The sequence below is a fragment of the Pleuronectes platessa genome, chromosome 7 (assembly GCF_947347685.1).
Source record: "Pleuronectes platessa chromosome 7, fPlePla1.1, whole genome shotgun sequence".
Classification (NCBI taxonomy): domain Eukaryota; kingdom Metazoa; phylum Chordata; class Actinopteri; order Pleuronectiformes; family Pleuronectidae; genus Pleuronectes; species Pleuronectes platessa.
Window position 1 is genome coordinate 17,784,589 of NC_070632.1, and position 122,659 is coordinate 17,907,247.

General features: G+C 43.1%; 7 protein-coding genes and 1 long non-coding RNA gene across 19 annotated transcripts in view; 1 reads left to right on the forward strand and 7 right to left on the reverse strand.

Annotated features, from left to right (window-relative positions):
- The window catches only part of LOC128444510 (filamin-C), a 22,662-nt gene extending 4,684 nt beyond the window's left edge, over positions 1-17,978 (reverse strand). Inside the window, exons 1-36 of one of the 3 annotated variants that reach the window (XM_053427031.1) lie at positions 17,603-17,978; positions 14,970-15,218; positions 13,360-13,457; positions 12,077-12,227; positions 11,723-11,841; positions 11,517-11,594; positions 11,243-11,405; positions 10,898-11,098; positions 9,881-10,018; positions 9,560-9,686; positions 9,332-9,468; positions 9,038-9,231; positions 8,831-8,944; positions 8,593-8,736; positions 8,325-8,448; positions 7,872-8,032; positions 7,618-7,708; positions 6,748-6,917; positions 6,543-6,660; positions 6,206-6,468; positions 5,501-6,098; positions 4,896-5,069; positions 3,894-4,056; positions 3,478-3,806; positions 3,265-3,388; positions 2,997-3,153; positions 2,718-2,907; positions 2,562-2,589; positions 2,232-2,469; positions 1,931-2,030; positions 1,673-1,813; positions 1,373-1,501; positions 1,101-1,274; positions 823-987; positions 496-699; positions 246-398 (exon numbers count right to left, since the gene is read on the reverse strand). In XM_053427031.1, the coding sequence (XP_053283006.1) occupies positions 246-398; positions 496-699; positions 823-987; positions 1,101-1,274; positions 1,373-1,501; positions 1,673-1,813; positions 1,931-2,030; positions 2,232-2,469; positions 2,562-2,589; positions 2,718-2,907; positions 2,997-3,153; positions 3,265-3,388; positions 3,478-3,806; positions 3,894-4,056; positions 4,896-5,069; positions 5,501-6,098; positions 6,206-6,468; positions 6,543-6,660; positions 6,748-6,917; positions 7,618-7,708; positions 7,872-8,032; positions 8,325-8,448; positions 8,593-8,736; positions 8,831-8,944; positions 9,038-9,231; positions 9,332-9,468; positions 9,560-9,686; positions 9,881-10,018; positions 10,898-11,098; positions 11,243-11,405; positions 11,517-11,594; positions 11,723-11,841; positions 12,077-12,227; positions 13,360-13,457; positions 14,970-15,218; positions 17,603-17,978 (6,283 nt within the window). Of the gene's footprint in view, positions 1-245; positions 399-495; positions 700-822; positions 988-1,100; positions 1,275-1,372; positions 1,502-1,672; positions 1,814-1,930; positions 2,032-2,175; positions 2,470-2,561; positions 2,590-2,717; positions 2,908-2,996; positions 3,154-3,264; positions 3,389-3,477; positions 3,807-3,893; positions 4,057-4,895; positions 5,070-5,500; positions 6,099-6,200; positions 6,469-6,542; positions 6,661-6,747; positions 6,918-7,617; positions 7,709-7,871; positions 8,033-8,324; positions 8,449-8,592; positions 8,737-8,830; positions 8,945-9,037; positions 9,232-9,331; positions 9,469-9,559; positions 9,687-9,880; positions 10,019-10,897; positions 11,099-11,242; positions 11,406-11,516; positions 11,595-11,722; positions 11,842-12,076; positions 12,228-13,359; positions 13,458-14,969; positions 15,219-17,602 lie in introns of all 3 variants that reach the window. The other 2 variants (XM_053427033.1, XM_053427032.1) reach the window with 2 other exon arrangements.
- A 2,935-nt stretch (positions 17,979-20,913) lies between these two features.
- On the reverse strand, positions 20,914-48,283 carry LOC128444375 (coiled-coil domain-containing protein 136). Of its 7 annotated transcripts, none has more exons than XM_053426841.1 (10): positions 48,095-48,283; positions 46,874-47,021; positions 37,915-38,275; positions 33,582-33,656; positions 32,647-32,949; positions 30,506-30,623; positions 29,424-29,700; positions 27,982-28,113; positions 26,199-26,311; positions 20,914-23,346 (listed from the first exon to the last, which is right to left on the reverse strand). In XM_053426841.1, the coding sequence occupies exons 2-10, from the start codon at positions 46,919-46,921 to the stop codon at positions 23,334-23,336; spliced, it is 1,440 nt and encodes a 479-aa protein (XP_053282816.1). In that variant the 5' UTR covers positions 46,922-47,021; positions 48,095-48,283; the 3' UTR covers positions 20,914-23,333. The 7 variants fall into 7 exon arrangements, 6 of the variants coding, with proteins under 6 accessions (XP_053282816.1, XP_053282818.1, XP_053282820.1 ...); XM_053426843.1 differs by having other exon boundaries at positions 37,915-38,232; positions 48,095-48,272; XR_008339147.1 differs by lacking the exon at positions 48,095-48,283 and having other exon boundaries at positions 26,199-26,262; positions 46,874-47,365.
- A 4,985-nt stretch (positions 48,284-53,268) lies between these two features.
- LOC128444377 (transmembrane and coiled-coil domain protein 3) lies at positions 53,269-68,162 on the reverse strand. 3 transcript variants are annotated; one of them, XM_053426849.1, is made up of 4 exons: positions 67,876-68,162; positions 57,212-58,185; positions 56,942-57,077; positions 53,269-56,107 (listed from the first exon to the last, which is right to left on the reverse strand). In XM_053426849.1, the coding sequence occupies exons 1-4, from the start codon at positions 67,918-67,920 to the stop codon at positions 55,802-55,804; spliced, it is 1,461 nt and encodes a 486-aa protein (XP_053282824.1). In that variant the 5' UTR covers positions 67,921-68,162; the 3' UTR covers positions 53,269-55,801. The 3 variants fall into 3 exon arrangements, with proteins under 3 accessions (XP_053282824.1, XP_053282823.1, XP_053282825.1); XM_053426848.1 differs by having other exon boundaries at positions 67,887-68,159; XM_053426850.1 differs by lacking the exon at positions 67,876-68,162 and adding an exon at positions 63,710-64,085.
- Positions 68,163-70,826: 2,664 nt separating this feature from the next.
- Positions 70,827-79,814, reverse strand: nr2c1 (nuclear receptor subfamily 2, group C, member 1). Of its 2 annotated transcripts, none has more exons than XM_053426847.1 (14): positions 79,678-79,814; positions 78,322-78,456; positions 76,459-76,692; positions 76,235-76,313; positions 75,965-76,144; positions 75,724-75,874; positions 74,551-74,647; positions 73,729-73,913; positions 73,210-73,363; positions 72,978-73,099; positions 72,706-72,848; positions 72,381-72,518; positions 72,152-72,257; positions 70,827-71,662 (listed from the first exon to the last, which is right to left on the reverse strand). In XM_053426847.1, exons 2-14 carry the CDS (start codon positions 78,391-78,393, stop codon positions 71,491-71,493), a joined length of 1,833 nt encoding a protein of 610 aa, XP_053282822.1. In that variant the 5' UTR covers positions 78,394-78,456; positions 79,678-79,814; the 3' UTR covers positions 70,827-71,490. The 2 variants fall into 2 exon arrangements, with proteins under 2 accessions (XP_053282822.1, XP_053282821.1); XM_053426846.1 differs by having other exon boundaries at positions 75,959-76,144.
- Positions 79,815-81,845: 2,031 nt separating this feature from the next.
- On the reverse strand, positions 81,846-99,823 carry LOC128444379 (FYVE, RhoGEF and PH domain-containing protein 6). Its single transcript, XM_053426851.1, has 21 exons — positions 99,616-99,823; positions 96,341-98,354; positions 93,839-93,989; positions 93,553-93,614; positions 92,615-92,645; positions 90,081-90,232; positions 89,088-89,244; positions 88,852-88,939; positions 87,968-88,018; positions 87,809-87,867; positions 87,371-87,442; positions 86,567-86,635; positions 85,896-85,979; positions 85,734-85,813; positions 85,510-85,612; positions 85,230-85,376; positions 84,377-84,482; positions 84,170-84,264; positions 83,723-83,851; positions 83,051-83,190; positions 81,846-82,583 (listed from the first exon to the last, which is right to left on the reverse strand). Exons 1-21 carry the CDS (start codon positions 99,623-99,625, stop codon positions 82,547-82,549), a joined length of 3,837 nt encoding a protein of 1,278 aa, XP_053282826.1. The 5' UTR covers positions 99,626-99,823; the 3' UTR covers positions 81,846-82,546.
- Positions 99,824-100,095: 272 nt separating this feature from the next.
- LOC128444759 (uncharacterized) lies at positions 100,096-103,921 on the reverse strand. Its single transcript, XR_008339186.1, has 3 exons — positions 102,985-103,921; positions 102,722-102,835; positions 100,096-101,988 (listed from the first exon to the last, which is right to left on the reverse strand). It is a non-coding gene; the product is annotated as an uncharacterized LOC128444759 (long non-coding RNA).
- Positions 103,922-104,107: 186 nt separating this feature from the next.
- LOC128444141 (uncharacterized) lies at positions 104,108-113,554 on the reverse strand. The gene is made up of 14 exons (XM_053426448.1): positions 113,318-113,554; positions 113,150-113,241; positions 112,632-113,074; positions 111,063-111,119; positions 110,860-110,959; positions 110,149-110,352; positions 109,908-110,057; positions 109,253-109,373; positions 108,026-108,151; positions 107,828-107,941; positions 106,491-106,662; positions 106,048-106,219; positions 104,606-104,942; positions 104,108-104,257 (listed from the first exon to the last, which is right to left on the reverse strand). Exons 1-14 carry the CDS (start codon positions 113,375-113,377, stop codon positions 104,108-104,110), a joined length of 2,298 nt encoding a protein of 765 aa, XP_053282423.1. The 5' UTR covers positions 113,378-113,554.
- Positions 113,555-114,584: 1,030 nt separating this feature from the next.
- On the forward strand, positions 114,585-121,685 carry LOC128445050 (methionine aminopeptidase 2). The gene is made up of 11 exons (XM_053427810.1): positions 114,585-114,887; positions 115,594-115,707; positions 115,918-115,980; positions 116,566-116,668; positions 116,934-117,095; positions 117,331-117,512; positions 117,687-117,781; positions 118,866-118,962; positions 119,053-119,156; positions 120,715-120,830; positions 120,990-121,685. Exons 1-11 carry the CDS (start codon positions 114,740-114,742, stop codon positions 121,240-121,242), a joined length of 1,437 nt encoding a protein of 478 aa, XP_053283785.1. The 5' UTR covers positions 114,585-114,739; the 3' UTR covers positions 121,243-121,685.
- The last annotated feature ends 974 nt before the right edge of the window (positions 121,686-122,659 follow it).

Genomic DNA, 122,659 nt, shown 5'->3' on the forward strand with positions numbered 1-122,659 from the left:
CATTATGACACTGCACATTTTGTGAAATTATTAACATTTTCTTGGAGAATAATTCCTGAATCTTTATGAAAAGGCGATATTTAGGAATCTGGTATAGATGAGTCTTGACATCTTGTGCAGCTTGATGGAATTTAAGGCGACTGTTTGGCCATGGTGGAGGTGTGCTATGTACCGAGTGCCATTGTAGTTGTTTGGGAATAATCTTTATGAAAAAATAAAATATTTTCCAAGTAAAAGATTCTGACCTGGGATGTGCTTTTCAGCAAACTTGATGTTGACAATGTAACTGCCAGGTTCTGTTGGACAGTATGTCACTCTGCATGTCCCATCCTCTACATCTTCACAGTTAATATCCACTTTGCTCGGACCCTCAACCGACAGTGCTAGACCTCCGTAACCTAAAGGGAGGAGGGGAAAAAATTTGAATAATTATCTGTTATTTGTGCACTTTTCCCAATCGTGTTTTGCTGGGAATGTGAAACATTAAAATCTTACCCGCATTCCTTGTATCTACGAAGAATTCAGCCATTTCGAAAGTGTGCGCCTCCACAAGGCCTTTACCGAAAGCCTTGACCCTGCTGGCCTCGCCGATCTCTGACTGGCCAACCATGATCTTGAAAGGGCTGTTAGCTACGTGCAAGCCATTCTTCCTCACACTGACCTCGTGCTCACCAACCTCCTTCGGGGTGAAGGAGATACCTGAGAACGTGACAGAGGTCGGGAGTGGGGGGAAAAAAAGTCAATACAAAGGATCAGGAAAATAAAATCGAAATGCATTACAGAAACCCAACAGTGTCTTATCTACTCAAATGAGTGTCTCACCGAGGTGTCTGTTGGGCAGTCTCTTGAGCAGGCAGGGCTCCTCGTTTCCTGATGGAGCTCTGATACTCGCAGTCAGAGAGCTCAGATCAGTCTCTGTGATCTTGAGGGACACGTCAGCCGATGTGCCAACGTTCAGCTGGGACGTCCTGGTGATGGTGTCGTCCCCTTGACAAGATAACAGTGGTTTAAGCATTTGTCAATCCCTAAAAAGTCATTTATAAGTTACATGTCTGCTATTAATACAATCAACAGTATAAAAACTGTTTTTATTTCCTCACCAGTAATCTTAGCAGTAAAGGGACTGCCTGAAATGTGCTTGTTGTCAAACTTGACGATGATATTGTAGTCTCCAGGAGTCGTGGGCAGGTAGGACACAGTGCAGGTTCCATCTTTGTTGTCCTTACAGGTGATCTCGGCCTTAGAAGGACCCTCCACTGCCAGTGACAGACCACCTGAGGGGGAGAAAATATACATACAGTTTGTAAAGGTTAAGTGATTTAACACAAATTCACTGTGTAGTAGCAAATATCCCCGGAACAAGGTGCTTTACCTTCTCCTGCATTCTTGGTGACCACAGTGAAAGTGGCAGACTTGTTGACCATGCCGTAACTCAGACCTGGGCCGTAAGCAGTCACCACTCCACTGTTCACAGCATCAACATAGAACTGCAGAGGGCTTCCTACAGGGAATAGAATCAGTGGCAAACAGTCATTAGACCAAGAGCTGTGTGCAAAAGTGTCTCAGTAAGAGACATCTATCATATTTTCCTGACAAGAATAAGAATTAAAATCAAGCTTGTTTTCAAAGGTGACAGTCACTTCCTATCTTTCTACTGTGGTGTGTTTGTGACCTGGAATGTGGTTGCCGTCATATTTGATGTCCATCTCGTGCAGGCCTCTCTCTATGGGCTGGTACTTGATAGTGATGGTGCCATCCTTGTTGTCAGTGATATGCGGGCGAGCAGTCTTGCCCGAAGGCATTCGCACCTCACCTAGAAATGACAGCGGCACGGTTAAACAGCAGTGACCTAAAAATAATGTTTGTGTGTGTGTGTGTGTGTGTGTGTGTGTGCAGGATTTTGTTACAGTGTGAGCGGTGCTTGTCACACCTGTGATTTCTCCCTGCTGTGGCGTGAAGGGGACGAGGAAGTTAACGGGGCGGAAGAGAGGATCCACGGTATCGCGAGGAGCTACTGGCTCATTTGAGGCCTGTCAGAACAGAGAGAGGAGAAACAGTTGGCTTCTTTTATACATATATCGTAGGTGTTTTTAGGAATTTCTTTGAGAAGGCAGTGAAGGATTCACAGAAAACAGAGGGAGTAGAGTAATGACGAGCAGTATATATATAGAATAACAAAATCTGAACAAGAGAACACAAAATAGCAGCTTATAAAACACCGTTTTACTCACCATCACATGGAAGGGGCTCTTAGGGATGTTCTGGCCCCCAAAGCGGATAGTAATAACATACTTTCCAGGTTCGGGGGCAGTGTAGTAAATGTCAAAGGTCCCATCACGATTCTCCACCACGTCCATGTCCAGCTCCATCCCCTGTGGGGTCAGCACTTTACAGGTCACCTTGCCTTTCCCGGCAGCCTTGGCATCCACAGTGATAACAGTATCCTTAGAGGTCTGCAGTTTCTGAAGACTCGCTGTGAAGGACAGAGATTGAAGAAGGTAAACAGAGCTGCTCAAAAGCACGGACTCCTGGAAGAGCTTTCTAAACTAAACAGTGATTACTTACACATGCCATGTCCTGCAATCGACACTGGAAAGAAAAAGAACATAGTGTCTAAAATATTATACCGAGTATATAGTGAATAAAAAACTGAAATATGTAAGTTAGTAGTTTTTAAAACGTTCATTGCAGTTATGAATTGAAAGTAGTTTTCCTACCAGTGAGGCGACATTTGCTGGCGTCTCCTGTGGGCAGCGACTGGATGCAGTATGGGGAGTAAGGAATCTCATCTCCGCCATATTTAATGGTGATGGTGTAGGGGCCTGTAGAGTCAGGTACATACGACACAGTGTAGGTGCCGTCCCTGTTGTCCTGGATGGTTGCATTCTTTGGTTTGCCTTCTGGGTCCTGTCAATAAAAGGCATGGAGTTGTTTAAGATGACAGCTTATGATCAGATCCATTTTAAATCTTTGAATCAATGTGGCTGCAAACCCACCAGGATCTGCACAGTCAGTAGACCCTCTCCAGCATCACGAGCATCGATGGTGAACTCCACAGGGAGACTAGCAGACACACCTTTGGTGTCCAGACCGGGGCCACTGGCACGCACCTTACTGGCATCATGCCCGGGCTGAGACATGACCTTGAATGGGCTGTGGAAGAAGGACGGTGTAATTACTAAACGCAGTCCGGGCAAAAAGACAGAAACAGAAACAGAAAATGTGCTGAGGTGAGCTGCACTTTTCTTTGAACTCATGCTGTACCTGTGTGGGACCTCCTGATCTGCATATTTGACACCGACAGTGTAAGGGCCGTCCTGAGCTGGGGTGTAGTGAACTGTGTGGGTTCCATCACCGTTGTTCTTCACACCTACTGGCTCCACGGTACCTGACATTATGACATTGTATAAATAAACGCATACAAGGACAGTGATATTTATCAGGGTGTACCAGTTTATGGGCTTCCATTGTCCTCACCTGTTGGGCCATAGAGTTTGACATCCAGCTGGGCCTGTCCAGCCTTGGTGCAGTCAGCTGTGAACGTCTGAGGAATATGGGCTCTTACTCCGCCGCCCAGACCTGGACCTGAGCACTTCACTTTGCTGGGGTCCACGGGGTCCTTCACTGGCACGCGGAACGGGCTGCCAGGGATGGGGTGACCTCCGTAGTTAATGTTGACGTCGTAATCTCCAGGAGTGAAGGGGACGTACTCCACACTGCAGCTGCCATCTTTATTGTCTTTGCAGGATATCTTGGCCTCTGAGGCTCCCTCGATAGTCAGGCCCAGGCCTCCTGTACCAGCGCCCCTGAGAGGGAAACCCAAAACTTATTTTTCCGCACCTATTTGAGAAACTTCCAAAGAAATGTCGCCTTTGAATGAGATTTATCAATACCTGGTCTCCACAGTGAAGCAGTTGGACTTGTTGGTTATTCCTCCTTCCAGACCTGGACCAAAGGCGCGGACCCGGGTGGGATCACATCCCTCCACCACAGACACCCTGAAGGGAGTCTTGGGTACGGGTGCGTCATCGTAAAGCACCTCTATCAGATGCATTCCTACAAACAAAGAGATACTTCAATAAAGGATATCACATCTCTCTGCTTGAGTATCCTTTAAATGGAGCAACTAATTTCTGCTATAGCCACTTGCTTTTAATTATGGGGAAGACAAATTCCCTTTTAGGGAGATAAACATCTGTTTATTTATAAAAGATGCCGTCTCGAGCGCAGACGTTCTGGTGAACGTACAAAGAATTACATCTGTTCCCCACTCATTATTCTGTTACAACGTTCCTCTGACAGAGCCCCCTCTGTAGGCCTACATGCCAGATTCCCAGTCACAATACTGTGATATTAGAGTGTGTCTGCTAGTGGAGAAGTGCTATGTGATCTCTCAGCTTTGTGTTATAGGTCTCTATTAATATCCCCTGTCATTCACCCCTCCCCTCCCTACTATATTGCTGTAGGCAGGCAGCAGCCTTCAGCACACATACCTGCCTGGTTAAGAGCTTCTGTTCCAGAGCACACTATTTATAAAACAGAGCGTGTCTGCCTGCGTCTCTGCCCCTCAAAGCGTTGCTTCACTGCATCATTATGTATTTATACACCTTTCTATCTCGCGCTCTCTCTTCTCCCACTCCTTTGCTTTATTCCCAATAAAGCACCTGTTAGTGGTTCCTCCGTCTGTCTCCTTTCACACTCTCAGACAGGCTGTCTATTCAAAATCCTGTTTACTGACAGCAGATAAATAAAGGTCGGTAGGTTTGTAAATGTTAACTCTTTTGCGAGCACTGACACAACACAATGGAGGGTCCTAGATCCATCGTTGCTTTACAATGCCTTTCCACCTCATAATTCTTTAATTGCACGAATTAACAATGCTAAATGACTCCTACCATCCTCGAACGCTGTGTACTCCACTCTGTATGTGCCGTCTCCCTTATCGGTGATGAAGCTCTCTGTGTTGGTGCCAGAGGGGCTGATGATGTGAACCTTCACATGGGTTCCTCCAACCTTGTTGAGGGTGCGGGCGTCGACGATGAAGTGGGTTGTGACTTCTCTGAGGACCCCTAGACACAGAAGAGCCCTTCACGCTATTTGTTTTTCAGAAAAAAGTAACACAGTCTCAACACTCATAAATCTTTATACCTCTGCTAGACCAGGGCTGCAACTACCAGTTAAGCATTTCCTCTATAAACTGATTTGTTTTTACTGTTTATAAAGGAATCATTAAGTCTTTAATATGTCAGATAATAGTGAAAGATTCCCACAACCTGACCTTTTTCAAATGGTTTGTTTTGCCAAAAGACAGTGAATTTTAAATATAAAAAATTGGTAAAAGCAGCAAATACTCACACTACAGAGACTAAACGTTATATCTAGCATTAAACTTGCTTTCATGTTGAGCAAATCATCATTTAATAATCATTTTAGTACTAATACAAACTATAACTGCATGAAAGCCCTAATATTTACTGCTAACTCATCAGGTCTTTGGTACCTCTGGGCTCCACTCCTGGCCCGTAGACATGCACCCCGCTGGTGTCCACAGAGGGCTCCACCTGCAGCACTTTGGGAAACTGAGGAATCGTATGGCCGCCGTACTTGATGGTGATGGTGTGTGCGCCGTGGAACGATGGGGTGTACGTTACGGAGAACGTCCCCTCTGCACTTTTCTTGATGTGCACTTCAGTCTTAACCCCTGTCTCCGAAACAATCTCGATGGTGAGCTCGGCGTCGCCCGCTCGGCTGCAGTCCACAGTGAAGGTCGCTGGTTCGCCCGACTTGGCCTTCTCCAGACCGGGACCGCTCGCTGTCGCCTTGCTGGGATCGAAGGCCGGGCGCACTGCAGCCTTGAAGGGAGAGCCAGGGATGTGCTGCTCCGCGTACAGGATGTTGATAGCGTACTCCCCGTGCTCAGTGGGCAGGTAGGACACTGAGCATGTGCCGTCGCCGTTGTCCTGACATTCAATTTTAGCTTCACATGGGCCCTCCACTGTCAGGCCAAGTCCACCTGCACCAGCTGCCTTTGTGTCAATAGTGAAGGGAGCGGGTTTACCCACAATGCCTCCCTTCAGGCCCGGGCCATAGGCTCTCACCTGTAATGCAAGTAAGGTCAGTTTTTGAGATGTGGTGCAACACACTAACTTATTAAGTGAACTTATTTAACATTCAGAGAAAAACATTCAGCTTTCATGAACTTTACCTTAGAAGGATCAGCAGGCATCACTGCTTCAACCCCAAAGGGGCTTCCCATGACGGGGTTGCCATCGTAGCTGACATCAACCTTGTACTGTCCCTCCTCTGGGGGAATATACTTCACACTGTGAGCGCCTTTGGCTTTGTCAGACTCCAGCTTGCATGGAATCGGGCGGCCAGAGGGTGAGGTCATCTTCACGCCTACGTTGCCCTGCCCACCGGCGCCCTTTGTGTTAACTGAGAACTCTTGATCCTTTCCGACTTCCACTTCTGTAAGAAAGAGCTTCATGAAACACTTTACAAGACTTAATCACATTTATGAATACATAATTTGTGTGACTTACTGGTGTCCAATCCATCCACTTTCACCTTTCCAATATCCAGAGGTGGTGCCACTGAGATATGGAACGGGCTCTTGGGAATGGGGTCTCCTCCATGAGTCACTGAAATAGTCATGTTACCCTAAAAAAAAAAAACAGAATAAGAATGAATATCTGTTGATATGGGATATTGGTAATGGTATTGGACTCAAACAGAGGCCTACAGTACCTGTTGAAGAGCTGTGTACTTGACAGTGTAGGAGTAATCGTGGTTATCGAGGATCTCAAAGTCACGAACCGCCTCTCCCGGGCCCGGCGCTGTGAAATGCACCTCGGGCTTGGCCTTGCCAGCTCCCTTTGTGTAGATGGTGAAGTGGGTTGGAGTGCCCACCTCCACTCCTGAAACACATGTGTTTTGTCAGTGCTATCAATACTACTTCAATCACATGATTCCGTGGCATAAAGGTATTCTAGTGGGTGTTTGTTGACAGTACAATGACAATACATGTAAATTAAATGTGGTAGAAAGTAGGGCAGTGCTCATTCTAAACCTGCCTGTTCCCTTGGACTGTGTTAATGCTACATTAGTTAGTCCTCCTCAGTTCTACAATATACTGTCACTGTTTGTATTGTCTTTGTGCTGGATGTTGTGTGCAGAGCTTTTTGTAAACAGATCATCCTAACTAGTTAATTGCAAAGTAGATTTTATAGTCAATATTTTCATTAAATAAAAACAAATTTGCTTTATTATTGTTCACGTGTATCGGTTGTAGTAGGTTTGAATGATTTACTTAAGTGCTGTTATTTTTTTATACATTGCATAATGACTTTTTCAGAGGTCTGTTGACTCAGGGACACAATCTTCAGGCCCAAGTTCACAAAATAAAAGTTCAATTCAGTCTGTAAACTGAAGGTATTGAAGGCACACTGCCCCTCCCCCACTGACCTCTATAGAGCACTGATCCCCTTGTGAGTTTCTATTAATAGTGAAAGTATCCAAATGTCCAAATCAAGCCAAATTTGATACTGCACTTCACTGAACAGACAAACTGAAGGAAAGACAAACTGACAGGCTTCTGAGGAATTAGTATGTTCTCACCTGTCTTGTTGAGTCCAGGACCCTCTGCTCTCACCTTGCCAGCATCATGGGAAGGATCAACTTTGACTTTGAATGGACTGATGGGAATTTCCTGATATAGAAGAATGAGTAATCAATAAGGCAAAAATCTATCATTTCACAAGTGATAAAACAAAACCCATCACTCCCTGTGTGTGTGTGTGTGTGTGTGTGTGTGTGTGTGTGTGTGTGTGTGTGTCTGTGTGTGTGTGTGTGATAGATAACTGTTTTCTTACCTGGTCAGCAAACAGCACCATGATGGTGTATCGGCCTGCACCGGGGGGAGTGTACTTGACAGTGAAGGTGTCATTGTCATTCTTGATGATGTCAAAGTCGATGTCAGCCTCCGCTGGTCCAACCACTCCTGGGGCGCACTTGATTCCAATGCTTATGTCCCCTAAAGGTACGTAGCAAAGGGCACAGTTCACAAAGGTCATTCAAAAGCAAGTGACCAGAATAAATAGAAGCAGTCAGTCTACTGCCTACAGCTTTCCTTGAGGTCACATCTTATGCAATTCAAACTACTTAACCTCACCTAGTGTGCACAGCTGCACAGATGTACTTATTCTGTTTATTCTGTGCTTAATATATGTCGACGTTCAAAAGATGCAGCACTCGTTTCATGAAGAGTTAGTGAGACTGAGAAGTGTCTCTGTACCCGCCCACGTCCTCTCCTCATACATGCTCACCTTGACCGGCCTCGCCGCAGTCCACAGTGAAGTATGTTGGCTCGTTAGCCTTGAGCCCAGTCTTCTCCACTCCGGGCCCATAGACCTTGACTTTGTCTGGATGAGAACCCTCACCAACCAGCACCTAACGAAATCACAGTGCACTTGAGGAGGAAGCAATTGGCTGAAGTAGAAGTGCTGCAGTCCTCTTACTTTGTCTTTATTTGGTGAAGTATCCTTAAATCAAATTGACTGTTAAATGCAGAAGAGTTGTGTGTGTGTGTCTTACCCTGAAGGGGCTGTTGGGCACGTTAACATCCCCCCATGTGATGATGATGGTGTGTTTAATGGGCTTGACAGGAGTGTACACACACAGAAATGTGCCGTCTCCCTTGTCAGTGATCTTGATGTTGATGGTGCAGCTTTCAGCATCCTTGATGGATAAAAAATCACGTCAGCCACATGCAATATAAATGATGCTTTCCTGTAAATAAGCATTGAAGGTTGGAAATGGCGCTCTCTGTAACCTGTGCATAGATCTTGAGGTGACTCGTCCCAGCCATGCGGGCATCAATTGTAAATTCAGTTGGTTTGTTCACGATGATGCCGGTTGGCTGCAGACCTGGTCCAAAGGCTTTCACCTGATATAGAATAGAACAGGGTGAGAATAGATCACCATGGTGACCTGGATTATCCTCACATGTTTCATCTATGACTCAGCGAGTGGGAATTACCTTCTCAGGGAAGACGTCATTGACTGCAGGGAGGATGTGGGCCATGAAGGGACTGTCCTTGATGTCCTCATCATCACAGACGACATGGACAGCGTAGTCACCAGGTTCAGTGGGCCAGTAGCGTACATCACAAGAGCCATCGCCCTTGTCATCACACTCGATTTTAGCCTGTGATGGGCCTTCAATGGAGAAGCCTGAGCCAAGAAATTATTGCAACATTTAGATTTAGGATTTGAAAATGGAACAAATTAACTTTTCTTTCCTACGAGCTAAAATCACTTGCACCCGTCTCACCTAGAGTCCCAACTTCAACGCCGATGGCCTCCACGACAAAGTCGGCGGATTTTCCCACCATGCCAGTCTTCAGACCAGGACCCCAGGCCCTCACCTTCTGAAAACCTGCCTCCTTACCCACTTCCACTTCGAAAGGGCTGCAGCACCCGAGAATAAGCACAATATGAACTTTCGTAATTGTGAGCGTGCATTGGTAATGAATAGCTACAGGCATCAACAGTACACTACCTGCGTGGGATGGGCTGGCCTCCCCAGGTGATGCTGACGGTGTATTTGCCAGGCTTAAGGGGGAAATATTCACATTCGTATACGCCATTCCCGGCATCACGCACTTTCACTTGCTCCTCCGCTCCAGCTGAGGATGAATAATACAGGAAATGTGGTTTCTTATAAAGTCAAAGACACATTTTATGCAATTGGTTAAACCTAGCCTATACCTCAGAGAATGCAACGCTGCAGACAAAAAAGCCAGACAAAGGAATTCATTCCAAAATTGTATGAGGAGGAGTGAGGTGTGCTGCAGTGAAGAGAGAGAGCTGTCTGACTCACTTGGTCCTTTGACTGAGACGTTCAGCGTTCCACTGCCAGCTCCCTTGGTGAAAACTTTGAAGTCTGCAACCTCCTTCACTCTCACGCCTTTAGGCTGAAGGCCTCTACCTGTAGCTCGGCAGGCGTTTGGATTCGAGGCTGAAAGGAATAACAACAAGCGTCAAAGATGTGTTTAGCAAAGCGAAAAGCAGCTGTAGTGTAGCCAGCAGTTGACGGCGGTGTTAGTAGCAAAGACATTAACATATCCGATTCAAACGGGGATTCCTTAAAGTTTGACGGACAGATCCTGAAATGAGAACAATGCATTTTGCAGCACATGTAACGTCAGGTACAGAACGTTGAATGGGATATTGACGCATTCAATTGGACCAGGGCAGCTTCTGACAACATTTCAGTCAGTCAGCCAGAAATGTTGACTGCAGGCAGACAGAATGCTGGCTGATGCAAATGTAGCTATGATGAAAACAAACATGTCAACAGCACAGGCAAATATATTTAACAGAGAACAAAGTTGAACGAAATGCAGACAGGGACAATCTGTAAACGTCTTGTATAAAATAGCATTTCATCTCTGGCTTTAAAGCTGCAGGATGCAAGAAGAAGCACCGCACTGAGCCACAGCTCTAGAATCTTAAATAAAGCACAGAGGGGCATGGCCAAGGTGCGTCATAGGGAAAGGTTTGGGAGATCTGGCTGAGCGATGGGCACAGGCTCCTTCCACGGCAGACCATACTAACTTGGGCGGCCAGGTTTTGGAGGAGGAGCCCCCTTCCCAGCCTTCACTCCAGGAAGGGCGCGCACTGACTGAGGGATTATCTGCAGGGGAGCTCCCATGGGAGGGGCAACGGGCAGAGCTAGAAATGACAGATAGGAAGGGTTATCATCTCTACCAAGTGGGTTTTCCCAGGGCGATAAAGAAGAGGGTAGATGGTGATGGATTGACCGCCCTCACACGAAGAGCACACTAAGAAATCTAATTTGTCCAACAGTTATTTACAGCACAGAGGAATCGCTCACCCTCCAAGACGTTGACAGTGTAAGGGCTCTTGGGGATCTCCTGGCCTGCAAAGAGGATGTGGATGGTGTGAGGGCCCTCCAACATGGGACGATAGGTGCAACGGAAAACACTGTCGCCCTTATTCTCCAGGATGAGCTCGACGGTGTCCTTTTTGCCCTGAGGGTCGACAATGACCACGCTGACATCGCCATTGCCAGCACCTGAGAGGGGCGGCAAAATAATTAGCGATGAAATTAAGAAGTAGATGCTGCAGTTTTAGTCTATAACAATATTCGAGTGACATTCATTCATATTGTTTCCACATCTTAATGTAAGCGTGGCCTGGTTGGATTTTCCAAACCTACCTGCTGTGTAGATGTCAAAGTAGGTGGGTTTGTTTGTCACATTGCCTGTGGCCTCCAGACCTGGTCCTCTAGCATGGACTTTGCCGGCGTCACCCAGATCCTTGGCCACGTTCACAGTGTATGGGCTCTTGTCTATGTCCTGACCCGCAAACAGCACTTTCACCTAAGAATAAAAAAAAAAAAACATAACTGTAAGATGGCTTCAAATAGAATAGTTGATCCTTTTTGTGATCTATGCACTTAATGTAGTCAGTTAAATGTTAACAGTTGTCACCTTGTGGACACCCTCCACTTTAGGAACATAGGTGACAGTGTAGCTTCTGGTTTTGTCCTTGTTGGGTTTAACTTTAGCCTGGAGAATAAGAAGACAGAGGGTAAGACAAAGATTAGGTTATACACTTTGAACTTTCGAACTTGGCACCAGGTTTATCTGAGAGGGTAAAAAACAGGCTGTACGTTTAACCTCCATGTCTAACTTGCCTCCTCCTTGTGTCCCTCAGGATCCTCCACGTAGACCAGGACCTCCCCGCTTCCAGCTTCCAGAGTTTCCACAGTGAACACGGCCGGCTTCAGCACCTTGTTGCCATGAGGCTCAATACCTGTGATGTAAATATCGCAACATGAAGTTTGGTGATGAAGTTTGGAGCGATCAGGCAACAAAGTGGACACAGGATTAAAAAGTTTCCAGAAAAGTACAAGCTTCTACTTTTGCTACTGTTTGTGGAGCTGCTGCCAAACATTGCTGCTTTCATATGCTGGACAAAGAGGTGTTCATGAAACATTCATGCTGTTTTCTGTGAACTGCTGCAGGTTGTGCAGGTGTTGGCTGCCCACCTGGTCCGTGGGCTTTAGCCTTGTTTGGGAAAAGCTGTTTGTGCTTGAGAGGAGCGCCAGGCTTCAGTTTGGACTTGGGGAATTGAGACAGGTAGGTCATCACTGAGTGCTCGTCCACATCTGGGTCCACAATCTCCTCAGGTGCAATCACCTACAGCACAGAGACAGTAGGAGTTCATCAGATAACTGTACGGACATCTAGTTGTAATTAAAAAAACAAATGTTTCACAAAGTGTGTGTGTCTTACTGCAGCACAATGATCATAAAAAAAAACACCATGGTATTATTTGTGTTTGAGCTGATTCTGGTGTCATTTGTTATAAGGGTGCAGTTGACCCTTAATAACAATTTCCTGTAAAGTGCAATGGGATTTTACAAGGATTAATTTTATGTATCCCTCCACCTGTGACTCCTCTCTCCCTCGCAGCACGTTGCCTGTCTATCACACAGTGGCACAAAGCCTACTCTATGCCAGTTATATATAACCCTAGGACAGTGGGGTTAAAGATTGTTGCCTTGAATAATCCAGCCAGGGGGGGATTTATCCTGAGCCAGACCTCTCCCACATCTCCTTAACACCACCGCACTGGAATCCAGCCCCCAGGCCCCGCAGAGCCCTGACATACATCCCCCAGCTATCTAGCCAATGCTAAGCCTCATGGAGAATAGCTTGCTCTGTGTCTTAGACAAACAAGTAAACAACCTGCACAGTGCGCATAACAATACGAAGACTCAGAGTCACACAAATGGGCCTGGAAATGTGGCACTCTGGTTCTCCTGTTCACATTCTGATGAGCGCAGGCATATTTATACTTGTGTTCTGTTGGTGGCCGCCTTGGAAGGTGTTAAGAAATATCACACCTCCGCAGATTCACCAATCTACCAAACAAACCTCCTACACACTCACTCACTGAGAGCTACAATAAAGTAAATGGAAATTTTAGATGTGAGCTGGGTCATAAATATTTCATGATACCCTGCAGCACAGTGGGCTCTACATCATTAACAGTACTGCTGGTGTTTTTTTTACATCTCAGTGCAGCCTCACAGGTGAATGTACATGTGGTGAGATGTGTGAACATTTGCAGATGAGTCTTGGTTTGCGCTATTAATTGCTTGTAGTTGATTGGTTCTTACTGAAAGTCTATGCAGTGGGCATAAACTAGGCGAAAAAATCAGAGAACAGAGTAACACTTGCTTTTCTTGCACTTTCTCATGAGGCCATCACCACCTCTCTGACACCAAGTGTTAAAATAGGACTTTCTAACCATCCTGAGTCTTACCTGAGGCACACCCAGCCAGTCGTCAGCCTGCTGCATGGCTTCTCTGGCATTTTCCACGGGCTGGTTGGGGTCCCACTCCGCCCAATCAGGACACAAACCTGATGGAAAGGCAAACAGGCAGATTAAACAGTCGTGTATGGACGTATGCAGACTGCGTTGCACAGCGGTTGCTATAATAAGACCACTCGGGCTGCCACTACTATCTCTCCGTCACCTCCAGCTACAACAACGCATGCCTTACCCACACTTCTGCTTGATTGATTCGAAATGTGCAACAATGGCGGCGTCTCTTGTCCGTTTGAAAAGAAATAACCTCAACGAGCGCTCTGTCACTTTCACTATGGCTCAAGCTAGCCTCCTCCTGTGCAGCTAATGCCTAAATTGGATTAGTGCTGGTGATGGAGCGGCCCCTCAGTCAACAGGTCCATGCAGCCGCACCACAGAAAACTATTATCCAATTAATATCCAGTGCAGAAAGGAGGAGGGAGTGAGCAGGGAGAGTAAAGAAAAAATAATACTTTGCTCTTGGGTGGACCTTCCATAATATTAATTTGACAAGTCAGTACTCTCAAGTGATGTCACACTGTATTTCATACTGCAACATCGCTGTAATACTAAAGGGAGCACACATATGAGCTATAGCTGTATAAGAATAACTTGGATAAACAAATACAATTGTAGCTACTTTCCTGTCTAGAATATAAGTTTCTCACTGGTCTGGCTAATGGACGTGTTTTGAACTGTTTGTATCTGAATTAAAAGCAGCACTTCTGTGTATCAGCACAGAGTTACTTTCGTCAGTCACCCTGCTGGTTGGTAACAGCTGATGAAACAACACAACCTTGTATGGTCAGTGTTGCAGCCCAGTGTTTGAAAGATGTGTCTCCTCAGATCAATGGCTCATATAAACACAGTTAAACATGGTGGTGTTCTCTACACTCCTGCTACTCCTCCACCTTTTTTTCATTCTCCAGTTAGGAGCTAGAGGTCTCTCCAATGTTCAGCGTTGGAAGCCGAAACCCTAAATTGGCAGTGACTCAAATTGTGGTCTTGTGGTCCTTGGATGAGGGGCTTAGGCACCTCCCCGTGACAGATCGCTCCGCATTTTGATGCACGGCCAAGCACGGCCCTTGACAGAAGAGGAGGAATGGTGTCCAAATTTGGGGGTGTTGTGTCGCTATAAACGCTAAAGCCAGGCCTGGGCCTCAGGGACCCGAAAAGTGAGAGTGAGCGCTTCAGTCATTGTGAGACAACTGGCATGGATGCCCTCAGCCATCAGCAAGGCCCCTACAACCCACTGACACAGCCTGCCCTCCAGAGGAAGATTACACAGGCTGAAATATGAATCTGAATCTGTGTGTGTCTGCGCTCCAGAATGTTTGGAAGATATATAGCCCTCATATCTCGATGAGGAGCGAAGGAGATAAATTCTCCTGAGAAGGTGATACTGTTTTAAATACACTGACTGACACATGCCTGACCTCATACTCCATAGCAACCAAGCAAAACCGCAGTATACAACGAGCCTGTCAACTGGCGCTGTGCGTATTCTGACTCAGTACTTGCTCCTCCTGTTGACTCAGCTGAGGCCACCACCGCACACTTCTTACCAGGGGCACAGTTGTCGACCAGTGCTCCCAGGGCCTTGCCGTCCCGCCAGTCACGGTTGAAGTTGTGGATGGGCAGCTGGGGCACTTTGTTCTGGATCCAGCCCAACAAGCGCTGTTTGGGGGTCAGTTTCTTAGACTCCTCGTCCTCCTCGTCGTCCCACATGGGCATGGAGATAGAGTAGTGGAGGATGAGGGTCCAGATAAGACCCAGGATCAGCTTGAGATTCCCGTCCACAATGGCTTTGCTATCTGCAATTGGACAGTAGAGAAAGGAGAGTTCATGAGGATTTATAACTTGTAAAAGTTCCCATAGTGCATCATGTCTTGCAGTATTGTAGCATACTCTAGTTAAATGTGTAATTAGTGAATTGGTTTAAATTGTGAGTGATTCTCCGAAGGCTGATCTAAATAAAAATGATGACATGTGACCTATACATGAATTAATTATCACATCAAAATAGTCCTTCCTCGCTAAAATGCAGAGTTGACCAGGCTATTCTGAGTAGAAAATATAAACAATGATGATTGACTGCTGAGCAGACAAGAATCTAATGCTCCTCGCTGCTTCCCCCCTCCCCCCGAGCCCCTTTCTCTTAGACAGCTGTCTGGCTGAGGACCCCTGACAGTCTGTCATCCAGTCACAATGGTGCTCTGAAGACAGTGACAGCTGAGGATCTGTGGAAGTGGATCCCTCTCTGCATAAATACCACTCGGACTTCAATTACCTCCCAAACTTTTAGTGCCGGAGTGTGATAAATCAAACAGACAGAGATTAGATTCATTGACAGCGACGACGCCACTCCTTTTCCACCAAGTTCTCATAGGAAACAAAGTTTGTCAAATAAGCCGTTTTAGAGCCACTCTCATTTAGAAACGCAGCCACTTTAAGCCCAATAACCTCAGAGGAGCAGTAGACTTTAATGTCACCATCGACTAATCTGCGTGTGATACACTCCAGTTAATTCAGTAAGACTTTAATAACGCAGGGACTCTGGTGCCGGATGGTTTATCACACACGTTATTTTATTGGGAATATTTCTCTTTTCACAGATCTGTGGCCTCAATCGGAGGATGGTGTTTGATGTGTCAGCATTTGACTGGCACAGGCAGGTGGCACCGTGTGGCACAGTGGGATTCAGATCCCGCTGTGTCGGGCTTTAAGGGCAACTGCTTGGTCAAAGGGACATCAATCATATGGTGTTAAGTTACACACTGTGACACATGTGCATGTAAGCCTGTGTCCCTGGGTTACTGTTATGAGACTGAGACATCATCCTAAGAGGGCTGCTGCATGCGGGAAGAGGGTGCTGGGAAATAGGGAGCCAGGACTTCTATTATCATGCCCTGATTCTGTCAAAACAGTATGACCCAGTGTGTGTGTGTGTGCGTGTGTGTGCGTGTGTGTGTGTGTGTGTGCAGCTGCGGCAACGGTGTCAGACACTCTCTAACATATTAAGTTTTAGACCCACCATCCTGGACACACACACACTTTGTATTCTTTGAGGTAATATCTGTGATTGTGACCTTTGCCCTCCTGGGGATTGAGAGTGCCATCCCTCCGTGTAATAACCCCCCCCACACACACACACACACATACACAAACAGACACACACAAACACACACACACATACACAAACAAACACACAGTGCGTGTCCAGACTGACAGACTGTGGCCTTCACAGTGCGGTGGCCAAAGCCTCAGCCACGACGGGAATTTCACTGGTGTGTGGCAGTGCCGTTAGTCAGCCAAAGAGAAAAATACTCTGTCAGAAAGGTAATAATCATTCTCCTGCATGAATTGTGTGACTGTCTGCAGGTGCATAATTAAGCCATAACTCTGTGTGCGTCTCATATCTTTCTACAAGTTTCTCCTCAGTTATTAGAGAGTTTTAAGAGGTGACATCCTGTTCTCTCTGGTGGTGCCGTGTCCTCCCGCTGTGACTCCACAATAATCCACCACAATTTAATGTAACTTCAGCAGCTCAGTTATCTGTGACTGCAGTCTGATCCCCAAATGCCACCAGCGTTTAATCCCCACCTCTCAAGAGTTTGCTGCTGATGGGTCTGGACAGGAAATTGGCTGTCACCGAAGATCCCCCGGTGATTCGTTCTGACCCCCTGACCTGTCAGAGATGAATGTGCTAGTGTGTGTGTGTGTGTTCGCTGTCCAGATGTAGAAATTGTGTCATTCTCATTAACACAGCCCTGACGAATTTTTCAGCCTGTAGTTGGCCGTATTGTTGCGGCAGGACTATGAGGTAAATCATGCCGTGGAGCCAACACTAGGCCTCGGCCCCTGACACCAGCTAATGGCCTCACCTCTGCAGTAACTTTTCCAATAATCTGTTGACCCCTGCTCCCCAGGGGCCCACCGTGAGTGCCTCGGTGTCACACAACGGCTGATAACATACCAACACCGCAGCTACAAAGGGTGATTGTTTGTTTGAGGATTTCACAATTTGGAAAATATGAAGAGAGTTTTTAACCTCACAGCATCTTATTAGGATCTTGGCAAACACTGTCAGTGTCAGCTATCAGAAATTCCTCTGGATTACTTGTTCCTCTCTAATTATAGCCAAACATTTCCCTGCTAAATTGTTTCCACATCCAAAAGCCATCCAAGTCCAACTTACCTATGGAGACCAGTTTGATGTGCTCCCTTTCCAGGAACTCTAGTGCCACAGAAACATTTTCCAGCTTCATCTGACGGAAGTTGGGTCTGATGTGGCACTTTCTGTACATTTTCTTCTGGCTCAGCACCTCCAGCAGTGAGATGAGCTTCAGCCCGTCAGTAAAATCCCTCTGCAGGTCGGTGACGGTCTTGTTGACGCACTTGAGATGCTCGTTGCACCACCTGGTGAAGGTGTTCTGCTGGATCTTCTTCCAAGGCGCGTCCTCGGCCAGGTCCTTCTCCGTGGCCGGCATTTCGTCGTCCTCCTCTTCCCCAAAGTCGGTGGCCTGGTAGTACTGCGGGGGCAGCTGCTCGTCGCCGTAGTTGTTGCTCATCATGGTGGCTTTTTCCGTGTCCACTCTTATACCGCGCTGACACTCACTTGTTGAATTGTGCGCTGGAAACTTTTTCGCAGGTCGATGGCAAGGGCGCGCAGCCGGCGCACGAAAGTTCAAGCCCGGAGCAGTTTAAAACGCAGTCTGGAGATTCTTCAGAGGGGCATGCGAAGAAAGCCACTGGATATCAGGACAGTGATGGATGAAATGATCCGATTTATGATGTGCAGGGCAGCTGCTGCTCGCTTTTTTTTAATTGGCACCCTCCTGACGAGCCGGTCCTCTTTAATATGGCCCCGAGCAGAAATGAGAAAAGTGGAGTTTCTGTTCAGCGCTGAGCGTGTTTCCGTGCGCAGAGAGGGAGGACAGGCGTTTATAAGGACCCCGGCCCACGTCACTCAGCCCCTGCCATCATAGTCTATTTGTTCATCCATAAGGATGACAGGAGTCGGGGTCGGTTTACTGGGAGAATGGGACAGGGATTGGTCAGAGCAGCAGATGCGGCATGCTTCTTTATTTTTAGGCGCTCCTATTTGGGCGTGTGGGGGTGGGGGGGGGGGCTGGAACTTACTGATTGTTGTGAATGTGTGTCGTGCTCCAGGGTCCAAGCGGCTGAACGACTGGGCTGAGAAGAGACAGTGAGAGGTGAATTGAGTCTCTCTGTGTGAGGACGATTGTCCAAAAGCAGGATTTTCACAAGGCAAATTCTCTCGGCGAGGCCCAAACACACAGTGAAGGATGAGCTCACCCTGGTGACGATCAAGCAACGGCATTACGTGCGCCTCACATTAATCTGCCACCACTCAGTGAAATGTTTGACCATGTAGACAAGCAAAGGTCAAAGGCACAAGCTCAGGGAGGGTCGTGCTTGATAAGTTATGAATGGAAAACTGTTATTTAGGCTCTAAAACACTGTTTAATGCATCATCAAGTATGTTATAGGGAAGTTTTTGATACTGGATATAATAATGATAGTAACTTTAGTTACATAGCAACTTTCAAAAGAATCATTGCAAAGTGCTTCACAGAGAGGAAAACTTAAAAACAAGAAGATAAAATATCAAAGTCCATTCGCTAAATTATTCAATAGCATGAAAAATCTAAGACAGCAATTTACATATTACAATATCAAAGAAGAAAAGTCAAATAAAACAACATAATTTAAAGGTAATGGTAAATGAAACTGATAGAAGAAACCTAAGTATAGGCTAATCGCTAAAATAGGCAAAAAGCCACTCAGTCAAAGTAGGTTTTGAGAGATTACTTTAAAAAGGTGATTTTTCAAATCAAAGCTCATCAGGTAAACTATTCCATAGTGTGACCAAAGGCCCTGTCACCTTTGGTCTTCAGACTTTACACAATAATATCTAACAGGGCCTTATAAGAGCATCTCAGCCTATGATTTGATGAGTTTAGAAGCTGGTGCCAAACCATGTCGTGCCTTGAAAATCCAAAGTAATATTTAAAAATCAATTTTTAAAAACACAGGCAACCTATGAGGGGTGCTTTTGATCACATTTACATGATTCGGAGCGGCTGCATTTTGAAGGACCTGAATTGTAATATCGGCCTACCACAGTTTCTACATTTAAAATGTTCTATTCAGGTCACATAGGAATCGTCTTGCCAAAATCAGGAAGGACACACACTGAGTTGTCAGTGTAGAAAAGTTAATAATCTTCTTAAAAGTGTCAGAATGAATGAATATTGTTTTCACTGAAGGTTCTGTCATGGTGCTGTGACTCAGCAGTCAGTGACACGACAGTGACACCACATGCCAGCATCAGGCCTGATGAAGTAGTGGGAGGTAAGAATAGCTGTGACACATGCAGAAAGCATTCTCGGGATACTCGGCCTGGACACAGCCAGGGGTCCCCACGTTGATCCCCCACAGTGTAATGAGATACTCAAAATAATTTTACTATCATTTAAAAACCTTTTGAACCGTTTGTAAATGGCTAAAATGGCCGCTTGTATCAAGTCAGAGCCACTTATAAAGATCAGGTCATGTCAGTGGACTGTTTGATTTAGATTTTACCCTCCATGTTGCTTTACAAAAATTGTGTCATTACTAAATTGTCATTTTCTACACATAATGTTTAAACTAAACATAATCCCAAAATTTAGTTAGTTTCATGATAACATACATTGTGTTGGATTTAATGAATAAAATCGTATTTTCTCTAAGTCTCCCGCCCTCAACAGAAGGTTTATATTATATGTTAAAACCAAATTACAGAGCTGTGCCTGCTGGTTTGGGTTCTGTTCACCTGACATTACATCTCCAGACAATCCCCATGGCTGCTCTCACTCTTTGGTATTAATTAGCGTATTCTCTGTTAGCCTGTCAGTTGAATATATTAAATATTGAAGAGTGGATTTGGGGTGAATTCGCAGGACAGATAGGCCCAAGGCTGAGGGCCAGCTGATTGGATTTCGCCAGTGATCCGGATCTGACAGTTCCACCATTGAGACACCTAATTTCTTTAGAGCCATAACTCTGCAGCTGAATGGGATAAAAACCTGATTCAGATTCAGGTGGGAATATTTGCAGGCTCAGGAGATTAATTTCACCTAAACCTGAAGTGATGAGTGCTCACTGTCCTGATGAAGCTGCCTAACCAGACTACTTTTAGGTTATTAGCTGCACATGAACTCGGTAAACCATGAGTCATCGCAGCAAAGTAATGAGTGTAGTATAGACGCCTCATCAATTCCTGACATCTGTAAAAAAAATATCCATGTCTGGTAGCTTATGTCATTTCTCTGGAGTGGAGGGTTATTTATACCAGTACAACCCTGTGTAATGTGATGCCAGCAGAGCGATGGCGCTCACTCACTCAGGTTGACTTCTGCTGATTTCATGAATGGGACTCCATGTGACCTGTGAGAGCTGGTGAAGCCGTCTCCCAGAAAAAGAAAGCTCTCAGACATCAGGTGGGATGAGTATATTTATTTTCTCAAGTCATTTACAGTACAAAATAGACCTCCAGGTAACAAAATAGCCACAAATATATCAGAAACAACACTGCTATCAATATGTAAAGCAGCAAGCTGAGCAACACTTTGCGACATAGAGTCTTATGAAACTATGATAATCCTAATATTCATTAAAATAAACTCAGAAATAATGATAAATAACGTCCTGAAACCAACGACATTCATAGGTACTATTGCAGTCTACGGGAATCTAACTTCTATTGCGGATTTATCATTTTAAATAGACAACATTTGCAGTCCAGTCGCAAACAGTTTTCCTAGTGTATGTTCACATGCAGAAGTATCATCGGTAATGCATCGCTTATCACGCTTCTGTTTAATGACAAACATCTCAGGAATGGTTTCAGTTCATTTATGAAATTTAATGGACATAAAACCAGGAGTAATATTGTCTCTTTCTGGCAACTCAAGTCAAATGCAATCTAAATGCATGCAATGACTACGCCATCTTCGAACTCAGAGCTACTGAAAATGATTAGCAATGCTAGTAGGCCCTCTGAACCATAAATAAACTTTTAAATAGCATTATATGATTTGGCTATCAAATATACGATGCTCTCCCAAAATAGAATTCACTTTCTACAAAGCTAGTACAAATGGATTTAAGAAAAAATCTCTCCGATAGTACTATATGTCACGTCTATTTACAGGAAACACAAAGTAACATAAACAGCATAAACCCACACACAGTATATTGTGCTTCTATATGTTTCGTAGCATGCTTTTTTTCAGTTCCAACAGAGATTCACAAAAAAAGTTTCACAAATGTAAACAATAATCAGCGTCCTTCCACATATATATTTAGTAAGTTTATGCTTTGACAACTTAAATCTTTCTGAAAAATTTGGGGTCACAAACAACTGAGCGTTGCCCCTTCACCTGCATCTCTACGTTTGACCATATGGCGACTGGTGTTTAACAAATCTGCAGTTCTTCACATAAAACAAGGAAATGGGGAATGGTGACAGTCAACATTATCACATTGTACTTTTAACAAAACCCATAAATCTTTAAGTCGACACACTTGAACGACAAAACCAAGTCGTTCAAACTCTGCTTGAGAGAATACAAGGCTTAATTTCTCCACGTCAAAATCGACATTGTATTGAAATGTAAGACATCATCATAACGTAGCTTTATTATTTCAGAAGCTGCTCCAGAAGTTGCGGAGAGACATTTACTAAGTGCCGAACAAAACTAGCGAGATTTACATTTTAAGTGTAACAGTGCAGCTGTGGGAGTTAAGTGTTCAGATATTCCAAGTGAGCCAAGAGCTTGAAAGGATGAATCAGAACCACTCCACTGACCTTTTGCTCTCTTGGTTAACTGATAATTAAAGGGAGATGTGGGAGTTGTCTGATTTCAGAGTCACACAAGATAAAGCTGTAGCAGGCGGACAGATAGGGCTCGGAGCAAAGCGCACAACTGAGGAACACCAAGAGGATGTGCTGTCTCCACCCGTTGGGCATCAGCTTTCTACATGTAATCATACTGGCAGGTGCTTTGTAAGCTACACCTGTAATAGCATATTGTTGGTGTATGCAATGGACAGAACTGATGTTGGGAAGAGGAAAATATACAGTGACAGGATATTACATATGATAGATTGGTTAATTCATGAAGATTTTGTGATTTCCAATGTATTTTTTGTAGAATTGCACATTTATTGCCTCAAATTTGTATAATAAGTTATTAATCTAGTCATGAACTCATTAACAGAAAATGCAAACGGCTCCTTCTGTTTATATTTAAGGCCTGTGGACATTTCAGGGTTTTCAGGGTATTAAATGTTTGGACTCCAGGTTCGTCGTTATCGTCGGAGACAGCTGTGAAGAATATTCGAACAAACAAATAAATAAATAACTTAAATACATTGAAAACCATTTGGTGCACATTCAAAATCAGAACCTTCATTTTTATCACATTATTATGAGGAAAACAGAAGATAGTCACAGACACGAGAAAGGAAAGAATACTGGCATACATTAGGTGGCATGAAACCAGTCCCATGTGGGCTCTCTGCAGGTCATCATCATAGTGATCTTCTCATCCCACATCAATTTAATGAGACTGAGAGCATCTTTCTCCATCTGCCTGTGCATGTAGTACCGTCTCAATACTGATGACATTTCTCAAACACGTTCTACTACAAAATCGCGTGCTCTATCAGGCCTTAGAGGATTCCAGTCTGGTCTATAAGACATGGCAGGAGAGGACGAGGAGGGCTGGTCTGAAGCAGACGTCTGTCCCTGTGTGGTTGTTGCCCGTCCAGTCAACATCAGACGAGAGCTCTCAACAAGCTAGTCATCATTAGTAACACTGCCGCGGCTGCAGTGATAGTCAAAATGGAGTTCCAACCTACCTCACTCCCCTGAGGGAAGACAGGAAAAGGAGAGCATTAAGAGTCAATAGAGACCATCCATCAGCGATTAATAAAGTATACTGAGCCTTTGAAGGAAAGGTTGAACAGCTTTCTTACAGAGAAGAGATTGTTACCACTCCCATGTCTGTATGTTCAATAAGAAGCTCGGGCCAGATGTGAAAATACCCCCTATGCATCATCTACCTCCTTGGTTGTGCTGTTGATGAATACTCTAGGAAGTCTAATGTTTGGCTAACAGTTATGCTAGCTGGTTACAGCGATGGACTGTGCATAAAGATGGACGACACATTTCCACTGCCTCCCACTATCCAGAACTGAAGCCAAAATATCCAAGATACGAAGACTGTCATCTCGGGTATTTTGAGCCAGAGTCTGCACAATAGGGATCAGGGGGATAGAGTCGTGATATCAAGGTCCCGGTGTAGGGGTCGGAGAGGAGAGTCAGAGAAGATTGTTTCTTTTAGGCGCGTAGTAAAGTCTGCATGTTCTCGCTGCTCAGGAGCAGATGCCTCTTCTCTAAATTCAAATTCAGGAGAAAATCATCTAGTGGACTGCCTCTGGAGTTTCTCTGGAGCTCACGGCCTTGGCAGGGTTCAAGGGAGATGCTGATGCCCGACTGACTGACTGACTGAGGTAATCCTCGACCGCACTGCGAGCTCTCTGTACATATTGTATATAGAAACATAGTTTTTAACTTTGACACGGATTGCATCTCTTTTTATGTTTATTTTCCTGAGTTGTTGGTTGGAGAAACTCTGCGGTTAAACCCGGAGCGGACTATTTTGGTTGGGTTTGTTTTTGCCTTGATTCAACTGGATTGAACTTAAATGTGTTTTGCTTGTGGGGGAGACTGAAACAGACTTTCTACATAAACGCATTGAGCTCTGGACGCCGAGACTGTGGGGCACAAAAAAGTTAAAAAATTACAATATTATCATTTATCGCCATATATTGTACAACATTAACAACAGTCATGTGACAGTCCTAGTTTCACCCTATTTTTATAGCATCAAATAAATAAATATACAAAGATTGTTATAAACGAATTATAAGAAGAACCTAACAACTACCTAAAAAGCCATCTTCTTACATCATGTACTTTGACTTTTTATTTTGCCACTTGTCCCATCCACTACCATGGAGGAGGCATGATTATTGACCTAAACTGAATCCAGCCACCAGGTGGTGAAAGGAAAAGCTTCAGCTTCACTTTGGAGGAGCTTTCATGGTGTTCATCATTACACAGTCGTGGTTACAGCTTACAACTCCCATACAACCACAAAATATAGTTTAAGTTTCAATACAGATTAATTACTAAGCTTCACAGGAGTTGGCAGGTATGTGTTTGAATTTCAGACAGCTGGCTGCTTCCTCGCTGCCTTTCTGCAAAGCTAACCATTGCCAGGCTGCAGCTTTATCCAATACAAACATGAAAGCAGTATCAGTCTTCTCATTTAACTCTTCGCAAGAAACTCACAATTTCTGCACAATTTCCATCATCTTGAAATATTACTGTAAATCACATAATCAGTTAGAATCAAGAAATATTTTTGACAAACTGCCCACCCATGTCCCATGTCCATTTCCCCTGAATACATCAGCATCTTTCAGTATCTTACGTCACTGAGATTTCCTCAGCTGTATTTGGGATTTCAAGTTTTGACCCTCCCATGACAACCAAATAAATCCTGAGTAACAAAAACTCAAAATAACTAATATTAAAGAGTCAGTTCACCAAAATAACAAAATTGACCTCTTACTACAAAACCATGCAGGCAGTTTTGGTTTTATTGTCCCAGGTTGGAAATTGTTTTTACCTCAACCACAATACAATGGTGATGAATGGAATTTTGATTTGTGGCTCACACAGCGTTTAAAAATTTTCAACATAGACATTTTTTTCCAAAACCTTGGTCCTGTTTAATCCACAGAATCCACTCTGGTGAAATAAAGGATGGTGTTATGTAAACAGTATCAACCGTTACATCCGTGCTTCAGTCACAGTCACGTTCTATTCCTACAGGAGACGCTATTCAAACCTGGTGCTTGTCAATATCACCCTGTCCTTGCCAACATCGTTGACTTAAAATCAAATGTGTTTACCATAAGGAGCTCCTTATAAAAGCAGAGGCTTTTTAACAACGCACCATTTGCTGTGAATTGCAGTATTGGGATAAAGCAAAATACAGTTACTCAGTTACTGTTCTGAACTACATTTTTCATGTTTCTTTAAGAAGAATTGTGTATAATGTTCAAATAGTGTTTTTATTTTCATTATTAATCAATTAAGAGAGGGACAGTGATCCAATCAGAGCAGGAAGCTTACATTAGACCCCGCCTCCTGCAGCAGTATCACATGGTGAGGAAGCATCCAGAATGGATTCCGAAGAATGATGTGGTAGATAATTGGTTTAGGGAATAGGATAGACTTGCCAGTACTTTTACTTTTAATTTACTTTTAAGTATATTCATAAACGAATGCTTACTTCTTTTACTCGAGTAAAAACATAGAAAAGTTAATGTGGTACTTTTGTCTATTTATTTATAGTTTTACTTAAGTAATGTTGACTACTTCCTCCACTCTGTTCCTTCCCTTATAGACAATTTCCACTTAAAACATGAATGAAAAGATAATGTTAGAATTGGCTGTCATTTTATTGATGTTGGCATAATTTTCAAACCTGAGCAAATCCAACGAAAACAATTGTATTTGCATTGTTAAATACAACTAGAGCACATAATATGTAAATGTATTTTGTCATTTGCATGAACTGATCCTTTATCTGTGTCAAAACCTTTTGTAGCATCACATGTCAGATAGAGATAAGCTCCTATCATACCTTACTCTCTGGGACGCCAGCTCCGACAACCAGCACCAGACCACAGCCACTATTACAATCATTCCTATGAAGGGGATGGAGAGAACAGGGTGCTCAGACGGATGGATGAATGTCTGAGGAGGGAATAAAAAACAAACACAAGGGCCATGGAGATGAAGGGAATGGATGAACGGATGGACTGAAATAGCCAAATAATAAACACAGATAAAAAGGACGTGACAGCAGCGCAGAAGGATCACCACTACAAAAATCACTAAAGCAAAGGTCTGACATGGTCTATGGCTTCGACATAAAGGCGAAGGGCAGTGATGGAGCGATGCACATTTTCTATTAAAAACAAGGATTACATAACCTTGTGGTGACATACACGCCAACTCAGTGTATGTGTGAGCAGGCTTGTGTGACATTTATTAGCTGAATGTGATGTTGTGGGGATGAGGACACGTAAGCATGAATGCTGTGACTAAAGCAGATAGGGTGGTATGTTTGTCTCTCTATTCTCATTTTATTGTTAATTAAATAAAGTTTTGATGTGGCGCAACATTTGCCATTAAACAGACTGAGAGGTCATGGACATTCAGAGAACAAGGACAGCGTCAGAGACAGGCACAGGTAGACAGTTTGACAAAACGCAGAGACATCTCATGGCTGTTGTAGACAAAACACGGTTTTTGAAATCATGAGTTTTTTTCTTTTTTTTTTTTTACTTATGTTAAAAGGACCATATTAGTATTCACACATGTACATCACCTTGCATGATGTCGGACAGTTTTCCAAAAGAGCATTTCAATTTTTTTTGTTTTTCAAGATTTTTACATATTCTTTCCACTACAAGTTGTCCCTCGTAGGAGCAATTTAAAAAAAAAAAAGAAATGCAGAAAAATCTACTTGCTGAATATTAAATTGTTGTGAGGTTGCAGTTAAATACAGCTACCTCACATTGAGGTGCATTGAGGTGTCGCACTGCATTATATTAAGAGTGTGGTCAGAAACTTAGACCCAGACGACAAACAGAAAGCAAATATAAACTTTATTAAAATTACAGTGAATTTGTTACTTTAACTTCTTGTGTTGTTGTTCACCTAATTTTCAGATATTTCCCATGAGCTCTTGAAAACAAAGTCCTTTTTAAAACTATCCATGCTTTCAAACAAAGGCAATAGGTGAAAATGTGAATAAAAGTAAAAATGGGCATGCTGTTAATTGTTTGAAATACCTGTGTCAGACAAGTCTAATTTCGACTTTCATGCAGACAGCTAATTTAAAATGATCAAAAAACAGTCTGAAGGTATTTTAACATCTAAAGATGAAAAGGTCCTTTGATATTTTTCTTATGATGAACAATATCTGAAGCCTTAGTAGACCTCAGTGGTAAAACAGTCTTTGCTGAATGCCTTTTTGCAGATGTTGTGTTTTTGTCCAACAACAGTATTTAAGCATTGCCGTCACAGAGAGGTTAGGACACACAAACAGGGGGGGACAGAGTTCCCCTTGTCCAAGGCACACAGTAAATAGTGATATGTGCTGACAGGCAGAGTCAGGTCATATCAAAACAAACATTGCTACAGCATGAGACACACATAGAAAGTGGGCTCCACACACATGGGAAACAGTAGGTGTGATGTGAGGTGTTTTATGTGTTAGTTGACAAGGTGGGTAAAAAAATACACTTTTTACTCAGAAAGAAATGTGGGTTAGAAGTATCTGAGGAAGTGAAGTTAAATTTCAATAATAAATGTATTGAGAGATGCTTAGGAATCTCCAGATCGTGTGTGCCCCTCACCTGATCCCCCCCTGACAGCTTCTCCAGCTCTGCCTTGCAGCGCTGCAGCTCCTCCTCCAGCTCCGCTCTCTCTCTCTGACTGCTGTCATACAGTACCTGCAGCTCCTGGAGCTCCGTCTTCAGACCGTCACACTGGAGGAAACACAGAAAGTCAGATTCACTGTATTTCTGATTGTAAATTAAGTCTAATTCTGAGAAAATATGGGAGCACTCAATCCACAGAGAAATGTACACAGTCCATATTCAGAATCTGTGCCTTGAATGAGCCGTCAGGACTTCTGGAAGTTTGTGATGTGTCACAGCAGTCAACTCCCTCAGCTTTGCTCTCAGGACGGCCCACCTGGACCCACCATCCAACCTTGTAGGATTTGGTTTCGCCGAGTGTTTGAATCTGCTATATTTTTATTCAGTCTCTACCAAGGTCTCTTATCAATATTTTCTACTTCTAATAATCCTTGGGTTACATTTTTGTATGAGTTATATTGAACTCTTCACTACAGCTTTAAACCAGAGCACTTCAAGGTCACCCCGTCACACACCACCAGATAATCCAGAGTTTGCACCAGAACCAGGTGGAAACTACCAAAACCATCCACAACTACATAATTGAAATAAATGGTGATTCACTTTGTCTCAACAGATATGAATATGGATTACATTTAGGCTTATTGTTTCACACACTCTCACATCAGGATCACATGTTTATTCATTTCCTTTGCAGCCACATCAGTTATTTTGGGTTAAAACCTTGTTTATTGCTAAGGTTTTGAAAGAACATTGTCTTCTGGATGAGGTGCGCACATTTAGTTTAGCTTATTTTTACCTTGTTAGTTGCATTAATTCAGTTTCCTTTGTCTTTGAGTTACCCTGCCTGCTGCATCAGTTCTCCTTCCTGGTTTTGCCAAAGGAGGGGTGGAGGGAGGAGCCTGCTTGAATACATAGTCCCAGTAAAATGGACAAGACCAGGTGCTGCATCAGGATGGGGGGGAATGTGGTTTCTTTGTATGAAGTTTTATTTTCCTATTGTTTCTAAATGGTCTGATCAGCCATGTTATATAACTCCTCTTTGGATCGTTTGATAGGACAGTTGATTGAGTTAATGTCAGCAGTATTCTTTAGTAGTACTTAATTTGTTTACTTTTCAATTGACAGCCACTTACTTTTACCAAGCTACATTGTTAGGATACAGTCCATTACCTGTTGTTTACCAGACTGTCATTCAAAAAAACAATCAGAAGAGAAACTCAGAGGCTCAGAAACTCTCTTCTGATTGGCAGACTGACAGTAAACATCCTGCTCTGGAAATATAAAATTGCATTAAGATATCTTTGTGCTTAAAAGAGTGTAAATATGGGATCGTTCATGAAACCAAAAAGTTTGTATTCATGTTTAATCCACGTTGTTTTACTAAATTGTCAAAGCAAGCCACTCAGACATCGTACCTCTTTCTGAACCTGTGAGGCCTTTTGCTCAGCCTGTCTCAGCTGGTCCCTCAGGGAGAAGATCTCCCCAACGCCTCCGTTCCAGCCGGTCGGTGTCACAGGCTTCCCATCAAATGAAATATTCTTCTGGATAGAGGCGTCGACCAGGCGACAGTTTCCAGACTGCGCCATGGTCATGTAGCTCTCTGTCATGACCTCGTCAGAGCCGGTTTGCATCTCCTTCCCCTCTGTGTCCTCCCCTGCGTCTTCCTCCTTCAGTGAGAGGTAGACACTGGAGCTGTGAGGAGGACGGAAAGAAGTAAAAACAATGCAATAAAGTTTTAGTTTCATGATGTTGATAATCAAAGGTCAATGTTGTTTTATGTCAGAAAATATCAGAGAGCTAAGAGGGTATTCTTTGTATTATGACATCAGGAATGTCGACCTTTCAATACAGTGTACACACAATCTGATAAAGAATGTGGAAACTATATTTATTAGGCTTGGTAGCATGACAGATATTGTTTCCCCAGGTGTGTGTGTGTACTAGTTTTGCGACCTATTTAGGACTTGTTCCAGCATAAACGTGTGTGTGTGTGTGTGTGTGTGTGTGTGTGTGTGTGTGTGTGTGTGTGTGTGTGTGTGTGGTTCAGGTATTACTCATGTTATAGGGACCTACATCTGCTTACACAGCTACATTATGGGGACTTGTCTTCCTTACGGGGACAACAACATTGTCCTGATGACGGAAATGAAACAAAGTTTTAGGTGAGGACATGTGGACAGATTAAGTTTATGTTAAGGTTGGGATAAGGGTTACGGCTAAGGTTAGAGAAAGCCTCCAGGAAATCAATGTATGTGAATGTCTGAGGACAGATTTTGTCACTGCGTCACATAAAACCTTTACAGTCGTGTAATTAAAGCTGAGCTCTATTAATGAACCATTGGTGCCAGCACTTCTGTCTGACTCCTCATATGACACAACAAACCATCAACCAGGACATGAGGTGAACTTCTGTGACAGTTGGTGTTAGTCCTGAGGTAATCCCCTCAAACTGATCCAGTAAGCACAAATAATGAATGAGTGGTCATTGGCCTCTCACCACGTCCTCTGTCTCTGCAGCAGCTGCAGCCTCTCACTGAGACGTCTGTTGTCCTCCTTCAGGGTCTGACACTCCTCCCTCAGCGTTCGGCACTCCTCCTTCAGCAGGTCCACGTCACCTGAGGGGAGGGTCAGAGATGAATATACTTTTAAAGGATGTCACTCAGTACAGCTCATCTTTTAATCTGACTGCTCAAGGTCTTCAAATCACTGCAGCAGGTACAGAACGACTCTCTTGCGGAGAGTTGGAGGAGAAACTCAACAACCCCTTTCTGTCAGATGAGAAGCCACAGCCAGTTATCTTAGCATAAATATTATTATTATTATTATATCTGCATGTTTAATCTGTACAAAACTGCACAAAGGTTATAATTCACAGTTGGTCTATTTCCTAATCTTGACCAAGATCTGTTGACAGGGTACGATTAGTTCAAAGACTGTTCCCTTAAAGCTGATCTTAGCTATGATTTACAGATTATTACAATTTAATGAAATAAACAGAGACGTTCCACTCCCTTAGATGATGCTCCGCTGCAGAGCCCAGCGGTGACATCATGTGTTGGATGTGTGCCCCGCCCCCTACTGACATCATGTCCCTGTTATTCGTGTCCCTGGAAACTCATTGGAATATTGCATACCCAGCTCCTTATCCTAACCCAAACCATCACAACTAAATGCCTAACCCTAACCTTAACCAAACTCTAACCCCTAAAACCAAGTCTTAAACCTCAATCAGACCTTTGAAATGTGAGCACTGGCCAAAATGTCTCCACTTTCCCAAAATATCCTCACTCCTTAGATACAAGTACACACATTGGTAAATTCCTACCCTACAAACAGAGGACTTTCAGAATTTGCCAATCAAGTGTGGGCAGCTGTTTCAAGTAATTTTGAGAAAAAAAAGAAATGCTGAATATTTGTTTTAGGTCTTCTCTAACAATGTAACTGGCTTTGTAATGGGAGACACACAAACCTGACCTCACCAGCCTACACTGGAACTGTCTGCGACAAGAATGTATACAAATGTCTTGTCATAGGTAGATCATATCCCCCAAAAAGTTTTAACCATTAAAACATTGTTGCTGTGAAAAAATATTCAGAAAATAAACATGTAGTGTTGCACTATGTTAGCACTAGAGTGGCCAAATTGCTATCTATCAATCTAGAAAAACCATCAAAGTATGGGATATATAACTATACAGTCGACATTAGCAGCTGTTTATGTAGTAGACTTTAAGTAGTGGTGGTTTTGTTGGTCCTTAGTATCAGTGGTGCAGTGTCTGGTTTGAATCCTGAGTGTTGTTAGTGCCTGGAGCATCAAAATTGAGGGTGGAGGTGGCTTTGATCTCTCCTGATTTACACGCAGAGAGGAGTAGGGGGATACGTGCTGGGGAACCAGGAGTGACTTACGTTTTGCTGCAACATTAGCAGAGAAGAATGTGTGTATGTGTCAGGCACAAAGCACAATTTAATAGTGGCCCTTTACTGTGTCTCTGCACTAACGTAAACCATGAGGTCGTCTGTTGGCGAGATAAGCAGGAAAACACACACTCATTGCCATAATGCATTCCCTTGCCCCTTACCCTAACCTTCAAAATAAAATGCCTTACCCTTAACTTAACCTAATTCTAACCCTCAAACCTCCCTTTGAAAAAAGTTAGGACCAGGCAGCCAAAATGTCCCCATTCCATAAGGTATATGCTCAAAATGGTCCACACGCACACACACACACACACACACACAAACACACACACAAACACACACACCACTCCCCATGCAATCACTTTATAAATTATAACATTTATTACCTCCTAAAAATGATTAATGCTCTTGGCTGCAGGATGCTGACATGATTTGTTTTCATAATTGCAGCTATAAAGACTGATCATAGGCTGTTCCTGTTTGTAGTGAGCCGGACAAATTCCATAGTGTATGCACAGACACCAGGTCCTTGTGTAGCTGTTAACACAAGGTTTGAGGCTGAGGTGTAAAGCAAAGACTCAGCGTATTTTAACTCTGTTGTGCTGCAAGTCAAATATTGTTGAAACCACTTCCACTCTGCCTGTTTTCTTTCACATCCATCCATGTCTTTGTCTTCTGTTAATACATGGATCTCCTCCCTCCATCCTCCTCATCCCTCACCCTCTCTCCTCTCGGCCTCCCTGCGCTGACTCTTCATGCTGATCTCGGCCCTCAGCGTGGTGATCTCCAGCTCGTACTCCAGCGTCTCCTCACTCAGGCGCTGAAGCTCAGCCCGCCGGCGACACAGCTCCTCCTGGAGAGAGGCAATGTCGTTCTCCCTCTCTCCCGCCGCCTCCTCTGCGGCCTGTTGCAGGAGGATCACCTCCTCCTGAGCCACGCGCAGCTCCTCCTGGGCCTCGGCCAGCTCGCTCTCCTTCTCCTCCTCCAGGCTGTCCATCTCCTCCTGTACTGAACGCAACTGGGCTGTAGAGGAGGAGAATGGTGGGTTTTCTTAATGTTGCGTGGGTGGGAATGCAGCATCAGTATGTGTGTGTGTGGGGGGGGGGGGGGGGTGCTGATGTAACTGATGGTAACAAATTAGTTTCTATGGTCAGATTCCGATTATTAGTTTGAGGAAAGAAAACGCCTTTCTACTTTTCACAATAACAATAATAAGTGCCATAAACTATAAAAAATATATATATAAGTCTTGACATAGACTAACTATTGACCTACTTGACACATGTAATATGCAATATTTGATTTAGATTTCTGATTCCATTATGATTTGGTGTGGGGGGAAATATCAATACAGCAATAAATCCTCATCCTCATGATATGTTTAATTTATTTGGTTTATATACTGTATATAGTTAAAATGTTTGCCTGTTTATGGTTATTTAACATTGGAATGATGGCGTATATATGATTGTCTTGAAATATTTAAATTATCACAGAATCGCTGATGATCACTGATGGCTTATCGTCATCACAGACCATGGATCGGGTATGTGAGTTACCCTGCGGTTCCTTCCCCTAGCACTGATACAGTAAGAGGAATAGTTATGTTTACTGTCTGGGTTCAGACAGAGCTTGATTGCGAAGAGAAACCTTACCCTGTAGATTCTGGATCTGGCGAGTGAAGGCTTCGGCCTGATGGGCACTGGCCAGACGCTCGTCCTCCAACAGACCTGGAGGAGGGAAGAGGAGAGGAAGAATAGAGGATGAGGAAGAGGAGAGGCATTGGGGGAGAGAGATAAGAGGGAAATGTCAGTTCATCAGGCCAATAGAAAGATGACAACTTGATAAGCTGTTCAACCTTGAAGCATGACTGAACAACACAAGCAGTTTTTTGTGAGAGTCTGTTGAACATGATGTGAGCATTTGTATAAGATCTGTTAGTATATTAATTTCAAAAAATCTGTTTAATTAGAAAATGTATTTTATACAGTCATCAGGGCAAATTAAGTCTGCCATTTTTAGCTTTTGGGTTGTTGGTAATTTTGACTTTCATTAAATCATTGTTCAGGCAGATTCATTGATGGTTTAAACAGCTATAGTTAAGAACTCAAGGTTTCACCTGAGCCTCCATATTTATTATAATTTATTTGTTTCGTTAAGTATTTCTATTCACCTCTCGTTTTGTGTTATGACTCCATGCTATATGATATCTAGGAGCTTGCATCACACCCAGTGGATGAAGGCCTCTGACGTTGGTGATCCCCTGACTTTTCCCCTTGTACCATCATCAGGTCAAATGTTAATGAGTCCAACACTTGTTTTATGTACCTGCTAATTCCCACCAGCCTTAGCTTGTTTCTAGTAAGCAAATACCAGTGAGTCAACACACTCAACTGAGATAATGAAGACAGTAAAACATCATGTATTCTAAACATCATCATGTCCGTGTTGGCTCAATGTCAGCAGAAACCACTACACGGAAATGAGTTGGGGCTATTTAAAGGTACAAAATTTAATAAGGTCAAAATATTGCGACAAGAAAAAAGTCATTATTTTAGGCTACATGTCCTTTTGTATGGAGAATAACTGCAGGGTTTAGCGAAGAGGACCTAAATGCAGGCAGAGAAGCTGGTGAATGTGAATTTAATGAGAACAAAACAAATACAGGCTTAAAGTGTCCAGGGGCAGGTAAACAACACAAGAGGTTAAAGACATAAATAAAACTAAGCTGAAACTGAAAGGAAATGTTAACGTTAAGCGACAAACTGACAAAGACACACAGGGAATGAACCTAAAAAACAAAACAGGAAATAAAAAAATGAAAAGGGCGAACAAAGAGAAATCCAAAACACAAATGACAAAACACCTTTTATGTATCAGGACTTGTGCAAGAGTCGAATCGGAAGACAGAACCACATAGACTCTTTTGTAGAGGAGGAAATGTTTAGTAATGGTCGACTGTGAGGTTATCATTGGTTACATCTGCCTAATATTTAATTTGTAATCGTTTTGTAATTTCACTAAAGAAAGAGTGGGATTGTTTCAAGACTCTGGATCCAGAAGAAGTGGATCTCCAGTGAGCATGAGTTCTCCTTGCTGGTTATTTGCTAACTTTTTTCTTCCTCTTAAAGCCGATTGTTCCCTTATTTAATTATGACTTGATTCTCAAAATATTATGGGTATCTTTCAAATTAAATTACAACTTTATTTTTGTAACATCATGACTTCCTTCTCAATTACGTCCACATTCTGGAAGTTATTCTTCTTCAATGTGGCCCTATAAACTGTCGTAAACCCTCTGCCTCTGGGAAGCCTGTAGTCTTGAGTTTAAAACCTTCTAAATAACATTCAAATCAATTCAAATCATTTTTCAAGAATACAGGAGATACTGTGTCTACAGAGACTGGCTTTTGAATGTTATTTCAACGCTGTGAGTACATTGAGCAAAATTCCTAAACCTAAAACCAAAACAACAATCTCAGCATAACTCGATATCCAGAGGGAAGAGAGGGGAAATGTAGTTTGAAAATACAGTTATCGAAGTTCATTGTAACGTGCCTGGGCCCCTTTTTACCACCACCATCATACTTCCACTTCTCACACATTTGGCCACATTGTCACTGCTGTATTCCTCTTAGACCTCATCTTCCAATGTTACCAGATGGTTCATGGCGTCCAGTCTATCAATGATTGTTAAAGGAGGAGTGCAGTGATATCCTTGATCTTTTCCTACACCTCAGCTTATGTCATTCTTTTACCATGGTCGACCCCCGCCGCCCCCTCTGACGCTCCACCTCCCCCCCAGCAGCTGCCAGACCCCTGAGCAGCTGACTGTTCCCACAGGAGTTTACCAACAGGGATTTCTCAGTGTGGTCTAGGACACCCGGTCTGGAAGCTTCCCTCAGCTTGCCCGCAGTTGTCTGAGGAATGTCTCCGCTGCTGCCTGACAAACAACTGAGCTCATGTCTTTTAGTAGGACACACACACACACACACACACACACACACACACACACACACACACACACACACACACACACACACACATACACACACACTGAGCTCACTGCAGCCCAATACCTAAGGTCTTACTCACTACCAGTGTCCCTGAACATGCAGCTCATAATTTCTAAGGTATGATGTGATGCTCCATTTAGCAGCTATGAGGAACAGAGTCTGTCAGTAACCGCATATAAACATTTACGCTTGTATCAGGTTCAGCTCCTGATGAACAGGAGACGTCAGGGATGGAAAGTTAATCTGTTCAGGTGGAAAAGAAAGAGGATTTTCTTCTGTGTGAATAGGATTATGAAAATGTAAACAAACAGGGCGATGATTAGGAAACGTTTTAGTGGATTGTTACATATTTGACTCTTTTTTGAGTTTTTTTAAATATCTATTTAGTTATCTTTTTTGATATTTCAATTAAAAAAAATGCCCCAAAACTTTTTGGAATAGCATATACAATGCAGGGGGAGGAAGAAACCCCAGTGGTCTTAGTTAGAAGCCTCAAATTAATACGATTTAAAATTTCACAAAATGCTAGGAAATAATAAGACTTCATATGAGAGTCAGCAGATTAAAATCACCAAAAACACTGATAACCAATTGTAATTTGATGCGATGCCGCAAATGGAGCTGCTGTGATGTTTTTACTTTGAGATCATCATCATCATCATCCTCATCATCCTCATCATCCTCATCCTCATCATAATCATCCATAAAAATGGAGTTATTCATTTTACTGAACAGTCTTTATAGTTAAGGTTGAGATGTTGAAATGTCCCAAACAGGAATCCATAACCTTTACATTTTACAACCTACATTGACTCATAGGGAGGGACTAGTCCATTTGGCAGAAGGACCACAAAATCATGGTTAGTCACATTTTTAAATCTTCACCCATTATCTTCTCACCACTATCCCGATGGTCGGGTGGGTGAAGTGTTTGAGTCCACAATTAAATTGTGGAATTTCAGAGTTTCAGGGGTAAACAGTGTTCAAGCCAAATCCAATACAATTGAAGTAAATGGCAACCACTTTTTCAAACATACAAACACTGAAAAAAATGCCTCCATACTGCCTCTGTGGTGCCATCCCAGTGTCCGTTAGCCAAGACATTCAACTGGATACAACATAATTTACACCATGTTTTTCATGTTGTCCTCCTCCTGGTTACTGCTACAGTAGACAATGAGTAAACTTTCATTTTTGGGTGAACTATCCCTTTAAGAGAAATTGATATATTCCTAAATCTGGTTTTAACTCTCATATTTCGAACATTTTCACTCAGCCCCTACATTGTTGAGGATTAAAGAATTTCAGACACATGGAAAAAGAGATAGTGTGGATCATTGTAGCAAACAGTAGCAGTGTCACACTAACACATGCACGTCCAAGCCTTGGTGGAATTGTAATAAAAGTCAAATGAAAGTTATCTCATATTTAAATATTGAGTGTTACTCTTTTACCACAGTTTGTAAAAATGACACACTGTGCAGCGTATTTACTCCTCGGCTGCCTCACTGGTTTCTTTCACAAGTTGATGGTGTCTGCTCACTTCTGAACTGCAAAAACAAGATGACAAACTGCACAGCAGATTGCAGATGCAAATTAAGGTTTTCTAGGCCACAGCTCCCGGGATTTATTGATGTGGATACATTTAAATGTTTTAAAAACTAATATTTAAGATAATTTCTGTTCGACTGATGTGTTTGCAGAGAGCTGTAGCTGATGAGGTCCATACCCCCTAAATGTTGTTAGTCTCACCAAAATCTTTTTGACAGAGATGCTGCGAAAATCATTGAGAAAAACGATGAGAATAATATCCAGGTTAATAAATGGCAGAATGTCCCTGTATATACCATAACATTTGTTTTACGTTCAGGGTTATGAAGTTGATGGATGATACATTGGATTAGATCTTGATTATTGATTTATTGGTCAGATAACTGTTTGTTAATAATAGAACAAATAGACAGTATCCGACCTTGCAGCTCATTGAAGGTCTCCTGGTGTTTGTTGGACGTCTCCCTGGCGTCATCCAGCTCCAGCAGCAGCTGCAGCACTTGGGCCCTCAGCTCCTCCAGCTCCTCTTCCTCCGTCAGCGGCTCCTGCTCCTCCCTGCCCTTGTCCTCGCCCTCCTCCTCCTCATCCCTCTGCTTCTTCTCCTCCCCATCCTCCTCCCGGTCCCTCTCCTGGTCCATCTCCTCCTTCTCGTTGTTCTCCTCCAGGACGCCTCTCTCCTTGGCTGTTATCTCGTTGTCCATAGTGGGGTTGATCTCTGCTTTTAGATCGCAGGGGTCATCTGAGGGAAAGAGGGCACAGCGTAGATTAGCAAAGGGGATGTCCTATAGGGAAGAGAGGGAGACAGAGGGGGAGATTTACAAGTGATAAAAACTCCTTTGTCATCACCTAAATTCTCAAACTCGGCATAGATTGTTTTCTTGAATCAACAGCACCATCTTGTGATAAGAGTTCATTTTGCACCTGCCTCTATTCAACTCATGTGCCCTATAATAACATGATCATTTAAACATGTAGAATAACAACACCTTCACAAGATCAGAGTTAGTTTATGTCAGAAAAAAAACAAGAACATCTGTGACTTTGGGAAGCAAAGATCATAATAATGCAGAAGACTGTCTAGCGTGTCAGGGGTCATATACAATTTAGATGTCAAGAGGAAATGATGACGATGAAATACATGTTCATGAGAGATGATTCTGAATCTTCAGACATGCATCCCTTTGTTTTACACCCCTACAACTGCACTGAGGATTTAAACGTTTAAACCAGTAGGTGGAGCGAGTTAGCCTACCCGATGCAGAGAGAGAGGGAGTAGGCCAGTATGCTGAAGCGATCACTATGACTCACCGCTCAGCAATGCACCTCGAAGTCCACAATAACACATGCTACCACTCATAGTAAGAGAGATGTGACAAAACACTCGTCTTCCTCATATTACACTCTGTCACATCACGTTGATTTAGGTTTTTGTTGCTGTTTTGTGGAGGTTTTCCTGCCTTGTTGTTGACAGCCTGCCTGGCCCGCACTGGGAGCCGTTGTTTTTAATGTGGGCCTGTAAAGCTTAATGGGACAGTGTAGGCAATGATGTAGGGCCAAACAAATAAACTTGATTTGACATTACGACAGCTGCTGCGAAGGCAGAATGCGGAGCAGGTCAGAAAACACAAAGGGAAGGCCTCATTTACAGTGCAACAACACGACGGCAAATTCCCCTTCGACGTCTTTTCACATTAGTCCCAAGAGATTTGCTGTGAGGCGGGAAAGGGCCACAGCTAAATGGAGATGCAATGTTGTGTAAAGTCTGGGGGTGTTTTTTTTTTCTTTTAGATGTAAAACATGAGTTGTGAGGCATTTTCATTCTCATGCAGTTAATCTCTGTTTCATTACACACTAGCCTGCTGTCATTAATCTTTTATTTCTCAGTAACTTAAACTTTAATTGATATGAAGCAGGGCGGCACGGTGGTGCAGTGTTTAGCACTGTGGCGTCGCTGCAGGAAGTGATTGAAATCCATGTTCAGCCTGGTTCTTTTATGCATGGAGTTTTCATGTGCTCCTGGAGTAAGGCTGAAGGTTAAAAATTAGGTGGTTTGTTTCTGTATCGCTGTTTTCGGACAAGCGTTGAACAGATAATCTCCCGTCATTCTCCAGAGGGGCTGTAAGTGAGAACGTGTCCCAGTAAGAGCCGCTCTACTCTCTTCTGCTGGCCCCCTAGTAAAAACTCTGCATAATGTCCATGTGAGAAAAGAGCAGATCCTCTGCAGGTTTCACCACAAGCCAGTGGGCGTATTGATGAAACAGACAAAAAGAATACAAATATCTCAGGATGAAAAAGCTGCACCACACACTTAGACAACACAGAGAAAGGTGTCAAGAGAGCTTTTGGTGAAGGAACCGATGCCGGTATGTGATGTAAACAAAGTCACATGATCTCCAAAGGGGAATTGATACATTTTGAATGCGTCTGAGCGAAGAATCTCCTGCTACATTTCTCAATCATCGAAGGCAACGAGCGGAGACAGTCCAACCCAGTTCTGCGGACCTGAGTTCATGTCTGAAACCGGCTTGTGTGGAGCCTGCGACCTGAAGATCCGTCCACGGTGTGTACCCCCATCGTTCGCCCAATGTCAGCTGGGATTAGCTCCAGCACCCCCGTGACCCTTAAGAGGATAAGCAGTATAGATAATGGATGGCTGGATGATATGAGGCCTCACAAATCCATTATTCGAGCAGCCTCCCAAAGTCGCTGGTTGTATTCAGAGAGCAGTGTGAGTATGAGAGAGGGGAGTGGCGTCTGCTGAGAGAAAGGAAGGAACAGAGAGGAGAGAAGGTGCAGCAGGGGACAGAGCCGAGCGTTAACTAAAGATCTACCTAATTAAGAGTGATGCTCACCAGTGTAATCTCAGCTCAGGGGAGGCCTCCATCTCTTGAGGTAATTATTCCTCTGCCTTGTTGTTCCCCTCACGATACATGTAACCATTTCCATTCAAACCAAGCACATTTTCATCATATTTAAATATGACAGCAGCGATCTGTGCCCTTATTCAGTCCTGTTAATTTAAACATCACTGACCCTGAGGGCCGCGCAAAGAGGTTTTCATGAGCACGGGGCTATTTTGTCATTAAACTTTGATGCCGGACTAATGAGATAGTCATAAAGAGAAAGAGAGGGAGCTGGGGCCGTGTGGCAGCGAGAGTGAGAGTGAGAGAGTGAGAGAGTGAGAGAGCAGGAGCTGCTTGTATATATAGCCAGCGGCAGCTAAAGGCCATCAAGAGACAAAAGACGTCCCAGTGAATATCACTCACATCTAAATCCTGTAGGGATGTTGAGTTCAGGGTGTAATAACTCTGGAAGATTTGGCTCCAGTGATTTGAGCTGTATTTTATTCTCTGGGTGTGGAGATGCAGTATCCACAGTGTCCTCCGACTGACTCCAACTACAGCCGGTCATGAGCAAACTGGTATACTGTTCAAGTAACAGTGAAAAGGAACCAGTACTGTGCAGTTTTTTATACACTTTTACGGCCTTCAACCTCCAGCCTCATCCCTTCATCCTCCTTACCTTCATCCCTTCATCCTCCTTCCCTCATCCCGTCATCCTCCCTACCCTCATCCCTTCATCCTCCTTCCCTCATCCCGTCATCCTCCCTACCTTCATCCCTTCAACCTCCTTCCCTCATCCCGTCATCCTCCCTACCCTCATCCCTTCATCCTCCTTCCCTTCATCCCTTCATCCTCCTTCCCTTCATCCTGGCATCCTCCTTCCTTCATCCCGTCATCCTCCCTACCTTCATCCCTTCATCCTCCTTCCCTCATCCCTTCATCCTCCCTCCCTCTATCCCTACTTTTCTCCTTCCCTCATCCCGCCATCCTCCTTTCCTCATCCCATCATCCTCCCTACCTTCATCCCATCATCCTACTTCCCTCCTCCCTTATCCCTTCATCCTCCTTCCCTCATTCCTTCATCCTCCTTCTCTCATCCCGTCATCCTCCCTACCTTCATCCTCCTTCCCTCATCCCGCCATCCTCCTTCCCTCATCCCGTCATTCTCCTTACCTTCATCCCATCATCCTCCTTCCCTCATCCCTTCATCCTCCCTACCTTCATCCTCCTTCCCTCATCCCGCCATCTTCCTTCCCTCATCCCGTCATCCTCCCTTCCTTCATCCCATCATCCTCCTTCCCTCATCCCTCATCCCTTCATCCTCCCTACCTTCATCCACCTTCCCTCATCCCGTCATCCTCCCTCCCTTCTCCTTCCCTCATTCCTTCATCCTCCTTCCCTCATCCCCTTATCCTCCCTACCTTCATCCCTTCATCGTGTTTCCCTCATCCCTTCATCCTCCCTACCCTCATCTCTTCATCCTCCTTCCCTCATCCCTTCTACTTCTTCCCTCACCCCTTCATCTTCCTTCCCTCATCCCTATATTTTCATCCCTTCATCCCTCTACCCTCATCTCTATACTCATCTCTATATCCACCTTCCTTTATACCTCCATCCTCCTTCCCTCATCCCTTCTACTTCTTCCCTCACCCCTTCATCTTCCGTCCCTCATCCCTATATTATCATCCCTTCATCCCCCTTCCCTCATCTCTATACTCATCTCTATATCCACCTTCCTTTATACCTCCATCTAACTCATCCTTATCCACATTCCTTCATCCTCCTTCATTTCTCCTCAACATCCAAAACATACATTTCCATTCGAAACTTTAAAACACAAATTAGAGGGGCATGCTCCCTTCAAGCGAAGTGTTAATCACCTTTACACAAACCCCTCACTGAGCCTCTCCCAGTCTTCCCATAACTCTGCCTTTCCCGACAGCTTGTTGATCATCCAAATCCTTCAAGACGCTCTATCACCTAGCCTTGTGCGTGAATGTCAGTGCACATAGTGCAAAAGAGTTGTCTGCCATGAGAGCTGTGATCACTGTGCTGTATACTTGGCACAGTGCTGGTTGTTCAGTCACGCTGGGACTGCATTAGACATGGCCGCTGCATGAATACATGAGCAGGGACGGGCAGGAGAGTGATCTCAGGAGCCGTGTTACAGCTCCGGGGAGAGGACGGCTTTATCTGGCCACAGCACATTCCTTCTTAATCACATTGCAGCGAAACACATTGAGTATGTCAGAGCAAATAGTGTGCCACTGTAGGAAAGAGACGGCAAGTCGGCGGAGGGTTCTCTGTCAGCATCGAAGAAACACTGTCTGAGATTATGTGTACAACATTAATGTGATAGCACAAGCCCTATGTTTTTTTCTGATTGAGGGTTCAGGGATTGTGTGGGGAATGGAATGAAAATTGCACTTTGCGAAAATTGAGGAGCCGACAGTGACGGTTTTAGCAAACAGATGCATGCTGGGAGAGGATGGAAAATGGATGTGGAACACAGAGTTGTTTTGTAACCTGCAGCACCACAGGAAATCCTTCTTCTGAAACAATCAGTGTGATTCAGCAGTTTGAGAAACACAGCAGGGTGTGCAGCAAAAAACGAAAAACTACAGAGCAGCAAGGGCAGCGACATACTGAAAAACACTTGCATAAGGAGTCACATGAGTCATATTAACTCTTGATTTCAACATTCATCAACTGCCAAATGATTTCAAAGTGTGATACAAACTACAGAGACAATATCTACATAGTCCCTTCTCTCCCTGTATGTGCTCTCTGCTCGTGATGTATCAGGACATGGGTTTGTTTCCACTGCAATGACATAAGAAATGACTAAACACAAGGGAAGTGAGAGAAGTGATGATGAACCCAGGTGTGTGTGTGTGTGTGTGTGTGTGTGTGTGTGTGTGTGTGTGTGTGTGTGTGTGTGTGTGTGTGTGTGGGAGAGAGAGAGAGAGCGTGAGTGTGAGTGTGCAGCATTTTTGTGTGGATAAATTGTGTGGACTTGTAAAAATTGCATGTGAAAACATTGTGTACTTGGAAGCCTATATGTCATCAATGTTTGAACCCCATGTGTTCTGCATGCACTTGCATACTGTTTATAAATATATATATGCCATGGATCTCTGTGGCAGTGTGGGAGACCATGCATAATGCACACCGCCCCCTCCCACCCCAGCTTTGAAGCCAGCCCTGATGTTGAAGCTTTTCCCTGCACTACATGGCACACTTCCTCTCTAACATGTTACAGAGCAGGAAGAGGAGGAGGGGGTCGTAAAAAGACAGAAAGCCAGAGAGAGCAAAAGAGGAAAGGAGGGGAAGACAATAACTGAGATGCAGGGAGGGAGAAGGAGTTCTGATGTGGCCCGAGGGCCGCTCGAGCTGCTCCCTTTCCTCATGAAACTAAGAGGAGGCAGGTGAAGACAAACCAGCTCATCTCCATGGTGACCTCTGCACACCAACAACCCAGGGCTTCAGCATATGGAAAGTCACCGTGGTAATAAAGCTGTGGTTTTTCCCACAGTTTTGCTTACCATGGAAACCATGTCTGCTTTTCCCCACAGAGATGTAATCTTATCAGGCTCCGCTTGATAAAGCCCACACAGTGACCTCACCCCCGTATAAGATTTTAGTCACTTCCAAACTGCACCAGACGAGATGAGTGAACCTCAGAGGTCACATGATGTCAATGTCAGTTTGTCTCCCTGAACTGTAGCCTATACTCTCCCAGCACACTCCAGAGAAGGTGAGGAACAAAAGCTGCAGGAGACGAGGAGAAAGGAAACAGGAACCACATGCACCCAGCACTCGGGCTGACTTAATGAGCTGCTCTGTTATTTAAATGGAAATCCATGTTTCCACTTTCAAAGGGAAATAAGAGAAAGGAGGTTAGCGGAATAGAAATACATCACAGAATATGTTATATTTGGCCTCATTAGATGAGAATACAGAAAAACTGTTGTGTCAGTGTGTACATGTTGTAGATAACTGATTAAGGGAATATGTTTGCATAGGTGTGTGTGTGTGTGTGTGTGTGTGTATTTGTGCATGTGCTGATGAATAGTGACCATGAACAAACTGTCTAAAAACAGGTGATCCGGTTATAATCGGTTTGATCACAAATCAGTGCCTCCGACCTGACAGCAATCTCCCCGAAAGGCTTCACATCACTTATATCACGAAGGGACGAGAGGATCACGCCGCTCGCCATGCACGTAGCGGCCTTACCCAAAAGATATAGACTCCGGAAGGGAGAGGGCGCTTGAATTATAGCTTTATATCCCTGAAATGGGAGAAAACAGAATAAGCTGCAGGAGGGAGCCACATGAGCTTCTCTATTCAGCTGGAAGATTTTTTTTTTTTTTGCCATTATGCAACAAAGGGAGAAAAATAGAACAGGTGGTACATTCAGTGACCTGCAGCGTGATTTGAAAGCCTTTTTTTTTTTTAAATGAAGCACGATATTGTCTGGTGGTGTTGGTGGTGTTTTTGGTGTTGGTGATGGTGGTGGTGGTGGTGGTGTGGGGGTCCTCAGGGCTGAGGGTGAAGCGACAGGATGTGAGAAACTCACACTGTTGTTTTTCTCAGGTTTCTCTGCAGCTGCCACATGTCCAACGTCTGTCTGAGGCAGCAGGTTTGCTATTTATTACTTTGCAGAGAGCAGAGAGAAATCCTGTTGTTGCCCCCGTGGGGAGTATGAGTGCAGATGTGGATTTCACAGCGTGAGGGCCCAACGCTGGAGAGTGGAAGGAAAGGAGGAGAGGACATGGAGAGAAACGTTGTGTGGGCTGAGGTGCTGCCAGGTGCAAAGGTTTGTGAGTGTTTATGCACATGTGTGTGTGTGTGTGTGTGTGTGAGTGTGTTGGAGGGTGTGTGGGCGCTGGAGAGAGCAGAGGATTGCGACTAAGAGAGGGGGAAGAGATACAGAGTGGTGGAGGAGAGTGAAGGATGGAGAGAGACTCGTGCTAGTAAGAGTAACAATATGGTGGCCGACAGATAAGCATACAACCTGCAGCAGTCACATTGGCCTGTGATGGTGTTTTATTGATCAGTGGATGTGTGTGTTTGTGTGAGAGCATCTGTATTCCCTGTTGGTAGATGAGACAAGTGGTTTCAAGTGTGGGGAAGAGGAATCTATTCCCAGCAGCACAGGAAATAAAAGCCTGCTCTTCAGAATAAAGTCACCTTTTTCCAAGAACTCAGACTGATGTGTGGCTAAAACTGACATCGGCCAGGATAGAATAAATGCACTTTAATCCATTTATACCCCCAAGTGCATGAAATTCCCGCTGTCACTCGCTCCACTTTTCATTTGCTGTATGTCTCTCCCTATTACGGTCAATCAGTCAGGATTCGTGCCACATTAAGTCAGCCATCGCCAAAATTTCTGGATTCAAAAGCAACGCCTAAGGCTATGATGAAAGGAAAAAGGTCCCCAGAGTAAAAGATAACAGGAACGAGCTTGTTGGAGAGGAAGAAAGTCTCATGAGAAACAGCATCCCTGTTATTAAGGTCAAAACACAGGCTTTGCCATAATACAAAATGATTGTGTGAACACTTAGAGTTAAGTGGTTTACAGAGCTAATTGTACAGAGCGTAAAGGCTTTAGGAAATAATCTGATAACGATGAGTCATTGAAAGTTCATATTTAGGACAGTACGACACCAGAAAAGGAAGCCACATTTTGGAAGTACTGGCTGCTGGTCAAAGGGCCGCTGACCTGCGGTTCACTAAGAGCCGCTCCACACCATAAACATCCTCCTCCAGTGTCCCACACTGAGTTGCTCATGTCTGCATAAACAACATACAAAAAAAACACACACTTCAGCTCGTCGAGACTCAAAACAAAACATTCCACACATTCTTCTCCCGAACTCGCACACAGTTGAGCACAGATCCCTTTAGGAGGCATAGAATACGAAGATGTGCCGTGCCAGATGTGCTGTTCAGTGGTATGAAGTTACCATCTCGACTTGACTGCAGCTCAGCACGATCATGCAAAGTGAGAGAGAACTCACTTGTGAGCTGAAAATAATCTGGGCATGAAAGATTCAAATGCTGAGCTGAAATAACACAGAAGGCTGCACGGCTCCACGTTGCATCAATCCTCTAATGAGCCTCAGAATATCACACCACACAAACAACAATAGTCTGGAGCACATTATCTCCTCATGCTGCCAGACATCCATTACCTGGCAGCGTGCAGCGCCCGTCAAATGTCCACAGATGCTTTTATCCTCTCATGCAGCCAGTCAGTCTGTCAGCTCCTAAATGAGACAGCTTCCACAATGCTCTCCCACCACCTGACCAGCTCTCCCTCTGCTCCTCACTTCATCCCCCCATCTTAGGAGGAAACACTCCTCTTCCTCATCGCACACAAACATCCCCTCTTTTGCTACCTTTTGGGGCTGATCGTATCTCGTCTGTGTAGTGCAGGGCTAAAAATAGCAGCATCCTAGTGCACAGCATTGCAGATACAACACACACACATACACACACATTGACACACCACCAGCATGAACAGACCTGTAGAGTCCACAGCCTCCTCGATGAGTGGCGGTAAACGCAGTCCATCCATGGTCCCCTTGTAGCTGCGTTGAGGAGAGGGAGAGAGAGACGGCGAAAGAGGGTGGGCGCGTGAGAGAGGGTCAGAGGCTCTGCACGCCCACCTCAGCTGCAGGGAGAGCGAGAGAGGAAGAGAGGAAGGGAGAGAGAGAGTGCTGAGCACAGTGCATGTGCAATGACTTTAGTGCACCCACACACAAACACACACACAGACACACACACACAGTTCTGCCGTAGCTTGGGAGAATTATTAGGGAGGGTCCGGGGAGCTGAAGGCTGAGCTCCGGAGCGTGGGAGAGAGATGCCGAGATGGAAGAAGAGGGGAGGAGCAGAGTGGAGGGAGAGAGATGCTGTTTTCCAGGCGGAGAGCTCTGTTTCAACCTCTCTCTACCACGCTCTCTCTCTCAAACACACACGCACACACTATCTCCCCCTGCTCCCTGCTTGGCTGAGACTCTGTTTACTATTTTCGAAGTCCTCCTTTCAACTTCCTCACCCCCTCCCCCTTCCCTGAAAAAGTCAATGTGTGTTTATACTATAGAGAATTAATACTTTAAACCAAAAAGATAATATAAACTCTTTTATAATAAGATTCAGACCTTGGCTGTTTGAGGTTGTCTTCAAAAAACGACTCATGTGTGGAAATATGACATTTTATTACACAGCTGTCTTGTGCAGTTCTGAAAGTGGAGCGTGTGAACATATCATGGTGAGTGCACCGAGATATAACAACAAACCGATTTTCAAAAGAAGCTCAGAAGATCAGGCAGGATCAAAAACATTTGCAAATATTTGCTGTGTGCAAGATTCATCTGAACTTTCCTCAACATGCAAACAAACAAACACACACACACACACACACACATACACACACACACACACAAGCAAACACACTTGTGCACATGCTGCCTCAGCCCTCAGGCCAAAAGAGTTTCACCTATAATGAGAACCAGGCAGTGTTGCAGTGGAGGCTGACAGATAATGCCGTAGATTACTGATCATTTCCCCTTCATTGTTCATTTCCTCCCCCTCGCCTCTCCAGCTCTCATTCTTTCTCTGTTTACTACGAACGAACAGAGGCTCCTATGCTATCACACACTCTTCACAAAGACACACACACAAACACCAACACACATACACACACTTGATATCCTTATCTCTCTCACTCGGTCTGTCCCTCACCTCCTCCTTTCTCTCTCCAGCCGCTGTCAAGTCAGGCAACTTTGTGTGTAAGTGCACAAGAGGCCAGAAATGTGAGGTGGGTCTAAAACAAAGAGAGAGGAAAGGAGTGCCAGGCTTAACCGTGCAGGAGGATATTCCTATCACAGCAGTGTCAGAGAGCAGGAAGTGCTTTGCAGACACACACACACACACACACACACACACACACAAATGAAGAGACACATACAACTTAGTCAAGCATGTTCTCATATGGAACCTACCAGCATCTAAAAGAGGAAATGGTTTAAAAAAAGAAAAGCAGAAGTCAGAGAAACGGAAATAGAAAGAAGTCTGAGGCTCAGCATGTGCTTGTTTGTACCTGTGATTAACAGCATGAGATTTCTCAAGCACAGACAACACATTACAAGGGATGGAAGTCAGCACGTTGAAAAGATTGATGCCTGTGTTTATGAGTTTGTTTCCTCCTCCTCCTCCTTCTGTGGGGCTCTGAGCAGCTGTAATCCCCAGATGAGCAGAGTGAGCATGGAGGCATCTTTCTCGACTTGAAGACACCCCACAGTCAACACACACACACATACACACACACACACACACACACACACACACACACACACACACGCACACACACACACACGCACACACACAGAAGAGGGAGAGCTTTGCAGACAGTTGGCTGACAAGGTGTTGATAATGAGCTGACAATGTCTGGCTTCAGTCCACCACTGTCACCTCAGGTTGGCATCGTTTTGGCAGCATTGCTAAAGATATACTCAATTTTTCCATATACTGTGACTAAATTCTCCAAATCAACCCCATAAAGAAGGCGATGGCCCTGCAAGTCAATGTGTTTATCCAGTAGGAGAGTGTTGGAGACAGATGAGCTGTTTGTCCTGTAGCAGAGAGCAGTAACGCAGAGTGTGAGGTCAGAAGAAGGGAATCGCTCGGCTCTGCTCATACTGCAGTCTTTGTTTTCCTACTTACGGAGCCCACAGCTTTAGTATGAGCCTCAAGAATGTTGGCATCTAATTAACATGGAACGTCAGTGGACATACTCAGAAGGACAGAAACACACAATGGACAAACGGTTACTGTCAAAGTTTGCAGTGTGTCTATGTGGTTCTACATTTACAGCATTCATGAAATCTTGAGTCAAACGATGGTTTGAATGAAAAATGTATTTAAACATTTTATTTCTTAACACCCAACTGCCATGGGCTTTTTACATAAGAAAATCCTAATAGGGAAGTGGAAACAAGCTGCTAACCCAATATATATATATATATATATATATATAAATATATAATATACAGTATTATCAATCAATCAGTCAATCAATCAATCAATTTTATTTGTATAGCACATATTGACAAATCATAATTTGCCTCATACGGCTTAGGGTTCAATATCCTCTGCCCTTAACTCTCATTACATTGAATATTTTAGGAAAAATTTGTTTTTCTGATCAAGCGGTTGCATAACATATTTTGTCTATGCAACATTATTCTTCATTTGTTGTCATGTTCGTGTTCACCTGGAAACTCCAAATACAATATTAACTCTCATTTTAGCTAGATTTTTGTCTCCACCAACCTCTGAATGAAACTCATTAATGAGAAGAAGGGAGACGATGGTTTAAATATCCACTTTAGAATACCAGAAAAAAATGGTGCACGAACATGCATTTAGTCAGGTTTTATTGCAAATAAATACCAGTTGCAGTTAACAAAATCATTTTTCCCCCACAGACCCATGTGGTTTGATCAAGCATCGAGTAGAGTACACAGCAACAGAGAAGATCTCTAAAAGCAGATTCACTAGAAAAGACTACGCCATTCGTGGCACATAGAGTAATTTATTGGATTGCGAGACAATGTTGGATGTATGGGTTATAGAGTTGTGATGAAGGGGGTCGAGGAAAGATAATAAGGGGGTTGAGGAAAGGGATGGAGGAGGTCAATTGAAGTTGTCACATGGCTGAGAACCCGGATGTTGAGACTCAGGGGGGGGGGGGTTACGTCTCAAGGAGCTTCTGGCTTCATCATCCCCAAGGTTCATGAACATGGGAAGAATGTGATGTCTCCATGGCAGGGACCTAAATGGCCGAGGTTTGGACCAACCATCCAGGAGTGGGGCTTCCATACCACCTGCTGAGAGGGCAGAGGAAAGCAGAGAGGGGGCTTGGGGGGGAGAAAGGTTAGTTACGCTTATATAGGCACACACGGGTCATTGAGTTAACAAGTCAGAGGCGAGTGGATCAGAGAGGAAATGAGGTGAGGTGTGGTCTTGTTCCTGAATCTCAGTTATAATAACTCCATTACATAAAACGTGCATAGGAAAGTCATAACTTAACAGATGAGATGAACCATCACAAAATATATACAAACACACGACACAGATTATACATATACAATAATAAAAAATATATATCAGCACGGATGTTTCTAGAACAACCAAATCGACAATCGAGCAAAATACCTCAAATCAGTTTATTACAGTGATGAAAAGCTCCTCCATTCACACTGGTCAGATCCACGAGCCCCCACTAGAGCTCTGAACCAGGGGGAGCGACATGCTGTGTAATTACTCTGCAGTGACAGTGTATCATTGTCACTGTCAGCTGGACATGTAATGGTACCTCAGAGATATAAAAGTCAGTGATTCACCCACAGTCCACTTTACACCACTGGGCTGCCTTCACCTCCGAGCATCGCCGCGGCGCTCTGCGGTTGCTTAGCAACCCAAGGAAATTGGAGGTGCCTTTGAATTCAGGCATTTTAAAGAGGTGATTTATTGGAACGGCCTTAATGATAAATGCTTCCATAAATCTGGAATATTCCAAAGGCTATTTCTATGTATTCATCATTAGAAGAGGATCTAATTCTGGTCACGGACTCTGCAGCATCACAGAGCTGCAGACCTGGCGCCTGATGGAGCATGAGGCGGTGGCTTGGAGCTACATGCAGGGTGGTGCATTATTATGGTATAGTGCAAAAAGCACAGGGAGGGAACATGGCCTGTTTCCATGACATCGTAAACAGGAAATGGGAAGGGACCCGTGCTGCCAGAGGAGTCCAAGTTGCCAGAGAGGTCAGAACGTTCCCATAATGTGAGCCCATGCACTCAGAGGGACAGACACACACACAAACCCCCCCTCCCCACAGCTATATTTATAAACACTAGCACAATTAATCACAAATATAAATCCAGCAATGCTTACAGCAAATTTTATCTACACCCTTCCCACTCTCTCTTTTGTCTTCCTTGGAGTGAGAAATAATAAACGTGTCCTTCTCACGTCCCTCAGTAGAAATTGGAGCAGGGGGAGAAACCGCCGCAGTTCTTTTGGTCGCCTCCTCCACGTAGGTCCCATCCCCTGCGGTCACCATGCCAACCTGTGTGAGGAGGAGGCTGCGAGGCCCCAAAGAGACTCGATGAGGTCCTGGGATAATTAGCAGCTCATTATGGAGCCCAGTGAATAGACCAGCGGGCTGGAGGAGCCACAAGGGAGAGAGAGGAAAACACACAGGAGCTGAGCTTCACATCAAAGCCTCTCGCTCACTTCTTTACATCACACAATACAGAGGAGGGAGAGAGGGGAGAGGAAATATTGCTCTCCATTCACACCTACAAATATAGCTCATAATCCCCAGTTTTTAAGCTTTTGCATGTGTGTGGTTGTGTGTGTGTGTGTGTGTGTGTGTGTGTGCGTGTGTGTGTGTTATTCATGATCTCTGCGTCACAGCAATCTGATTTTTTTTTCTTCCCCCAGAGGCCTCAGTTGCTCTACAAATGCTTTAAAACACAGTGCCAGTCCGCCTACACACACACAGACACACACACACACACACACACACACACACACATACAAACACTCACAATGATTTCACTCTTGAACTTAAGCTCTCATAAAGTACGGGAACACAGTGTGAGTGCCAGAGATCCCCAGTTAAGCCCCCCCCCCCATGCTGCATCTCACCGTGTTGGCTGTGCCTCTGTTTAGCATGCAGGCAGACTGACTCTAAAAACCATGCACATCACGATGCCAGGTGACCCATATTGCAGTGCGGTGAAGTTTAACCTTGTATGAGCTTCATTTCCTGCGTGTAGGTGCATCCCTGTATCTGCACCTGCTGCTCCCTGACACGGAGCTGATGCACGAGTGTTGATTCAACTGCTGAACCGTAGAGTATAAGAGACGTAATATATACATTGCGTCATTTGAAATTGATGTTTCACACGCACGGTAGCTACCTTTCAATATTTAACGTTGTGGCTCTTTGATATTATTGGACCTGCGCTGATTCATTGAAGTAGAAAAATAATCCATGGCTCTGTTCACCAGTTTTTCCTGAGGATCAGAATCCACCTGCAGGAGAAGCACATTGGTATTGGATACAGACGAGATCGGTCTGCAGAGAGAATCCCTTCTCACAGGATTGAATACAGTGTGACCCAGATTGGATGTTTATGAAAATATACAGAAAAATACTGCAGTGAGGGCCACGCGCTCGAGAAATGCGAAGCAATATAGAGAAAAAGCTGTTAGTGTCCATCTGTTGCAACAGCAGGGGGCGCTCCGCTTCTACTTTGGGGATATTTGTGCCTCGGATCAGTTTTCTGTGATGTTGTGGTTTGAATCCCAGACACGTGATAGATGAAAAGGTTTGTGTGAAGTGGTTGCATGGATTTCTGGTCATGTTTTAGGTCTCGATCAGTTCGTCATCATGCAGCCTTTCAACGGTATTATTTATGCCATGTCGGCAGTGCACCACCTGCTCCCCCTAGCGGTGGTGAGATAAATAAATTACCAGAGTGAAGAGGCAAATATTTGTGCTTTTTATTCTCATCAAGTGAAACTTATTACAACTACATGCTGAATAAGTCTGTCTCGGTTGTGTTCTTCTGGTGCAAATATCCCAAGATAATGGAAAATAATCAAGATAATGACAAAGAAATCTGCAGTTTTATTCATGAAGTGTGTCTGAATATCTTCTGCTGCTATGTATAAGTTACTTTCAGGACGTTTAAGTGATTTAGCAAACTTCAGTCAATTTCCTTTCCATTTTTGGCCTCATGGCACATGACAATCTCTCAATCTTTGATGTTCTAACAACCCCCTCCCCCATCACATGCAACTACAATGACAAAATCAATTCAACAGCATAAGTAGCGCATTGTTTAAAAAGGGTTGTTTAATTTAACAGAAATTGTCAGACGAAGGCACATGATGCATGAAGATACGACTGATTGATCACAGTGCACCAGAGATGAGAAGAGAATGTAAACCTGATCTGTAGTTCTGCAGGTCAAACTTCCTCAACTGCGTTTAAAAAGAAACAACACAATATGATGCAGTCGCTGACAAGAACAAATATCGACACAAACAATGTTAAAGTGGCAGACAAACATTAAAAAAAAGTGGTCTGTGGCTTCATGTGAGATCCTTACAGGCAAAGTTCATAAGACAAACAAATAGCATTAGTCAGTCCATTAAATAGGCTCATAATTCAACACTTAGAAACTGTAATGTGCTCCTCCGTCATCACCACAGAGCACTGAAGGCTGTTTGTTGCGTCTTTAAAAAAAGAGAATTGCATTTTTCCTCGGAGAAAAATGTCTTGTATCACAGTATAACCCATTGCCTCTTAATCACATTATTAGTAAAAGACATGGAGAGTGGGTAAAACACCCATAAGACATGTAAATACAGAGAGCCGAGTGTTTGCCTGGGTGCACATGCATGCGTCACTGCACTGGTGATTCGGCCGTGTGTTGATATCACCATGCTACCAGCGCAGTGAGAGTCATGTTTGACCCCAGAGAGAGGAGACAGCTGGTCTTATCACACACCAGCAGTGGCTTCTTCAGTGGTTATGATCTCTCATGCAATCATTAATGACAGCCCCCTCTCCCCACTCCAGACAACACCGACAGCCTGTCACTGTAAAAATATTTATATAAACAAACACACTCCTAAAAAGAATCATTCTTTAAATCAAATATATTGCACTTTGAACACGATGACCAGTACACGGAGAAACTTTAAGAGACGACTGACCGCAAAAGTCAAACAAGGCAATCATAAGACAGGGGCGGGGAGTCGTCGGCCTCCAGGCTGCCAGACCAGTTGATCAGGCCTGTGGGACAATTCATAAATATAAAAGAGTTTCCCATGACAGCAACTGATTTATTTGATTTCGATTTTTCTGCAATAAAAGCTAACGTTTCCTTCAGTGGGGAACCCTACAGCTGCCTGTCAGGTCAGTCCGGGAGAAAGAAACGCACGCATAAGCCTTCTTGCCTCTAAAATTGTAAAAGTAAAACTGTGCATTGTGGGTGAATGTGCATTTTCCTACCCTACAAGATCAAACGCCTGATATGACCTCCACTGAACATGCTGATGTCTTTGCATGGGGAAACTGAGCCGAGCATATTTGCCACTCCGTTTAATGTGGAACCATCTTGTGCGCCTGACAACTGACCACAACATGAAATCGTTGAAGCAACAAGGAGCTTCAGGTAACGTACCACACACTCTCACCGCCCAAATGTTCTTTTCTAAACTCACACTCGCAAAGACTTGGTTCTGCTTAAGACCCTGGACGGAGGAGCATCATCACCACTACCATCTGACACAGTCGCCTTTTAGCACCGACCGCATTGAATAGCCCTTGATAGGAAAAACGTTCCTCACCCGTGCGAGGGATAAAGAAAATAAACACGTAGAAAACCGGTAATTTCCTCTTTGCCATGCGGGAATGTATCAGCGCGAACCTTCCTCTCCCGTTCACTTCAGATTTGTTTGAGCGCAGGGGGGGGTAAAACATTCCCTCTGCGATGTGGCTTCATGTGGACTTTGACTTACTTTCGCTTTACATGCACTTATTTGTGACATAGGCCTCAGTAGGTTCCTCATTCAAATCAATAATTCAAAGTTTAAATATATACACTCGTTCACCTCTTTGGGTGAAAGTCTGATTAGAAAATCTAGTTAAGTATGGAGGTAATACCAGAAGCCTGTTAGCTTAACTTAGCAAAAAGACGAGAAACAGGCCCAGAGAGCCTGGCTCTGTCTAAAAGTAACAAGTTCTTCCAGCGTCCCGATCGCATGTACCAATATGTTACGGGTTTATGTTAAGCTAAGCTAAACAGCAGCTGATTGTAGCCATACAGATGTGAGTGTGGTATCGATCTTTTCATTTTACTATCAGAAAGAGGGCAAATAAGCACATGTCGACGTAGCCTTCTTCTTCACCATGTGCACGATTGCAAGAGTTTCAGTGATATTGAGTTAAGCTGAGGCAAAATGAAAAGAATAACCATTTTCTTCAATTTGGCCTGATCTATGGATTCTATTCTTTTAAAACGTGGTAAAGAGCGAGTCCCATGTTGCTGCATTGTGGTGAAAAGCATTTCTCTTCACCCTTGCCTTTTGGCCTTTTGTGTCCTGTGATTATTAGTTTTTCATCAATCAGTGAGGATCTAACAAAATATACTGTTATAAATATTAATGTCACGATTAAATGGAATTATTAGCTACAAACATTCAAGTTAAGACAAGAAAATCACCAAAATTTCACTTAAAAAAACAAAAAACAGTGACTTCTGTAGATGAATGGCGATCGTGTCCTCTGACGATTGTACAACCAATCCTCTTAGACTATCCTAACAACTGACAGTGTGGCGTTATTGCTGATTTCAGTATGGTCAGCCGAGCACCAGCAACCTGTCCATGGCGTACTGTAAACGGTCCAAATTCTTCCAGAACATGGTCAAGAAGCAAATCCCCAGGAAGGTGGCGACCACATGGTATCGGCTCCTCATCAGTGGGGCGGCGAACTTGGCAACGGTGGAGACGCACACCAGGATGACGGTGATGATGGCCAGCATGATGTTGATGCTCTTCCCCAGCAGAACCCGGGCGTCGTGGCTCTCGAGCTGGACCGTCTGCTGCTGCTGCTGCTGCTGGAGCTCCAGCTTGGACACTCGCGTCTGACACGACTCGAGGGCTTCCTGAAATAAACACGAGATCGAGAGAGAGAGAGAGAGAGAGAGAGAGAGAGACTTCACGGTTCTGAACATTTCCAAAGTGGCTAAAGGGTATTTTACTGACCTTTTAATCCTCCATTACCCAAATTCCCCCAAACCCTTCATTATGTATCACAAGGAAAAACACGAGGATGGAGAGGGAATTTTGCGGTCATGAATGCCAAGCGACAAATGAGACGATTTGTTTCGTAGAGTGTTCTCTGATGAAGGGGAAAACTTCCCCCTCACTGTGGTAATGATCTCATTAATTCTTGAACAAGCTTCACCGATGTGCTGAACATGACCTACTGATCCCCCAACGTGTCACATTTTTATGTAACAACCTAAAAAAAAAAACACACGTCTAATAGAGCGTGGCAATTTTCTGCCGATCATGTCCATGACTGAGAGAAAAGTTATCGAGCCTGCCCTCAAACCCCAATCTGATCTTTGTGTCCAAACCTGATTCCTGATGTTTTTACTGATTACTTTAGGGGCATAAACAAATCAATTAGATTGAAAAGTCTTAAGAACTGCATCTGATCCACACAGTCATCTTAGTTGTTTACGTTTTTATCGTATCAATATTTTTGGGGTTGGATTCCCAGAAGGGTTTGCTCATTTTTACATAGTACAAGTACTTAGCTTATGAGACCAGATGTGCTTGGGTTGAGACATCCTGAATCTGAAGTTTTGCCCAATTACAGTCACGTACAGTGTTAAAAATCAAGTAGAAAGCCCAGCCAACATGTCCCGACCCAACCATCCTTTCAAATGTTTTGTTCGAATCCATCTCTGGTTGGATATCCACACACTAACCTGTATGTCCCTGGCCCTCTCGTGTGCCTGGTAGGCCACCCGCTCCTCAATGCTGGCCAGTTCCTGCTTCAAATTCGCCATTTCATTTTGGTGAAGCTCCGTCAGGTCGTTCAGCTGGTCTTCCAAATGTTCATATCTGTTGATCAGTGCAGAAATATTATTATTCAATCAGATTTTTCACACTTATCTCAAACTAATGATACATTTAGCATACATAATGTTGTGTGTTGTATTATGTAAGTACAAAGACATAATTGGAATACAAAATACCTGTATCTCTCTTCCTGCAGTGTTTGGCTGAGGATGCCAAACTCTCTCTTGAACTGAGCCTTCAGCTCCTCCATGTCATCCTCGAACTGGCCTTGAGCTTCTTTAACCTCCCTCACCTCCTCCAGGCTCAGGGCCAGTCTGCCGTGACTGTCGCCACCTGCTGGCTGCTCCTGACTGTGCGCCTGCCCCGCTGACACCCCTCCTGCCGCAGGGTGTCCGTTACTGTCTGCTGAAATAGAGGCGCACTCCGAGGAGCACTCGTCATCACTGGGGTACTTGGGCTTGCTGACCATAGAGGTGCTGCTGCTCAGCCCCTTTCCTGCACTGTCAGTGGGTAACGGAGAGGAAGCATCGAGACTGGTCTTGAGGTGGGCGATGTTGTCAGCGCTGCCAAACTTGTTCCTGATGAGGTTGGCGAACTCTCTAGGTTTGCTGAAGAAGAAAGGTGGCGAGAGAGAGACGCCTGGTCCGATGGTCTTGATCTTGTCCATGGTCGGGTGTCGGCCACTGCCCGTCATATCCCTCAGCAGCTCTCTGGGCGAATCCCTGGGGATGGTGCTGTGCTTGAAAGCGGACGGATGAGGGGTGGGGCTGTGATGGATTTCACTGTCCTTCATCTTTCGATGATACTGCTCCAGCTTCTTTTGCATCTGAGCGATATTTTGAGCTGATTTCTGGTTCTTCTTCTCAAACACCTGCTTGATGCGCCCCAGCTGCTGCTTCTCCGCACTGTTCACCAGCTTCAAATACTCGGCTACATTCTCGTCTCTCGCCGTTTGCTCAATCTTCAGCTGCTCTGTGACTTTCAGTATCTTTTGCTGGAGGTTGTCCAAGCAGGAACGACTGCGCTGGATCTCGAAACCGATGGCGGGACCAGGACTGGAATCACTGAGGTCCAGATCCAGATTGTTCTCTGAAGAACCCCGCCGCATCGATACAGGGAGGTTCAGTAAACTGCCCTCCGTGCTCCGATCCTGCAAGAGGGAGAAACAAAGTTATTCAGAATGAAGCATTTAGGGAGGATCTTAGACCACAGAAAAGTGTCTTATCAGCAAAAGATTAGATAAGTCATCCAGGAAAGTAAATATAGGGCCGAAAATTCCTATTCCATGCATCACCTGAGGGTTACTGCCTCTTGTTGGGATGCCTCTTCTACCAAGTTTCAGGGTTATATCCATGTCTGTCCTGATTCATATGATGTAGTGAAGACTTCAAAAAGGAAATGAATAAAATGTATTTTATCTTAATAAATGTATAAATTCTTGAGTGAGGAAAAAAATGTGGTCTGTGAGGTCACATCTGAATTTGACTTTTGACCAAGCTATAATAACAATACAAATACTTTTTAATAAACACGTCAGATCACACCATTCCCGACTGAGCCGCATATTCTGTCGGGAATAGCGGGACGAAATTTGTGGCAGAAGAACAGAGAATAATAATATATGTGCAATCCATTGCATTACTTCACACATAATAAATAGAAGAAATATAAGTTTTAAAAAAAGGGATAAAAACAAATAATAATAACTAATAATATAAATGGACAGATAAAATGTAATATAATTATTAAAATAATGTCTACAAACATACTTAATCAAAAGCAAGGCTAAAGAGATAAATAGAAATAGAAAAAAGTGTATTTTGTGATATCAAACGTTCAAAAAATCCCAATGAGTTCATCCTTGAGTCCAAATTAACCATGGATTTAAATTCAAAGAAATTACCTCATGGTATTCCTGAGATATTGCATTCATAAGAGTCTGTACATATGGACAGACCAACCACAGTTACACTACAATACATTATCAATCTAGAAGTAAAATGAAGGGAGCCTTATTGGCTGTCCATTACAATCTACAGTTACATGTGGCCAATGTGTTTACAACAAACAGTTTAACAGACAGTTCCAAATTAACAGTTCGGATAATTGGGTTAAATTGTTTAATTGCTCAGCAGACTAAGCTGTAGATGTGTCTCCAACAGTTTCACTGCTCCCACGTGTCTCTGCAAAATGTCTGGTGAGTGAAACGTTGCTGAAACAATGAACATAAGGTTGTCAATTAATCTCATTTTCCTTCAAAGGTCTGTTTACACGTATGTTAGAATGTATCCATATACAGTTCCTCCACACTCTACTCCCCTGCCCGGATATTGCCGCTGTGAGACCATCTGGTGTGTATGTAATGCTCTTATACGTTGGCACATCTGCTACATTTTTGCGGCAAGAATTTAATCCTGTTTGTTTATAGTATAGCTCACAGATAACAGCTATTAATGTGTATGAAAGAAGTGGAGCGTGCAGACCTAATGTAGGTCAGTGATAATGTCACACAAGGCCACACGCCTGAGGAAATCCCTTGTCCAGACAAAGTCCCCTAGTTTTAAACAAAATTACCATTTCCCTGATGGCGGCTCAACATTAATGACTGTGACTGATGTGTAAATAGTTCACTGTTGAGCAGACACCTTTTTGAGGAAGAGAGACTGAATAAATAAGACTACACTAAGCAACTTTAATTATGGCAGGCAAACTTGAGACGCTCCAAAAAGAGGAAGCTGGGGGGAAAACAGCGAATGAAAGCCTTTATTAGGTTTCCGAGCAGGATTTCTTTTTTTGCTGAAGTGTCACTTCTCTGCAACAGTGACATAAGAAGCCCTGCATGTTGATCACAGCACAACAGCACAGCAATGATAGGAGACGCAAGCCTAATACAAAGTGTTGTACAACAAGCACTATGGGCCGCACAAAGCTCCACTAATCCTTAACAAATGTAACACTGCTAGTTTCAAGCAAATAAACAGATCACAGCCGACTTAGGACTCAATCCTGATTAGCGTTTCCACATCAGCACATTATAGTTGCATATTGCAAGATAAGTACCTTCACAACTGACTCACCGACGCTCCTCCACACATGACTGTCAGGTGGACGGGGGTGTATCAGGGACATTGTGTATGGCTGGACGTCCAAACTGAGTCACATACACACTGATTCTAAGACTTATACAAAAACACATTCACCTGATCCGATTACACACGTAACCTTCCCATTTAATTGCCTTTGGCACAATCACCCTGTTAAACTGGTTTGTTAGGTTAATAGAGAGAGCAGCTCCAATATCGTCCCGGTCATCTCTGTTTATTACTAGAATGGGGTTTCACCATAATGCGCAACACAGAAACTGCTTTGCAGCCAACTTGTTTGTAACAACACTGGCTCTGTCATTATCCCTCTCAATAACAACAGGATGAAGTGCTGGGACATTTGTGTTTGACACAAGATGAATCCTTGTGATCCTGGTGATGGCAGTTTTCCTGTAAATCCAGTTCAAAATGTCAGTTTGCCCTCTGGGATTCATGACTACATATCTGCGAAATCACATGTTTGTTTTGAACTCATTAGCATTTATTTTATTGGAATTGATTCTTGCCTGACACTCTGAACTAAGATCCGACCTTTGTTCAATTTGTTTGCATTTGATCCGGTTAGTTCAAGTTTCACATTCTCATTTAGGGATCACACTAATTCTTTTGTATGTCATCAACACTAGTTTGAAGGTACAAAAGGAACATTCTCACCATATAGCGCTGGAGGCGAAGACTGCAAGTAATCCTATGAGTCTAGGCCACTCTGTTACTGAACAGATCAGGAAGACTTCTGCTTCTATCGTTTAATATGGTCTTAACCTCCTGCAATTGTTGCAAAAGTCTAAACTATTCCAAAAAGAGTTGGAGTTGGAGTTTTCACACTGCAAACGAACCACACAACTTGGGTGTGAAAGTTGCCCCTATAATGTTTTTTTGTGTTCTCTACCTGTTTGTATTTATGTGATACTTTGTATTAATTGCTGCCCATCTGGAGCAGGACTCCCTGGCATTAGATATTTTGTTAACTTCTGGTTAAATAAAAAAATTATATAACTAAATTGATTTCAAATTAAACATGGTAATCATTGTGCCAGCTAAAGGTCAACATGTTCACATTGTCGTTGCAAGAATGCTGCCATGCTCTCATCATTCAGTCCAAACCACTGCTGATGCTTTAAGCTAAAGGGCAACTTCCAGGCTGTCAACTCTTACTGTTACTCTTACCCTTACTCTTAAATGTGTGGTTTATTGGTTTCTATGTGCTTGATATTATACTGTCCATACATCATACTTATTTATCAATAGTGTGTGGCTGGAGAATGCCATGCTTATTTCAACAAGCGTGCCTGCAGTATTTCAGCCTCTGTTCTTGTCCCATTCTCTCCCCCTCTCTGGCATCTGTCCTTCTCGAACACAGGACTCATTCTCTGCAGAGAAAAAAGCTCACTTTGTCGTGTCCTACCTCTGCTCTGTTCGGGACTCCGATGAGCGAGCTACTTGCATATGGATTCACTGGCCTTACGTAGCCTGAGGAGCCTTGCACCCAATCCCCTCTCCTCCCGGAGACCAATGAAAATATCTCTTGACAGAACAATTAGTTTCACAGATAAGCTGAGCTTTTGTCAAACCTGTTTGTCACACAAAAGATACAGTCAACTAATATCTTCCCTTTTAAAGAGGAAGTATGGGACAGGCCAGTGTGTAGGTTGCTCATGTTACCCAGTCTTTTTAGTTTTCAAACGAGGAATACAAAGAACTGTCTGTTCAACCAGAAAGCTTAGGCAACATGCTCTTTATTAAGCACTGGAACTAAGCTGGCTCCTCTAAGCTTTTACCAAATGTTCCATGTTCTGCTCCGTAGCATTAGGGAGCAAATAGAGGTCTAAGTGTATTGCTTCAAGATGTTGTGACATCATTTATTGGGGATGTTCATATGAAACAGTGACCTGGCAACTAGTGATGAGTCACTGTTAAGGCCTGAAACAAAACCAGGCCTTGACAGGGGTGGAAGTGTTTGGAACGAGCATCAACAAAACTTCCATTTTCACACTAATGCATCAAGTGAGCGTAAAGCCAGATTTGTCTCCAACAGCTGGAATGCTAGGCGTACACTTTGTGTTAGAAAACACCATGGCTCTTGGCAGGACGACTCCTGATTCATGAGAGCAGCTCCAATGACGCTGATAACACAAACCAGATGTTTTAAACTTACTAGAGACCAATGTTAAATTTGACATCGGACATTTTCCCTGATAAGATAGTCGGCTAAAATTGTACCATTTCAATCTAATAAGCCAATTTCCACCACCGCTGCTGCCGCGACTTAAGAGTTTTACCCATAACTGCTGGAGCAATCTGAGGGCCTCTCTGGATGAGTGGCTCTGCTTAATGAATTAGTCTCATGCTGATGAAAATGTCCCTCCAAATCTACAGAGAAGCTGCCCTACTTTTCAGTCCATTTCTCCCCATCACTTAAGCAGTTCTCCAGGGGTTGTTAAGGTAGGAGGGTGAAGGAGAGGAAGGTTTGAAAGCCCAGGAACTAGGGGAAAGGCCACACTGCAGCAGACGGCAGCAGCAGAGTGCAACAGTTGGATGTTCAGGCCCAAACTGAGGTCACAAATTGAAGCCAGGTAAGAGTTTGATGAGACTGTGGGACCATCTAAAGTGATTTAACCTTTCTAGGTTGTTCTTAGGCAACACAGTTAGATCCTCTCTGTGCTCACTGACTATAAGTATATAGTTTGCCTTTCACACATGCACTACACAGTGGGAGGTTCTCTACATAGACGGGTTCACAACAATCAAATCTCATTTCCCAGTTGGATGTTGGCATCCTCTAAGGTACCCCTCTGTCATGGTGAGACATTTATATTGTTTTTGTTTTCAGTTTCTAACACCAAGTTGATGAGGTAAGAAACCTCATCAACTCGGCCCCTCGCTCGTGGTGTATTCGCTGGTCCTTATCCTGCTGTATTTTCACATGGGTTCACTCAGACGTTATCCGGCCGACAGACAAAACCGAGAGGGCTACAGAAACTGAAACAGATAAGAGATAAGGCGATGGAAGTACTACAAAGGGATATGGTCCCAAAATAAGCTCAGAAGCACAAATCATCCCAATCATCCTCATCTCCACCAACAGGATCTACAAGAGCCCTCTGTGCCCCCGGGGTGCCTCCCTCACACCTAAGCCCCTGCATAAGCTCCCCCCTTCACCAGGCTGCCCTACATAGCACACACAGAGTCTGTGCAACAGCGTGACCCATTTTAATATGCTCTGACCTCACTCGACAGCATAACATAAAGATCCAACTGCATTAGCCTCAATCTTGACCCGACAAGGGAGAGCCGCTTATTGTTCTGCCCCGGAAATTTGCACAAATATCTGCTGATTTTTCGGGAGGGGGAGAAAAGTCATGGTGAGTTGCTAGAAACTGCAGATGCTGCTTATCTTGCACTGCAGTGTTCTCTCTCTTGGATCAATGGTCTGGTTAGCGTTTCAGTTTTTCATGCAAAAACATACACTGCACCCCCTCTCCCCCACTGCAGCACCGGAGGAGGCAAGAAACGAGAAGCAATCCAAAATTGAAGCCGTGAGCTGGAGTGTAGCAGAGAAGCACAACTTACTTAGGTTCCAGTGGTTGTGCAGTGGGTGCATTCTCAACACTGAGCTGCATTAGTCTAATACATTGTGAGTCAGATTAGCAGAGCACACAGAATCTAAGCCTGTTCATTGCTAAGCTAGCTGCCCCCTCCACAAACAAGTCATCTTATTCAAACAGGAAGGCACTGCACCACGTTATGAGGAAGTACGGTTTTCAAGCAGTCACAATCACAAGCTGTTATCTGCTGAAACCATCAGTTCGGGTCATGCAGTGAATCACATACATGTCGCAAGAGTTTGCAGCGATCTGTATGAATAGATTTAAACGATCAGGCTGTGGCGTGGTGTTTGGTTCATAGGGTGGCACTTTTATCACACTTTCTATATTTCCATTCTCTCCGTTAGTGCCTCTCTGCACCCCAAGAAAAACACACAGAAAAAAAAAAAGGAACTGGCACACTCATCGAGATGGAACAAAACCGTCCCTTCAGTGGAGAACAGAGCCACAGAGGGGAAGAAGCCTGCAGTGCTTATTGGTATTCCTTCCAGCTGATCCTCATGGATACAGACACTCTCCCACTCAGGACTCACACAGGGAAACCGGAAAAAAAAAGAAACGGGGAGAGTGAGAGCGACAGGGAGCACATCTTTTGATCGGAGAGCTGACCCAACATCTCCTCCTCCTCCTCTCATCTGCATCCAACAGCTGCCTATGTGGTCTTCATCTGAATAAAAGAGGGGGAGGGAGAAAAAAAAATGGCAGCAGAGTTTGAGGTCTTAAGTTTTCTGAATTCCCAGGAGGTCAGCAGAATGAATTGCTTAAAAGCATATTCGCTATTATCTCATAGACAAGCTGCTCCCGGAGTAAATCAATAGCCCATTAACACTCTCAGCGTCTGCTTGCCCCCATCAACTGGAAGGATATTGATTGGGATTCAATTAAGATAAATATGCAGCCATATTCAATGCACTCAGAGTGAGAGAGTGAGTGGCCGCGATGACAAAGTAGGGTTTGTAAAGAGTCAAGCAACTCATTAGCCAAGAAAGTGGCACTTGATAAAAAGAATAGAGCAGGGGGACAATGTTTGCAACTCAATGAATCACAACACGAAGCATGTTAAAAAGGATGCCAGTTACCCAGACATGATGACTCATATGTTTGGCCTTTGTCTGGTGGCATGAATGTACCGCAGCCACCACAGGTGAGGCAGGGGGTTCATATTAGGACAAGACGGGTCACTGAGAAATGGCCAGCACAGCTCGGCAGGCCCCCATCCACTGAGGGTTAAAGACATTTGCTGGAAATGAGCCACTCAAGCTGAATTGTTGCATCATCATGGCCTCTAACCCACTATGTCTTCTGCACAATGGCTTTTTGAGAAAAAAAACTGGAATGTCATTTGCGGCCAATAAAGGAGGGGAAAGCAGCATTAAACCACCCGATTGTCAGATAGGTCCCTTCGTACTATTGCGTTTATGGTTACACAGTGGGAAAGTCATCGGCTCCTTCACTCTTTGAACACTTATCTGCTTTGTAGACGTTTTCATATATTTTTGCAAGTTTTTAATAAAATCAAAAACTGGACTGGATTCCACCTTCAGTGGAATGAATTGATAAGACCTGTGTTATCTGAGTTCCAACAGTTGACTGTGCCACGAAGTACGCAACAGAGATAAGATCATGTTGAGGCATAGACCACAGCAAGAGAAAAAACATTGCTAAAAGGTTTGACGCACAACGGCAACAATAATTGTGAACCGGGTAAAGATTAGAACCACCCAGACGTTTTCTGGAGGTGCCCGTCTGACCTTACTGGGTACTGGGCAAGAAGCAACAAAAAACCATCGGTCGATCTTCAGCCAGTTTAAGAAATGAACTCCAGGAAACGTCCACACTGGATCTGGACCTTCTCCAGAGAATGTCCTACACAGCAGGACTGTGCAGCAAGCAGGAGGCAGGACATGTTGTATGAATTCCATTCCGCCATTGGCCCGTATCACCAAAAGCTCTCCAATCTCGTTGTCTTTCTAAATTGACATCGTCGTCTCTGCCGTCCAACATGTATGAAACCTCTTTTTCATATATTCTCTCGGTTTTTTTCAGCTATGCATCCGACATGTGCTAGAAAAATCATCAACGCACTCACTCGCTTGCTCCGAGGGAATTCTACACTTTATCTTGCTGTATTCTCACATAAAACGGACACTCCGGAGAATGTGAGGAGTAACTGATGGCAGCTCAGATATTTGTGTTCTCACATAAAGCCCCTCTGAATAATTCCAGGAAACTATCCAGCGTTCAGTGCAGGTCTGAAAGAAGATTAATTAACGCATGGATGAAGGTTGTAGCGACCCAGACTTTTTCCTGAAGTTGCCTATCTTTGGTCAGGGAGGCGAACAAGAACCCATCGGTCCCTCTTCAGAGTATCAGACCTTTCAATAATTTCTAAGAGCATGTTTTCACCTCGTCTTTATGGGATATTGAGTAGATTGGAGGGTAAAAGTGTGATTTTTTTCCTTTAAGCATTAAATCTTAGACACATTAAAATGTGCAAAAAGAGGTAGAGTCTCAACACTTCCTGTCACAAGCTATTTGAGTATTACTCTTCTCCTTTAGAGAAAAAGTTATTGACTCTACTTCACTTCGACTTTGTGTTGCTCACAGGCCAAGGGCTTCGGAAACAGAGCCCAGAGGACCTGAGAGCTCGCACGAGCTGCACGATGCGGCTGAAAGACATGTCACCACCACCTCTGAGGAATAAGGTGGCGGCTCAACCGGCCTGAAGGCTCGTGCATATTCTAGCATTACAAACAAAGATGCTGCATGATACTTGGCTGACTTTCTGGTTGCACAAGTATCGCACTTGACAGAGCATTCCTGTCCTCCGAGTCAATGTGACCGAAAGCACCTACTCAGGTTTATCTGTTTGATTGCATCATCAAACCACGAGAAGACATTCAGTCGCAAATAGTTGGACTGTTTGTGTCTGAGCATAGATGCATCTGTATGATGTCAACACAGGTGACGTTCAGTCAAAAACATGTCTGACAGTAATCAGGACATTTTTCTATGTGATCATCATCCACTCTTTGCTGTGGGTTTAGAATGAATGTTTACAGATGATTAGATGTATAAACAGTACTACACCCAGAGCACATTTGGCATACCTTATTATATTATGTGTCTGTTGTTAGACTCTGTGCTGTTGTATATAGAGCGACATAAATAAAGTTGTAATACCATAAATTCGTTTTTTACTATATATTCTAAATGTCAGTGTCACAAAGCAGTACCCAGCACCACCTCTCATATGGAGTATGGTCAAAAAAGGTCACACATTTAGTTTCTGATTGACTGCCAAACCATAACACCTGTCCGATTGAATACAAATACATTAATCCTGCCAAAAAACACACATTAAGGCTTGAGTCGGAATAAACCACTAATTATCTTATTTTCTACAGATTAAATGCTCTGGTAGGATTTAGTTTAAACTGCTGGACTGAACTGTATTATTACTTCAACGAAGGAGGTTACGTTTTCCCCTCTGGTATTATAAACACTTTCAATCTGACCACTATAAACTATGGAGTGATTATTTGATTCGTGGATTGACAAAAACTCCCACAAATTTGATTTAAAATCAACTGAGAATGAACTTAATGCTCAACGGAAAATGAATCTGATAATTAACTATGACAATTAACTAGAAATGAACAAAAACTAAAAATCCAATGACAATCCTGTGAACATCACGGGTTTGTGTAGGTTGGCAGAGAACGAATTGGAAAACATTATCCAAGACTTCACCATTTTCTGACCTTTCACAGATAAGGAAAATAACAAATTGAAATAAAATCATTGCGACTTTCAGACTAAATCTCGATACAGAGAAAGATTATGATCGTCCCATCTGGATATGGAAAAACCCCATGACGTTTACAGAGACCGGCACCTGAAGGCTCCTCCGCGATGGAGACATTCTGTTTCTATGACGAACACATGTTCACATGTTACATATGAGCAGCCGGGTGACTGGGGCTCTTTGTTAGAGGAGAGATATGCAGCTGCTGCTTTCACATGACGTGGATCTCACATAGACTACAGTGTGTGTGTGTGTGTGTGTGTGTCTGTGTGTGTTTCTCGCTGGTACAGTAGCCACACAACAATGGTGCACAACACACTCACATGATACTCACCATCCGGCTGCTGAGGTGTTTCTCCACTTCGCATAAACTTCGCACGGACACGCTGGCGCTGGGCATAATAATGTTAATCCGGAGTCGGAGCTTCAGCCCGGAGACACACGATCACTTCTTCTTCTTCTTCTTCTTCATCCACCTCGGTTCAGCGGCAGCTCAGCACTCACTGCCTGAGTCCATGTTGAGATCGGACCGGCTCTCCCACTCTCTCTCTCTTTCTCTCTCTCTCTTTCTCTCTCTCTCTTTCTCTCTCTCTCTCTCTCTTTACACACACACACACGGTCGGCCCTCCTCAACAAACTGTGTGAACCTAAGCCCCGCCCACTCATATCGCTGCACTAGGAGGGGTTAACTCTTTGAGCGCGCGTGCCTGTCGCTGGGAGATAACACTGATCGCACAGTTCTCAACATGTGCAATGGACACACAGGGATTTCAGTTTGTTCCACTCTCCCTTCTCCATGACAGATGGGGTTTCATTTTGGAGTGAGACATAAAAGATGCAGGAGAAACCAGATCGACAGAAAATCAACTGAATAGTCATCTGCAACTGAACTGAGAAATCAAATCACTATAATAATTTGTCTTTATTATCTTATTTGAGACAATGTTATACACGTATATCGATTTGTTGATGTATGGGCAGCATTAAGGGCTAACTATGTAATGCAGTCATGTTCCAAAATTTGTATAAGGGAGGTTTCATGGGTTTAAGCAGTTCCAGTGCAAATATAAGAGTTTCATTTCTTGTCTGAGGTTGTGGGGAAATCTAAAACTAAAGTAAAATTCAAGAGCGAGCCATGCAAACTGTAAATAAGTTAAAAAAAATTATATATATTTCCAAGAGGGTATTCAATTCAATCAGGGTTTCTGCTAGATTTCAAAACAGTATGAATCATGTACAAAATTCTAATGAAATCTTTCCTTTATTCCAAAGTGAATAGCAGGTAAGCAAAGCAGTTCCCCTGGACATGATTGTGTGTAATTGAAAAACAAACAGTGACGACTCATAAAACATAAGAAAAGTGTATATATTTCAGTTAAAGTCAAATGAAATGGAGAGGAGAGTATCACACTCACAAGTAACATATTGAGCATATATTGAATTGTGTAGACTTAATGGCACAATCCGTTCATCCATCCATCTATGACGTACACCACACTATCTTCTGAGGGTCTCGAGATTACCTGGAGCCAATCCCCGCTGACATTGGACCAGAGGCGGGGCACACCCTTTACCTGTCTAATCTTCATGACAAATATGTTGCATATTCTCTCTATGCCATTTCTCTCAATTTAACACAACCTGCTGAGGCAAATGACTGAAGAAAAATACAAATGTATTGTAAACAGTTGGTCTAATAAGCCGCAGCTCAGGATGACATCTTATCAGACTGTAGAAAATCTTGTAATTGTAAGATTAAAGTTAAAGATAATGTATAAGATTCTATTTGTTTTTCATAAAACCAGTTCTGCTGGTTCTACTTTGCAAAACCAGCATCACTTCCCCTCTAACATCCCCCAGAAACCCCAAGCAGCCATGGGAACAGTCCAACTGGCCCTTTCTCTCACATTCATTCAGCTTGGAATGAGCTAATCCACCTCAGCACACATACAAAAGCCCATGTTGCATCACAAATCCCTCAAACTTCACAGAAACAGACCGTTTGTTTGTGCAATTGTAAACTGTTGGGTGGTTTGCAAAGAGATGTCGAGCATGTCCTCTTTTGTTTGCACAGAACTTACAGTGAGTGAGCGAGTGCGCCATGCGTTGACATGCATTAACCTCTGTGGTGCAGAGAGGACGGGTCAGGCCACTCAGCGACGTGAGAGGGTCGGGGAGAATCACACAAAGCAGCCGTTGCATGCATTGGACAATGGGCGTCTATGAACAGCAGCAGAGTGACATCATTCATGCAATCAAGTTTTAATGTTGCTATAACGCAGCACACGTTCACTGGGTAACTACAGCAAAACAAAGCTTATAGGAATCCCTGGTCCGCAGACTGCTAATGAAAAATGAATTGGCTAATAATGAACACTGAAAGTCTAGTCCCTCACACACCCACCTTCCAGCTTCACGCCACTTGACAAGAAAGCACAACGATAAGTCAGTTGGGTAGGATACAGATTTTGCATTATTAATTCATAGGCAACGTGTAAACAGGCCACTGTGTTTACAGAGGAAGTTCCAAAGTGTTCGGGCTTGAGATTTCTAAGTTTATTGAATTAAGCTAAGAGCCATGACAAATCACTAACAAAGTCTGATTGGACTAAAACAGAGCTGCTCCAGCTTCCACTCATTCACATCAATTAGTGAAACAGCTTCTTGGAGGAGTTCCAACATGAGCTGATATACCCCCCCCTGGATTACTGCACTTGTAGCGGTTGAAGACATGTTTGCAGACTCCATGGTCCCCCCACTATCAAACAAATGTCACTTTGTTCAGGGTCAGTGCTGCAGTGTTACTTGAGCCAGGTGAGCAAACACTACTCACTCTGAAGGGGACTTTGACAAAGGTCACAAGTTGATTATCTGGGGGCTGTATTTGTTCAAACTAAAGAATGTTTATCCCATTTACTACTATGAATACTCCACTTATGTTCCTCTCAATGATTAACAAACTGATTACCTGGCTCAGTGTTTATTTTAAGCCTGTCATTTTTTACTGTTAGTGTACTCTTAGGATTTTTGCTGCGATGGCACAAATAAACACTAAAGTGCATTATTATCAAGAGTCCCAACAAAACAAGTTCACTACAAAACAGGCAGCACAGATAATACCTAACCTCCGCATCTATACATAAGTCTAACATAATGCAGTGTTAAACCTCCCAATGTTTACTAACATGGCCGCAACACATCCTATTTTGCGCTGCCTGTTTTGTAGCCCACAGCTGATATCCAAAACCCTAACACTGACGGTGATGCAGCAGAATCATGATTGAAAGATGTCTTTATTGTCAAATGACATGACCAACATTGAATCCACATCATTACCAAGTGCTGCTCTTTATAGCCTTCTTGGTGCATTCTATATACAAATCTATATACACAATTTCTTCTGATCCAAGTGAATCATCTGCGTTAAACAGTCAACATGATGCTGCCATATCCTTTGGATTGGCCAACAAATAAGAAATAAAAGGTTATACCCTTCAGCAATAACAAAATCTCACACATCGTTTCACATAAGTTTTCTTTCCTCATAATTATTAGAAGATAAAAAAATGCATGGCCATGTAGGAAAGCAGTGAAAAACAAACTACTCAGATTCCTTCAAAGTACAAACGAGATCTGCAGAAAAAGGAAAGGCTTGGAGAGAATGAAGCATAAAATTCTATGTACAATAAAAAGCACAATCTACTATGCAGGTTTAAAGCGTTCATTCCTGAATGGGCAGGTATCAGGGGGCTTGCTTGCCATCGGAGTTGATTTGATTTGACCTCTTTTTGAGTCGCGCTCCTCTGAGAAGTCAGATGCAGGTAAAGTGGAAACAGAATTCATAAATACAGTATTTTATGACCACTCAGTAAGCAGTCTGCAAAGCACTCTGATTGGTTGGCTGCGGAGTTTTCACAGTCTGATGTTGCAGTCTGGTGTCAGACCCCAGACGCCGCCTGGCTGTTATAATCAGTGGACTCCATTTTAAGGATGTAAGGGATGATGCTGTCGATCTGCACATTGCCGATGAGGCCGGCGAAGAACAGCTCCTCTGTGACAGCTGCACTTATCAGCCTGAGGGCAGGAAGACGCAGCAGCAGCTTGGATAACCTGGGAGTCAATGACGGGGAAAGGAGAGATAAATGTTGACATAAGTCAAACTGGTCACATGTTCAATACAAAGTGACTCCGTATTCTTACACCGCTTCCTTTAAAGCAGTCAGCTGGCATCATGTAGAAAAGTTTTAGCTGTGAAACCTGAACTGATGTCCTTATAATAAACATTTAATCAACAACTTAATACAAAAATGAATAATTCTTATCATATATTCTTGAATAATAAGCAAGGGCAGAGAACGTAAAGTCGTTTGTTAAGAAGTTTAAGAACATAAGGAATAAAAGAGAGGTCATGTCTTTGCTCATGGGCACTACAGTATGTGCTGCCTGTCTCTGTCTGAGTGAGCAGTGTTGAAGTTACAGGCAGGAACCAGTGTAAAAGGAGATAAACTGTCCTTGAGTATGTTAGAGAGGGTCACAGCCCTACGCCTCTCCAGCTCCTCAAAGAGGCCTTTTCTAAGAGTAGATATAAACAAGACCAACCGATAAGAGTCTTCTGGGTAGGTCCTGGTCACATAGTCCTGCAGCTCCATGTAGGCCTTCTCCTGGAACATCTCGATCTGTGGGATGTTATCTATGCCTGGGTGATCTAGTAATGAAACAGACACATGCACACATGAGTCTATGGGTATGTCCCAATATGGTCTTCTCTAATACTTTGAGAATTATGCCCTAATGCAAAGAAAAAAGGTTTTAAAACTACTCTACACACCAGGACTAAAGAGAACGATGGCTTTGAGGTAGGCGTATTCATACGCATCTGGGGACAGCTTGGACATGCTGTTACAGAACTCCTGCATCCTCCAGATGTGCTCCATTACTAGTTTAATTCGCTCTGGGGACAGCTTCTCTGTTGGATACAAAACAAAACAGAGGAAACACAAGAATGTAAGGGGCCAAGCATCAGTACGGTTTTGAATTCAATACAAACTGTGCCACAATCAAATGAAAATTACAGATTTAACATGGTTTACACATTTGAAATTATGTCCTCAGTGGAAGAATCTCGCAGGCAGACCACAGCAGATTTCTCCTACCTTCCTGTAAGCTGGTCTGCAGATGGTTGATAATGGCACTTAAGATGGTACCAACATTCATAATGTTGGAACACTGCGCCAGACCCAGGGCAAACAGTTCATTCCAGCAGTCCTTCATCAAGTTAATGTCATTGTCTTGACCACTGCAAAATAAAATGGGACAATTTGCATTTCACAATTGACATGTAATGATTTTGGTTATTTTTTGTAATGTTTTTTAAGTGCATTGGTGAAAAAAAACAAAACACTAATCATAGGGGAGACAGGCTTACCCGAGGGTTTGAAAGGCAGGTATGGAGCGTGCCCAGTGCATAGAGAGAAAGAGCAAGCGGGAAGCCGACTCACAGATGTAGTTGACATTGAGGTACTCTGGCACAGGCAAAGGCATCATGAGCTGTAGGAACCAATCCAAATGCAGAGGGAGAAGACACGAGTTTGGTGTTAATCAGAAAAGTGCGTTACTCAGTAAAATTCATTCTTTTGGTCTCGGAGATGTACTTTTACCTTGAATGGGATATGGCTGTCAGAGAGGAGAGGTCCCTCCAACTCCACTACTGGGCCTGACTGGTCTCCTGACATCAGCTGCATCGTAGCCTCCAAGGAGTCTACAGCTGAGCCGTCACCGGGGTGCAGGACTTTAGCCAGGGTGTCAAAAGCTCTAATGATACACAAAACCAGAAAACAAAATTCTCACAACAAAAGATCCTTGTTTTGATTTATCATAATATATTGTAGCTGATTAAGAAACAAGAAGCCCTGCAGTGCACCCCACAGTCCAAGATGTTTATTTTTTGACCGACTATGGTGTAATCTAATAAAGTCCTTAAAAGCTGAGGCAGAGACCACATGGCCCTACAGGAAATTATATTAAAGCTTGGTGACACAGGACAAAAACAGCCATCAGCCGCTGGGTGTCTTCCCAGTGTTCCTGTAGATCTTCACATGCAACATCAACTTCTTCAGAAACCACTGGTCAGTGTCAAAGCCTCTTGATGCATTATGACGCTCATCATAATCCCTTACCGAGTGATATCATTTGCAGTTTGCTCGTCTCCTTGGATGTCTGTCATTGAGCTGTCGCCATTGCTGAGCGTTTCAACTCCCATCATATCGTTGCTGCTGTCACTCGCCTCCCTGTTCTTGTTCAGCTGGGCGAGGGACGTCACTACGTTTGCTAGCGTACCAAGGTCACTTTGAGATGGGTCATCCTGCGGAGGGCAGTGGAGTTATAGGACATGCTTCAGAAATAAAAATATGTATTTGTTTGCGCTACCCTTCTTCAAAATGACTGAAATTTTTCCACAAACAATAAGGATAAAACTGGTCCACAACTCAGTGATGTTAAGACACATACACAACGAATGAAGAAGCATCTGATCATCAATATGAGGTCTATAAAAAACTCCAAGATTTGGCTTTCATATTTAAAGGTTCAGAAAGTAGAATTTAGTGACATCTAGTGGTGAAGTTGCATGTTGGAGCTGAATACCCCTCACCCTCCCCTTCAAAACATGCAAGAAAACCTGTGGTAGCTTCAGTTGTCAAAAAAACTCAAAAAAGGTTTAGTTTGTCCAGTTTAGGCTTCTGTAAAAAACATGGCGGCCTCCGTAGAGAGGACTCACTCCCCATGTAATTATAAATTATTTAAATATAAAGGACAGATTCAAGAGTAAAGATAATAATAATTTGTTAAATTTAGATGAAACACTAGTGAAATCATCACTAGGATTATTTTTAGATTCAGTTTCTAACAATAGATCCTTTCACCTACATTTTATACACTGAACCTTTAAAGTTAGAATAACATGAGAGATAAATGTGCTGTATTGTGATGGCATTAGTTACCTTGTCAGGAGACAATGGGATCAAGATGGTATTTTCCATCTTGGGGAAAGGTTGTTGAATGTTGAGCAACATGCTTGACTCAAGCAAACTTGTGGACCTGCAGTTGGAGATTTGATAACTCACATATCACTTTGAATTATACAATACAGAAGCAGAAGGTATATTTACAACTGGATGTTCTTAAACTTGTTATGGTCAGAATTATACAGCATCACACGGAGAAGCGTTTCTAAGTTTCTCCATCATGTTTGTAAATAGAGAAAACAAAATGCAAAACAATGTGATGCAGTTCAGTAATGTCAGTTATTAAAAATGTAACATTTAATGGCAGAGCTATGTCTTGTGTTAAATTAGGGCAGGTGTATTCTATGAGCTGCTAAGTTACATTTTGTTATGTTGGTTAAATAGTTTTAGAACAATCAAATTTCCTCACCGAGTCAATTGAACAACCTAAAAATAACTTAAGAAAATGGTCAAGGATAACTGAAAAATCTGAATCTTAATAGATCTTATTTAATAGAAAAAGGACAGAAATTTAAAAAATACGCTGACTTATAGTTTTCATGGATCAATGTGAGGAAATGTATTTTTAACCAACCAACTTCTACAGGTCCCAATATTTGTTTTGGTTACTTGCGATCTCTCTATACAAAGACAATTTTGGGATAAGTTTTGTTACAACACGCTGTGATGCATTATCATTATTTACTGTAAATAAAAATAGAGAGTACAGTTTAGACTTGTGTCTGGAGACAGCTTCTGTTATGAGCTGGTGTTACACTAAGAAATAAATTTGACTAATGTACTGTAGGAAGCCTTACTGTATATTATGGTCATAATTGAGCAGGAAAAGGACAATTAAGAGAAACTGGTTGGTCTGAGGCTACAGCGAGATATTGATTGAAAAACATTACAAGATAAACGAGACAGACGATTCAGAAGGGGAGGACACAATCTCCAGCAATAACACAGAGGAGAACATCACCAGTGTGTTCAGCTACTGAAAGAATAAAAGATACATTTATTAAAATCAGGTTTCCATGATTCTGTTTTTCTTTAATATTTGTTTGTTCCATGCTCAGATTTTCCGAGTACGCCGAGAAATTACCCTATGTTGATTAAAGTAACTGTAAAAAAAAATTGAGGTGTTTTACCACTTGACCAGAAATGTACCTAGCAGTTTCCTTGTCAGATACAAAAGTGGGTGTGGCAGCCAGAGGGCTGCACAGGTTCTTGCGGATGTAGATCTTCTCAGTGGAGGCAGCACAGTTGACAGATTTCTCTCTGGTGGTCACTTCCACAGGCTTTCTCTCACACTGCACAGCTAAAACACAAAACAAAGACATCAGATCTGAAGTTTGAAAGTCCTACAGAGCATATCCACAACTACATATTCAATATTATATACCCTTACAATCTTGTTTCATGCCCAGCACTATGCAGCGCTGCAGTCGACAGTACTGGCATCGATTCCGGTGAAGCTTGTTGATTGAACACTCTCCGGAGCCCCTGCACGTGTATATCAGGTTTTTCCTAATACTGCGTTTGAAAAAGCCCTTACAGCCCTCACAGCTGACAGCTCCGTAATGGCGCCCTGACAGAGGAAAAACATTGGTGAAACTTAGCTTTTGTGTTACTGAAAATGAATAGTGAACAGATAATAGCAAAAGGCAAACTCTCCTACCTGAGGCCCTATCTCCACAGACGACGCAGTACTCCACAACTGGCTTCACCATAGACTGGTCTGAGCCTTCCGTCACAAACTGAAAAAAAAACCGAGACAAAAGAATAGTTAATACAGTAAACATAAGATTCAGTTTAGACTGACTAAACAGAATTAAGCTTGAGTCATAAGACCTTGTTTATTGTAGCCAATTGAAGGAACTTGCTAATATCCCCTGGCAATACCTGAATCTGCTGCCCAGCCAGTTCAGGGGATGTAAACAGCAGCTGGTTAACCCCAGAGCTGTCTGGAGAGCCCAGGATGACCTTGTTGGGTGAACCCTCCTGCTTCGTCAGAATCACCTTCCCGCCAGGGGAATAATCAGCATTTGCTAGAATATACTGCTGCTTTCCAGGGGAAGATGGCTCAAGTGCTGTGACAATCTGGATCTTCTGGCCAGTTTGCTGATCGGTTACAATCTATTTGGATTAAAAAACAACAGACTCAGAACATGAGAGTGCTGGCTGTAGATACAGTGGGTGGCTTTATATCTTTCCATTACTGAGTGAAGGGGCAAGTGTGCAGGAAGTGGATCCTCCAAATACAGTTAGGGGTACGGAGAAGGTTATGTGTGGTTTGGACTCTCCTTTGCCACTAACACATGACTGCTGCTGTTTTAGGGGCACGGTTTAACTTGATTCCCCAAACACATGTGAGTAAGGGGCAGAAGAGAGACAGGTTGAAAACGTATTAAGTTAAATAAAAGCTTTCCAACAAGTGCTACATAACCAAAGATCCCCAAAACAAACCAAAGGCCCTGTTGTGACTTGGTATTGAGAGACACAAGTGGACAATACCTAAGTTTGTCTACCTCCTGAATGTATCTCCTGTGACCACTTATTATCATTGCATCTCACGTCCCTGCTCTGTATGCAAATGACCAGTGACCAAATTAATTATTTAAAAAAGGTTTTTTTTTCGAGTCTGATTTAACAGATGTGTCCAATGTCAATATAGCTATTTTCAGGCATGACCTCCGGGTAAAAACTGAAAAATTGGCTACAGAGTTTACCTTTAACACATGCACAACAAGAGCAGAAGGTTCTCAGCACAGACGCATTCACAGCAGCATCAAATCCTCCGCATTATTCAGGCGGGTGCAGCAGAGAGAGACAGGAAGTTACGTTTCAACTCCGCTGCAGGGATCAAGTAATTTTGTTTACAGTACCCAGACACTGTTGTCGGCTCTTATCACCACAGACTCTGTAGACATCTTCGTCTGTGACTACTACGCTTGCAACTTCTTTTTTTTGCGTCTTTTAGAAACATTGTCATCAACCCCTTCGCGTTGAATCCAGTGGGGAATCCCCTGCTGTGTTCTTACATCGAGTGTCTAATTTTGACATTTGGGTCCACACATGCAGCTGCTCTGGAGAAAAAGGAGGGTCTGACTGACTTTTAGCTCTGCTGTAAAGAAAGATTTTACCAATTTAAGAAAAGTATAAAGCATATGGTGATCAGTGTCGATATTGTGACCACAAGATAATCAACATATGGACACTGAGATGAGTAAAACTACTTTCTATTCATTCTGAAATTATAGTGGGTCAGAGGACATCATCTGAGACGGTGCACGAACAGAATTGCGTTCACATTGCGTAAAAGAACGTAGCCACAGGCGTACCAGACAACGTCCCAATGTTGTTCCAGTGATTGGATCTCAGGATAGGTTCAGGATAGATTTGTGTACGTTCAGACCTGTACCTAACCGGTGGTCATTGTGACCAGATCAGTCAGGATGGATGTTATAACCACATCAATCCGGGATCAAAGACCCCTAAACCTGAGAGTCAGGCAAAATCACCAACATTATTGTTAGAGCAGCCAATTTGGCAACCGCAGTAATTTGAGCTCTGCGGCACCCTCTGACAAGAATAGGTAGTATAAGAGTAAATAAACAAACATTCTACTAGCTCTCAGATCATTAATAAACTAACCTATAAAGAACAACCAAACCCAAGGAGCCAAAAGCCCCCTGCTCAAATAGCAGTCAACCTCTGGGAAAGACTGAAATGTGTTCATTCAAACATAACAGGCTCTCACATCACCTGGATTCTGTGTCCTAAAGCCATGTTGTTGTCTGCTGATACGAGCTGAATCCTTTGTGTTTGTCCATCCATTCTGATACTGTGCCCACCTTCTGACTCTGCTCGTCACATCAGAGCCCCTTCAGACACACACACCTGTAGAGAGAGAGCATAAGCTTTACTTCATGCCTTATCCGCGGTAAAGTGTCAGGAAATACCTCTACGGATATGGCTCCTTTATTCACTCGTCTTCTTTCTGACCACAATGTACGGCTAATTAACAGGCCACCGCTATGTAGGTGACTTTTGAAGGACGGAGCTTGTACCTACAACAAGTAGGCAAGGTTGTTGTTGTGCTCATGTTCTCTGAAGTGTAGTAGGCGTCAATGTGGGATAAACAATAAAACAAAGGTAACGAAGGAACATGTCACCCAGGCCAGAAAACAAATCGGCATCTTAAATCCATGGTCACTGCGATTGAAGCCAAAATTAGCTTCAGCATGTCCGTTTAGAAGCAACAGATTAGATAACAAACATCTGATTCTTCCTGCTGCGAGTCACGTTAGTTGGTGGCCCGTGCTAACTCAACCTAGCCGGCGCTAGCTAGTACGGAACAATTGGTGGCCCCGTTTTAAAATATACAGCTCAATGTGAATGTGGCGCGACTCGAAATGAGCGGTGGGGCCGAAGATGTGACACAAACACGCTCGTGGCAGTCTGTGGTTCAAAATCGATACGGAAGATAAAAGGTATTTCTTTTCCTGTGGGTGAAAGGTCAAAATTGAAGGGTTAAAGAATGCTAGGGTTCAGGGCCCGTGACGCCGAGTCGCAGAGACAACGGCGGGACTTCGGTTTCTACAACTAGCCTAAAGTCACATAATTTTTTCCACTGGATCTCGACATCCGATCTCCACTCGGCAAGAAAGTGGATTCAACACTACTATGTGCTGCTGTTGCATTCGCGTTTCAAGTGGTTCAGTTTAGTTTGCGGAACCTCGTTAGCAAAGTTAGCTCAGGAGCTAACACCGGGCGACGCTGTCTCCGTTAGCTGACGCGGCTAGCCTTGTTAGCTACCTAGCTGGTCCGCTAACCGCTCGTATTATCTCATTACCTCCAACAGCTTCATGTGAGTGTGTTCTATCTACGCAGTCAGTCGCTCTCAAACATCGCCATTACTACATACCTGCCTTATTGTATCTCTACACGCCCGGCGTTGGGGGACAATGCTAACGAGCTAGGTTAGCCTCTGCTAGCTGGTGGCTAATGGCAGCTTCCCTGCTGAAGACCCGCTGAACACTCCCTCCCTTCCTGTGCTGCCGGACCCTCGGGTCTCTGTCACCAGCCCCTCATGCCTCCACAGGAGCCCACGGGTCTTACCTGTCGAGGAGCCTTTTGTCAGGATAACGTATCGCTTTCAATAAATTAATATTTTATCTGTTTGCTGCAGTTAGTGGGAGGGTCAGAGTTCGTGACCTTTTTTTTCTCCATTAATAAACGAGTTTGGCGCATGCGCAGTGAGGCGTTCTGCTCCCGATGCTATGCTGTAAACCTGTCAAAGTGAACCTGCATTGTTCGACACATCTGTGGGAATCTCCATCACATAGCAAACATTACTATATGACATTATTTCATATAATTCCACATGTATTCCTCATTGTGATTTCACACCCATTTATATATACATATATGTGTCACTTTTTAACTGCAGTATTAATTTGTCTGTGAAATTAAATTGCTTATGTACAATCATTCCACTTTACATATTCGATTTACTCTCTCGATCTATCTATCTATATATATATATATATATATGTTTATTATATTAATATATTTGTTATACTTTCTTACATTTATAAGTAGTGCATACAACATATTACTTAAGTGATGTCTTTTTTTGACTGCCCTCTTAATGCTGTTATGTTTCAAACTTCCCCAATGTGGGACTAATAAAGGAATATCCTATCCTATATTATCTAATCTTGGTATATCATCTAATATTCTTGTATACCTGGGTCGCACACTGGACAATAAACTGGACTGGTCCACCAACACAGAGTCCGTCTACAAGAAGGGCCTGAGCCGGCTTTACTTCCTGAGGAGGCTCAGGTCCTTCAATGTCTGCAACAAGATGCTGCAGATGTTCTACAAGTCTGTTGTGGCGAGCACCATCTTCTTTGCTGTGGTGTCCTGGGGTGCGGGCATCAAGGCAAAGGACGCCAACAAACTGAAAAAACTCATCAGGAAGGCATAGTCTGTGGTTGGCTCTAAGCTTGTCACCCTGGAGGAGGTGGTGGAGGACAGGATGCTGGCAAAACTACTGGCAATCATGGACAATCCCTCTCACCCCCTCCACAAAACACTGGACAAGCTAAGGAGCAGCTTCAGCCACAGACTCATTCAACCCTGCTGCTCTAAGGAACGATACAGGAAATCATTCCTCCCAACCGCAATAAGACTGGTCAACTCATCTACCTCTGTCAGAGCCACCATCACAGAACTGCACTAAATATACCTGTTTCCTTGCACTGTGTACCCTGTACAACACTCCGCTCCATATACTGGAACACTTACTTCACATCATATGTGATATGTGTTAATATAAACCATATTGATATTATATGTCTACATATTCTTACACTCATAGTATATTATATTATCTATTGTATAGTCAAATACTTATATTTATACCTCTACTATATATCTTATCATATTATATCACTGTCTAACAATAACATTACCATCATATCATCAGTACTATTACCATCATCTTGCCACTGCACCTTATCTACCTATTTATCTTGTGTTTCGGTTTTTTATTCTTTCTACCTCAATATTTTTATTTTATTTTATTTTATTCTATTGTATTTTATTGTATTCAAATATACCGGCCGCTATGACGATTTAATTTCCCTTCGGGGATGAATAAAGTAATCTATCTATCTATCTATACGATTGTAAATGTATACCTATATATTTAGTTTACTATAGCTTGGTTGGTAAGGTTATTTATACTCGTATGAATCAATTGTATAGCATTTTATACTCGTTTTGTCTTATCTGCATCTATATGAATATATCTGTCTCCTTATAATATTTTACATGCTCCTCGCCTTTGCCTGCTAGAGCTATCATCCTGTGCCACTGCACTTTACTCTCTATACGGACAGTATGGTGTATATTATGTAGATACTCATGCTGGGTAAAATTAATAATAGGGGAAATGTAGCTTAGACATGGGAACACTTCTGGCTTCATGTTAAGCTGTGCCTAAAATTGTATTTGTATAGTTAATTATTGGCTATACATCCCAAGTGTTTAGTTTATTTTATCTTACCTTCATGTTAATTGGGGGTTGTCATCTGCTATATAAATTGCCTGCACTGTGTCTGTTCTGTGATATGCTGCAATAACCTGATGCATAAAACCATCATAAGAAATGTAATTACAAAAAAGAGAGGAAAGGGCAACATCACTGGATGCTGTATAGTTCCTCTTTCTGATAAGACATTTTTTCTCTTAGTTCTACTGAAATAACAAAAACACAGTAAAAGGCAAAATTCATGGAACTTTAATAACATTTCATTTACAATTATCTATATTTACAAATTATAAATGTTTATGGGATATAATCTATGTACAACCATTTAAGTGACTTAAGTGCAAAACACTTTGCAGTATATTTATGTCAAAGTAAAGTTAATTAATGTCCAAACAGTGAATATTTATTCCCAGATAAACTAGTGAGACTTGTGAAAATGAAACTTTCCTATACAAGTATTAAAAGTTGTGTCTTGAGTGCTGTACATCTAGATCTGTGTGAAATAAAGTACTAATCCCTGAATAGCAGAACACATTTGCAAGATTTGTTTTAACATTTAGGCAAATGTGGATACAAATTAATTTACACTATTTATAAAAAATCTACAGACAATGGGCTTTATCTGACAAATCGATGCTATGTAGATCCAAACAGGCAACTACACAATTAAATTAAAATGTGACTAAATCTAAATGTTAAATTTAAACACAGCTAAAATAATATCTGGTGGAAAACACTGGTGTGTAAATTTCACCACCAAAAGAGTACTCAACAAACATTGGAAAAGGCAATTACAGTAAGTTTTAACTGGAAAAGTAATTTGTGTTTACTTCATTTTAATGCAACTAATATTGTGCCTCCAGGAGCTTTTTGTAGATCTGAGGTAAACATTGACAGGTTAGAAAGTTCGTTGATGAACTGAAGGTGTTAAAGTACAGTGGCTTCTTTGAATGAGTCGATCCATCTGTAAAAAGAAAATAGAAATTATATTATAATTGTACAATTATCAGTCAACTTTACATGTACAGGACATAGGCAGGACTGAAATGACGGTTCTCTCTAATCCCCAGTGTAAACATATGAGCAGACGTAGAAACACTCAACATACAAGTAATGCACTTAACATACAAGAAACCTGCTCAACATGCAAGTAACACACACTCAACATACAAGTAACACACAATCAACATGCAAGTAACACGCACAACATACAAGTAGCACACTCAACATAAACGTAACACGCTCAGCACATTCAGAACACACTCAACACATAAGTATGACACTCAACATATAGGTAGCACTACTTATAATTATACAACATTTCAAGTACTCAAGTGACATGTAGGTTAACAACATAGTATGCAGCCAAAAGGCATGAAGTAGAAAAGATATGAGTAGTGCAATCTAGTAGTATCTCTCTTGATGCTGTACCTTTGAGCTGTTTGTGCGTCATCAGCTTTAAAAATGTGGTGCAGTGTGTTTTTGTGGTAGAGCTTAAACTGTAACTCCTGAAATGAATCCACTTTCAGCATGAATCCTAACAGGGGCTGACTCTCTAAGGCTGCGACATCCTGCATGAGGACACAATGACACACACGTTAGAGGGAAATTAAAGCAACTCCTAGTCCAGTGGTCACCAACCTTTTCAAGCCCAAGGTCCATTAGTAATTCAAAACGTAGGCCGAGATCAACCTCCCTGATATCTTCCAAAAAACCCACTTAGGAGGGTCATATTTATTATGTTTGCAAATTCTGTAAAAGGCTAAATGTAGGAGCATATCTATTCACAAAGAAAGGCAGTTATACACCTTTATCTGTTAAATGCACAATATTCTTATTTACAGAATATGTTCAATACACAATATTTTGCTTCTTAGTTCCAACAATAAGTTCTGTCTAGTAGTCTTGTGTACTCATGTAAATAACAGTAGTTTACGGTTTACAGGCGCCACACACAGCTGTTCTGCGGAGCAACTGCAGCCAGTGAGTCCAGAGGGACTTTCGAGATCGACCAGTTGGTCGCAATCGACAAGTTGGTGACCACTGCACTAGTCCAATTATATTAGACTGAAGATTGTCACTGAGACGAGTGGGAGACTTTACCTCACTTGCAGCGTACGTGTACAAGACTTTGTCTTTAATGACAAACCACAGCCTCTTCCCCTGCTTCTTATTGCCCTTTGACCTCTGGAGATAGCCGCTCATGGAGGAGTTGTCTGTGTTTGCTGACACCTGAAACAAGGAAAAACTAGAATTACCACCCACAGTAGTTTAAGGCTACACACATTTCTTTTTCCAGACTCTTATGATGTCCCTGTGACCTTTGACCACTGAAATCTAATCATATCTGTGAGTGTAAGTAAACATTTGTGCCAAATTTAAAGGGATTCTCTCGAGGCTTCCCCATTCTTTTTGCGTTTGAAAGAATGGAACGGACGGACGGACAATTCAAAAACATTATTCCTTCGGCCACTAGTGGACACCAGCACTGAGGCATAGATATCCATCAGATGAGACTGCAGGTGATTTGTGTAAAACTATGTCAGCCACCTCTTTGAGTGCAGCCGGTTTCTTCTTCTGCTTCCTGGAAAAAGCAAAGGTGTTTCTGCCTCCAGGGGACAAAGCTGCTGAAATGGAGCCTTCACCTGATGAGCAGACAATGAAACACATTCACGGTGACGTTTCAGCATGAGACAGAATGAAAATACAGGGATGACAGTGTCATCGTGAATAAAGCTTGAAAACAGCTCCTCTTACTTTTCTGCTGCTGAAGAACAATGAAGCACTGGTCACACACCCGTGCTAACTGGTTCTTTAGGTATTCAAGGCAGTGTTTGTTGGAGGAACAGGACTGGCACACCACCTGATTGTATGATAAAGTATAACATACAAACTTTTCTCTTGTTTTACAACAGCGATTCAAATTGTTTTTTTGATCAACGTTTCCCTTATGAAACTACATTTGAATTCACTAGATCCACATTATTATTTGGATCTGCACATACTCATAATTATCAGTCTCGTAAACATGTCTGATTATTTTCATCATGAATCGTTCTCTGAGAGATCAACAAAAAAGTGGAAAAATGCCCTGTTCTAGAATAATAAAGAAAGATTCCTGGACCTGCCCCCCTGCTCGGGATCCCGACCAAAATTAAATCACTTCCTCCCTCACCCATTTTCATGCTAGTCTGTCCTATTATTTGTGTGTAATCTTGCTAACTAGGATATTATTCTAAGACTAATATCATAATGTGAATGTACAGTAATTGTCACAAACAGCAGCGTAAACATGACAATATATACGACTTATAGGGCGTGGTCACACATACGGTAAAGTAAAGTGAATATCTTGGGTCAAAGTTCACCAAAGTTGAACTCTACAAGAAGCCACGCTGCAATTTGTCTCGCCACAGGAGGAGAATGTTTTATTCATCCTCACTCGCACAGATTGGAAGTGAACAGGTGGTGAAGGTTCTCCACATTTGCGTATGTGTGATCGAGACCTGTGGAGTCCCACTGGGAGATTGCCAGGTTTAGATTAGTTTGAAACAAACAAGGTGTCAAGTGTTATTTCGTGAGATTTACAGGCAACTTTTTGTCTACTCACCTTTCCACATGCTCGGCAGTGGTGTCTCCGCCAGGTCAGGGAGAACTCACAGGTGCAGATCATGCACATGGTGGTCCGTGGGTCAGGGATCCATATCGGGGCTTTGGATCCCAAAGGAACACCATCACCACCGTCTGTCAGTTCTACCTGCGTTTAGGTAAAAGAAACAACATACTCACTTACTGCTCATATACACCACCTTTTTTAGATGTTATCACCTTATCATTAATCTATATGTTTACAGTAAACATATAGGGTGTCTTTTCTGAGGTTGTCTTACCTCCTCTAGAGGTTTGCCAGTTATAAAACTGATTTTCTTTCTGGTGTAGTCACAGATCGCTGTGGAAATGGCCCCGAGCCATTCGTCTCTCTCTCTTGCCGAACTACCGGAAGAGAAAACAAAGAATTACTGTACACCCTGCACAGCATCAACACACCTATGCTCAACAATGAGAAACACATGCACTCTTGGAAGATACTGTATCTCTTGATTGAGATCATTACCTTGCCGACAGAATGAAGGAGCGCTCCACACTCTCAATGTTCAGCTCGTTCTGATAGGCCTCCTGGCTTGGTTTGCTAACCTGTAAGGGATTTCACTGTGAGCAGCGGTGGCAGCAAATATCTTGTATCTCTTGATAACACAGATGTGACAAGAGTTCTCACCCTCATCCCAGCCAGACACAGAATGTTGTTCAGCTTGTACTGACCCGACTGAACAGGGGTGGTGTACAGCAACATGTCGTTAAACTAAAGGAGAAATCACATTAAAAGATTATGATAAGATCCAGAGTTTTGGTGTGGTTGAGATAACCAGGGGTTAGGCTCTGTGCTAGTGAAGAAAAAAACTGCTCTACAGTAAATATAATGTGGATAGGTAATTTGTTACATTTTACCAGGGGGGTGGTCAGACCCTGAGAGGGTATGGCAGAAATGGCAGGTTATCGAGGGGAATGAATTTTTGTCACTTTGGTTTAGAGTGGAGGGCCCCCCTCACCCAAACAAATCGCCCACTGTATATAGTACAAATTTGACCCCAAGACAGAAGACAGTCAAGAATCTCTGATCTATAATTGTCATATGATTTTTACAGCAGCATAAAAAACATTGTGAGACATGGATGATTGATCTTAATAACTGCTTGAAAAGGAAACATTTATTTAGAATGAGTATCGCTTTGGACATCTGATCATAATGATTTTTTGCAGAGGAATTTGCAAAGAAAGGGAAGATGGGAGAGAGTGGACTGGGCCGACGACACATACATTACAGTGTTGCCATGATCATGTTCTGAAAGCGTGAAGCAAAGAGAAGTAAGAGACAGATGTGAACTGTACCAGGAAGAACTTTCTGGGCTGCATGACCTTCCTGGCCAGTTTCATCAGGACGCCCTCCTTCAGGAAGATCTACAACACAAATATGTCACCAGAGCAAATCAATTCATGTTTTATGAAAAAAGACATTTGATTATATTTCTGTTTCTGTTAAAATTCCATTCTTAAAGTAAAACATTTTGTCAGTCCTAAAGGCAATTAACCATTTGGTTGTTGTGTGCTGTTATTTACAAGGTCAAGAGTGAACTCTGAATTTATTACAATAAGTATAATAAACTAATAATTCAACACGGACAATAAGTTCTTCAATTGTCAGAAAAATTTAAACATCTGCTAATCCAAGACAACAGAGCAATCTGCATTTGTTAAAGAACAGAAGCTCCAGAACAGACCTTGAAATTAGACTTTTTTATTAGTATTGTTTTGTAAATCTTGTGTAACAAAATGTAATTTAAGCTGCTTTCAGACATGCACCTCTCCCTGCCAGCCCGTTGGTAAAAGCTGCAGTGAATGTAGAATACAGCAAGATAAAGTCTGCAGAATTCACTGTGAGCGAATGGGCATGTTGATGAAGTTTGTAACACATAACAAACAAAACCTAATTTATTATTATTTAATAATAGCTATTTATTTGTATTTTTGAACGTTTCAGACCCGGACAATCTCCGGCAGAGAAAGTCTGGATAGTGTCTGGACCCAACTGTCTGCACATTTCAATTCTGAAAACAGCTGTAGATACACTTTTCAATAGCCTATATTTAAATGCACACAATAACAACTCATTAAGCGACATCGATCAGGTCTTACCCGCCCAGGCTGGACTATCTCATGATGGCCGTTCAGACTGCACTGCACCTGGATCAGCTTCTGGAAATTATCCTGAGATTTGTTTTTTAATTAGCGATCAGAATCATGTATGGAGCATTTCAACATGTTAAAGGTCCAGTGTGTAAGATTAAGGTGAGAGGGACAGAAATTGAATATAAAATAATCCTAGTGACGTTTTCACTTTTGTGTTTCAACTAAATTATAGAAATTGTTGCTTTATTTAGCCTAACATCATAGAGAGTCCAAGGTTACCACACTACACCAAGATTACCACAGATTGTCTTTCATGTTTGGAAAGGGAGGAGGAGGTGAGGGGGATCCAGCTGCAACATGACACTTCACCACTTTATGTCACTTAATTCTACACACTCAGCTTTAAGAGAACATGTTGATTTTCATATTTGAATCATCTCTCACCCCTTGTTTCATGATGTCGTTGGCATGATTGGCCACCTCCTTCACAAGAGCAAGGGCAGCTGAGTAGAAAGGAAATCACATACATGACAGATAAAGTCTCAAATCCACTGAAGTCATAACGGGAACATGTGCACATGTGCAATAAGGCAATTGATTTACCTTGTGTGTCCTTGTAATCATCCGAGTTCTCAGAGAGGTTTTTCAGATAATCTGAAACGAAATTCAACTCAGTGGCATCAAACACGAGGAAACTTCCCTGGTACATTGGGTCACGAGGGCTCAGTGTTGTGTAGTAAATCATGTAATTCAATTATACAAGAGTGACGTGAGTTACATTCTTCACATTCTGGCACTGAGCGATCGACCCCGGTGCATTAGACTCATGACACTCTAAGCCCCCTCATGTTAAAGCTTGTGTTATGTCGCTAAAATTTGGACCGCATTTCAAAAATCGGATTATATGTCAGCAGAGGACGCAAGACTGAACCGTAAACTGTGTTTGTTTTTATGTACACCAGGGGGCAGCATGACGCACACAATGGGACGTCACAGGTTGATCGAACTGGTTTAGGAAATAGGATTTTAAGGAATGATATTGATTTAGATCAAGTTTGAGTTTGACTTAAAAATGATGCATCAAGAAATTAACAGATTCATTTATTGCAGGGAAACTGACATTATATTCAGGGGCGAATGTAGGGGTGGGAGCAGGGGTGCACTGGCCCCAGCGGAAATCTGATTGGCCCCTGCAGTGCCCCTATCCTGTCAGTAGTCTTTTTTCATAAGGTTATAATACTTACAATACAAAAGTTCACTCAGAATTTGTATTACATTGTCTTTTTGACTTTACTCAATGCTCTTGAACACGGAACAATTTTCTAAATAATCAGTGATGTGTGGCTTTGAATCAAAGCTACAGTAAACAAGCAATGACTTGTGCACCTTACTGAACCAGAAATAGTGCATGGATGTAAATTGTGGCCCCTCTCTGGCATGTGATGTGGACAATTCCTAGCAACGCCCCTGACTTCATAAGACCTTACCTGTGAGCAGCATCTGGTACTGAGGAATCCTCTGAATTGGCTTCAGTAGGTAATGCTTCAGGGCCAAGCCGGCACAGCGTGGAGTGGCCTTGGACAGATAATGACACACTTCATAAATCATTTTCAGCAACACACACACACACACACGCAACAAATACATAAACAATGACGTCATATCGACCACAAAACACGCACCTCCCCCAGACAGACAGAACAGGTCTAACAGGCCTCGTTACCTCAAATTCCCGTACTACAGCTCCAAATGCTGGGTTCCTCTTGGTATGCTCTTCCAGCAAAGCCACATTCTTGTCAAACTCGCGGATGTAAGTGGAGTACATCTTCAGATAGGGCCCTTTCTTCAGGAAAATGTCCGCTAGCTGCGCACTCTCATTCCTGTGCACAGAATGAAATGGCGTGAGATTAACCAGGCCCATGTGACACCTCTGTATGCATGTTTAACAATTCCAATGAAAACAATGTATTATTTGACAGCTCAAGACTATTGCCTGATTAAGGAGATGATAGTGGTCGAGTTAAATGTGTGTTTAATTACACCAATACAATGATCTTTGGCTGATGTGAAGCATCCATATTCTTTTGTCTAAAAGGCAAATCCATATTTGTAAGGGCTCAGTCAGATATTACGTCAGAGATTTCAGAAGAAACTGAGTTTCCCAGTCGTAACTTGGATTTGCAAGATGACACGAATTCTGTTTTCAAGTTTGAAAGTGGTAATTAAAGTAATGGCAGCATTTAATTAGAGCCTGATGACACAGTTGGTATGTTGTTTGTTCACTGTCAATCAAGGCAAATTAAATCACCTCCACACCGGCCTCATGAAGTCAAATAGCGAGTTTTTGAATGTTCTTTGAATGTTATGGGGTCTTTCCTTGTTGGGTTTGAATGTTCTCTTCAAGTCTGCGCGGGTTTTTTCAGAGTACTCCAGCTTTTTTTAATAGTTCCAACACATGCAGATTGGGGTTAGATTGATTGGAAAGTTGAAATTGAACGTGATCGGTTGTTTGTCTCCTTGTCTGAGCGGACAATCCCCCACTGCGTCGTTCGACCTCCGGAGAAATTCCGGACTCAATTCTCCGGACCTCCTACGGAGTTCATGTCTGAAAACGGCTCATGTCGCTCATAACAGTATGTATTGCTCTGGGTTGTCAGTTATCAGTGATCGTTAAAAACAAATGTTAAATAACTTTTTTGTGATTCCGTTACTGTACCATTTGGCCAATCTCTGCTTCAGCTCTCTCAGCAGGTCTTGGTTGAGTTCGTAGAGCTGTGGGAGGTAATACAGGATCTGGTTGAGAAGTCGCTCCTCAATCACGGGCTTCCCATTCTGACGAGATGATTTGCACACCACATCTCGGAAGTCCTATTTATGTAAGAGAGGCGGAAAAGAAAAAAAGTGTCAGAAGGGACAAATACAGGAAGTCATCCAAAGTCACAGTGGGGAAGTTCAGAATATGCTAAATGTTCTTAAGTTGTTTCTTGTTGAACTTCATCTTTATATATTTTCTTGAAAATGTTTGCGCAGTCTAAGAAAGGGATTAAGTATCACTGATTTAAAAGTTGTCTTCTCTACAAAGTCCAAAACCAAATCTTATTAGATACAAGTCCAGGAACATTAAGCAGAAAAATTCAAGAGAAAGAAACACTGACTATCTTCACATTGTCAGTTTCTAGTGAATCAGGACTACAGAGAGAGCACAGAGGAGCCGGAGGCACCGTTTCTGCTCCTTTTTCTGATGATGTGGAGGATCTTTGGTGGTTTATGTGGACACATGGCAAATAAAAGTGCTTACACACTGGGCACCCAGCAGAGAGCTCCTGTGGTTAACATGTGCGATCTCTTCCTTCTACAACAGCTGACAGTGACGGAGGTGGGTCATGTGGATATTAGTCAAAAAACATGGATGATTCACGAGAGAAGTAGTTGTTGAATATGTGTGAGTTATGTTTTGTTACTGCCCACAGTGAAGTGGCCACGGTAACTTATTGACTGAAACTGATTTGTAAGACCAACATCCCATTTTTATAGAGCTACAAGTCACAGCTGTAACTCTTTTTCTATTGTTTAGCATTTTAGAGACAATACGCATCCGTACAAAGAGCATAGCACTAACATGGCCATCAGTTTGTGGAACACTGGCTGCCAGGTTAACATGAATAAACAAAGGCTAACAAAGGAAGCGTTTCACCTTTGGTTCACAGAGACTCAACAACTTCCTGTCTGACCATCGCCTGTGACTCCGCCATACTTTGTTCTCTTTTCACGGTTCATCTCATCGATTGTAAGCCTTTTACTTTGATACATTAGTTAAATGACTGTTAGCGGTATTCATCAGGTGTCTGTGTGTAAGATGTGTGGCATCCCAGCCCACTTGATGCTTACAGAACACAACTGTTCTTTGTTGCCTGTGTTTAATATTCATGATGTTGGTATTTTGTGGTTTTGATTGAAATTTCTCGACAGCCACGAGATGGATAATTGCTGTGGAATATAATACATTCAGTACATTCTTGTTCTCCACAGGATGAACTATAATAACATTGGTATCAGGTGCCATCATCAGGACAAAATGTTCATATCTCTATAAAATGACCAAACATTTACTTAAAACTAATGTAAACCCTTTAAGTCGCAGCTGTAGCCCATGTTGTCTTTGTTTCTTATTTGCACAAGCTAGCGCCAAAACCTACACATGGTCATTACGCCTGTCTACCGTAGCCCAGTTAGCATGGTTATCATGAGCACGTTAGCATGTGTGATGTTAACATTTAGTTCAAAGTGCAAAATGACCCACCACTGTGCACATGTTGGAAATTGTGTTAAACTACTTATTAAAGCAACACTATGTGACTTTTAATAAGTAACAGCGCCCTCTTCAGCCACATTCGGTAGTTAATTCTGTTTAACTCCGTGTCCGAGCGATTAAGTGTTTTTTCATGTTGCCAATCAATCTGTAAATTGGAGCTGTGCAGTCCCGCTGAATATTACCCATGATCCCCGGCTTCCTGAACCAGAGGAGCAGCTGCTGTGACAATTACAACAGAATGTTTTTAGAATTATCGATAAATAACAAGTTGAATGCTGATATTTGCAGCACTACTTTCCTTATTCAAAGTCAGTGAACCATCAAACTAATTCTGAAGCTGCAATTTAAACGAAAATTTTGCATAGGGTTGCTTTAAGTCCCAAATTTATACATTGCTTTAGCTTTTGTTTTGTAATTGTCTGAAAGAGTTATCAAGTCTACATGCTCACTGAGAGAGAATAAGACTAATACTGGTTTGTCAGCAGAAACTAATACTACTTACTGTTGTGCTAGTCACTCCATATTATATCTGTCACGGAAATTTTGAGGGAAGTTAGCAAAGAAACCACATCATCACATCAAGTTTGTGCCTTTGATACACTAATGATCAAATGTCCCCATAAGCCACCAGGAGATGATGCGACTCTTTAAGTCCAGATGAGTGTAATGTTACAGTGAGATCACGCTACTGCTGAACTTCAGGGGAAAACCATGAGGAATGTGATCTGTGGGGAAGAGACTGAGGGGAGTTGGCTCTCTTTTCTGCTGTATGGGGTGTGACCCAGTGGTTTTGCTAATCGAACACATATGGAGAATGTGGGCTCTCTCAGTAGACAAGCACTAAGTACAATATATACAGAGAAACACCAGCCTATCTGCTCTTATCACAACAAACATGGGGCCCTGTTAGGGGTGATGTGTGTGGGGAGAGTTCTTACGACATGAAGAAGCTTCAGGACATCGACAAACCTAGAACAACAACAAATGGGAAAAGATTAATTATTTATGATTGATAAGTACAGCAATAAAGAGTAATATCCTTTAAGTACAAAGAAAAATGTATTTTTCTCAACTACATCTTTTATATAGTCATACTGAAAATTGTAGTTTCATTTGCCAAGGTTTTCAGATTTCTGTCTCCACCCAATACAGTGTAGTTGAAGGAAGTTTTTACTCTGGAGCTTAAAATGTTGAAAGTTTCTGTCACATAATGTAAAGACCTTCCTGTGAGTTTTAATTTCATAAAAGTAAAATAGTCTTAAACTGCTAATGACCCTTGTGAATTATTATAATATTATAACTTGAATAATTCATGGATATTGATAGAAACAATCATGATACTGTTTTTTATATGACTGATATTTATGAGTGTTTGCAAAATAGATGCTAACTTCAAATAAAAGTGTGGATGAGTGAGTTTCATAAGGGGACTATTGGGCCGTGGCAGGGACATGTGCTCCACAGAGTGACCTTCTGGTTTAAAAAGAGTCCATGTGACTTGATTCTCAAGCACAAAACATGGCGGGATCCTTTGTGTGGTGTGTGTGACCTTGCATATAAATAAACCTCTTTTCAGTTCTTCAGTGTCATTTAGCAATTTGGTGCAGATCCAAATAAAAACCTGAATCTGTTGAATATAAATGTGGTTTCAAAAGGGAACTGTTGGGCCTTGGCACAGGTATGCACTCTAAATGCAAAATTGTCAGTATATTTGAGGTGTCTTTTCACGTTAAATGGGGGTGAAGGCACATATCTCAGAGACAGATATTTTCCAAAACCTGGGCAAAGAGAAGTAGGAGTAGTAAGAGAAGAAAATTGTATTCATTTTAGTAATTTAAGTGACCTTAGGCTTTAAGAAAAAAATGAAGACTCTTACACACTCTCAGAGCTCATGATTTCAGTAGCGATGTGGTGAATCTTGCTCTTCTTCTGTCCACTCTGCGTCTCAAAAAAGCAAAAACAGATATTAATCGTGATTCATTAGAAAATAACTACTTACTCTAGATATGTGGATCCTGAATAAGTCTGCAGCCACTTAGATGGGCAGTGGGTGGACGGAATAATAGAAAACACCTGTCAGTAAAACACAATGCAATGTAACAGACCTTGTGAAGAATAAATCCAGTGAGACAAGTCATAAATCATGAGCAGCATCAACTCACCGCACTCTCCTCTGACTGCTCAGCGTCTCCTTTACTTGAGATGGAGCTGCTGTCGTTCTCGTCCTCCTCGTCTGACGACAAGGTGTTCACCATAAAATCATCATCGGACGGGCCGTCGCCCAGGGCTTCCACCTCCTCACCGGCAGAGCTTCTGTTAAAAGGGGCACAATGTTTGAAAGAAGAAAAAGAGACAGATGCCAAAGCATGAACTGTGCAGGTGTTGTGGATACACACTAGCAGCTGCAGGCATTTATCAAAAACACTGAATGCAGCCCAACGTGACACAAACCTGAGTCATTCCAACGGCACATGATTAGAATATAAAACAAGGCCACAAGAAAGGATGTTTTTGTCGAAAGAAGTGGGCGAAAGAGATGATGCCCAAATAAAAAGCACCTAGGTCAGCACATGTCATCTGCGGGAGCATGCATTTCTGTCAGAACAGCAGTATTCAAACATTTCCTGCCATGATCAAGAGGGAGTCATAAAAATAAAAGCACACAGGAAAGTCAGCATGATGCAGCAGGAAAAAACATTCAATGATTGTAATCAACACTGTCACATGACACAAGGCCTGGTCCGGCTGCATGCCTCCACACACAGAGCTAAAACACTGCCAACAAGTCCACCTGAAGCAAAGTCCAAACCAGACACTGGCCACTAGTCGCAGTCGTCACACACTCTGTTCGTTTAACCTTGCAGCCGAAAAATGATGATGTGAAAGGCGAGGAGGAAACTGCACCAAAGACAAACCTCATATCTAAAATACCAGAATCCCCTGAGGGAGAACCACGTGTAAAACAACAGCACCTCCCTGCACTGAACTGCAGAAAATGAAAAACAGCTAAAAAAAACAAAAAAAAACAGCAAAGCCACTAAGCCAGAGTCAGTGGGTCTTTCCTAAAATAAGGTGTCTACATTAGTTGTTGCATTTAAATGTGACTGGTCTGTGTTTGTGAGCTGCTCAACGTGTTTTCGACATGTGATTGTGGAACTAAAGCGGGCGACACGCTAAGCCACAGGAGGCAGAATGCACAGTTACACAAAGTGTAATCCTATTTTCCCCACTGACTTCTGCTTACTGGTCATTCATAACATAACATACATTCTTTACAAGATGAGGAACATTACAAACATCGCTCCAGGGAGTTTATATTTAATACAAGTTTAACTGGGCCATTTAATCATCAAACTAGCTGCTGTAGATAAACATTTTAAGGTACATTTCAGTACACCGAAACCAAATCTGAATATTTTATTTTTGATGATTACAGGATCTGAACATTTAGGATAATTTAGAACCAGTTTCTTGTTCCAGAAACATGGACAGTATTGTTTAGATTTTGACCTGATTACGTTTAAGTCTGAATAAGACACTGTCATGTAAACAGCATTCTCTGATTACTCGAACTTGAATAAGGTCATACTTGGAATAAAAAATAATGAAGGCGTCCAGATTAAAAGCTAAAGGTGACCTCACATTTTCTGTCATGGCTCCCACCCTCTGGAACCGTCTTCCCTGAGTTATAAAACAATGCAGAGGCGTCAACAGTTTTAAGAGGTTGTTAAAAACTCAGCTATTTTACATATATTATAACTTGGTCTAGTCCTTATGGCTCTATCGTTTCTGCTTGTCCTCTGTGTAGATTTTATTCTTCTGTTGTTTGTGCTTTACTCTGTTTTTTCCTGTTTTTATTTTAATGTTTGTAACATCCTATTGGGGTCTTTGAGGCCTGTTGACATATGCATGTGTAACAGTTACTAACCAAAGTCATAATCAGACTATTCTCTGTAACATGTAAATGGGAATATAAAAGGAGCAACTTATGTAAACATCATCATCCAAGCTAGAGTCACAGAAACCTGGTTTTACGCTAAGTAACATAATGCTTTGAGCTCACAGATAAAAATCTCTGTCCTCCATTGTGTTTCAGTGGAACCAAAATCATCACCTACATCTTAACAGCTTGAGTGGAAACGGATGAGATAGCCCTTTAAAGACTGAAACACTTTTATTTTAAGTGTCTTCTCAGCCTCGGTTTGAAAAGCTGCAGAGCTGTGGTGCACTTTGAGACCAAAGGTTCTCCAGTGTTGCCTTCGATCACAACCTGTTGCATTGAAGTGCATATTTATAGAAGCATTGTGTAAATGAGCCATGTGAATATTTAAGTCAACCCACAACCACCTGAGTGGCTATGTAAGCAACTCTCCGCCGTACTAGTCAAACTCCCCAGACAGGAATCTGTGACAAAAAAAGACAATGGCCCTGTTCATACCTGGCATTATTGTGTGACTCAGCTGATCTGCTTACAAGTGTGACCTGTGTTTCAGTGAGCCTTTGCTTTTTACAAAAGTCACACTCTGTCATTTAATCGTTTACACATAAGTGCTGCCGCTTGGAGAAGCCTCAGGACTCAGAAAACAAGAGCAGCCATCTCTATTTCAAATGAAATTCATATGTAAGGTTATATAGAGACAGAAATGAAAGCCAACACAATCTACCTTTCGTAGTCTGTCGGTGGGAGACACTGTTGGTTTCCAGAGTTTTTCTCAAAGGTCATGTACGGCTCCTGCTCCTCATAAATGCCTTCATCATTATACATGTCGCCTTGCCAGGCCGGAGGCTGTGAGAAGGTCCCCTCGTAGACGTTCTCGTAGTCTGGGATCTCCTCATAGTGACGGATGTTCTCATAGTGAAGATCTTGATCCATCCCAGGGGATACGTCATCTCCATCCACGCTTTGCTCCACTCCGATCAGAGGACAGGATGATTTACGTTCCAATCTTATATGCTGTGAGAGGTTCTGATGTGCATCTTGGAGATTGTCAACACTCTGCTCATTGTCGTTGGCAGTGCAGTCCGGGCTCTGGCCTCGTCTCACTTTCAGCTTAGGCAGCATCTTCACCGAAAGCTTCAAGTCCAGCAGTTTCCGGAAGGAGTTCCTCCTCGGTGCGTCGGAGCAAACAAGGTCGGCACTGCAGAACGACTTGGCTCTCTGTTTGCCCAGGCTGGACCGTAGGGGCTTAATGATTCCAGGTGGTAGGAGGCTTCTTCTTGCTTTCTCATCTGGGGGCAGAGGCAGCTCCCTCATCGCTCTCTCCCTCAAAACACAATCTTGTCTGGGATCGACCTCCTGTCTTTTCTCACCATCTCCTATTTTCCCACTTTCTTTCTCCTCAGAGGATTCCTTCCTCCGGATCAACGTCATGTGGCTGCTGTATCTCTGCGGCTTCTTCGGAAGCAGTCTGTGCCCAACCTTCTGTGCTGCCACGGTGATGGCAGGAGGCTGGCTGATATCCGGCTGATTGAGCAAAAAGCTAGAAGTCGGACGATGCGTGAGGTCGCTGAAGACTCTCTCCTGATCTTCCTTTCCTTGCATCTCCTTGTCCAACTCTCCGTTCTCCATGTCAACCGACACTTCCATCTCATAAACGCTGCTGTCCCAGCCCAGGTCCTCCTCGTCCACATCCTTTGGCAGCATCTCAGGTGGCGCGCTCTCAGGTGCAGACAGAAAAGGCTTTTTCTTGGGTGGAGGGGCTGGCGGAGCACTGACCTTTCTCACAGTCAGAACAATCGGCTGCTTGTTTAAACTAACAGGTACACTGACAGACAGGGGTGTGCTGTCCTTCCCTTCCGATGACACCTTCACCTCTCTGACGTTCATCTCCCTCCCTTCCTGTACGCTCATAGTCTCTTCCCTCTGCTCCTCCACCTTTTCCTGGGCAGCCAGAACAGCTGTCCTGGGTTTCCGTGGCACTGGGACTGGTTTGGGTTGGGGCACGCAAGATATCTGCCCTGAGCCAAGAGCATCTTCCTTCGGCCCACGCCCAGGTGGACCCTGAGGTGTTACGTTACCATTTGACTTATCGCTGCGTGTACTGTGAGGAGGAGAGGGCCTAATGTTCACCACAAGACTGGAGGTAATGTCTGTGTGAGGATGTTTGTCCAAATTGAGCCTCTCTTGTAGAGGCTTATGGTGAGTGAGGTTGGTATTGGTAGAGGCAGACTGTGCTGGTTTATCACTCATCACTCGGCTCTTACTAGCGTCCGTTCTCTCTCCACTCTCCACCACACCTCTGGATGTTTGGGGAATCTTTCGTTTTTCTTCGCCTTTAACATTCTGCAACTCTCTCTCCGTTTTGTCTCTGCCTGCCGCTGTGCTCCTGATGCACTGGCAGTTTTCCTGGCTGCACAAGTAAATAGGAATAATGTAATCCCAATCCGGCTTTTTGTTCTCTTGCTGTATTCCATTATGAGAGTTCAGCAGACCTACAGCACAAGGGTTTTCTGTTACAGATGTTTGGTGCGGGCTCTTTGAAGCGAGGGGTTTGGAAGCCACGGCGGCGGATGTGGGTTTTGAGAGGCAGGGCTTGGGGGCCAGTACCGGTTTGACCCTCCTTGGCGTGCCGGGAGACGGGAGAGAAAGGCAGGCTCTTCTGGTGGTGGAGGGAGAGAGCCCCGGCCTCTGGGGTTGCACCAGCTTTGGTTTCGGGGCTAGAGGTGGTTTGTGCATGTCTGAGGAGAGAAAAATAAAATGTACACACACCTGAGATTTTGAGTTTATCAGCACCACAGTCAAGCTAAATCTAAATATATTGAAAATTGTAACTGGTCTGTATTTATTTGGCAGCTTTTCTAGTCTAAATTCGCAATGAAAGAGCTCTACAGCACAGTTTTCACATTCACCCATTCACACACACATTCATACAGTGCATCTACTTTCATTTATCACTGCTGGCTCAGCCATTAAGGGCCGTCAAGGGTTCAGCATCTTGCCACAGCCGCCCAAAAAGCCGCCCAGAAAATGACCATGGTTCCAATCTGACACAATGTAAGACTCATGTTCTCAAAATCCAGACGGCATTTCAGATGTATTTTCAATCTGACAGATGTTGCTCTAATGGGGCTTCACTCCTTAACTCGTCAAATTCACTCTGCAGCATTGATCCTGACAGCTTAGTGTAAAACTGTAAAGTACTACAGCATCTCTCCGGGGGGGGGGGGGTTCAAATATCACAAGGCTTTTGTTTGCCACTGCACACAGCAGCACAGTAATCCAGCAAATGGCCCATGTCAACATGGCAGAGGAGGAGGAGGAGCAGATGGGAGATGAAGAGTGTGGGGGTCACAGGGACTGGGGATCACGCAAACTGGTACATCTGTCTGAACTAGTGCCCTAAAATCTTCTGTTGGAAGACTGTAACCATAACATACTGATGGGAAGGCAAAATACACATTTACACTCTAATGCAGCAGTGGTTCTCAAAGTGGAGGGTGGTCTCCCCTGAGAGTGTGTGTATGTGTGGGGGTGGGGTCATAGAGTGACACCATTAATATGATATATGTAGGAAAAACAAACAAACTAGTTTGATGATGCTGTGGTGTTGACCTCTACCTCACTACAACACAGTTTGGATCCTATTTAATAAATTGCTGAATTTGTTTTGGCTTCTGAATCGCTGCTCTAAAGTCATTTAATCTGCAGGTTGTTGACACAAACAAGTACAAAACACACACACACGCGCGCGCGCACTCACACACACACACACACATTTAAAGTTCTAACCGGGGACTGGAGTCGAAATAAACTTCAGCCACATATAAAATAGATGTAGCATTGTTTATTTGTATAAATAAAAAATGAATATATAGACATCTGTTGTATTATTGGTTTGTTTGTATGAGATACATCTAATGGTTATTAAAGCAGTGCTTTTAAAATTTCCTGGTTCACACACGAATCAAAGAACAACAGTTGTCTCTCTCTCTCACTCACCTGAGCTCATCCTCGCTTCTTTCTCTTCACTTTCTTCTTCTGTCAGACCAGAGGAATCGAACCTTCTCTGGTCGTCACATCACGAAACGACGACTCAAACTAAGTTACCGACATTGTTTTTTCGCGTTTGTCCGAGAGCAGCACTAGTGGTCCCACTGCCAACAGCTCGGAGTCACTGCAGCACCTCCGGCTGCCTGCGGTATGAACCAGGGAGCTTGTACTTTCAACCAACCACCACTAGAGGTCCCCAGCGGCCACAGACTGCCAGATATAATAATTAAAAAACTCCTTTATATATGAACATAATAAATACAAGTTATGTGTAATGTTAAATAAGTCTAACACGTGTGAGAGCGAAAACACAATACTTCTGAATTTCAAGTTATTATTGTGTAAACTACAACCTACTCCCAATCAGATCAACATTTCCACCACATCTGAAATGAAACCTGCTCATCATTAACTTTTTTGAGAGGCGTACACACATTTATTTCCAAATACATCATCATTACTTAAATTGCTTACACTGGTATATGACTAAGAGGCGAGCTCATACTGTGTAAGCCATAACTGATATATAGTTGAGGAAGTAAAACTCAAAAAGAATCCTCATGTTGTAATCTGACCTTCTTACTGGCTGTAGAGAAGGAAGGGGAGTGAATAACAGCAGCTGGCAAAGCTGTGAGAACACTTCCACATATGTGTGTGGGAGAGACATTATAACAAAAGAATGAAAATTTAGCGTTTATTACAATGATAAAAAATCCAAGTAACACATGTATTTTCCATGGATATTTATATAAATTGAGGATTTTCAGAGCACGGTGAAACATCTGTATCTCATCTTAGCATCTTGGATCGTCTGATGGCTGCAAGAGTTAACAGCAGATGATCCTTACTGTCAGAAGGGAAAGAAATGTTGTATCTGCAGTCCCATGTAGGTGAAAACTTGTATACTAGGTATATTAGGTGTTTGCCAACATAAACCTTAAGTTTGAACCAACAGTGCACTTGATAACTTTAGGAGGAAGATACAGAAGTAATCTGGTCAATGCGTCGTCAAAGGAACATGCGGAAATGTCTGTTTTGATTTGATACAAAAGTTTCTCTGACGTTCCTGGGAGGCCTCACAAACTTCTGTGGTTTTTCTGTTCGGGAAGAAGACATCACGCAGGTAATTCACCCACATGTCATAAAAACAGAATCTTATTCAGTAGAGTGCATACCTCTGCCAGCAATCCCCTTAAGAAACCACATTTATATTCACTGGATTCATATTTAGGGCCCGAGCACTGACAGGCACTGACAGACAGTGAGACCTATTCAAATTGTAAGGATTATTATTATTATTTTTCAGGCAAATGAATGGGATTTTTGAGGGCTTTAACATGCTACAATTCTTATCAAAATTTGCATAAAAATAGAAATTGGTGAAAATGAACCTATTCTGGAGGGATTTTCAAGGGGATTCAATTAATCTAGTTTAATTTAATTATTTTTTAATTTAATTTAGTTATTATATATTTATTTATTTCTGTTTTTAAATTTACATAGTGTTAGATAATTTGCAATTAATCGGTGGTTGAAGTCCTGCCAATATAAGGAGTTCAGTGTCTTGCCAAGGACACTTCTGAATGCAGATGGGGAAGAGTGGGATTTGAACCACCAATATTCTTGTCAGAGAACGTCCACTCTACCCCCTAGCCCACACCACCTGCTCATTCCCATGAGGAACTAAGCAGAGGAAAAACATGGACACGTTATTTTGTGTGTCTGTGTCATTCTATGCTTTTTTTGATTCACATTTCAGAGAAAACCATTGAATTTTCTACTACATATATTTGACAGCCTTACTTAAAAGTTACTCTTATATTTTGGGATTTTAGATACTGGATGATTTAACATGCTTTAAAAACCTATTGTTAGAGAATAACCCAATAGTTTCCAACCTTAGGTTCTGACGCATTACAGGAATCGCAGTGTGGGACACATTTAATTTAATATAATTCTGAAAATTCATGCAAAACCTTCTAATTTATATTCGGTGATCAAATAAATGACATATTGTTCCCATAAACTAGCATAAGGAGTAAGGTTCAAATATTACTCATTAATCAAATCAAACCTCCGATCTCCTGAACTTTAACTTTGAAGGTGAGCTGTCTCTCTGTCCCCCTCTGGATGTCCTCGTTTAGGTTAAGCTTCTGATGTTAGGGTTAACGAATCTACAACAACAACAAATCCCTGGATCTTTGCTGCTTAATTTCCAAGCAGTCTGCTGCTGCTTGTTTCCATGTGATGTCCTGAGGCTGCCCCCTGCAGGCTGCTGGGTTCCTCTGCTGCTCTTGCTTGGTTTGTGCAGCTTGTGATTAACTAAAGTTGTCAATAAAAGAAAATCTTTATTATCCTTCAAGGGCAATTTGATGTACAACCAGCCACCAGTGCACAACAAAAATAAACAAATATATACAATGTAAATAAAACACAATATAAAAACCCTATAGACTAAGTAGCAGGGGGAAATTAGCTTTTATTTAATGTTGTAATCATATACTACTGATTTTATTGTCTTTATAACAATGCATCATATTTTGTATTGTATGTGATTTGTGGCCTAACCGAAGCTATGAAGCTATGAAATACATTTATAATATAATATTTATGTAAGTTTCTTGTCCATTTGTCGGTTGTTTGTTCTCTGTCTCCTTGTTTGTAATGTACATTGCCCCTTTTGAATAATTTTTTTTCCTGTTTTTTGTTTTTTTTAGATCAATGAATTATTCTGTAAGAATGTAACAAAAATGTTGGACAGTCTCACAATGTTAAAGAAAGCAAAAAAAATCGGCCCACTGATCCAGATCTACACCATAATTGAATTCGAGCTTCCTTAGGTCATGCCTCATCCCTCCACAAAATCACATGGAAATCAGTTTGGTAGTTTTTACACAATCCGGCTAACTAACACACCAAAAAACAAAGATGAAAACCTTCTTGGTTGAGGTAATGAACGACACAGCCAGAAAGAGAGTCTAAAGGTGAAGACAATAACCCACCATGTAGAAAAACAGTGGGAATCTAATTTTAAAACAGTATTTCTGTCACAGACCTCTCATCGACCTTTTTCTTTTCCACTGAAGCAGGCAGTGGTACGTCATCTCTTCCTGTCACCGCTGCATCTTGTGAGTTGTGTGCATCTGCGGCTGAGTTATTCACTGCTTCACTGTAAACAAAGTACAGAAAACTACAATCATAATCCTAATTATATCAGAGTATTTCTCTCTAATTTATATTTTAATAAAGCATTTTGTGCTTCGCGGATATGACTTTATTTTAATTTTTAGTGGTTTCCCTCACAGCACTGAACAGTACCTGAACTTGTAGTCTGGTGGGAGGCTCAGACCTAATCTGTAGTCTCCCCTGCTTCTGCAGATCTGCTTCTGAAGGTCCCCGACTGAGCAGCTGCGACCACTGTGCAAGTAGCCCACAAACAGCAGCTTCCCCCTGAGGTACATCTGCCACAGCAACACAGAGGATTTGACATCATGTGTGTGAAGACGGAAAGTGGGGGGGGAGATATCACCACAATGACACACTTTTACTGTCGTATTCAAAAAGAAGCCTCGGTCTGACTGCATGTCTTTTTTTAGGTCACAGAGAAGTGGACTGGAGCAACACATTATCTATTCCGCAACATAAGTCGTATCAGTCACGCGGTTATTTTAAGTTTCCTTAAGTGTGACTCACAGTCCTGTCAATCATAATATATGCCTACTGTGAAAAAACCTTGATTTAAATAGAAACACTGTTTCATGTTATGATTTATAGACAATTTACCAAAAAATGTCATTTTCAAGAAAATAATGATTTCAACAGTTGTCATGACTGCAAAACTGTTCTCTTTGTCATCTCTCACTGCACGTTAGCCCACTCTAGTTTTATAAGTGCCGATACAGACCCTCACTTTAAGTCCTCCTCGGCTTTAGACACATACACACGTAGTATTAAAGCCAATTCAGTTTTGTTTGATGAAAAACATTGACAATAATATATCTATTGCTGATAAACCAAGAAGGATGAAGACAGGATGTTTATAAAAAAAGCTATGCACACAACGCCAAGCACACAAACCATAAAAAAGTGACAGTATATTGTAGAAGTGTCTAAGGAGGAGTCGCTAATGAGAAGGAATCATTCTGAAGTAGCTCTGGAGCATTAACTCGAGCTGAGAGAACCAGGTTTAGAACAGGCACTGTACTAATGAGTTAAAACAAAATTAACATCTTTACTCTACTCTTTAAACCACCCACAAAATGTCACCCAAATTTCAAATTCAAGAGACATTGCAATGAAATGGAAGACGTAGATGTAAAGGCAAGATTGCAAATTCAAGACAAATGTGGAGTGGTCTCAAATGTGGAGTGTGTTTACACAAGCACTGCTGCTGCCTCCATGTGGCAGCCATGGAGCCATGCACCGAGCAGAGGCTGCAGCCTCAGGCCGGGCCTGCAGCAGGTTTACTGACCAGGATCATCCCAGGGGCAGCGTTGTGTCGCTGCTGCAGCAGCATGTTGGCACATCCCCAGCCGGGCGTCCCCCCTGTTGACATCTCATACCTCACCAGGCGAAATGAATCCATCTGGCACTGAAGGGAAAAAACATGCAGTGTTAATGATATTAAGCCTGCCGACTATAGGATGTCTTTCATGACATGTTTCTTTCCCTTTGTAGCCAGACAATACTCAGTTGTCCTTGCAAAACGTGAAGTATCAAGAAAAATTCTACACATGTGCACAGGTGTACTGCTGAATAAATGGAAAGCTGTTTAAACTGCATGGACTCAGCAAATGAAGGATGCCCACACTGTGTATGAGAGACTGCAATGACACATGCCTGTATGTGCACATCTCATGTAAAATGTTTTGCTCTGTACTGTATTGTAACGTGTTCAGATTATTTTGTCTTCCCCCTGTCTGTAAGGCAGCATTCACACCTGAGTGCATGGCATGGATCTGTGCCTGTTCCTCCTCCTGTAGAGCTGCTCCAGTGCGTCCTCGTGCTCCTGAGGCAGAGTCACACACACCACCAGGATCTGTTGATTGTGCGGAGGCTGGCCCATCACGAAGGCGTCGTACTCCAGGTCCGTCACCGCAGGCATCAGTGTGACACTGCAGCAGCACCTCCTCCGCACCCCCTCCCCCAGCAGGGCAGCTCTCAGCAGCGCGGGGCACGCTGAGAGGAGGACGGAGGGGGGGGTGAGTGGCGGCGGGGCTGGACGGCGGGGTGCGTCGGCGGGCTGCTGCTCTGGGCTCTTTGAAATAATCACTGATCTGGCAGGATGTAGTTGTCATTGTAAAGAAGCCAAACTGCAGCAGATGTCATTTTCTACACAATAATATTTGAATGAGAGGCAATGATAGCATTTGTAAATGATAGACGTGGATCTTACTCAAGTTGGATTTTGCCGTGAATTTGCAGGGGTCCTATCTGGGTCACACAGGGCTCGTCCTTTGATCGCCTTTTAGGTGTCCTGAAAATAACCAGGTAAAAAAAGGCCCCTTATTACTGCCAACATTATGCAGCACACATCTGTACAAAGCGAGCTGCAGCACTGAAACTGATCAGTGAACAGTGTGTCTCCATCACCATAACAACATTAGTCTCTGGCTTATATAGCTGGAGAAATGAGGTGACAGACTTAACACCCAGGGCAACCACAAGACTATTTGGTTCTATGTGAAAAAAGTAATGGTGTTTAAGTGATTCGCCTCACTTAAACACTATTAATTCAATTTAATAATTATTCATGTATTTCCTCAAACCATTAACTAATCAATTAACAGAAGAGTTAATGTGATTCAATTTGTGAATCCCAATTTCAACACTGGAATGGCACTCAGAGGGAGAGAGCACATAATAAATTGTGGATCTGGATTTTATTTGGATCTACTCCAACTTGCACACACTCAAAAACATTTCATTAAGATCCATAAATTATTTTCTGAGAAATCCACAAGGTGAGCAAAAAGCTCTTGATCTGCACCCAAATATAACCACAACCTTCAACCATGTTTTGTGTTAAACTGTTCGGTAGTTTTTAGCGCAGTCCTGCTCACTATCAGACAAACAAATGCAGACGAAATATTAACCTCTTTAAACATAACCAATATATTTTCTTATTGTCTTTCAAACTCCCCACCCTGAGTTTGTGATGCATGTTTACTTTTAACCAATGTATTGTCCTCTAGCCCTGATGACATCACATGTGAAATCTTCTTGCCGAAGCTCTTCCAGAAGACGTCACACATCTGTTTACTTTGCAGCTCTCCTCAAGGCTATTAATCCTCCTGTGACATGTTGAGTCAGTGGACTGTGTGTGGTGTGCACCTTGGCAGCCTGACAGATGAGTCAGCAGGTCTCTCTGCTCGGACTGACAGGTGTCTGTGCGGCTCCTGTGGCTTGTCGCCGCTCTCCTCGGGCCAGACCGATTTTGCCTCCGCCCGCTCGGGTGGGTTCAGAGAGGGCAGCGCCGCCGACTGCACCTCTCTCCTCCGCCGGGCCCTCAGCAGGGCATCAGGCATCTGCTCCGTGTCAGGACACCTGATACCTGGAGGGCAGGAAGAGGTCAATCAGAAATGCACACAAACGCCACAGTGACACGACCGACCGTGAACAGGATCCCGGCGGAACTATTCAATAATGTTGAGTTTGCATGATGAGGCGATACTGGAACTTCTTTTTTGCTTCATCGAGGAACAAACTCAGATCGGCTCTTTGTTACTTTTGATAACTGGGGGCAGTTTGGGAATGGAAATAGGTGAAGAACATCTTACATATTTCAGAAAAGCTTTGTTCACAAACTCTGAGCTGGTACGTACCGACAGCTGCACGATAATAATCCAACCAGTCGTCCAGGGTGGTTCGAACTCTCTGCTGCAGCCTCTTCAGTTCCCTGCCGCCAGGGCCTGCTCTCCTCCACCGGGCTGACGGCTCCTCCAGCCCCTCCACCTCTCTGACCATCTGGAGCATCTCCTGGGTGCCCACCGACACCTGCCATACATCATTACTTGCATGGTAGAATTTATGAGGCAGAACAACAGGAGGCATTTAGCAAGATGTTCTATACAAAGTGACTCAGCTAAGGTGTCTGCAGAGCCTGAAGAAGCTCAGGAAGGAATCAAAGGTTTTCATTATTTTCTATACGAGAAAAGAAAACACCTGATTATCTAAAGAAGGATCTACATTTCTATGGTCAACACAGTTACGGCTGATTATAATCACAATCTCTTATACAGACCTCGCGTTACAGTCTTTTTCCCCATTGATTTGTATTAGCCCTTACCTTAACCTAACCTATCTTAACCTATCCTTAACTTCAGCATAAGACAAGCTTTAGCAATTGTTAGGATTTCAATATTTTAGCTGTTGTGTGGGTCTGACTGTACTATTTGCAATAAAGACAGGAGGGGGGGCCTTGAGCAGGTTGGGCCAGATATAAAGCCTTTATACAAATTATTTATAAAGAACCCTTGCTGCATAGTGTTTATAATGAATCTTATAATTGTTCTGAATTCTAACTTTTGGTATTAAACCATTATTCCCTTAGATTCATTCACATCACATATATTTCATGCAGCTGTCTGATAAATTCTGGAGGTCGGACAGAGTGACTTTGTTGACATTGTTTTGTTTCGTTGTTTTGGTTTCGAGGATCCTAATGTTTACATCAACAGGACATTGTTTGGATATAGCAGGAACATCATATTCCTTTCTCCAATGGCCCACATGGCATCAGCTGTGTCAAGGCCTTTCATGAAGAGAACATTTTGCTTAGCAACTATCAGAGTAGTAGTAGCGTCACGGAGAGCGGCTTCTTGTCACTTCCTGGATTCCTTGACAAGAGGCGGGGGACTACATCTTTGGACCAATAAGGGAGAACCAAATTGATTTGCGGTGACTCCCTTCAATCTTTTATAACCAATCATATTAAATCTACTGTTATAATTATATCAAACCCCTTTTGTTCGGGGCCATTATTAACTACCTATTGCTAACTGATTTAGCTGGGCTGTGATAATTGTCCATAGCTATGTTGTTCATTTCATTGCATCTCAATAAATACTTAAATTGGAACAGTCCGGCTCATCTCTTATTTAGGATAAACCAACACGCCTGACACAATCAAACATCCCACTGGCATGAAAAGATTTTTTACAGGAGTCAGGATCCTCTTGTTCTCCAGGACCACAACAGGGGGTTTTGTCTTCCTCGCCAGCAGCAGATCTTGAGCAAAATTAGAGGTAAACTTTCCATCGGTCTGCAAGCAGAGCTGTTAAAACAGAGTCAATTATGTGAATCATATGACCTTTATTTTACCATAAATCTGTAATCTACTAAATAATCCTAATCTCACCATTTCCTTCGGTCGGTTGATGTGAGAGAGGACAGGAAGAGGAAGTTGAACACTCTCATCATTGCACCTGAAGCTGAGAGTTGCCGACGTACCATTGAGGAGCTTCACACTGATCAGATCTGACAACTGGAGGAGACAGAAAGACATGTTGATTCAATCACTTCAAATGAACACCATGTTAAACTAGATTAGATAGAGTCCTGTGCTTTTATGCCAGTTTCAGTCCCTCCAGGTGTTTCTAACATATCACATTCACAATGATACAGAGTCACCATGACTTTCACCTTTGACCACTGAAATCTCATCAGTTAATCTTTTGTCAAACTTTGACGAAATTCCTTAAGGGCAGACTTGATATACTACACGTGGCAAGAGAACAAAAAATTGTTTTGTGAGGCCACTGTGACCTTGACCTTTGATCTATATCGGGTAATCTGTGAGTATAAGTGAATGTTTAAGCCAAATTTTAAAGGATTCACTCAAGGCTTTAACGAGGCAAAAGAGAATTTTGGGAATATCTGTGGCAGAATTTAGGTAAATATTCGATGTTTCTGATAAGTCATGTTCACAAAAACACGAAGTCACAGTGACCTTGTTCTTTGACCCTTGACCACCAAAATCTGATCAGTTCATCCTGGATTCTAAATGTACATTTCTACCAAATTTGAAGAAATTCCCTCAAAGCTTTCTTGAGATTTCATGTTCACATGAATGGAGCTGACGGACAGACTGACAACCTTAAATCATAACTCCTCCGGCCACTGGGTGTCGCTGGCGTAGAGGTAGAAAAATTGTACATTGAACCAAGCTACAGTGAGTTCATTCATCTACTCTGCATGAAAACTCCCTGTTCATCAACAAGCCGACCAAACAGTCCAGATGAAACGTGTCAGAGACTCTTTGTGTTGGTTCTTCAGTGGGTCATGCATCATACCCTGCTTTCTTCCCCTACATTGACATCTCCCTTGTCGACATCAAACATCACATGACAGGCTCACCCCATCACCATCCCCACTGACATGTTCTGACATGTGATATAGATACTGACACATTGTCAGTGAGGACAGAGTGAAGAGAAGTTGAGACTCCACAGAGAGAGATATTTTCCCATATAAAAACTGCTGCCAAGGGAATGTCATTTATTTATAACGCAGAAAAAGTGGACATAAGCTTTTATAACTGTAAATGTGGCATGCGGGTATCGTAATTTATAGTCATATTTTGTACCTGTATAACGACCTTCTTCTTAAGTGCACTGTGTGTCTGCCAGCTCCACTCCTGACTTTTCCTCCCGTAGTGGTCATTCATAAATCCACCCTCCTGGTCCCACACTGCTACTAAAGAGGAGCTGGAGGAACATATACAATAAGAACTATATTTCACACATCATCAAAGCTGTCACACAAAGCATTTTTATAGTATAGAGGCATTTTGCAACGACAGTGCAGAGCAAGACATGAACAATTAGACCATGTTTAAATCAAAACAAATTCAAATCAAGGTAGCCTCATAGGGATTGATAAATGTACGTAGAAACCTGAGAGAAAGGGAGGGATCCCTGTCCCAGGATAGAAGAAGTGCAATAGCATAAAATGTCTGGATGGTTCACAACAGAGCAGATCAGAAATGTAGTTTGGCCCTGAATCATTCAGAGCTTTATAAACCAACAGTAGTTGTTATATCTCCACAAAGGCAGATATATAATACTTGTTTGGGGTTGTTAATGTCCCATAATCACAGAAAAATCTGAATTATTTCTTCAAGGTGCCAAAGGGGACATTATGGTTTGCACATAATGAGCCTCATGATTGTCCAACTGCACATCACATGTAAAGAAATTACAGGAGATTTCCTAAAATGAATTCATCACATTTGAACTCACTTGTGAGGGTGTGTGACAGCCCCGTGCCCAAATGCAGTGATGGTGGCCAGGATGACGGGACAGTCGCTGTCACTGAACACGTTGGTATAGAAGCCTCCACAGGGCAGAGCTGAGTGGCTCTGGCAAACTGCTGTGCAACCAGACGGGTAGCTGAGAGGCAAGGTCAAGGGTCAAAGAATCAGATGCAGTGACACGTTCACCATATGCCCTAAAACTGCTTCACTTCCTGCGGGAGGGATACTATATGAACGAGGAGCCGTCCTCAATCCTGTAGTGTAGTTTCTTCTGTGCTGGATCCAGCTGCTTCACTTCTGGGATCCGTGGTATCCCGTTGACTAAGACGGTCGACCCGCTCTTCCTCCTGGCTCTGCTGCTCTTCACTTTTGCTTTGGCTTCTCCATAGTGACACAGCCTGAGTGGACTGCTCAGCTTCGGTGTTTGCTGTCTTCTATGTGAAGATTAAGTTGTTTTTAATCAAATTACAATTACTAACCAATGTCAAATTTTGCGCATATGTTAGCCTTCTGTTTTTTAATGAGTACTGAACACAGAGTACAGCTGAGGCTGATGTCTAGCAGGTGTCAGAAAGTACTGGACTACTGCAGTTTCAAACAGTGACGATAAGACATTGATGTTTAAATCAAATATAATGCTGATCCATACAATATTTGTCTCCCTCAATCCAAAACACTTCATTCATAGGTCTTCTAACTTGGTTTCTATCTCTGCCTGGGGTCTAAACACCAAAGTCTATTCTTCTTAATCACAATAAATTCAATTTCATTCAAATTAACTCATCTGAATTTTCCTCTAATAGTCTTTCCTGATAGAGCTGACATTTCCAGAGCTAAAGCAATCTGATTTGCTCATTTGATTATCAAGGATGTAATCCTTTGGAATGTAAATTGACAAACTTCTCATTTAAATGCAGAGGAGCAGAGTAATGACGCACTCAGGATTTCTTGCCACCCGAAGTCGCTCCACCGCCCACTGATACAATCTGATCTGCTGAGGCTCGACGTGGGAGGGCTGCTTCGGCTGAACGATCCAACCTGGACACAAGTCACATCCAGCTGAGGCAGCAGAGGCACAGCAGTGACACACAGTCAAACAGAGTCACATCATCAACACAGTGAAGCAGCTCCGACCTCGTACCTGGATCTTTACAGCTGCTGGATGAGATGGAGAAACGGATGGATGAGGAGCTACAAGCTGATGGGGAGAGAGAATATGTAACTGAGTCAGTATGTCGCTTGATATTTCGATATAAGCATATCTCTATGTTCCCATTTCAACCAACACCAACCATAGGGCCCATACAGTATCTCTCAGATTCTCACCTCCCTTCATTTGCTACTAGTTAAATGATTTGAATATTATTTTTAATACATTTTAATTTCAGCCCCCCAGTTATATTAAGGAACTACTAACTCTCTTACTCCAAGCGGTAATCTAAGATCTTCCAACCAACACTTACTATTGTTCCTATAACTCAAAACTGGTATGGACCAGGGTGGCCCATGAGATTAGACTTGCCAGAGCTTGTATTTTAATTCATTGCTTAAAATAAACTTTTATAGGAAAGGCTTTTAATGTCCGATTTTAACTATTTTTAAAGAATGATGCTTGTTTTTAAAATGTTCTAATGTTAGGGCTATAGGGTTACCGGGAAACCATTTGAAACCTCTTTAATATAAGTGCTGTAGAAATAAAGTTGTATTATTATTTCGTTATTATTTCTATATAAGCTGCTGCAGTGACATTACAGAACTTAATAATGTTATGCAATAGCCTGTTACTGTCCAATCTGGTAAAAAAAATCCTCTCACTTCCTCAAGCTTGCAACCCAAGATGTTGTCGGACTCCAGAGGTCAAGGAGAATAACCTGTTCCCTCCTGTCATTCTCATTGTTATTGCCTCTTACTTGTGTTCATTCTGATATGTAGAGGACCAGTGTCACTTGGGGACGGTGCTGTCTAATTCCTGTAGTTTTCCATGTATCGTACAGTCTGTGATGAGTACCCATGATATGAAACAAGCATTTTAAGTATAGGCCTACCTCATCAAGGATTCATGTTGTACCTAAGGGCGTCATTAATTGTTAATAAGTCTTTTATTAATCATTTATAGATTGGTAATGAGCCAACTGTATTGGAAAAGCCCTTTGGTTGTTGTTGTTTTGACTTGTATTTAGCATCTTCTGGATTAAAACACTTTTTTCACTTAAAAAATGTTTCAGAACATTATATTAATGACTTGCCAAACTTTGTACCTGTAAACCTGTTGACCTGTAAACTGAGAGACAGCAATCAATCAAATGTGAAATTGAGTTTATCAATATGTTCAAAGAGTGCATGATGAATCCAATGATGAGCTACCCACTCATGTGATGAGTAGTTCAACTTTTGAGAAAGGCTTCGATCAGGCAGGTACTACCACCACTGATGGATTTATCGATTTTTCTCAGAGGCCATTTAGGGGCCAAAAGTTACACAGAGGGGCCAATAATATGTAAAACAACCACTCATAATTTCTGATTCAGAAAGTTGCACGTTCAAGTCATTACTTGTTTACTATTAGCTCTATACCTTTAAACTAAGCCACACATAATTTCCTATATTTTGAAAATAGTTTCTTCTTCAAACACATTGTGTCTCTCAAAAAGTTGTCTTTTTTTATAGTATATTCTTACAAGTGCTTATTCGACCCACGTGTTTGATTTACCTCTGGACTTCTTTTTAACACGTGGATTAGCGCCAACTTGTGGTTTACTCTCAGAGGGACCTGCACTTCCCTCCTCTGTCTGCCTCCTGCCATCGTCGCTCACGTGATGGGGACTTCCTCCCAACTTCAGGGAGCCTTTGGACCCTCTTCTTTTGTCAGTCTGCTCGGGACTGCTCAGTAGCGCCGCCCCTGAGGTCAGATCCTGCCAGGAGTGACAGAGAATATTTGCCACCCCGTGTGGGACGCGGCCCTCCTCGGCCCAGTTGTACTGGGAAAGCAGGAGAGCCAGGTCATTCAGTAACAGAGGGGCGGCTCGCTTGTATACGTCTATTGGCTCCTGGTTCTTTCTGTCCAGTGCAGCAGGTGAAGTTGAGGTGTCAGGTTCAGGTTTACCCTCATCACGTGGTTCACCTGTCACCACCGCACTGTCATCCTCCCAGTTACTGCGAGGAAAGGAGGAAATAATTCATCAACAAAAAAGTACAAACTGATCATTTCCTATAGAAACAACTAAATACCTGTGCGTGTCCTCATGCGTTCCTCCTCCAGGTCCCAAATCAAAAAGGTAAAAGTTGCTCTGTGTACCTTCAACCCTGTTTCGTCTGGTTGGCTGTAGGGAAGTATATGGTTAACGTCCGGCAGTTTATTCCTAATTATACAGTCAGCAAAATGAATCATAAACTCACCTGGTCAAAGAAATACAAAGGACCAGCTCGGAGTTCTGTCCGCGCGCCACAAGAACTCATTGTTCTCCCCCTAAAAAATCCACAAATTACTTCCCGACGTTCCCACTCATCCGTACAACACAATTCATGCGTCCTTGCAACAAAATATTATAGGGACACAACTAAAGTGCGTTAAAATCCACTTTGTCTCTTGTGTGAATGCACCTGTCGTTGCCGCTGAGCTGGTTGCTTGGAGACACACAGTTCTATACGGCTCCAAGCTCCAACCTGTAACCTCCGTTACGCACCGGCAGCGATCGACTTCTCTCACTCACGAGTTGTTGGTATTATACGACAATATGCAAACAACACAACATCGCTCACAAGAAACAAATGCGGTGTCGAGCCTTCGGTAAATGTTGACACTCGCGTCCGGCTTGTGTTGAGGAGCTGCCGTGTGTCAGAGGTGCGCACCGCCGCAGCAGGTAACATGAGCCTCAGCCGGTGCCACGATATTCAGGAGGAAATGATTGATTGAAGCCAGGGACGTGCAAAGACATTTTGAGGGAGGAATTGCGCTAACCTGAAAAGGGCAGCCCCCCCCCCCCCCCCCTCCCCCCATGCTAGTGTAAGTTAACACATCATGTTGTAAGTTTCCTGTGAACTATATTTTAAGCAGCAATATGATTTATCATCTTAAGCTTAACTCTGCCATCTAAGTGACTGCAAACCACAATATTCAAACTTTGAGAAATAAACGCTTACTGCATTAACTAATTAACACGTTGTTTTTCCTCCCCAGAGGGGCAGTGCGGTCAAAGGGCAAAAGGGCGGTTGCTGCAGGACTACTTTAGCTCTATCCCGTGCAGCTCGGCCTTGACAGCATCCGGATAAGGGCCACCTGATGCAGCTCTCTTCTGGACTTCTTGTGTCCCGGACAAAGGTGTAATCTGGATGTGAACCTAAAAGTGGCCCGTTTGTTAAATGGCTCAAGTAGAACCAACCTTTTTTTTGGCCACCCTTGACACCCTGGTGCGATAAAGGCTTACTTTTGGCCCAGATCTGGTAACCTGGAGCGGACCGACCACGGGCCGTCATTCCGATCCAATCTGGACCAAAACCGTTTTGCTCTGTGGAGGGGTGATGCATCAGGGCACTGCATGAAGGAGAAACTCTGCAGCGTGGACCGGGATCATGTTGCACTCCTCCTAAATGGGACTTCCTCTAGAGGAGAAACACAACTGATAATAAAAAAAAGTTTCTGCACGGAGGAGAGGATCGTCTTCCCTCCGTTCAGGTCAAGCTGTCGCGCGGAGATCGTCCATCAGCTCCTTTATTGGCTCAGCCTCCTCCAGCTGCTCCACACTTGTTTCTTGCTCTGACCACTGGAGGCTCTCAGCAGCTTATGCGTCACTTCATCTCTCCGTCGGTCGGTCGCCGGTCATGGCGGAGCTACAGCCACAGCGAGAAGTGGAGCCGCAACTTCTCAACGGGGACGCGGACCTGCACGAGGAGAGGGAAGAAGCGGATGCGCCTGAGTCGGTGAAGAGAAAGAGGAGGAGGAAGAAGAGGAGCAGGACCACTGCAGCAGGTAGGAGGCATCACTTAAACAGGATCATTGAGGGAAATAGCGCAAATGTGTTTCCTCAATAGAGCCACAGGCATCAGATAAGCGGGACAGGAGAGTTCTCAACCTGTCAGAGGCTTTTACTGCCCCAACTCTGACAGGCTGCTGCTGCTGCTGCTCATCTGGAGACGGGACAATCTGAACAATTAACACCACATCTGATTGAAAGAATCCGTTTGAATTGCATTTACTCCAGATTAAATATGTCCCATCCTACAAATCCCCCTCTTAAGCTGCGTGAAATGATGTAATAGAAGTATCCACAGTTTGAGTGCAACAATATCCACCGCTCTGCACGATGATAAATTCAGCTTTACTTATCCTAACTGTGAAAGCCTCGGTATTTGAACCTGCCCCAAGTCAAGTGTGGTCCACACAGCAGTGTCTCTGAAAGGCTAAATGTCAGAATGCTGCAAGGTACACGTGCCCTTGAAGATATTGACCCCCAATGCAAAGAAAGAATTAATGCACACACTCTGCCAAGTTGAGATGTTGGTGAATGCACTTTCTTTAAATGAACGGGAAACACATAATTTACTCGAACGTGTTCATCTGCACATGCAAGCAAAACGATATATGTGTGTGTGTGTGTGTGTGTGTGTGTGTGTGTGTGTGTGTGTGTGTGTGTGTGTGTGTGTGTGTGTGTGTGTGTGCGTGTGTGACTTTGCAGCAGGGACAAATGAGGCTGAGGGGGATGGAGGAGCCCTATGTGTCGGCGATGTGGCGAAACAGTTGGAGCTGCAGATGCTGGAGGACAAAGAGCGAGAGGAGGATGGAGAAGAAGGTAACTCCTGACCATCTTCATCCTCATCTTCATCATCATCATCATCATCATCCTTATCATCTGCTTCGGTGATCGTGCTGAACTTTTAAGTCCCAGAAAGTGCAGAGTGAAAATCAGCCGGTCATATCTGCATTGAGATATCAGATTTTTTCAGTAGCACACTTGGAGCTGTGCCAGAAACTGAATTGTAACTAATGATGCTTTCAACAGATGGGGATGAGGGAGAGAACTCCGCCGGGAAGAAGAAGAAGAAGAAGAAAAAGAAGAAGGGATGTAAGACGTTTTTTTGTTCTCTTACCGCAACAGATCTTAACAATACCAGTTTTCTCTTTGACCTTTTAGACCACAGGCTCTGCAAGAACCTTGTTCCTCTAAAACTAAATCAATCTCCTGAATACGCAGCTCCACATTTATCACACCACCGGTGCACAGAAGCAGTTTGACCTGGTTAATCGGTGTCAGCATAGATGTGCGGTGAAGGACTGACTCAGGTGTAGGACACAGTGCGACAGGACTTACATGTCGAGCAGACGGGACAAAATTAATGACGGCGCGTTTGACATTAACAGACTAATGCAGCGAGAGTCCAGAAGAGTCACAGTTTGGACTGAAGGAACTGAAATGAAGTGATCATAAATATGTGCCACATAACTATCATTCCTACCTTTGGTATAATACAAGTGCTACAGAATTTCTACAGTTTTTTTAGATTTAGATTCTTTACGGTGCTTCACATAATTAGATCTGTAAGTCAGGGACTGAAGGATTATTCTTTAGTGAAGGTAAAATATCACTGTCATGAACACAGGCAGGGTAACTTGTGTGTTTCTTGTCTCCTCCTCTCTATCTGGGCCACAGTGAAGGGACAGACTGACCCTCCCTCAGTCCCCATCTGCGAGCTGTATCCCAACGGAGACTTTCCAACGGGAGAGGAGTGTGAATACCCCCCATCAAAAGACGGGTGTGTGTGACCTCTATCTTGTCCCCTTACACTCAGCAGTGGTCGTCCACTGTGTGATATGCCAAGTGTTTATTTGCTTTGCACTTTATTCACGTTGGACATCATAATGAGGTGCAGTGTTTAATTTCCTCTTGAGGAGGAGGTAATGTTGTCATATTTGTCCTCACCTGTGCAGATTGTGTCACATCCTCATTATGAATACTTGTATAATGAGAAAATAATGATTGACACCACCCTCTGTGATGTGCCTACCCCCCCCTGCCAGGCGCAGTGCAGCATGGCGGACCACCAGCGAGGAGAAGCGGGCGCTGGACAGGGCCAACGAGGAGATGTGGAGTGATTTCAGGCAGGCGGCCGAGGCGCACCGACAGGTCCGCTCTTACGTCAGGAGCTGGATCGAACCGGGGATGGCCATGATTGACATCTGGTGAGACATAAACAGAAATGTTATCCTCAAACCCCTTGTAAGAGACACAAATCTTTGCTCCTCATGCTGATCCTGGACTGGTATTGATAGGATTTCAGCCCTTCTTTGTCTTAGGGAACAAGCAGGAGAGCTGCTGTGTCTCTTCAAACGCTTCACGGTGCTTTGTCTGTCTTGACAACAGTCTCATGGTTCCTGTCACCTGTTGTCCCTCTGTGCCGCTCTCTGTTTCTGGCAGTGAGAAGCTGGAAGACTGCTCCAGGAGGCTCATTAAAGAAAACGGGCTGGCGGCCGGTCTGGCCTTCCCCACCGGCTGCTCCATCAACCACTGCGCTGCCCACTACACCCCCAACGCAGGAGACACCACCGTGCTGCGCTACGACGACGTCTGCAAAATTGACTTTGGAACGCACATCAACGGTGAGAGCCCACTAGTGACCTTTTATGTGCTTATGGAGTCAAGCTGTGCTGTTGGCATTTATTATAACCGGGTAAATTAATGATTGCATTATAGTTCTTACTGCCCGAAATAAGCTGTTCTCATAAATGAATCACCTCAACTGCTGTGAGTAATCAAAGGTTTTTCTCGTTCAGGTCGGATAATAGACTGTGCCTTCACCGTCACATTCAATCCAAAGTATGACCGGCTGCTGGAGGCTGTGAGAGACGCTACAGACACTGGCATCAGGGTAACGCAGCTCTATCTGACTCACAGGAAGCTTACAAGATACCCAACATCCAGAAGAATCCTTATACAAGTATCCTGAGCATGTTTCTCTTGTCTAGATCACAATGATTTAGTATCAAAAGCTTCTATCTGGATCTAATTGGCTCCCAGGGCAAATTTTAATGGGAAATGATGTAAGACAATTATGGTACAATAGAGTCATCATAAGGAAATTGTGGATTCCTTTGAACATGATTTTCAACTTGATAAGAGGGGACACACAAAAAGCCACTAATATATAGATAATGAGGGAAAGATGATGAAGATAAGGTAATTTTGCATTCTTCCCATACAGCACCATTCGTCACTGCATCAAAACTAGAAGACCAGATGCAGGGGTTGACAGAAAATGGTTTATGGGTATAGATATAATAGAGATAACATATATTTCAAATCAAGTGAGATAAGTCAATATGCGTTTTTTTTTTTTATTTGTTCACAAATACAAAAAACACAGAAACAATTATTTAGGTTTTAAATCTCACTGTATCCTCTGTATATTATTTCATCTACGATAAGGAGCATTAAAACAGCTATCAAAGGTTGGATATTCTTTAGTACCTGTGGGGAGTATTTTACAATCCAAAGTACATACCTCCACAAAGGCCCAACAGTCCCTCTCCCGGCCCCACACTTGTTCAAAACCATCCGACAAACAGGGGTGACAACATAACCTCCTCGGTGTAGGTAACAAGTTCAAAACAGGTGGAGACTGCAAACTTTCAGTTCTCATTTACAGAGACCCAATGACTCCATGTTTACATTAACTTATTGATTTTCCTGCTACTTCTAACTGGATTCAGAGCTCAGGATCGATTCCTTATTTTGTTCATCACATCATTCATAGCTACAAACTCATATGCTGGTTTATTTCCACATTATCTGCCTTTCAAGTAACCTTATATGATATGAGATGACTGTACAGCCCTCTGGAGTTTGTGTAGCTGTAAAAAAAAAGCTGTTTCAGGCTGTGGTGACATTATTGTGTTTGCCAGAGGAACATACTGTTATTTACTGACGTGAGCGTGGACACCTCTTCGTCCAAGTTTGCAGGAATCGACGTGCGCCTCTGCGACGTCGGCGAGACGATCCAGGAGGTCATGGAGTCGTATGAAGTGGAGATAGATGGGAAAACATATCAGGGTAATGTGAAGTCATCTTTTCCTCACACGCAGGGTTCAGTGCTGCTGCTTATTTATTAAACCTCAGTGTGTGTGTGTGTTCTCTTTGCAGTGAAGCCAATCAGGAATCTCAACGGCCACTCCATTGGACAGTACAGGATACACTCAGGGAAGACAGTCCCTATAGTTAAAGGTGGAGAGGCCACGAGGATGGAGGTTTGTACACCATCAATCACTGGACTTGGCTTACTCTGTGCAAATTCCCTCCACCAGAGAGGTAACGTTTTCACCCCTGTCTCTTTGTTTGTTTGTTTATAAGGGATTACAACAAATCTTAGTGGAAGGATGTGAAAAAGATCAGGGAAGAACTCATTATATTTAGTCGTGGATCCGGTTCAGGGGCAGATTCAGGATTTTTTGGAACATTTCTTGGTGTGGTAATCACATCAGTTCAGCCAGGGTCTCCCCGTGTCTGTGGATTTCAGGGACCCTAGCTTCCTCCAACAGTCTAAAGACATGCAGACAGGGGTTAGGTTGAATGGAGACTCTAAATTGACCTGAGGTGTGAATGTCCGTGTGAAAGGCTGTTGGCCATGTGATAGACGAGCGACCTGTTTTGGTTGTACACGTCTCTTGATCAGTGTCAGGTGAGATGGGCTGCAGCTCCCCCAACAACTCTCAAAAGACAATTTTCTGAGACAATAATTCATGGATCTTGAATTAAAAAAAGATGGTACTTTGAGGGGACTAATATTAATGTGTTTGGAATATGTTTTTTTGACTTGATTCTCAGGCACAAAACATGACAGGAGCCTTTTCTACTTGAGTGTCTGAAATTAAACCATTCGGAGCTGCTCGACCTTGCATATAAAATGGCCCCTTTTTCAGCTCTTACGTGTAATTGCAGGTACTCTTGACTGGTTATTGGGTTATGATGAGGTGTGGAGGTATATGTTCTAATGCTCTGCTCTAACGGCTTCTTAGTCACCCACGTCCGCACTTTAATTACGCCTGTAATGGAATTACCGGCCGCATCGCGTAGCATCACGTGTTAAAACCCCGGCTCCTCATTTCACACGCAGCACTGTAATGTGGGCGCCCAGGGTTCATTAACAGGCCGCCGCTTCACCAAGGAGAAACATGGAGATGCTTGCCTGCAGCACAACGGCATGCCTGCAGTGCGTGAGTGCATTGGGACAGGATTGAGTGTGTTAATTGGCAAGTTGCTGTGTTAAGCTATTTTACCTGATGGTTCCAGGAGAGGGGAGGTGGAGTAGGGGCTGCTGATGTGGCAGCTTTGCGTGTTGTATTTTTAGCTGAAGTGTTTTTTTTTTGTGTTACGGGGACATTAAACCTCTTTGTGATCAGAGAGCGAGTGCACAACTGGAGCGGCAGCTGGGCGTGCCACGGGGCCGCGAGCACTTTGACTGATTATCGTGGCGGGACAGAGGGTGTCGCAGTGTTATCAGCTAATACCACACGCATTCCAACAACAGCCACGCTCCGATAGAGACGCACAAACGCCAATGAAACTCCGCCAATCAACGCACAAAAAAAGGACACTACTGTCTTTAATAGACTGCATGTGAATGTCTCAGCCATATGACAACTTCAGGGTTTTGTTATCTACTCCCTCTCTCTTTGCCCCCTGAGGTGTTTTTGTCCTTTTTTAGTGTCATATCTCATTTAGGCCAACACAAAGGTATATATGCTGTTTTATAGATTAAGATGGGTGAGTTTTGTGTCCCTGTCTCTCTTTTTCTCTGCCTCTCAGGAAGGTGAAGCATACGCCATTGAGACATTTGGCAGCACGGGCAGAGGGGCAGTCCACGACGACATGGAGTGCTCACATTACATGAAAAACTTCAACGTCGGACACGTGCCAATAAGGTTCATCTCATCCATGTGTTGAAATCCAAGATATTGAGTCTGATAATCAATCCATCATTCTGACAAAAAAGCATCATATCTGCACGTTACTTCACATCTCTAGATTCGTCCTCCAGCTTGTTTTTCACTTCTGACTCTCTGTCGTCGCTTGTGCCGCAGACTCCCGAGGGCTAAACATCTGCTGAACGTGATCAATGAGAACTTTTGCACCTTGGCGTTCTGCCGCCGCTGGCTGGACCGCCTGGGCGAGAGCAAGTACCTGATGGCGTTGAAGAATCTGTGCGACCTTGGCATCGTAGACCCGTACCCGCCCCTCTGTGACATCAAGGGCAGCTACACCGCCCAGTACGAGCACACCATCCTACTCAGGCCCACCTGCAAGGAGGTCGTGAGCCGGGGGGAGGACTACTAGAGCGGCATGCAGCAGGAGGAGCACGACTGATCAAACTCAACTAACCTCTTCAGACTGATGACAGCAATTATGCAATATTTCTCTGAACTAAATTTCCACTGCTAGAGAACCTTTAGGAAAATGGTAGCAAGAGCAACAGACTTGTGTCATGGCAGCAGCTTACTAGTATTTAGTTTTTCCAACTAACTATCGAGCCAGTAGATAGAAGGACATATCTTAAATAAATGAAGTGATTGTCATTTAAGTTTAGTGTTGCTTTTAGCAAATATGCAAAATATATAAATATATGCAAGAGAATCATGCAAAAAGGTTTTTGGTGAACACTTTACCCAGAATGCTGTGCTGAATTCCTGTATAGAAATATATATATATTTCTATATTTCCTTGCTCTATTACTAATTTGAGGCAATTTTTATAAAAAAAATAAATTGTTATAAATCTTGCACTGAATGCTGTGTCCATTTGTTTGTAGAGCTTTACATATCTATCTATCTGTTGATCTGTCTATCAATCCATCTTTCTGTTTAGTACTGTTTGATTGATCCATGTTAGAATGACAGGCGTATATTATTTGTATTCATATTTATAATAAAGACTGAACATTATAACCATCGTGAAGGTGGGACTGTTGCATTAAGCAGCATTGGTCTGAACTAACTGTTCCTAATAAAAAAGCGATTTGATGTCAAACTTTTACCCACCTCATAGTGGGATAGTGTATTTCTCTCTTTTAACCAAAGGAGGGCGGTACTAAAACATGGGTCAAACATGAGTGCACCGCCTGCACTTATTCAGACGTTACAGGCTATTCATAACCTCGTGCTTCAGCATAATGTGACCATGGAATGAAAGAGACTTTTCCCAGAAGCATTAAGAATGAGCTCACCGACACAGAGTTTATGCAGTTTTGATTAAAAAATACATATAGGACAAACAGAAATAGCATAAGAAATGTCACATTGATGCTTTGTGCACCCTAAATCACCACTTTGTCCTTAAAGAGAAAAAAAACCTCTCCTGCTCATTTTCTCTTATTTTGGTAAAGTCTTTGGGACAAGGACATCGGCGGTGATGTTATGACTGAGGAATGCATCATGTCTCCTCACGCACTTTGAGAGTCTCCTTGGAGACAGCGGAGCGGGCCTATTCTTAACCAGACCCAGCTAATCAAAATGGCCTGTGGACTCTGGATCGGATACAGGGTGATGTCAACGAGCACCGGGGCTTTTAATACATATTTATTTTGGGGGGCAGCGAGAGTCACAGGCCGAATAGAGGAACACATGTTAAGATAGAGTGTACTCTCTGGCTCCCACAGAGTCAGGTCAGGAGAGGCCTCCTCACAGAGAACTAGGTCTTTCGAGGACAGCAGAAAAAATCCTCCACAGAATCGAGTCTGACTCCAGCGGCCTGACAA

Coding starts and splice junctions, on each gene's coding strand:
- LOC128445050 (XM_053427810.1), top strand. CDS start 114,740: ATGGCGGAGCTACAGCCACAGCGAGAAGTGGAGCCGCAACTTCTCAAC. Junction 115,708..115,917: donor AGAGGAGGATGGAGAAGAAG/GTAACTCCTGAC, acceptor TGCTTTCAACAG/ATGGGGATGAGGGAGAGAAC. Junction 117,513..117,686: donor CTTTGGAACGCACATCAACG/GTGAGAGCCCAC, acceptor TTTCTCGTTCAG/GTCGGATAATAGACTGTGCC.
- LOC128444379 (XM_053426851.1), bottom strand. Junction 93,990..96,340: donor CCACCGACAGACTACGAAAG/GTAGATTGTGTT, acceptor CCCTTTTAACAG/AAGCTCTGCCGGTGAGGAGG. Junction 93,615..93,838: donor AGCAGTCAGAGGAGAGTGCG/GTGAGTTGATGC, acceptor TTTGAGACGCAG/AGTGGACAGAAGAAGAGCAA.
- LOC128444375 (XM_053426841.1), bottom strand. CDS start 46,921: ATGGACTGCGTTTACCGCCACTCATCGAGGAGGCTGTGGACTCTACAG. Junction 32,950..33,581: donor CCAGATCCAGAATCTACAGG/GTAAGGTTTCTC, acceptor CCTCCTCTACAG/CCCAGTTGCGTTCAGTACAG. Junction 26,312..27,981: donor AGCTGTCAGGGGGGGATCAG/GTGAGGGGCACA, acceptor TTCCCTCCTCAG/ACATTCATCCATCCGTCTGA.
- LOC128444141 (XM_053426448.1), bottom strand. CDS start 113,377: ATGAGTTCTTGTGGCGCGCGGACAGAACTCCGAGCTGGTCCTTTGTAT. Junction 113,075..113,149: donor ACGCATGAGGACACGCACAG/GTATTTAGTTGT, acceptor CTTTCCTCGCAG/TAACTGGGAGGATGACAGTG. Junction 111,120..112,631: donor TGTTAAAAAGAAGTCCAGAG/GTAAATCAAACA, acceptor TCTCCCCATCAG/CTTGTAGCTCCTCATCCATC.
- nr2c1 (XM_053426846.1), bottom strand. CDS start 78,393: ATGGATGGACAAACACAAAGGATTCAGCTCGTATCAGCAGACAACAAC. Junction 76,314..76,458: donor TGGCTGGGCAGCAGATTCAG/GTATTGCCAGGG, acceptor TTTTTTTTTCAG/TTTGTGACGGAAGGCTCAGA. Junction 73,100..73,209: donor ACAGCCATATCCCATTCAAG/GTAAAAGTACAT, acceptor TGGTTCCTACAG/CTCATGATGCCTTTGCCTGT.
- LOC128444377 (XM_053426848.1), bottom strand. CDS start 67,952: ATGCCCAGCGCCAGCGTGTCCGTGCGAAGTTTATGCGAAGTGGAGAAA. Junction 58,186..67,886: donor AACACCTCAGCAGCCGGATG/GTGAGTATCATG, acceptor TCCCTCTTGCAG/GATCGGAGCACGGAGGGCAG. Junction 56,108..56,941: donor AGAGGGCCAGGGACATACAG/GTTAGTGTGTGG, acceptor TGTTTATTTCAG/GAAGCCCTCGAGTCGTGTCA.